Source organism: Amblyomma americanum, chromosome 6 (genome assembly GCF_052857255.1).
Source record: "Amblyomma americanum isolate KBUSLIRL-KWMA chromosome 6, ASM5285725v1, whole genome shotgun sequence".
NCBI lineage: Eukaryota > Metazoa > Arthropoda > Arachnida > Ixodida > Ixodidae > Amblyomma > Amblyomma americanum.
Genome location: NC_135502.1, coordinates 96,336,737 through 96,479,590, shown reverse-complemented (window position 1 = coordinate 96,479,590; position 142,854 = coordinate 96,336,737). Strand labels below are relative to the sequence as shown.

The following is a 142,854-nucleotide window of genomic DNA, read 5'->3' as shown; positions in this document are numbered from 1 at the left end:
TTTACATTGCAAGCTTCGAGAAGTGCTCGCGAGAGCTCAAGCTTCTATTATTTCGTGGGTCAAAATGAAACAAGCATCTGATGTTAATTTTAGCATCTTACGTGTATTGTGTTTTTGATTTTTCAGAATAAATATTGTACATGTAATGTATCTGAGATGCCTTGGCAATACGCGGAAATAATTGTTCACGAGTGGGGCTCAGGCACGAGCCCACACTTAGAAGCCGACCCCCGCTGCTGCGTCAGTCGCGTGGAGAGGAGGAAACCACCAGGTTTTCTGTAAATAGTTATGGTATAGCACGACCTCGAGGTGTCGCGAATGCCCCTCTGGACTGGTTTGCGACTGTTGGCCCTGTTATATGTGCCGCCGTTGACCAGAAAAAAAAAAAACCTCATTATTTGTGAAGTGCTTGGGCCGAACAATTCCATTTCCACACAGAATGCTCAATAGTGCCCTGAATTCTCTCGACACACACTATGCAAGCACCAGAACATTGTTTAGCATGGCCACATTCTTTATTCGTTTGGCATGCCGGAGGGCTCGCTCGAAGGAAGGTAATTTATCGTACTTTATTCGTTTTACTCTTTATTGCTGAATTTGAGTCTTCCAGAATTTTGCTTAGATTTGATTGCCTTCGCAATCTCTTCTTCTTTTGCATTCGCAGCGTCCCAGAAAATAGGTTTTTTTTTTTTCAGAGCATCCCGGTCGAAAAACACAACAGAAACTTTTCCGTCCTCGCAACAGGCTTTCTGTATTTTTTTGACAACGAACTTCGAGTTGCACGAGAAATATTTGCAGTAGCCACTGAATTTTGTGTACTTACTACAGAAAAGTACGACATAAATACAGACAATTCAGCGGTACTGCAGAAAAATATAACAAAAAAAATAGAAATTTCTGTAATTACCAGAAAACGCGCGTTTTGTCGTTACCGCAAACGACGAAACATTTTACACGAATCTGTCCTTTTCATTTTTTTTTACTGGAAGATTTAGCGCTCGTACTCGTACGTCTGTCGCGCGGCGTGTCTAGGGACAAAGAAGAGGAATCCTCCTCCTCGCGACGCGCACTCGTGAGCCGCGAGCCCGCGAGCCAGGAAGAAGACGGTCTCATCGGTCCTGCAGGCGCTCGCCCACCCAGCTCTCCGCCATGTAAGTCCCTCTGCCCCGGTCTTTCCCCTTCCCAAAGCAGAGCCAGCATCAACAGAAATGGGCAAGCGCGCGAGGAGACCGCATCGTGGCGAGCGCTAAGGTCGCCGTGAAGGGCAGGCATTTCCCGCGAAGTTGCTTTCCGCCTCCGCGCTTGCTTCCTCTCCCAACTACGGGCAACTTCTCTGCCCCTGGTGCCGTAAAGACTGGCGATCGCGCAAGCTCGAGGTTACTGCCACGCGTCTACGTTGTCGCGTTCCTCAGTTAAACATTTAGCGCCAGAGAAGCCCACGTAGGAGGCGCACAATCAAGGACGAAGGACGCAGACGTCCTTATTTGTGCGCGCTCGTACGTGGTCTATAGTGGGCAACACCAACTCGCCTTTCAGTCCGTGCTTATGTACCTCCACAGATTTAGGCTGGTGGTCTCCCCATTGTGCCCACTCAACGCTGAACCCGAGATGGTAGATTATCTCTGGTGGTGCCGCCACCGCTTCTCTTCTTTTGAGGAGGCGCCTGCTATAACACCCGCTGCGTCAGCTCGGTCTAAGTTTGTTTTCTGGGATTGTTCTGTCTCTTGGTGCTTCTGTAGAAGCTTCTGTAGAAGCACCAAGAGAGGGTACACCCTCGGGCGCAGCAACAGGAACGCCCTCTCCTCCATTCAGAGTTCCATTTTAAACTCGAAATGACTGCCATCCATAAATATCTGAATTTCATCTTTTGACTACTTATGTTCAAAATTATTCTGCAATGACAACACCGAATACAGTAAACGTATATCCCGGTTCCCATCTTCAGACACCATTCTCCCAGTTTCCGATTTCTTCTTAGTTTAAATCGCTGCAGCTGCTGTTTTTTTTTTTGTCTGAAAACGTTTTTAAGTATCTGTCAGTCGCCCCCCGTGTCTGGGCCAATTACCCACAGTGGGTATGCGCCATGAACTCCTTCAGGACAACAACGTCGACCAGGAACACGCTTTCCACTGCTTAACGCGTGTGGCTCTTGCCCTGCAGCTCTTCGCATTGAAATCTAGGACAAGCATGACAGAACAAGCAAATTGTACTTTTATGAAATGATTCATGGCCCGGAGCTGCTGCAGGTAAGCTGTTAAAGAAACTGGAGGGATGTGGTGCGGGAAAATTTCGGTCGCCTGCGTTCTTCGACTTGCACTGGCATCGCAGAACACGCGAACACGCGGGTTGGTTCATATTCCCTTAACGGAAATGCTGCCGACGCGGTGTTGACTCCATCCCAAAACCTCGGAATCAGAAGCAGCCAAGCGGCACAGTATTGACATTACGTCAAGACGCGTTCTACGGCGTGTCGATAGTGTGTACATTTGTTGGAGTCAAATAAGAAGGCCGACTAAACTTCGGCGTAGTGAAGAAGTTACTGACCCCGGTAGGCTTAGCGAGAGAGAGCAGCGGATTCGATATTCACCGCATGTGCCTTGTTAAAACTAGCGACTGTAGGCCTGCCAATTTCATTTCTACTAAGATATGATTTTCTTGGTCCACAGGGATGAACTTATGGATCAAGTATCGGAGCCGGTCATCATATACGACACTTTTGATCCTCAAGAAGAGTAAGTTTTTAAAGTTTTCTTTGTAAGGCTTCAGAATTTTGAAAGGGTGATGTATATTCTATATTCGGAGTTTGACGCACGCGTACTATACTCGGTAAACGAAGGTCGTGAAGCAGAGTCGGTTTATTATTCCGTATGCGAGATTTTTTTTTTTACTACGCCAACTGCGCGCAACGCTATCACGTTATCACGGGCCCGCCGCGTATGCCCACCATGCCCCCATGAAATGTGCTCCAGTGTATGGAGTCGTTATGCTCAGCCAACCTGAAGGCACTGGTGCCTTCATAGTGCTTCCCAACACTCGGTGCGTTCTAGAATAGCAGCTTTAATGCTTGGACTGTTCCGATAGGAACGGTTGTTATCTATGTCGCGAACGTGTCACCTTGTGGCCGCATCGCTGTCGGAAAATAAGCCCATGAATATTAGAACTTCAGAATTGATTGTTTCTTCCAAGCTCTAATTGTGTTTTAATGCAATAGCGTTAAGGGTTCTGTTCTGTGGAGAACCCGGTGTCGTAATTAGCGCTGGTCTATCGCGAAAATCCGGATTAGTCGAGCAAGTCGTGATGTCACGCGAGGAGCTGCGGCATTGGAAGTGAATAAAAAATCACATAAATTAATTATAAGGTCGCTACATTACTCCTATGTCGTAATTCATGTAAGAAAATAAAGCAGGTTAACTGAGCTGAAAAGATAATACGGGTATTTAGATAGGAAACGAACCTCTGACCTTTCGGTATCGAGTCAGACATGCTGTCGCTAGACTATCGAGGAAAGTTCGTTCGACTTGGTTAAAGGAAGGTCTTGTTTGTATGACCAACACTGTCTGTATCTGCGAAGTGATAAGCGAAGAGGATCGTGGGTGGCTGGAGAGACCGATTAACGTTATCGCGACATACCCTTAGGGCGGAGCCTAATTGTGCCCGATTCTTTTTTACCAAGCGATTGAACTGGACGACGATGCATGCATACAAAATGAGACTCAAGAAGAGGCTTTCCAGTATAGTCCAATCAAAATCAAGTACTTCTGCTCCCGTCCACGTCGCATCTAATAAAAAGGCTCCGCTTAATGCGAACTTTGCATAATTCGAGCATTTATCGGTCCATCCGTGTACGTATTAAGAGTCGGCTATACAAGTAGCTCCTACAATGAATGGGCGCATTCACTACATACATAAGAAGCCATTCTGTACTTACCTGTGCAGAAAGGTTTAAAATCTCTCGTGAACAGCATCAGATTAGAGCAGAACCATTTAGAACAAAGGAAAAACTGTTTCTCGCTCACACTTCGAGAGATCATTGGTTTAATGAGGATAACTTGGCCCATTTCATATTGGAGCTGCCCGCACATTCATCAGGTCCGATTCGGACCTGAGCACTGATTAAAGGTGGCATCAAACTTTTGGGGGGTTTTATTGAATTGTAGCGATCCGCTGCAAAGATTCATATTTTTACATAAACTATTCCTGCGTTGTGTATTCGCACTATTGGGTTACACACGAACATCCTTGTACGTTCTTCAAAAACAATATGCGAGAGTGTTTGCGCAAGAATGCGTCCTGATTATGCTTTCCCCGACTGCTTCCTAATTCTCACTGGATATCAACGTGCCTTGCGACCCTCATTTTCCTTACATCCTTCACCCTTCTCTTTCCAGTGAAGACTTGGACTACAGGGAGGACTATTTGAGGCTTATCGTCTTTCTTCTGATCGCATGTGAGTACGAAGGACGGCTTCGTAAAGCTGCCACCTTCACTTGGAGGTGCAATCCGTTACCCGGTGCCAAACTGGGTCGTGAATTGCGTCCGCTCGACACACACCGCTTCAAAGAGGAACACAGCAGCAAGATAATGACGCCCTTAATCAGGCACCGATTTAAAGAGCAACACCAACGCGAAGAGGGTTTTAAAAATTGTTAGTGTTGTGGAGTTCACTATCCGATTGCTCGGCATAGTAGGTAGTGGAAAACCTAAGCTGATGCTCTCGCTAGTGAGGAATTTCCAGCCTTATCAGCCCGATAGACAGCAAAGTTCCTAATCCCATGGAGAGATAAGGAAACAAACGATAAGTGGAAGTTCCCCAGCAACTACCCATTCCATGAACTTCCATGAACTTGGTTGTTTCGCTTTTATTTTTGTTGGGGGGGGGGGGGGGGGCATGATAACTACTGTATGCATCGCGATTGGTAGCCGTCATCCAATGTCCAAACTGGTAACGGATCATGGCACCTCATAACCAGGGACTTGACGGAAACGAGACAAAACGCTGGCGTCCATGACATACCCGCTTTAAGTCAATTACGAAGCAGCGACGGCTTTGCGTACTGCCTGTAAACAGCGTGTGTTGTGAGCGTAAACTCGGCCAACGCTTTAGCAGTACCGCGCGACCTTCGACCGGCGCACACGTCAGTGCTTAATCACGACGCCTAGCTGCAAGCCAGCGAGAGTAGGCGCGTGATCGTGAAGTTTCCCCCTGTTCGAATGTAGTGTGTATGGATCTTGCTACAAGTGCTACAGGGCCCTGACCACTGCCTTGCTCCTTCTTAACCGCCAGAATGACAGCTTTGTCATGGCGGAGAGAATGAGGAACTGCTCGATTTTGTTTAAGGCGTGTCACAAGCTTCTACTATGCTGAGAAATTGAATTGAATTTTTTTTCGGAGCATTTATACAAAACATATTTGAAACAACATCTGGATCCCTAGCTAAAAGCTAGTTGGGATCCGTGCAAATCATATCTAGTGAAACTAAGTGCAGGCATAAGAACTAACTATTTACATTACACCTGATGAAGACTATTGCATACAAATAGAATGTTGAAATCTACTTAACCAACAAAAGTACAAACTAAAGAGACGCGCCAGAGGCTCGAATATGACAACTCCCATGCTCTTGTGGATTGTGCGTGTGGCTTTAACTCCCCGAAGTGGTTCAAGCTTTGAGGGACACCTTAATGGAGGACTCCGGATTAACATAGGCCACCTGGGGTTTTTCAACGTGCCCTGACATCGCACAGTACAAGAGTGCTTTCGTATACCGCCCTCATCGAAATACGGCCTCTATGGACGGAATCGAATCCGCAACCTTGGAATCGGCAGCCGAACCTAAGCGGTCTGTTGCTGTTGTTTTGTACAGTCACTTGGCTACCACTTTATTAGCTGTCCAGCTGCCAGCAGGTTTCTTCTTTGCTTATCAGATAAAACGATACTCACGTTGTAGCGCTCTTGTTAAAGAGCAAATAGAAGGGAGAAATAGGTGGGCAAGTTTCACCAGCCGCACGATAATTGAGATTATCTTTTTCCATTTTTTTGTTCAAAACGGTTTTTAGCATGCACTAAAAGAAGACGATTACTGCGCATTAATAAAATAAAACAGGGTGATTTTTGAATCTTTACAGATTTTTAGAACTGTCAGGAATACTTTGGAGCGGTCTGTTGCGTTTGATTGTACATCAATGCGGACACAACGTACCTTTGGGGACGAATAATTTAACGAATATTAACTAAAATGATCTAATAAGCTTTTTCTACTTTTGATATCAGGGCAAAATTATGCTGCAAAATTCATTGGCCGTCAACGCAGAAGGAGAGGTGTGCTTTCAAATTTTCTCAATCGGCATTTAGTTTCGAAGTACCGAACGTCAAAAATGCCCATTCGAAAGCTCGTTGAGTTGGCTTTCCCGCATTGTTACTCATATATTGGCGTGTCTCGCACTTCTTATGCTTCGAATAGAGGCGCAGTTGGTGTATTTTATGATGTACAAGACGTTAACTGATAACTGATTTCGGCGACGATACCCCACTCAGCGACGTCATTTTATAATTTGGTGAGGTTAGAAAGCCAACTCAAAAACTTTTGAATGCGTATTTTGGACGTTACATATTTCGAACCACATTACTAGTCAGGAAATTATAAACAGGGCGCACCTTAAAAGGCAACGGCCATTAGTTTCGCAATATAACCATAGCCCCCCTAAAATAAAAAATAAGAAATTTTATTAGTTAATATAAATTAATAATCGCCGGCTGTTTGATCATTATAAGGGATATATTATCCACTTCGCTTTATCATCCACCTCAAACAACCGTACCGACGTAGCTCTCAGTTTTTAAAATAAAGATTAAAAAAATCACCCCCTATTAAATGACAACGAACGTTTATTTTTGATTACATCGGCTGTTTTTCTGCCCGTGAAATACCAAGGCGTTCACATTAAAAAAAAATCCTATTTTCACACGCCTTTGCTGTCTCAGTACGACCAGGAAGCTGGGCACACAGTCTACCGTAGTCGGGGGTTTTGTATTGCTCATATGAACAGTCTGAGTACCAATAGCACGCCTATATGGAAGCAAGAAGGGAGTAAGCACCCCACTAGCACGCTCCGTTATTATAAAACGGGAGTGCGCTACCGGAGCGTGACCGAGGCGCGGCATTGTGGTGGAGCATCCGCCTCGCATTCGGGAGGTGCTGGGTTTGATCCCCAGTGCCGCCGGGTACCCACCGGTTTTCTAATAAATACAAGGTTTCCCCCGGCTTGGTGCGCGGCTCATCTAGGGTGAGATGCTTGGTAAAAGGGTATTGGGCCAAACGGTTGCCTTGCCGTATTAGAGATAAGTTCCGTCGTCAAGCAACCCTGTAGCCGGTACAAGCCTATTTGTGACCTTTTATTTTCGATCTGCCTGTGAATGCTCGACGTTCCTTCCAAGACCACAGTGACCGAATTTGAAGGCACAGGCTCCTTCGCCAAGCCATGCAACCCTAGCAAGCCGAGCACTGTACCCCTTTTGAGGAAACCGGTGGGTAACCAGCCGGTAGCGGGAGTCGAACCCACTACATCCCGAAGCCGAGGCCGGGGCTCTACCACGAGGCCATGGAGCGCTTCAGACAATAGCCTACTCCCTTTATATTCACTTGTGTTTAGAGCTCAACGGACGCTATCACGGAGGGAAACATCCTGCGCACGCGTTTATCTTCGCTGACATGCCGATCTGTTGATGGTCGCTGGGTACTGCTAATTAACTGGCCAAGGGTGCAAGTTCACTCAAGAATTTATAGCTGTTTTATTTGGAGCTATTTTCAGGTTGCACGAACCCGTAACCAGAAACACCAACACTGGCTTAGTTGAGGGAAATAAGGTACACCCTCCAATTTTGTGAGCTTGCCACTGGTTTCAGCTCGTTTAAGACGTTTTTTTTTTTTGACAAGTGTCTCATCAATCAGTATGCGAAAGAGTCATCCACGGCTACGTATGCAAAAGCCACGGTCTCTTATGACGTGAGCAGAAAAAGCTTCTGACCGCAGTCCTCACGCGCGCTCACCTGCCCCGCCTCGGCTGGAGCAGCGAGGAGCTGTGGGCGCCGCAGCACAGGCGAGAGAAAAAAGGTCACGTGGCGTGTGAGCCATGGAGTGACGTCGTTTGATGGACGTCGCTAAGCGCGCACCACGGGCGCGCGGTTTTCGAATTCCGCCACAAATGACCAAAAATTATTTAATCCACAGCAGCGAGGGTAATGCGTTTTCGAAAATCTAAAACCCAATATCGCAATTACTAAAGGACAGCCATAAATCGCTAATTGGCAACAAGTGCATCTCTGTAACAGTTTAAAATCCTAATATTAGAATTTAATCGCTTGACTAGTTAGCATGCTTCGCCACTTTTTTTTGGTTTTCGCCATTCATGGTATTACTGTGCCGCAAGAAAACGCGCCTTTTTTAGTGGCGGGCTTCCCTGAAACACCTGGGATCAATCGGCATGCCCAGCCATATTCAAACAGGATGCAGGAAAAGCAATGTAGTGATACATTCTAGTTACCGCAGGTCACGTACAAGGGCCGACATGTGGCCGCACGAGAACCCTTTGGCCTACATGGACGCTTCTGAATTTACCTCTCAGTGAAAGTCGCTGCAAAGCTGTAGACATCGCTCGTCTACAGCCGCAGAGCGACGTGAGCGAGCAAATGCGCCACCTTCCGTTGGATAGACCCCAGACATTCGATATCGTGTAGACTGGGTTCGTTCCAAGTGGTCGGCTAAGACCAGTATGTGCGCTGTCAAGCCACCGATATCATGGAGTATCAACTTTTCGTTTACACTGCACTATACAAGGCGCGAAGTTTTAATTGTTTTCTATCCAGACCACTGAGGCCTCATTTCAAAGAAGGTAGGATAGAAAAATGACCCTCTTCCAACAGTTCGGGGCATGTTAATCGATCTCGTTGGGTGTAAATTAATCCGGGGTTCATAGCTACTGTCTAAACAAAAGGGTGTAAAAAAAGAGTAAAACCCTTTTACAGAAGGGTTTGTGCTAGAGGACAGATTACTCCCTGTTTGCTCTCATATAGGCGCATTCGTACTTCGAGCGTATGGCGTGACTGAAAGGCCGTAGTGAAGCTTTGCACGTACCAGCTGCAATGTTTGATAAAAAAAAGCCATAGATATTAGCTGTACTCCGTCTGATGACGTTGGACCGCTGCCATTATCCCCAATATTATTGTTAGAAAAAAAAGCATGCAACAACGATGAAAGGTTCACTGAGAGAGGTGCACTGGCACGCAGGCTTCTTCAAGGCGTTCCAGCGGCAGCTTCGCGTGCCGTACATGAGCTGGGTGCTGCTGCTCACCACGCTGCTGCTGTGCTTCATGTCGTCGAGCGGCACGCTCCGACGCAGCGGCGGCCTCATCGCCGTGGTGGGCGTGCAGGCCATCCGCGCCTTCGTGCCGGCCTTCGTGGTGCACACGACGCAGGGCATCAACAACTACATCTTCCGCCGTTGCCACGTCGAGATCATGGTCTTCTCCATCGGAACCTTCAGTACGCTTCGCGATAACGACCACGCGCCGCTAAGCCTGCTCGCTCAAGGCGTTTTCGATTGCCGGCGTAAAAAAAGTCTTAAAGTAGTACAGACACCTATTTTTGGTGGCATGTTTTCTCCTCTACACTGGCGCGGAAGACATTACTGCGTATGAATCACCGTGTGGTGTTCGCCTACGACCGCTAAATAATTTACGATTGAATTTTTCTGTCTTGCTGTTTCGGCTTCAGTTTCACAGCGGAACGATGGCTGTGACGTCAGAGTGTGGCTATATTTCACGTGAGGCATAGAAACACTGCTACATAATGCTGCTTCATCATTTTAATTCACTACAGTGGTAAAGCCAGATTTCCTCAAGAGGCGTAATGAGAGCGAATGTAGAAGCATCGATTATATTGCAGTTTTTTCATGCCTCACGTGACCTATAACCAAACTTTGACGTCAAAGTCATCGTTCAGCTGCTGAACCTAAACCGAAACAGCACGATAACGAAATTCGATTATAAATTATTTAGCGGTCGTAGGAGAATACAACGTGGTAATCTATGTATAATAAGACGTTACGCATCAATACAACGAAGAAAACATGCACCCAACCGTTTCGTGTCTACTCCTTTAAGGGGTGATCACGTGACATGACTCAAGTTTCAGCGTTAGGCGTTAAGGATGTTATGCTGCGTAAAGAAGACAAAATCATGTGTAATAATTCATGGTCATGCGTTACAGAGTCCTTTGATACAATAGCCCACATGATAATGCATCACATTTCCAACTAATTTCTTCGTCGCACATCGGCAAAGTGATTGATGAGAATTGGTCACATGTCCTTGCTATGAGATGACGTAACTATTTCGAAGATGACAGTGAAACCGAGGGATTAAGGAGAATGTGGAGCTGTAGTGTGGAGCGCTTGTAAGCTTCCCGAGCTTTATTGCCACAAGAAGCCACGTTCATAGTCATTGCAGTAAACCATCCTTCCTTGCCCTGATTGAGACCACTCACAGGCCAGAAGTGAATCGCGTGGCAACAAATGCTGCATTCTCATTGGCCAGCGGACGAACACCAGGAAGCTCTATCCTCATTGGTCAGAGAGTGATGACGTAAATGATAAGTGGCTATATGGCCGATTTCTGAGTTAACAGTAGGCATGATGTGGCTACTTTTACTACAATGACACCCTAAGCTTCGCAAAGCATGCTCCATTTATCTATCTAGAGTTCAATGTGAGCGATTATCCTTCCCCTGCGTCTGTTGAATGTACCATGACGCAAGAGGCACCCTTCTGCATGAATATGGCTCGGCCTCCTGCACAATGTTTCCGTCAAAGTCACTCCTGTGCTCGCAGGCCTCGCAGTGCTTTACCACCGTGGTTTGGTCCCTGTTTATTCTTCTCACATGAGCTTAGTGCTGCTTCATTCTTTCCGTGAATTTTTTTTTGTTTCACAATTGTACGGCGCCAAGCATTCCGAGCAGGCGATTTTGTATACCTCGCCGTTGGCTTTTAACGCGATAGCGTTAAGAACCCCATTCTGCAGAAATTCCGGCGTCGTCGGTGTCGTTGTCGGCGCCGTGAGCGATCAAACAGGTGACACACCTGCCACCTACCTAGGTCACGTGACCTTTTGACGTTATCACAACCTGCCCACCAGATTGTGAACTGCCCACCATGGCAGGTGCAGTTAAATTAATGATTGGTCGCGAGAGGTTTCTCGGCAAGAGGTTTCTCGTGACAAGCCGTACATGTACCTGTGCCACCAGCCCGAGCAGTGGCGCCCACTGCACCACTGCGCCAGGAATGGTATGAGCACTCCTCACAATCTATTAATGTAAAGTCGAGAATCACCATTTCCGCATATACCAGCATGTAGGCAGAACATAATCGAAGCGTAACGCAAAGAGGACCCCAGGCCGCTGAAAGAACCTATTAACACTAAGTGTGCCCTCTAGTTTGTTTTTAAAGCGAAAGCTTTACTGGCCATGAACTTGCGATTTCGCCGTGGCGGTGCTCCGACGAGGCACATGACGTCAACGCGCGCCTCGGCACGGATATTTTTCTCTCTCACTCGCTCCCTAGTCACTACTGCGCATGTGCCACCAGTAGCACCGAGCCACAGGTGCTCCGCCGCTGCGCAGCACCGCGCCTTTCTTCAAAATCATACTTTAAACTTTCAGCTTTCTTTCTTCTTTTCCTCCCTCCTTTATCCCTTCTTTTACGGCGCAGTTCGGGAATCCTCCGAGATATGTGAGACGGTTACTGTGCCATTTCCTTTCCTCATAAATCAAACAAAACAAGTGAGCCGACCGCGTTCATAGAGTTCATTGGCGTTGACAACTTTGCAAAGGCCGTTCATTCATTTTCACGAAAGGAAAGGCGCACAACCGGCTCTGTGGGTCAGTGGAGACCTCAATCTCGCTATCATGTACGTGGCGTTGGTGTCCAACTGCAAAAGCCTGCTTCGATTGCGTTCCGCACACTGGACAGGCAGCGCGCCCTCCCTGCCACCCTGGGCGCTGGCATGCAGTTAATGGTTGATCGCGAGAGATTGATCACAGAATGAACGCTGCGGCCTAGCTATTGCTGCACTGCCGCATGTCAGCCACAGTGCTGTCAACGCTAATGCATTCAGACCACATCTCTCTCGCCACAGCCACATGTATCAAAGCACGAATGAGGCGTCGGCATATCCAGGGAGCCGGTTATGCGCCCTTCCTCTGCTCAAAGCCATCGCCGTCTAGAACATTGTCAACGCCAACGCCAATGAACACAGTGAACGCCGACATCTTTCGCTTTGTATATACTGGATTAGCTGAGCTAATCCACATTATTTTTTTATCAACACTGTCACTGACTTCCTCAGGAATGTTAACTTTTCAGTGGCCTCCGTGTGTTCTAAGTGCACGGGGCGATGAGTGACTTGTAATTTACAGGCATGACCATCGTGATGGCGTCGGTGTACGCGCTTCGCAAGGTTTCCGATGGCACATGGAGCGTGAGAGAATGCGTCTTCTTCGGCCTCTTCATGTGCTCCGTCGAGCGGGTGCCACTCAGCGGCATCATCTTCGAAGAAGGTCAGTGACGACTAAGCGCGACCACTAAGCGGCCACAACTTGCTGGTGATTTACAGTCCAAAAAGTGCCACTTCAAAGAGCAGGACAATAATTCTCTGGGAGTTGATAGCAGTGTTTAGAGAGAAACGACGCTGTATCGTGTCGTAAAACACACGCGCTTGCTCGTCCTCACTTTCCCAAATTCTGGGTGAGTTATTCCCTGTTCGTATAGACTCAGCAAAGGTGGACGAGCTACCCTCATCAATCAGCCGAATATCAGCTGTACAGGACTGGTCCGCTGGATGGTACGACTGCTCCCTTGCTGCACACGCGTGCATCCGCTTCCAGACTGCGCCGTGATGCAATCTGCACACTACTGGCATGCCCTGTTTAACTTCTGGGGCACCTCTACATTCACTCCCCCCCGTGGTGGCTGAGTGGATTTGGCGCTCGGCTGCTAATCACAAGGTCGCCGGATCGAATCATCATTTCGATACGAGCGCAATGCAAAAACGCACGAGTGCTATGCGGTGTAGGTGGTGTAATTCTTAGTTTTCCACAACGGTAGTTCTCGAAGTATATTTCCCACTTCAGGTCGTTGCACACCACAGTTTATTTATACTAACTAATCTTTCTTTACCGCTTTTACTCTCTTAATACATTCTTTTTCTGTTGCTATGCTTTGCCTACTCATAACAACCTCCCCCCCCCCCCCAACCGCCCCCAAATATCTAGAGCTACGAAAGGTCCCCTTGTCGGAGTTTACTAGGAACAATGGACCCTATGGTGCTGTCCTCTCCGCCTCACTGTGTGATTTGCACTGGCTAATAATGTTATTCAGACGCAGTACTCCTCTCTTCCAGCTATCGAGCGCAGTATTGCAATTCGGGAGTGCATGCTTCGTTAATTATGTACTCACAGGTCGATTAGTCGACGTCCACATTATCGCCAGTTTGATGACTCGGCCACACGACGAAACTTTCAGAAACTTCCAGAGACTTCCTCGCCTCAGTTCTGCGCATCTCCATGAACCACACTTGTTTCCACTGGTCCCGCACAAAGACGGCCTGTTCAACACTCGGCACTTACGGACCTGAGGTCCATGGCGCGGGTGAAAAACTTTCCGGGGCCACACCAGCGCCCCCCGGACTGCATTCCAGCGTCGACTGAAGAGCCGTCACTGTGCTGTCGGAAATACGATTGGCGAGTCCATTATTAGCGTCCAGGGATGCTCGCCTGGCAGCGTCCAGACGGCGCCTGTTCGCTCTCAGACGTCGACGCGGGAAGCGAAGCTACGCTGACTGGCCGCAGCACGCTGCTGGCAAAGGCGGATGCAGTTCAACAGCATTCGTTGGCGAGCACCAAACGTTATCAGAACAGATCGAAACGTGACGAAGCAGCCGAACTTACTCATTGCCACGGATAGGCAAGAAGCTTGCGTGCTCGTCCACATTCTCCGCTTTTACGATTAGTCGCCTTTCGCGCTTCTGCATGCAGCTCAAACGGCGCTAGTGCAGTTAGCTGGGCAAGTTATAGTCAGTCAAGCGCACCATTTCTCCCTCCGCTGCCCCTACCCGTGTGAAGACTCCCACTCTTGGCTGTGGACGAGGGGCTCTGTCGGATGAAGGTATACAGCACAAGGTGTTTCGTCCTAAGCCATTAATTGTGGCTCTCTTGAACACCTGGAAGCCCTAAGCTTTGGACGGGAGAGGACGGGAGCTTGTCTGGCCTTCAACAGACTTGGAATGCTTGGGATCCGAAAGGGGTCACACTGTATGGCCCAGAGGCAAACTCCTTGGGCTGTGTATTTGTATATACGTTGTATCTGTAGATAGCTGCTTCAAGCACGCCACCGAGTGAATGAGGCTACCCGGTTAACATGGTGGTCTTCGCATGTGCCCTCAGCTGCTTTGTCAGCACCGGATATCGTAGCTGACTGCATCTTCAACACTGGTAAGGGCATCCTTCATAGGCCATTAACATACAGTCATTTTCTATCCCGAGATTGCCTCTACGGGCAACCAGCGCTGATATACGCTGCGTTAGCATACGGCAACGAACATGTGTGGCAAATAGGAGCTGCAAGAGATGCCCGTTTGGAACTAACTCCAGTTTTGGCCCCCGGAATTGTAACGCAAACATTTTTTCGGAGTCAGTTTGCTCTAAGTGTGTTACTGGAGAAGAAACAGCATCGCTCTATTGTCCTTGGGGGCCCTCTGAAGCACAGTGGCGAAGTATCGGCGCAGCTCATGGCAACTGCTTACTCCAAGTTACTTTCGTTGGCAGTACCCTCGTTTGGTGTGGACTGATGAGATCTTTAATATATGTCTATACCGCATTAATATATTTAAAGCCACCTCGGTGGCTCAGTGGTTACGGTGCTCGGCTGCTGACCCGAAAGACACGGGATCGATCCCGGCTGCAGCTGACGCATTTCAATGGAGGTGAAACGCTCAAGGCTCGTGTACTGTGCGATGCCTGTGCGTGTTAAAAAACCCCAGGTGGCCAAAATTATCCGGAGCCTTTCACTACGGCATCCTTATTAGCCGGAATTGCTTTGCGATGTTAAACCCCATTAACCATAAGCTCTAATATATTGACAAATAAATAAGTTCGTCCAAAAATAATTTGACTTATATTTGTTAATTATTGTTTCAGGTCGCTATCCTGTTCTTGCAACAATGATCCAGTCAGAGGCCCTATTTAGCACTGCCATGACGTGGTGTGTCTTTGGGTTCCTCAAAGGAAATACAAATCGTAAGTAAACAAGCGGAAGTAAATAAACCTCATTTCAAATCTACGAACTCCTTGCTAGCGCTCGACAAACACTTTCCATTGCGCTGATTTTCATTAGCAGCGTGTCCACGTATTATGAGTCAACTCGACACTTGCCGCGCTACCGTTCATTTATTCTGGAAGAGGTGGCCGAGCCTTAATTACGACAAACGAAAGATCGTTCTAGCTTGCCGACTAAGTGGCGCGTGCTTCAGTAACGAATGCAGCTTTTCACGACGAAGGAGTAAAAGAATTGCTTGCCTTTCCAGTAGTAGACTTTCACGTCTGTTTTAAACAGCAGCTTGGAAATGATGACTACGACCATTTCTACGCTGCACATTATACTACATTAGAATGCAGAAAAGCGGATTCGCTGCGTTTTTATGGAGGAAAAACGCTAAGGCGCCCGTGTGCTGTGCGATGTCAGTGCACGTTAAAGATCCCCAGGTGGTCGAAATTATTCCGGAGCCCTCCACTACGGCGCCTATTACTTCCTTTCTTCTTTCACTCCCTCCTTTATCCCTTTCCTTACGGCGCGGTTCAGGTGTCCAACGATATATGAGACAGATACTGCGCCATTTCCTTTCCCCCCCAAAAAAACATTTTTTTTATTATTATTATTAAGACCAACCCTGGCCCTTTGCTCCACCTTTATTTTTTGCTTCCATTATGGTTGTATTAGGAAATGTGAGACCAGGGCATATTACTGATTGTGCAAACACTGCCGAATAGTTAAGTAAGCAGGCGCAAATAGGCCAGTGTGCTATTATGTCCTGTAAGCTTGTGGAGCACCTGTTCCTTTGTCTGACTACAGGAAGTCAGTGTGCGTTTCAACCAGACACATGGAGTACAGAAGTGGCAAGAAGTGTCTTTTGCTGCTGCTATGAGCTGGCAGAGGCAAGAAGCGTCTGTTGTTGCTGCTATCAGCTGGCCGATGTGCTCGCGTATGCGCCTTAAGCAAGTCCTAAACAAGACATTTGGCGCTCCACGCACCCTTTTCCTATCCTGGGACGTTTAATACAATTTTTAAATGTAAGCGATTAATCGAAAATTTCGACTTAGTAATCGGATATTCTCTTGTTTTATTCGCTGAACGAATCCAATAGTCCAAATTGAAAATTATTCCAAGCGAATCGAATATCCTGTCAAGTATGCTTATCGATTTCGAACAATGGGCACAAGTTTTGACGAGGCGCGATGTAGTTTCCTCCGACGTTGGTTTAAGAAAGGGTTTCCACTCTGACGCCGTACAATAAGCTACCGCAATGGTTGTGCGCCGGATGGAAGGTCCTCCAGCTCCGTGGCGCGGTCCATTTACTTTGAGACATTCATGATGCTCATACATTGCCTCCAAAATTGGACGATGCTGCAGTGTTCAGTCAAGTTTTGCAAGCCGTTCCTTGATGCGCATTAAGCAGTGTTGATGATGCGCCTTCCCTCGCAGCTCTCGCTCCTTTCGTTTGCTGAGATGTGGCGCTAGTTTTTTCTTGCAATGAGTAGAAAGCGGTAATTTTTCTATACACATGACGTAAATGAAGTGACGTTGTGTTCAGTAACCCCCTGTTGAAATGTCAGTTCTGCGTCTTTGGAGAGCTACAGCCTGACTCCATAATTTTCAGCACTGTACGGCAGCGCTACCGCTGACGCTTCGCGGCTCAGCGCGATGGAGTACAAACTGCGCGAACAAGACCGGACGTAAGGCGCACAAAAATACAGACAAAGCGCAGATGAACCAATCAGCCCGCCGGAACGGCCTTCTTCAGCGCGATTATTCGTTGTACGAATAATTAATATTTGTGCGGATATTCGCATTCAATTCGCTTTACTATTCACACACCAACAAGTGTTTTCTTCCTGTCTCTGTCCTTCTGCCCGCAGAGTACCACGAAATGCTCGTGTTCCCGCTGCAGAACCAACTGGTGGCGGTGGCCGTAGGGTGCGCCCTAGGCGCCGCCACCATGACCGTGCTGAGAATGATCACCTTCGGCAGTGACGCCGTCATCGTGGTGGTCATGTGTGGCACCTACTTCACCTTCTTCATGCTCGAGTCGCTCAACAGTTCTGGGGTGACGGGCGTCATCGTGTACACCATGGTGGTCACCTCGCACAGGCTCATCTCGTGCACCGAGCTGGAGGGCTACCTCGAATCGTGAGCACTAATCACACACCCTATTCCACTAATCAGTAACTTTTCTATACAAGCTAGCGGTTGTTAGCTAACTCCCCTTATCACTGCCTCTTGTACACACTGCAGAGAACTCTTTGATCGGACCCATGAAAAGGTATTCTGGACAAGCGCATCTCTCAACGGGGAATAGTGTACGAACAAGATTTTTTCCATATATCGTAATATTTCACTATAAGAATCGATATGATCGCAGACCTTCCTTCAGAAGGCTTTCATTTTGTGCTATTATTGTTTTTGCTATCGTCAGAAACGTTCTCCACTCTTCTATGTCAGTCTTAGGTACTCGATGCGAGCTGTGGACTAACTTTGAAAGCAATGTTTTGCAAAGCATCGCAAGAATGGACTATTACCTTGAATATTTTCATAGCAGTATACTCACAATATTCCAGAGTTGCCGAACAATAAAAATTATATGTCCAAAAATCCTGCTCTCGATTTGTGAGACTTGTCCATATGGTCATCATAATAATATGCTGCTCCCCAATTGGTTCAGAGTTCGGAGGTCATCTGAGCGCCACGCCACTCAAAGCTATGAGGCTGTTCCATGCATGGCTAAGGCGGATAAAGACCTTAATATTAAGTGCTTGCGCAGCTGATAGGCGCTGTCAGCAATAACCAGTTTATGGAACATTCCAGCAGGTTACATCCCTGATTCTAACGCGCAGTTTTGAAGCGTGTTAGGATAAAGCCCTCGTGAGGGTGAGTTAGGGGGATTTTCAGGGCAACGAGACGATTCATAAATCAAAGGAAACAGTCATAGCAGGCACTGAACCTAAGAACAAACTTCGATAAGAATGTGAGCTATGCTACTATACGGCGTATAGCCTAGCCAGTACGATGCCTGTCTGCCGATCGCCGAAACGTGCTGGCTAGAATCCGCGATACGGGGTAGGCTTTCTGTACGCTGGTTAGTTAGGTAGCTTCAATTGCTCTTGTTTGTTTGTTTTCCTGCTTGCTTGCCTGCTTGCTTGCTCGCTCTTTGTTTGCTTTCGTGTTTGCTTGGTTGCTTCTTTTCTTTGTTTGTCTGTTTGTCTGTTTGTTTGCTTGCTTGCTTGATTGATTATTTATTTGTTTTTTTGTTTTTATATTTGTTTGTTTGTTGTTTGTTTGTTATTACTGCCAGCCCTATTGAAGGGCCATCAAAACGATGACCTTGTGATAGAGCAGCCGCCTCGCATTCGAGAGGCGCTGGATTCGATCCGAGAGCCGCCCGGTGCCAAACGGTTTTTATTCCTTGTGCTGCTCTAGCTTTTGGCCAACCTTAGCACCCCATTCGCACCCCCGTTCTCGACGGATAAACGATCCTTCATGCGTGAAAATCCGCCTTTTGTGGTAAAGCACATTGTGAACTTTTTTTTCCTCTTTGAGGAAGGCGGGGTTTTGGGAGAAACGGGCAATTCCGAGGTACTCTGGATGTTCTGGGTTAACAAATACATTTTTTCAGTGTGGTTCCTCTTTCTCAAACCACCGCTTCCTATAACAACATATAAAAACTTCTAAAGGCGTGATAAAGAGGATACCGAAAACACTGTCCCGCTGAAGGTGGGGCTTTGTGTGACGTAGAGATGACGGCACAGTTGTTTCAGACAACACTGTCGTGGCTCTGTATAGTGCAAACATAAGTCACTTTGATCGGTGACCGCACTAAAGAAATTGTAAAACTACCAAAAGGCTCTTCTCGTTCGGCATGCTTAGAACAAAATAAGAGAGGGCGGCTAACGTTTCCGGCATAGAAAACGCATAGTATATCTCTTTGATTTTGCTCCTACTGTTGTCACAAAACGGGCATTATTAAAACTAATCTGGGAAGAAATAAAGGGTCAATGGGCCGTTAAACAGGATGAAAGAAAATGCGCCGCAAAGTTCCTAATGACAACTGCAAGGTGAATAATTCCTTTATTGTATTTGTTTGCGTTATTGAACTTCATTGCTTTCATACTATCTACTACAGCTACTTCCAACTCAAAATTTTGGCCATGAAATTTGATATTAAATAGGGTCAAAGTTTTCCTCAGATACGTGGAACACCAAAAGCCGCAGCAGTTGCTGTTCAATGCTCGATAGCGCGTACATGACCCGTCTCGGTGTAAATCTACGCAGTTTCTGGTCGGTGCTCTTCGACTGGATGGGGACACTGACCACCTTCATCTGCGCCACGTTCACGGCCTACATGCTCATCAACTACTTCCGCAGCTACGAGTGGGAGGAGATAGTGCTCTGCTACGTCGCCAAGATGGCCATGCGGTTAGTACGCCGCCTGGTCCGTCCGTTCAGCGGAGAAACCGCCGTAGTTGGCGTCGGCGTTGGCGTGTCGAGAAAATGCGGGGTGGTTCAGCTGTCTGTGACGTCACAACCACATGACCTTGCGCGGGTAATTCAAACACCATACAGCTATCAAAGAGTACAACAGTGATGACGTCACTACACAGCTCCGCATTGATTTACAGAGTGGTGACGTTGAAGCACAGCCATTAAGTAGTGCACTTAATAGTGCCATTAAGTAGTGCCTTTGAAAAAAGGAAATCAATTGCGCTGAAAAGAAAAACGAGGTCCAGCCGGGACTCGAACCACTGCCCCTCTGGTCGTCAGCAGGACGCGTTCGACCGCTGAGAAACTTTTTTTAAAAACAAAACATGTTATCTACAATAGTTTCTATAGAAAATAGAAGGTAAAAGACAGGGAATACGATTTAAAATTAGAACATTCATATTTTGTGCATAGGCAGACAAGCGACCCAGATAGGAGGCAGTATACATGTAACTGTGATGAGGCGGAAATGCGAAGAAAAGTTGTGGACATAGGTCGAGTATTGGCAGTCTAGGCAGTTATGAGATAAACGATTAAGGCCAGGAAAAAAATCTTTCATCTCTGTTAAAGGGAGTCTTAGTGAGGTAAATATTAAAACAAAAATAAAACAACACTCTGCGTGCGTGAAGACCATGAATGCGAAGAGGATCCTAGGCCACTGAATAGACCCATTAACGTTATTGTTTCACACCTTTAAGGCGTAGCTTAGGTGCCTCTCGAATTTTTTTAACTCTTTCATTGGCTTGGGAATTCAACAAAACGGTGTAAAATAGGCCACAGGTCGTCAGACGGTTTAGCCAGTAGCTAGGGGCCAATTGCGCGCCTCTGCGCGCCAAATTCTTTCAAATATCGGAAGATTTGCTGTGTGGTAAGCCCATCACAAACCCTTACTTCCAATCAACAACATTCCTTCAAAACTGAACAAGTTATTCAGTAACTATCAAAATATAAATATTCAGCCCTATTGTATTCCCGGAGAGAGGGAATGTGAACAACATCAATAAGCACAATTAAACTAAGAATTACACCAAAAACGCGGCTATAATACAACTAAAATCTTCATTCACCAGGATAGCCATCCTAGATTTATAAAATGCCTGGACAGCTCGGTTCTAGCCCTTGCACTAAGTAAGCGTCACGTGACGAGAATGTCAATGCACTGAACCTTCCACGCCTTATTCACACGTCCCATGGTCTCAGCTGGGCAGCTGTGTCAAAAATCCTGACCTTAGGCCGGCCTTTGGCCTTCAACGCTGTTCTTTCGCCCAGCGTCAAAAGCGCTCTCACAATGATGTCATACGCTAGCTTAAGCAAGTCAACCATCCCCTCTAATTAGTGGGGTGGAAGCTCGGCCTCATCAAGTTGATATAGAAGAAGTTAGCGCAAAACTTAGACGAAGACAGAGAAAAACACACAAGACGACAGACGAGCGCTCGTCTGTCGTCTTGTGTGTTTTTCTCTGTCTTCGTCTAAGTTTTGCGCTAACTTCTTCTATATCATGCAAAGCCAACTTGCCCGAAAACACGCTCTTCTGAATCAAGTTGATTCACTTTGAGAGCCGATGATTTCCTGTACGACTTTTCTGTGGGTGCGTGCGACTGTTTTTTGGTTCGCAACATGCTATGAACGTGCATCTGGGTAGATTTGGCGTGCTCGGTGCTTGCGGCGGCGATCCTTTCATTCGATTGACGGGGTGTGTCGAAGGGCACATTGTTTCAGAGTACCCTTGTCAAGCGCGCAAGTTTAGTGCACTTACGGGGAGTGCGCTGCGCCACTTCGAGTGGCACTTTTGGCTGCACCGTGCTGAACAGAGAAAGCATAATGCACTCACTTTGAAAAGAACTGGCGACAGAAAACGAGCGGAATTTTGAAAAAGTGGGTGAAAAAGAAAACCTCCTTTATAATCGATCGATGCGGCAAAATAAACTTATACAAGTTAATTTGTTAGAACGTCAACCAAAAAAAATTGACAAATACGCGTTTCAGAACATACTAGGTTCCTTCATTAGGTGTTGGAGCGGGCGAGTTGCAGCTTAGCTTTCTAATCATTGTTTAGTCATTCGCCTGTTCACTGAACATATACCGTGGGTGTAAGAGGGGCAGTTCTTCCCTTCCGCCCTCTTACATCCATGGTGTATGTTCCGCGGTCCAGCGGATGTCGAAACGAGGACCTAAAAAGGCAAGCTGCAGCACGCACTCAAAGCTGAGTGCACTTTTCAGAGAGTAACTCTGCACTTGCAACGTCAGATTTGGCAAAGTGCGCTTGTAGCGAGAAACACTCTTCTTAAGTGCACTTGACTCACTCGCTTTGACAGGGGTACAGCTCTGTAATTGTCTTGGTCACCGGTGTGCAACGTTTCGCCATAAAATAACTACACGGCTTTTCGTCCTCTGCACTTTGGTGAAAGACTCGCCCGTCCAGATCTCGTCGGACTGCCTAGCAGGCTTCCAACTCGATCTAACTCAGTTCTTTGAATTTCGGCTCCACGAAAGCAAAGTTAATGAGCTCGCGGGCATCCGTTGACGGAAAGCAGATTTCAAACAAAGCAAAAAAAACGCCACTAACATCAGTGCAGAGCCACCTAAGCAAAATAGAACCGTTTTATTCTTGCTCCTTGCCGCTTAGGAGCCGTAAGTGGCCGTAGTCGTCGAGTTTCTATACTTACATAAGATGAAATGGTCGGAAGTCTTCGTGATCGATCTTAGCGGGAGGCTTGAGAGTCCAGTGTGGCCGAGCAGCTGACCCAAAGCTTTCCGTAATCCTAGTTACATAACATTCTGCTGCTACCATATTCTTACAGTCGATGCAAAAGTAACAAAGCCCTCCAAGAACGTGTCGCTCATGCTCTCCTGTCGCAGGTGCGTCGCGGTGCTGATGCTGTACCCGGTGATCGGCCACTTCGGCTACCGCATTTCGGCCAAGCAGGCCGTCGCACTCGCTGGCTTGGGCATGAAAGGCACCTACACGGTGTCGCTCGCCACTCTCTACCACATCATCTTCCAGGATGTGCACACCGAGAACTTGACCAAGGCAAGCTCGCATATCTCACAGCGGCGGCTGCATACACATCATCATATCGTCCCGAAAGCATCCGACGGTTCCGCCGCAGAGCTTTGCCTAGCACTTGAGCATGGTCAGCTCCGTCTTCTAGTTCGCGAGATGGTAGAGATAAGTTGTTCTCCTTGTACAAGAGCTTTGTCTCAAACTGGCCAAGCTTTCATCTAGGAAACGATAATTTGGAAAATGGCACTCCCAAAGCGTCGAATAGGCATTGCCGCTGGCTTAACTCTATTCCTCCTTCTGTTCCAGTCGTTCATGTACGTCACCTCGGACATGATACTCACGCAGTTCATAAATGGCACCATCGCTCCGTACCTCCTCAAGATGCTCGGTATGGGAACGTCCTGCACTTAGGCGTAGCCAACGCTGACGTAAGAGAACTCGGCGTCAGACGTCCCGTGGGCTCTTTCCCGCAGGCATCCTGGACGTGTCCGAGGTGGAGTGGCACACTATGAAGGACGCCGTGGCGTACTTGCAGGAGGCGGTGGACGTGGCGGCACATGTGAGCCGCAACAACCCGTACTTTCTGGTGGCCGACAAGGCCTGGGTTATGCGCAACACACGCATACGAAACCCGCTCGAGGCCATGCCCCGATTCAAGGCAAGCGCGCGTTTCCCTCCTTGGAATGCCAAGCGTGCAACGAGGCGCATGAAGCCGCCTCGAATTCACCTGTACACTGGTCAATTCGCTAGCATTCAAGCAAGACGTGTTAGGATCACCCAATCATTCGACACTGCGCGCGACAAGAACAGTTGGGAGTATAAACCGGCCAGCGCCTCAGGGATTTAGCTGTTTAACCAAGATGATTAGTTTTACTGCGAAAGCAGGCACCTCTGATAATGAAGTCAGTATGTGGAGAAAAGTTTCATAAAATCAGGCGATCTCGCTGCCGGGCTAGTTAGTATTGCATGTTGTGCAATACCAACACTATCGACCGCGGTAAATGTCTGTCTTCTCTGCCCTTTCGTTCTTCTTTTACTTTTCGCGCTGACTTCTTCACTTCATACAACCGTAGCATGTAGTTTCGAACTATGCCCAACAGATGGAAACATTTGTCTTTATTTTGGATAAAATATTTTCCTTAATACATAGTACACGGATTGAGTGCCTGTATCCTTGTCTGCATGTAACACAAAATCACTGAGAAATTTTGAAAACCGCTACTGGGGCTGATGGCAGAAAGTTATCTTCTGCGCATACTTTGTTCCCTGACGCGAACGTTTTGTTTGCGATGCTCAAAATTGAAACGCCTTGCGAGCTACATCGCAAATTGAATGTATTTTAAGCGTAAGGCGAACGCTTCTTTCTTTTTTTTTTGTTTAGAAGCAGGACAAACTCCACTGGCGCAGCGCTCGTAGGAGGCACCACGCCGAGGCGCTAGCGGTGGAGAACGTCCTACGCATCGAATCGGTAAGTTCGCTGACTGCCAGATAAGATAGGCCTAGCTACAATAGACGCCAGTCACTGCTGCTGAACAACTGTCTAGCCGTTATTCTGCTTCCTCCGCGTCTGTGACCAATTGCGAGGGGAAAACAGCGTAGTATAAAATATTCTTGGTATTTAACTTTTTTGTGCCTTTTCTCTTGTGGCGTCTATGTGGGAGCCCTACGCACCATAGCACAGTAATCTGCAAGCGCATTAGAATCAGTACTCTTCCACTTGGGCTGTAGTAATAGTACACAGTTATCCATGTAAGATACACCTTACCACCCAGCATTGTCATACCTTTTTTATTTCTTTGTTCATTCAGCTTTTTCTTGCCGTTCCGTTTCGTAGTAACATGAACCAGCTAGCCCAAATCGAAGCACTGTTGTGTTCGGGTTCCATCGTGCGAGATGACGATGTCAGCGTGCAGTCCGGGCGGCCTCCAGCCTGTACGCTACTTCAGTGCTTTGTACACCTGCTTCGTTGCATTTTTTGTCGCAGGTGAGCTACTCCCGGCAGTACAGGCAAGGAGTGGTCCAAAAGCAGACCATGCTGGCCCTGCTTGCTGCGCTGCAGTACCCGTACGACAAGAGAATGTGAGTTTAATGAAAGTTTCGTCATTCACTTTGAAACTATACCGGGAGGTTTGGACGAGCTCGAATGAACCAGAACCTATCGCAAAGAGAAGTGGTGTTTTAATGCTTCAGCTAAATGAACACCAAATAACGTTTTGACGTTGCTTATAGTAGATTAAGGGCAACAAAGAACAGTACACGCAAGAAGGAACGACGGGACATGCGCTGTCCCGTCGTTTCTTCCTTCCCCTGTCCCGTCGTTCCTGCATAGGGGATTGTGTCACGTAGGCAGTGTAACGACCAAGTCACGCAAGAACAGAATGAACCTTTGATAGCAGCTGCTCGGTTTTATAGGGCAGGTCGATGTGGGCACGTGTTCGCGTCAACGGCAGCGGTCGGTTCGGGATGGGCTGGCACGCACAGCGCATGCGTATCATGTACGATACATCTTCCTTTGATTATTGAATCTTGGGAATACGTCACGAATTCACTTGGTTAAAGTTGCGATCGTAGTAAAGCCTGTTTGGCGGCCTCCTGTTTCTGGTGAACCGCCTCACCGCTGGTGTAGTGTGTCCGTCCGTAGATGGCGCAGCAGCTACTCTTCTTGGACTGGGCCCCTGCTCGTCGACGAGCTCGCACTCACTCTCGGACTCGTCACTTCCGAGTGCGTTGCTCTCGAAGGGTTCCAACGTCGCACTTAGATGCTTGCGGTTGCGGCGAAGCAGCTTGTTATCTTCGGTAAGCACCTGGTATGACCGCGGCGCTACCGGTCCCAGTACTTGCGCTTTGCGAGTCCACTGTTTGTGACGGATCCTAACCACTTCTTTCCGGAGGGCCGGTAGGGATTTTGCGCCGGTGTCGAGCGGCTGGCGTTTGAAGACTTGTTTTTGGCTGTTGGCTGAAGTCGGGAAGTCGTGTACGCAGTCTTCTGCCTTGCAGGAGCTCACCCGGCGAACGACCATCCTCCAACGGAGTCGAGCGGTAGGAAAGCAGTCCAAGCCAGAAGTCTTCCCGTGTCTCTTGCGTTTTTTTCAGGATTTTCTTTACGATTTGAACACCCTTCTCGGCAAGTCCATTAGACTGTGGAAATGCAGGGCTCGACGTAATGTGCTTGAACTCGTACCTGGATGCAAAAACAGCAAATTCTTGAGAGGAGAACTGGGGACCGTTGTCGCTGCAAACTTCCACGGGGATCCCGTAACGGGCGAAGATCCCACTCAATTTGTCAATGACAGTGCGGGCTGTTGTGTCGCTGAGTCGTTCAACCTCTGGAAAGTTCGATAGGGCATCATACACGCACAAGTAGGAACTACCGCCGTGCTGGAAGATGTCGACGCCGACTCTGTACCCCGCGTAATGTGGTGTTGGGCGCATCAGAAATGGCTCGCGTTGAAGTTGGTACGCATATTTCCGGCAGACTGTGCAACCTTTTAACATCGTTTCGATATCGGAGTTGAGTTCGGGCCAGAACACTAGCTGTCGAGCTCTTGCTTTACACTTATTCAGGCCCAAATGTCCCTCATGTATTCGTTGAAGCATTTCCGCCCTCATGCTCTTTGGGATGACTACTTTAGTGCCTTTAAACACAATGCCTTCAATCAGGGACAATTCCGCCGCAAATGATTTCATGCTGCCACCCAGGTTACCGCCGGCTGTTACGTACCGTATAACCGACTGTAGATCCGGATCGTTTGCCGTGGCCTCCACAAGTCGATTAAGTGTTTTTCTGCTCACCATGTCCGTGACCACTCCAACCGCATGAACTTCTACTTCGTCTTCGGAGGCTGTGATGTCCAGTGGTTTCTTGGGTGACGCCCTTGACAGCATATCGGCCAGCAGCAGCTCTTTCCCTGGTACGAATTGAAGGGAATAATCGTACTTGCACAAGCGCAAGAAAAACCGCTGAAGCCGTGGTGGCATATCGCCGATTCCCTTCGACGCAATTGCTAGGAGGGGGCGGTGGTCCGTCTCGATAACAATTCTTCGGCCGTAAACGAAATAGTGAAATTTTTCACACCCAAAAGTTATTCCCATTGTTTCTTTCTCTATTTGTGAGTACCTTTGCTCAGGCTCACTCATGACGCGTGATGCGTAGGCGACAGGTCGCCAGCTATCTCCGTGTCGCTGCAACAGTGCGGCTCCTAGCCCATTTTTTGATGTATCAGAGCTAATTTTTGTCTCTCTTGCTGGATCAAAAATTGCCAGCACCGGTGCGCTGCTTAGAAGTGCGCAAATAGCTGCCCACTCAGCGGCATGCTTGTCTGTCCACTCGAAGACTGTTTCTTTTTTTATAATACCTCGTAACACCTTGGTCTTTTCAGCAAGATGCGGGATATACTTCCCAAAATAATTGGCCACGCCAAGCATTCGCTGAACCGCGGTCTTATCAGCCGGTTGCGGCATTTCAGCAATCGATGCACTGAATGAAAGATTCGGCTTTGTCCCGTCTTGGCTGATGAGGTCGCCCAAGAACTCAACCTCGGTGCACGCGAACTTGCATTTGGCTGGATTGAACGTCAAGCCTGCTTGCTTTGCTAGTTCCAGCGCTCTACGAAGGCGCTTGCCGTGTTCTTACCGGGTAGCACCCCATATCAGGACATCATCGACATACACGCGCACGCCTGGTGCTCGATCAAAAATTGAGCTCAACGTTGTTTGAAACACTTCAGGCGCTGACGCAATCCCAAACGGCAGTCTCAAAAAACGATAACGCCCAAAAGGTGTCGCGAACGTGCAAATGGTTGATGTGGCCTGATCCAATGGAATCTGATGAAACCCTGAGTTTGCATCTAGGCGCGAGAAGTATTTAGCGCCTGCCAGCTCTGCCTCAATATCGTCACGTTTAGGCATCTGATAGTGCTCCCGTTTCAGGCATTCGTTAATGTTTCTAGGATCCATGCAGACCCGAAGTTTGCCATCCTTTTTCCTGACAATGACCAGCGGACTCACCCATTCTGTTGGTTCATTGACCCTTTCAATGATATGGGCCTCTTCCATGCGCTGCAGCTCCTCTCGCAGTGGTTCTCGCAGTGCCAAGGGGACGCGTCGCGCCGGCTGTATCCTGGTATGGCGTCTTCGCGCAGGACCATCCGGTATGGGCGGGCTACACAGCCGGTACCTTGAAAAAGCGGCGAGAATTCTTGCAATATTTTCTCAGACTCTGCTGTATCCACTGCGTTGACTGAACGAACTACGAGTCCCAGCGCCTCCGTTGCATGTAGTCCAAGTATCGCCTGTTTGCTTTTCTTCACTATGAAGAAGGTGAAGGTGCCGGACTTGTCGTTAATGACCACTGGTAGGGTCGCCACGCCGAAGTGCTTAATTACGTCACCACTGTAAGACCGAAGAACGGAGCTGCTTGGAGTCAGGCATGGCGTAGCTTTGAACTTGCGAAAGACTGAATAAGGCAGCAAGTTTGCCTGGGACCCAGTGTCTACTTTAAAAACAACATTCTGGTTCGACACCTTGGCTTCAACTGTCCAGTCAGCGGTCCTATCGACTGTGCATACCCTTACATTGAGGATGTCGAAGTTGTCCTCGTCGTGAACGACTGCACTGACTGCAGGCTCTTTCTGGCAGCAGGCCGCGAAATGATTGGCCCCTTTGCACGCAAAACATGTCTTCCCGAACGCCGGACACTTGTTCCGCTCGTGCAAGCGGTTGCATCGGCTGCATCTGAACTGTTCACGCCCTTTTACCGACGCCACTTGCCTTTCCATTTGGCCCCAGGTCTCATTTTGGTGAGCTGACACTTCGGCAGCTTTGCAGCTCTGTTCTGCTTTAAGCAGCGTTAGGTTTTCAACTTTGAGCAGTTTCTCCCGTAGCTTCGGATTATTTGTGCCGAACACAATCTGGTCACGGATCATTCCGTCGCTCAATGTTGAGAAGTTGCAACTCTGGGCTAGCTTCCGCAGGTCGCGTAGAAATTGTTCAAAAGGTTCGCCTTCCGCTTGAATCCTTGAGCGAAACACGTACCTCTCGTAGACCTCATTCTGCTGCTCCTGACAGTACGCTTCAAACTTGCTCACAACCGTTGCATAGTCATTCTTGCTTTCTTCCGCCGAAAAAGTGAAGTTATTAAATACCTCAAGAGCGTCATCGCCGGCAACACTTAGCAGCAGCGCAGTCTTAGCAGCTTCCGTCCTTGGCTCCTTGGTCGATGCTGTTGCTTCCAAAAAGAGCTCGAACTTCTGTTTAAACAACGCCCACTTCTTCGCGATGTTCCCGGTCAGAAGTAGCTGGTCGGGCGGCTTGAGTAGCTCCATTTTTCCTGGCTTGTAGGCGACGCCTTCGCGTTTCTTGTTCAAGCCACTGCTTGAGAGGCAGACAGTGACCCCACTTCTGACACCATGTAACGACCAAGTCACGCAAGAACAGAATGAACCTTTATTGATAGCAGCTGCTCGGTTTTATAGGGCAGGTCGATGTAGGCACGTGTTCGCGTCAACGGCAGCGGTCGGTTCGGGATGGGCTGGCACGCACAGCGCATGCGTGTCATGTACGATACAGGCAGAACAGCCGAACAGACGACGCGGCAACTGGGAAGCGCTCTTTGCGCATGCGCGTGCCCTCGCCCGTTTCGCACACAGCAGTCCAGCATGGATCCCTGAACGATCGTCTAGTCGACGCAAAAAAATTTGATAGTTGCACACTACAGTGCGCTGTATAACGATGCTTCGACGGAGGCGCGAAGCTAGACGCCCGTGTACTATGCGATGTCAATGACCGTTAATCAGGCGGTCAAAATTATCCGGAGCCCTCATAATTCCTCATAGCTTGAGTCGCTTTGGGACGTTAAACCTCCGTAAACCAAACCGAACCAAATCAAACCGCTACAGCGCTCTGCTTTTAATCGACACTGAGGTGTTGAAAGAAAACAAAAAAGCCGTTATGTTCAACTCGTAAAAAAACGCAATCAAAAACGCTTCGTTATCATACAGCAGCATCAAAGTGATGCTCTACGTTTCTTTGCACTATAGCTAATATGTACAGCCTCAATAATTTCCGTGATAGTCCTTGCTGTGTCCATTCCTCAAGGTGACACGTGATCTGGAGCAGAGAAAAATCACAATAATGCAGGGAAGCCAAAAGTAACCGTCGAGATACGTGTTCAAATTTCAGTTGTGCATGAATATCCGAGACGCGACGGTCGCATTTTGATGGAGGTAAAGTACGTTGTAGCCCTCGGGTAGAATGCGATGTCAGTGAGAGTTTTCCGGGAACCTTAAGCGGCGCAAATTAATCCGAAAGCCTGCACTGCAGCCCCTCTGATAGGTTACGCACAAGCTGGGAATATTAAACTTCGCATACGATACCAATCAACTGCTACATAGTGGCTTTTCGTAAACAGAACGATGCGCTCAAATCAGGCATTTTTAATGTCATGAGCGTAAACTAATAACATCGGGTAAGTAGCACCGTTTTTAAAGGCTTTATGTCTACAGTCTCAAATCCGGCCTGGGAAAAAAAACAGGCAGAGGATGCCTTGTAATAGCCGTGCATATAGAAACTAATTGAATGTACCCTGTCGTCATCCTCTGTCTCATTTCCGTGGCAACCTTAATATAGGCGTTCCATTAGGCGTAGTATAGAGTAGTAACCCGGATCTAATCCTCAGACTACCATTTCGGCGCGAAAACCCCTTTTTTGATTCTTTCTTTCTTTGCTCTACACGCCGCGATTGAACGAAGGTGAGTCAGTCGTGAAGTTGACAGCTCTAGCTTCGACGAACGCAGCCGCCTCCAAGCCGTGAAAGGAATATACTCGCGACCAGTTCGGAGGAAATTTGAATATTGGAGCAAAGCATCTGCCAATTTCTCGTCATCCTATTCTGGGGATATAAATAATTTGTTCCTGGAACCCGCCTCTGGTGTCCGGGGTAATTTTGAAACGGCCGAACAACACTAACTCGTATTTATCATGTGTCTCAAACACTCTCACTGGCCTCGCACTTTTCTCATTCCGCAGGATATTCAGAACCGTAGAAGGTGACCTGCAGTATACTGCACGTAACGGAGGCATGTTCACACGCATACAGGGACAAAGTTTTGACAGGGTAGCGCTGAAAAGAAACGCTGGATGGCGCGAAACACGCAGTAGGGAATACATTAACGGCTCCGGTTCAAAGGCTTAATTATTCACTCGGATGCACGCTAGCGCTGCACACCGCAAGAGAGCCAACAGCGAATAAGTACCACACAACTGTTTTAACAGCTTTCAAAAGGTGCTTCCTGTCTTATGGAAGTACAAGGTTCTCAAAACTGAATTCCTAAACGTCGAAACTTCACAGTTAAGCCAATATGCCAATATTTCGTGAATGTGCGAGTATAAATAAATGCTCCCCTTTCGTCAGCCCCTATAAAGTTTGGTACCTCCTCTGAAAACCTTTCTGTTTTTATCTCTTCAGATAGGGACAGGAGCTCAGAGCCTTCCACTTGAGAAAAGGTACCTTTCTAACTTACTAATGCTGTGAAATCTGTCCTTGCAGATACCTGGATATCGACATCATCAACTCACTTGTCGATATTCCGCAATGGATTATTTGGGTGGTAAGTTTCCAGAAACTCGCCCCATAACCCTGTCGTTCTGCACGCGGCATTTAAAAAGCCTCCTACTCTACACAGTTTGTTTTGTCCAAATGAGTACACGCAAGCATTCTTCAACACATCTAAGTAGAACAGACCACCTTTCATTTTCGATCCTGCCGAACGAGAAGCACAAAGACCACTCTAGCCGTTTGTTCACGCTTCCCTCTGGCCAATATAAATTCGAGACTAGCAGGTTGCCAGCAAGTATGCACCATGTTTGTATCGTAGTAATAATTGATTTTTGTCTACCGCTCCATTTAACATCATACTTTACAGTTATAATACTGCGGCTTTGCGACGAGCACAACACCCACAATTTCTATTTTTAAGCTTTTCAGTTGCCTCATTACATAAAGCCTCTAAGTACACGCAGAACAAGACACAGACACAACCTCTCTCTTAATGCCAATATCTTCTAAAACAAAATCCCACATGAATAGTTTTTTTCGCGTACTATAAACGACTGGAATTCCATCCCTGTATATGTATTGCAATTATTGAACTTTGCAGAAGAGCTAGGTAAAATTATTTCTCCCAATAACCAGGTTAAACACAGGCAGTGTTTGCAACCAACCTTTTTGTATGTCTTCAAATTCCTTCATTTCGCGACGTTTTATTCAATTTTTTTTGTTTGGCACTGCAATTTTCTCGCATGTTTGTATTTTCATACGTGCGGCTCTTTTTTTTTAGTTTTGCGCTACTGCATGAAATTACTCATTTTGAGTAGCACTGCTACAACCGGCATCCTATTCTTGAGTTTTTATCGTTGTTCTGCATTGTCACGCATTGTACTTAATATTGCCCCTCCTGTTTGGGTCAGTTTTTTGCCTAAAGTATAAAAGAATAAATAAATAAATAAAATAATCCTGCTGGCAAGCAATGGGCGCCGTATTCAGCTCCTTGGAGGCTGACTGATCTTTCCACGGTGGCCTTACTATAAGAGTGGGCGAGCAAGTCTCAAGACTAGAGGCATTCCGCGCGGGAGTCACCGTTCTGTCCCGCGTTGTCCCCCGCAGAAGGACCGGCTGGGCGAGCCTCGGCACGAGGAAACCGAGCTGGACGACGAGTCGGCCTCGCTCTCCGAGAAGGTGGTGAAGCCGCTCAACGAGCGCCTCATGGACCTGTTCGAGCACGAGTGCTACGAGGTCATCATCACCAACACCACGCTGGCCTTCGTGCTGCTCCTGGTGGGGCTGCTGAGGGCGGCCGCCTACAGCAACGAGCGATACTTCACGGTCGTCATGCTCGTCGAGTTCGTCTACCAGGCGGTCTTCTTCGTCGAGGTCGCCACCATGGTCAGTCTGTTGCCACCACAGCCCAACATACGCGCCGACGCCGAGCCATGGCTTCGCATAAGAGTAGTCGGCGACGTTGTGTTACCACGATTCACTTCATACACTCAACATATTTTCGTCGAAACCCCCGAATGTCTCAAAACCTGTAAGCCCCGTAGCCTCTACCTGTTTCGGTTGAGTGATGCAGCTTTGGTGGCTTAAAGAACACTGGCAGAGACAGAGTGCGCTCACACCTTCTCTCCCAACAAGGGGGGAAAAGGAGGCTAAGTTCTGCTCGGTTTTTTGGAAAGAAATATTAGGAGAAGGGAACCGAATAAAAAACGGCTCAGGACGCGTATCACTGCCGTTGGCTACATTCCTTGTGCAGGCCTCTTTCTATCTTAAGGGAATCCTTAATGATCGCGCGTGTGCTTTTCCAAGCGGTATTCCTGCATGGAAGCATTTTTTGAAATAACAATTTTCAAAAGGTACTTATCAGGCGTCGCTTTTTAACGCGCAGTGCACTTGTGGACTGTTTAAGATACTTCTGCCGGTAGTATTTCGGCACTTAAGCAGTCTCATACCCATAAATTCTGAACAAGCGCATTTTTTCAACAGCAAGTTGTTTTTGAACACAATTTTTTTCTCATAGCATACAATTGATCCTTAACTATATATATATATATATATATATATATATATATATATATATATATATATATATATATATATATATATATATATATATATATATATATATATATATATATATATATATATATATATATATATATATATATATATATATATATATATATATATATATATATATGCATATCCCTTCACGAGACGCTTGTAGTTTCCCGTATTTTTTGTCAAAAACGCACCCCATTGGTTTTCTATAATTCTTAACTACCGTTCCCATCAATATGTCCATAGGTGTCTTACAATATTCCACAGTTGCCTCACAGTTTAAACAGATGTCCCAAAGAGCTGCACTTTGCTTCCCCGGAGCTGCTGCAGTTTCTAGAGAATTCGCAGAAGTCAAGACATGTTCCACGCTAACGTACATTCCTTCACTCGCTGGCGACCGCAGCTGTCAGCGTACGGCCAGAAGGTAGTGAACCTCGACAACTACAACAAGCTGGACCTGATCCTGCTGGCGTCCTGCACAGTGGTCTTCCTGGTCCACGTGCTGATGCGTGTGGTGAAGGCGGGCGCCGCCTACGAGCAGATGCTCAGCATCCTCTTCATCGTCGTCATCTCCGCCCGCTTCACGCACGCCATCAAATACGTCGAGGTGCGCAATGTCACCGCCAGGCGCGCTGTCAACAAGAACCTTCTGTAGAACATTCTGTAAATCTGTACAAACAATAGAACACCTCATTCTAAAATGTGATGGTATCCATCCCGATGTCGATGCAGGTATAGTCACTCTTCCTGAGGCCTTAGGGTTTAGAGATAACAATAGTCATGTAAATAAACCTGCGGTGGAAATTAGCAAAAAGCGATTGGAAGATTGGTAGCTCAAAAGCAGAGCGGTGGCATAAGTATTAAAGTGTAGAAAGACGTATTTTAAATAAAATGGCGAATTTTATTAACAACTTAAACCAGAGTTAAACAAAAATAAAGGAACAAAACTGAGTATGGTGGCGACTACCACTGCCCTGTTTCAAAGGGGACGCTCCTACCTTCCATCCATTCATCCTTACATCTGGGATGTGGATTCTGTGCCTCAATTATTGTATCATAATGTGACAGAAACCTCGCTACAATTCCAGTTCTGTCTTCACATCTCACGTGACGTTTATTGCTTTGTTATTTCTTGCACGATTTTTGGCAGTTTATGTAGGTGTTAAAAAGCTGGAGGCTAGCCTGCTCAGTGGCTATACAATAAATATAATTTAGCATCGTGGCACACTGCAAAACTTTCTCGCGCATAGCTACAACTGTGCATGGATGACTACAAACTTTAATTTCTTAAAGCTTCCCCGACGTTCCACATTGCCAGCTGAATTATTTCTTTAATATAGTGTTTCGTTGAACTCCACGATGCTGTGCACAGCGGGATTTAACTGTGGTAAACAAACGTACACAGTTACTGTTGGACCGCAGAATACATGAGAAGCTTGCGCGGGTGCTGGATAACTGCGTTGACGAAGAAATATAGATACTCTCAATCCTTGTTGTGTAGATGGCTTGGCATCTGTTTAAAATTAGAAATTTCGGCAAAAGTTTGGCTTTGGACCACAATACGTGATGTGGGTGCATAATAATATTAATTGGTTTCTGGGGAAAGGAAATGGCGCAGTATCTGTCCCGTGTATCGTTGGACACCTGAACCGCGCTGTAAGGGAAGGGATAAAGGAAGGAGTGAAAAATTAAAGGAAGAAAGAGGTGCCGTAGTGGAGGGCTCCGGAATAATTTCGACCACCTGGGGATCTTTAACGTGCACTGACATCGCACAGCACACGGACGCCTTGGCGTTTTTATGCGGGTGCATAAAAAAATATTTCTGAGCGCACAAGAAATGCAGCGCACTGAAATGACGGAAAGCCATCAGGGTATGTGCATGCTTCACCCGCTGGAGTTATCAGCTGAGTGAACTGAATAGCGAAAAAATTGAACAATAGCTCTTTCGCGGATACCACGAAATATTGTTCAGAACTGTGCAGCGATGCAGTCAGGCGCGTCATTTTGATTCGGTCGTCGGATGCTTTTGTATAGAGCGGATATGTGGCGCGCTGGTATTTGGACGACCAGTTCACGCGGGCTGCTGCGCCCATTCAACGCAGCTGCTCCTGGTCCAATGCGCGGATCTGATCCACCGGTACCTGGACGCCGTGATCTACTCGGCGTACGAAGCGGGTCACGCCATCGTCACCGGCGAAGAGGAGGTGCAGAGGAACGTGTGGAAGTTCGTGGACTCTGCCGACATCGCCATGGAGATCCGCGGCCGAGCCACGCTCAACCGCCTGCTCGTCCTCCAGAAGCTCGCCGAACTCCAGGTGAGGACACATAGATAGTCCTGTCGGAGCGCTCCGCATAAGCCCACATGCGGAATCGCTGCAATACGAAGTCTGTGTGACGTTGAAACTTTAAGCAAACCGATACGCTTCCTACGTGCTTTCTGTATGGCCTCCGCATGATGTTTCTTGCGTCATATGGAGTCCGTATCTAATCTTAGCTTTTGGTATGTGTTGAGCGCACAGCTTGTTTAAACTCCGTATATACTTCGTACTGCCTTATAAAAATTTCTTTAGATAGTCTATAGACTCTCCCTAGACTTGTGTCTATTATAAAGTCTATAGACTATATTGAAAAACTCTAGAGAGCAGTCTATATACAATACAAACCCTATAGACAGTCTATAGACAATCTGTAGATTTATGGCCATGCAGTTTTAGTAGACTTTTTCTATGCGCTCTCAATAGGCTATGAATAGACGAGAAAAAATATCTATAGGAATGCAACATGGCCTATAAGAAGTCTATAGACAGTCTATAGACCATTTTTGTAAGGGTGGTAACAAAAAGAACCTATACAAGCCGCACAGAAAGTATATAAAATTGAAGGGATTTTCATATTGATCGTCTCAATAGAGCACTGAGTCCAAGCAATTGGAGTCTTTCGAAATGTGATTCAGAGCGCGAAAGATTGCACTTGTATTTCGATCCATAACTACGCCTATCACATTGTTTAGAGCTACTTTGGTCTTGTTGTTGCATAGCACGGGTCGGCAGCTGGGATAGACGAGGCCAAAGATCACCATAAAATAACCAATTCATTTCATTTCATTTACTTCGGTCCATTTACGAGGAAATGGAAGAGGCCAAGCTGGTTGGCAGCTTGAGTGGTTCCTGGCCCCTTTACATATTGGCAGATGGGTGGCAAGAACACTTTTGCAAAAAAAAAACTGGTTACATGTATCGCGATGATTTAAATGATTGCTTTTAGAAGAGAGATGAGCTCCGATGGTGTTAAGGTTGAGATGTCAATTCCAGCTTCTAAATAATAATTTAGTAGTAGTGGCAGGGTGTTTGCTATGTTTTGATGGCGGTAATTTTTTTCCGGAGGCAGGAATGAATTATTTTTCAGCGCTGCGTGTGTCATACGTGGACATGTTCTTTTTTAGGCTAGCTATATTTGTTATCACATTGCTAGTATTTTTTAGGTGGAAGTAGTAGGTGCGTAACAGAGTTGGTATGTAGAGAAGATGGCTTTTTGATATGTTGTACTTGGTGAAAAGGTGTTCGGTGTATGAGGTATAGGGCATGTTTGCAATATCACGTATTATTTTCACAGAGAGGATGTTGATAAGTGCACCATTTTCTTCCACGCAGTCCCAGTTCCCGGGAATAATGGTTTCTTTCCGGAGTCGCCAGGCCAGCAGCACGATCCTGAACGACCTGTCCAAACAGATCACGGAGATGCAGCGCGACGGCGTCCTCGACTCTGAGGACTTCAAGAACCTGCGCCAGGTGAGGCGACCGACGTGGCTGCCTGCAACTTGAGCAAAGCTTACTGGCTTCGCAGTTGTTTAGCGACAAAACTTTCAGTCGTTCCAACTAGTGCATACATTTGATATGAGTACCCCCTATCCCAGGAAGCGAAACTGGAGCTTCTGTGGTTCTCATGTTAGAAAATCAGGCACCATATTCGTAGTAGGCGGGTCACGCTCCACGTGATAATTATGACCATATCGTCAGCACAAGGATATTTATATCTACTTACTTACAGACTAAGCATTTAATCAGCTTGAGTGACGCAGTCACATGGCGAACTAATTGCGATTATGGTTTAGTGTTCTGGCTCACCGCATCTGAGCACGGAGAGAGTGAATCAGCCCTGCCTGCGACGGCGACTGGGTCTCGTTGGAGCAGGAATGAAAAAAAAAGCGCTCGTTCGTTTAGAACTGTCCGCAATGCTGAGTGGTACACGCTAATATCCCCAATCGATCGAAATCATTGCTTAACTGTCCACTGATCGGCGGTGTGCTTGTTAGCTGCTGCCCGGGTTTCTGCCCATAAATATGACGTTGTTTTTTGCGTAGAGAACATCGAGATAGAGCCTTAAGCCTACCCGTCTAGCGAACACGCTGCTCACACGTGGCCAACGTGGCCCTCTTTGTTCCGCAGGCCATACGGAGTCGGCACATGAGCATTTTGGCCGCCGCGCGTAGCTTGCCAACCAGCTACAAACCGATCGCCATGCTCCGGGTCATCCCGTGGATCAACTCGGACAGCATTCGCCAGTTTTTAGCGGTAAATGAGCGGCGCGAGTCGAGCGTGCGTTACGAGCCCCCCGTTTCGTTTGCTATGTTGCCGCCAGTGCGGTGCTACAGTGCGAAGCTTTGCACGCTATCCTCTTTCAGATAAGAATCCGGCCGGTGTCCTTCGCTCCAACCGAAGTCATCGTGGAGCGCGAGGAAGAAAATCCCATCATACTGACGTATTCCGGCATATTAAAAGTACGTGGAAGATAACGCCGTCTTCATATTTATCGTGGAAACTGGGTGTCTCGTATAAGCCCCTCTTTCGATCCAGTCTAGACGAGGCGATGTTTTTCCTTTATAACAAAGCAAGCGTCATGCCAACATTGCTTCAAATATATGAAACCAGGCAAGAGAGATAGAACTTCAAAACATCACAAATACAAAGATGACAAGAAAAGCCCCTTGGCCCTGCGATTAGCACCTTTTCAGACTTTTAGCACTACCAGACGTTTATAACCCAGAATTGGGCAGCATGATAGCCTTAGCTGCCTAAGCGCGAAGAGACAAGCGAAGATTAGCGTAAGAGAAAGCAACAGTTCAGGTTCGTTCCTGGCAGCGAAAGCGTGTTTTTTCTGCTCACATATATACCAGCTCATTTTTCAGAGAAAATGAGCTGAAGTGCTTGTCGTACAGCAGTGCCCTAAATCAAGTTATTTTACATTGTGCCAGCATGTTGGAATGGACGCGTCGTGAATTGATGGAAACACTCAGAGTACTCCCAGGAGAAAGTGCTCGCAACACTGCAAAGAAAAAAATGGACTGTCAACGAACGTAAATCTCTGCTCGTGCTTCGCAGCGCAAACTCTATTCCTTTATTGTTTTGATTTGCATACTAAAGTAGGTAGTAAACAAACACTGCGTCGACAGGCAGATAGACATTCGAAACAGTTTGAAACATTGCGCCAAAATAACAGGTTAAATGTTTGACTAAAATTTAACTTCCTTAAGCGTTGATGTGCGTATGCAGTACATCCCAGGTCGGCCGATTTCTGACGAACTTAAACGATAATTAAGTTTTGAAATCTTACAATTATTAGAACTTTATAGAGTCTAAACTGGGTAAGCTGTTCGAGGAAGCCTTAACCACCTTCACTACAGCCGGTGCTTGTAAAATTAGTTGATTTGATAGCGCTGATCAGAAATGTGCAGAAACGGTGTACCGAAGTAATTCTCAGCAGATTACTCACCAGCACACACAGCGGAACTAAAAAGTCACGGACAGGCTGCGCCAAAGGTTCTGAAGGTTGTTTCCGATGTCTCTAATTTCGGTATGCCGAAGCCATTTTCGTTTTGCCAAAGCAAGGATGTTCAATGGGGCAAGCTATTTCCATCATTTCATCGTCTCTTTTCCTTTTGTAGTGTTCTGATTCCTGGTCCTATTCATCAGTCTCTTCACGGTCATTTCTTTAAGGGAGGACACTGGTCTTAAATCTATTTTCCTTATTTTTGGTCCAATCCTAATGAAACTGTATTAACTTGCTGAGTTTTTATACTGATTTCAAATATGAATTGCTTTCTATATTAATTTGTTAGTTCCTAAGATAATTTATTTTAGTTAGTCATATATTAGTATTTCAGTACAAAAAATAATGGCTGAATAAAAATAATTAACCCATGGCTACTTAGTATGGGGAGTGAAGAGTGCAATAATCAAAGCAGTTTTTTCATTTTACTCTCATTAGTAATTTTACAGCACTTAGAATAGCTGCATTCAAAGTGTGAATATCATGCATAGATAAACATTGCAAAATTATAAATTCTTGATGCATGATTGAACAATTGTGCTTATATTATTGCATACATTGTGCCTTCAGGTTCCCTTAGTAAACAATATGACATGTCTTTCTGTCCTAGATGCTGAGATATTGACATACTAAGACAGCCAGGTGTCCAAAATTTTCTTGGTGTTAATCGCCTCTCCTGTACAAATTGAGCCCACACAGTGATCTAAATTTAATATTATGGTCAAAATGCAAATTTCATGGAGGAGAAAACTGTTAGAGTTGAAGAAAAATAGCTATAGGCTCCGAAAATGTCATTACAAAATTGATTTCTGGGTCATTTTTTGGTCCCAAAAACCAGTGTCCCCCCTCAAGCATTGCATTCATATCATAACACTGTGTGGTCCAGTTACATTAGTCAGGTTGCCACTTCGACGCTGAAATCAATTGATCGTCACCATCATCGCCAAAGTCTCTTTTCCGAAGTTATCAGTCAATCCTATACTCACCTATAGCTTCTTGGCGCTCGCAGATTGAGGGAGAGTACGAGGAGCGTGAGGACGGCTCGCTGCCCAACTCGGCGTCGACGCTGTTCTTCTTCAACGAGGGCTACTTCGTCGACTACGTGCCTGCGCCCGCCTGCATCGGCGACCTCGGCCTCGTAACCGAGGAGCCCTCCATCACGCGCGTCATCGCCGAGACGCAGGTCAACGTGAGTACGGCCTCTGATCTGCCGATGCTCAAGCTGACCACGTTGTGCCTAAGACGTGGACGCGGCTGCTTAAACAAGTGATAGCCAAACTAAATTTTCTTCAGAGCGGCTGGTGAATTTTAACTCTGCAATGAAAGCTCAGTTGCCGCTCATCTGAAGGACCCGCCGCGGTGGCTCAGTGGTTAGGGCGCTCGACTACTGATCCGGAGTTCCCGGGTTCGAACCCGACTGCGGCGGCTGCGTTTCTATGGAGGAAAAACGCTAAAGGCGCCCGTGTGCTGTGCGATGTCAGTGCACGCTAAAAATCCCCAGGTGGTCGAAATTATTCCGGAGCCCTCCACTACGGCACCTCTTCTCCCTTTCTTCTTTCACTCCCTCCTTTATCCCTTCCCTTACGGCGTGGTTCAGGTGTCCAACGATATATGAGACAGATACTGCGCCATTTCCTTTCCCCAAAAACCAATTATTATTATCATCTGAAGGCGTTCACTGGCATCTGTCCACCTGTGAAAGTCTCTGTAGGCAACTTAGAAGTCTCCTGCGTTTTCATGCGTTAGCAACAGCTCAAGGAGACGTAGGTTTCAAAGTTGCATTGTTGTATATAAATTTGTTTTTGGGCTATGATCTAAGCTCGGACATTATGGAGTGGACTGGCTGCAGTTAACCAACAAAAAAAAATTGGCGGTGGTTTAACTCTGGTTAAACCTGTAGTGACGCGATAGCTACAGCTGGCCGAGTGGAGCCACGGCGCCGCGCCGCCGGCAGCTGCTCCGCACCACGTGACCAACCATGTGACAGCGTGGCGGCGCAGTTACAGGGTGGCAGCGCAGCCACAGGGTAACGGCGCCGCCACGCTGAAGGCTCGAAATGCTACCGTAATGTAACTACCGCTTCAAAAGTTCGACAGTTCAGACGGAAAGTTAAAGAACACTGCAAACAGGCAAGCTTACCCCTAAGTATACAATCCTGGCTAAATGTTTACGAAAGGACCAGTGGTTCATGATGTCTACTGTGCAAACAGAAAGGTTGACTTTCAGTTAAGGTGCTGCAAGTGAATGATGCGTAGCATGATCTATATTACGGATGCTGGCAGAAACCACTGCCGTCCAGTGTTGCGGTAGGATTTCCTATTGCCACTGGCCGCGATGACTGCCGCGGCCTTTTGAAGCAATGAAATTCTAGCAACGACACTAGTTTAGAATGGAAATGGTGAAAGATAGATATTGGTCGTTTACTTTACTACTCCGCTTCCTTGTTCACCAAAGGATTTTTTTTTTCGATGGCATCGCTCATAGCATGCCCCACAGTCTCTTACATGTTTTATAATAATAGCTAAAAAGCGTTCCGGAGCCCCTTTCACTAACAACAGGACTGAGCTAGTGAAGTCTGTCTCACAGTCTTACCCCGACGTAGCAACATTCCCGATCCTTCCTTCAACAAGACTTAGAGCTACTTACGAGAGTCCAGCTTTCAATCACTGCGTATCAAAGGAGTTAAGTGTTTTTTGTGTGTGTGAATGTATTCAAAGTAGGCCACTCTGTTGTCAATGAGACCACTGGTAGACGGGCTGACGTCGGTTTCAGGATTACTCATTCTTTTTTTATCCTTCATGAATTAATCATGGCGTGTGTCGACCATCTAAGACATAGAGCTCCTTGTCTTTATTATGGCTGTTGTTTTTTGCACACGAGCCCTGCACTTGCATCATTTTCTAATCATTTCTAAGTTATTTCATTTGAAATTTTCGTCATCTTTTTGAGGCGCTGGCACCACTTTTTAACCGTTCTTGCAGTCATATTCGTCAGTGTTTAAGTGTTTAAGAGGCATCGTTGACGAATCGTACACATTTTTTCCTTGCTCTTTACAAAAAAGAGGGGCTGTCGCCAGCCTAACCATACGGGCACTTTCTCTTCCTTAATTCTATATGTTATGATAAGTAATCATGTTTTCTTTTCTTGCTGTGCTTACGCCTGCGGGTATTAAAATAATTGGCACAGTGTTAAGTTCTACCAACTCCTGCACTCACTTAATTTTTCGACGCTCTTTCAGGCCTATATGATCCCAAGAGAACGAGTGATTGAAGCTATAGGAATCTTCACGAACACACCGAGTTTTCTATACGACATATGGGCGTACATAGCGAAGAACATCGGTCTCTTGGTGCTTCAAACTCATCCCAAGTACCAGGCAAGTATTCCTTCAAGAAATCACGGAATATTCGCTCTTCAAACTTGTCAGGTCGAAAGTACATCTCACGGCTCATGTGCAAATCCTGTTGTAGCCGTTGGTTAGCACAAGCTTTCAGAAAATTCAAGGTAGTAGCAACCCTTACAAGCAATCTGGAGAATGCTGAACATTGGGCGAGTTTCATTTTTTTTCGAGCGCTATTTTCTTTTGAGCCCCGTCTTCCTCTCTAACTGTATCCTTAGGCTGTCCAGAACGCAGTAGCGAAGAAATCAAACTTTTCAGTTTTATCGCGTCACACCTGCCAACGCGAACACACAGAGGATCTTGCAATATGATCATCATGGTTAGCATTGCAGTGATATTCCACATGTCACTAACTATCCTTACATAGGCAGCAGGGTTGGTTGCCACATTGCAGCCACGTTAAGGCATAGACGCTACAGGTTCACCTTCAGTGGAGTCGCCACGGATCAGTGCGGCCTTAAGATTTATCTTGCGATGTTGCGACAAATTTGACCCTGTTGCATCGAGTCAGTTTAATAATTCTTTGTGGAGTCACAGGGGAGACGTTAGTTTCTGAGATGCTGAGCTGAAAGGCGTCTAAGCGCATACATTTCCGACTTGGCCAGACGTGGCCGCTGGAGAAGATCCAGCGTCGCTTGGACTCATTCCTGATGCCCAACCTGGAGATCGCGACCAAGTTCATACTGACTTCGGACATCCACGACGCCATCCTGATCCAGGGCGTCGCCATCGACAGCGAGACGCAGGAGAGCCTCATCGGCCCGCGCTACGTGCCACGCTCCACCCGCAGGCTCAGCTTCCCGGTGAGCCACCCGCGCTGTACAGACATCAAAACTTTCTTGTTTTTTCAGGGCATCGATGCGCGCGGCATCTGCCTGGTCATGCTTCACAAGAAATGGTTTATATTTGAGCCGTAAGGCTTGCGAATTCCCCTGAAGTTTAACATGGCCTATTCCACGTTGGTGCACGTCGCGTTACTTGCTTTAACGAATCGCTAGTAAGCTAAACTTGCGTGGTGAAGCACGGCAGGCCTTTATAGAAATGCAATGACGGCGGCGACCCAAGCGTTGGCTTTTATTTCCGTTGCCTTTAAGTCGAGAGCAGCTGACTGCAATCCAGATTCAGGGTCCACCGAATGCCGCTGTGCTCGACGGAGACTGGCGATACAATTTGAATGGTTCAGCTGACAAGATGGTGGCCAACGGTTTCATTGGGCCGGTAGCGCTAGTCGCATTGCTTTCCACCATTCTACCTCTCGTAGCCCGAAATATTTCTATCCAGACTGAAATTGACACAGTTCCACAACATGCACTGAATAAGAACGTAGAAACATGCGAGCGTGCAATGCGACATCGGTGAGCTCAAATCGAGCGCTAGGCCAAAAACGCCTTCATTGAATTGCCTTGGCTCTGCACGTGACTGTGAAATGGGCAAAAAGGATGCGTCGAAATTAAAATCCTGCGAAATATAACGTGACGACGCCATGTGTGAAGAGAGCTTATTTACTATTGTGGGAGCAGTTTAAACTGTGAATGCGGTGAGAGTAGTAATGGGTCATTAGAAGTTTTCAGTGCAAAAATAGCATTTCCAGATTTACGACAGAGGTATACTCACTATACTTGGTATACATGCGAAGCAAATAGGCAAATCGTGGAAATTTTAACGCTCTCTCGTAACGATTCAGTAGTGAATTGAAGGTTGTCTTCTCTCTTTCACAAGGTGACATAAGGCGGAAATTAATTTGAGCCTGTCTTTAACCCGCCGCAATCCGTCTTGAATACAGCGTGTACTAGTCTTGTCTGGCTGCAGTCTGTACCGAACGTTGTCGTCCATTGAATGTGGGGTTCTACTGCTGAGAATAAATTCGCGGCTTCAGTTCCCAGTCACGGCAGCCACATTTTCATGGCAACAAAGCGCAAAACAAAATTTGATAACGTGCTTATTGGCACGGCAATGACACGACAATGACATGGCAACAGCACTCGGCACAGCAATGGAAGCTGGGAATGGCACTTTTTTCCACTGTTGGTTCTTCACGAACACTGTTTTTATTGCGCCTATGAGACACGGGGCACACCTCTTACAAAAGGAAAATTGATGCAGCATCGAACCGAGATGCGAAATACTGCTGTGATTAAACAGTGCCCGGTCTTTCTTTACGCGTCAGCACACCAGAGATATCGGATCTCAACGGATGTGCGCAGTCCTTTCATTCGTGCTCTTTTATTCTATGCGGGCGCACTGAAGTGCAAGTGTATGTATAGCCGTCGGCAAAAATCGGCAATCCAAGGTGTTTCCTTCCAAGCCGTGTATTTGGGCTCTTATTGCACCCATGAAAGTCCTAAACCACGGAAGTTCTCGCACTTTCGAGAGGTTTTGAACGCTAGTGATTCACAGCGAACCATATAGCACGGCCTACAATCAAATGTTTTGGTCTTTTTACTCTTGACATAACGTGCACCTAAGTTCCGTCATCCGATATGGGCCATCTTTTTGCAAGCACCTTAACGCAGTGTACACTGAACCTTATCATTACGAGTTTTTCTCTTTTGGCCAGATGTGTACCCCGTGTGTCACAGGCGCAATAAGAACAGTGTCCGTTCCACACTTTTTATTTATTAAGGCGAAAGATTTTTATGGCTAATGAGTGGTGTGGACAGGACGTCTCAAGCTTTCACCCATCCATAGCCACTCCACAATGGAATCCATAGCCACCCAACAAGCCAATGTATAATCCAAAAAGCATGAACTGTAAATGAAGTGAGATAAGAAAAGAAAATTTGGGTCTAGGCAGGAATCGAACCCGGCCGGTGGCGAACGAGAAGGCCGTCCCTACTGAAAAATGTATATAGGTTTGAATGGGTCAGCAAATATGATTATGGCACGTTTTGTTTGGCTTTATAGGATGGACGTCCCAAAGCGGCTCAGTCTATGAGGAACGCTGTAGTGGAGGGCTCCGGATAATTTCGACTACCTGGGGTTCTTAACGAGCACTAACAATGCACAGTACACGGACATTTCACATTTTTCCTCCATCGAAGTGCTACCGTAGCGGACGGGTTCGAACCCATGACTTGCATGCACTGTGTGATGTAAGTGCACGGTAATTAAGCACGGGTAATCGAAGTTATACGGAGCCCTCCCCTAAGGAGTCACTCGAATCGCTTTAGAAGCTTCATCCTGTAATGTTAAACGAAATGTGCCATAATCCTATTTGTCGACCTGTTCAAACCTGTACACATTTTTTAATAGGGGGCGGGGGGGGGGGATGACTCCACTGCGACACGAAGCTGTGATATTCGCAGTTGAATAAAGGCGTGTCTAGTGAATGCAGAGTTGTCTAAGAAGCGTATATGAGCAATTATGAGTATATAAGTTACAGATGACGCAATTAGCCGAGTACAAAAGTCTGTTTTCGGTAATTTTACTTCTTCCTTGGCGTGTCGTAGCGCCATCATGCGGCACTCACTGAAACCTCCTCGCAATGTAAGACGCTGGCCCAGCAGATGGTGCCATAATGCAAGCACAAATGCTTTCGCATTGCTGCACTAGCTTGTCTTAAGCGCCTCCTTGAATTTTTCTTCATTCCTTGCGCGCTGTTCACCAAACTACTGACTTCACTTCGCAGGGCATTTTCCACCACCGCGTCCGACCGGTGCTGATCGTGATGGCGGACAAGCGATACCGCCTGCCCCCTGAGATCGACTGGCTCCAGCGCACCGAAGCAGCCGAGAACAACTACGACGAGTACCTGAAGCAAGAGTTCGGCCAGGACCAGATGTACATTCAGGAAGACATCTCGACCGAATCCGTCCGCCGTACCCACTAATAGGTGGCCATGGCAGCTCGCCTCCTATGCGTCGCGAACAAGTTCCGAGTCGCAAAAGGTGCAGATATGCAGGGAACGGGAGTTATTTTAATGAAGGGGCATCACTTGCGTTCATAACAGAACGTGGCATTTCAACACCCCTTGTTTCTGCTGTTGTTTTGATTCTAATTAGATTTTGATATTCGGGTTTTATTCGCGTTAATTTAGTTGGCGTTACTAGCGTTTACATAGCCAGCAGACACAAATAGTCGCATCTGAGAACTTTCTTCACTATTTTCAAAAAGTTTCATTCTTGGTGTTATCGTTTAAAATAAATGTGGTTCTTGTTGAAAACATTGTTCTCTCTTTCCTGTAGTTATTTCAAAAATTGTTTCCAAGGGTGGGGCATATGAAATGCCCTATTCTTCCGAAATAAATGGCAACCAGTCAATAAAAAATAAGTGAGACATTAAAAATGCTGGTGGCGAAATCTGTATCTGAGCGTAGTTTGTCTTGATCTATAGCACATTTCTTGTTTTAATGACTGATTTGCCTGTTGTTTTTTTAGCATTTATGATCTTTGACTTTTTCCTCGATACGGCTAGCTTCATTTCGGGACTAAACTCGTAGTGACACAGATAGGTTGACTCACGTTCAGTGTTCACCATTCCTTGCAAATAAAGCTAACAATGGAAGGGTAGATACTTGGGCCTGTTGGTTCATTTCAAGGGTAGAATTCATAGCGCAAGAAAACAAGGACACAGAAAAACGACACCACAATGGAGTCAGCACAAGAGAGCAATACGAAAAGGACTTAATCACAAGCGCTCTATCTCTCCAGTTCCAATATTTTATGTAATCAAACAACCAGCCCAACTTGACTTTGTGTTAAAGCGAACAAGTCGACTTACCAGAGGCCAACATATTGTCCAGTCAGTAGAACATAATGTATGCGTCGATCGGAGACCGAGCTTCGTGTCTTAGACTTCGGAATCTCTCCAGTTTCGGCTGATACATAGACTCGCCAGAATTAAATAAAAAACTTAGTTCATGCATAATTTCTTAACAGCATATAATAAGAAAGGATGGAAAGAAAATCGGTACATTACTGACAAAAATAAATCTTTCTTCTCTGGCCGTGCAGGCGCGAAGGCTTGCAGCCATTTATAAAGCTGAAAATGTTCAGTCACTGGCTGCGATACTCAATGAACTCAATAAAGGTAAGCTTCTTGCTGTGCCGATATTCCAGCACCATCCGCCCGTTGTCTTTCATGAGGAGATTTGACTGTCTTAGGAACTCCTCTCTCATTAAGCCTGTCCTCTTGCTCTATCGCTGCATGGCACCATCATCATCAGCCTTATTGTGTTTGCTGCAAGAGAATGGCCTCACCCGCATCCCTCCAGTTAACTCAGCCGTGCACCAGCTCTTCGGATCTGCTCTGCTCCCCTTTAAAGCCATCCCTTATCTTGCCTTCACGTTAAATCTCCTGTCCATGCCGATTTCGTCTTCTTTATTTGGACTATAGGATACTATCAATTGAAATCACAAGCTGCAGGCAATTATCGAAGTACAGTGCATTCGTTTGAGAGTTCACGTTAAGCGATCGTCGTACCGCACTTCCAAGTAAATGTGAACAGCATCCGGCCCATTTACAGATGACTCCCTTAGATTTTTGCTGAGCGAGAAATCATCCCGTCTCCATCAGATTCCAAACGATTTCACTGTATTAATCCCCGTATTTTGTAAACGCCATTCATCACGGCGAAAAGCAAAAGTGTAAAAACACATTACGTGCAAGATGCTCAAGTTTTAATACCGTTAGCGCATCACCACATGAACTTGTTTATTTGCCGGAACGCCGTGGACAACTCCATGAGTTGGGCGAATGGTTAGAGCTATCACTACCAATTTGCCTACAAAATTTCTGCCCTCGTTCTTATTGCTTTACACGTAACAGCATATTTCGTCAGAAGCAATATCAATCAAATGATTCTTGCATTTGTTTGTGAAAGGGGTGCAAAAAATTTGCCATGCAGTAGGCAACACTTTCATTAATGCCCCATATTTATGCCAGAATGTGTCCTAAAATGCGACTACTCTTCCGGCTTGCCAAGGAAAATAACGGAATGTTCTGCAAGATATTTTAATGCATTTGACAATAGCTTAAAAACATTTTGTACTTCTGAGAATTTTCAAGTCAAAATATTTTACCCTATTTTAAATAATTAGCAGCACCCATTGTCACTGAACGGCTCAAGCTACCTCGGTGGCGCCACAGATGCAATGGCAGGCACCTTTATTGGGGCATTGGCAATACATTCTTTTCGTTGTTACCATCTGGTCACTCCGGCCCTTGGCGCTGAGGCCGGGAACGGACATTAGTGGCTAGCAATGACCACAGCATCCCAAATGGAAGCTACAATGTTTGAGGGACAAGGGAGTAAACTGGAAAAATGACCATCAAAACATCCAATAACAACACCCACCAAAACACTTGTTGAAACCAGCATGATACAATGCCACATTTTATTGCGTTGACACACATCAGTAAGCATATTTGCTCTCTCATAAGGCTGACGATGAAGAACATGTTACACACATCGTGATAACCATGCACACTCTCGATAATATCAGAGCACTTCACTGTCTACCAGATGTCTTCATGAGGCAACACATACACACGTACCGGGCAGTGCGCTAACAGGGATCTTTCCTCGCATAAAAATCCCACGCGGGAGAGTTGGCATTCCTCTCAAAAACACTCCCGAACACTTTTCCCTCGGTGTCCTCATCCTTAAAGAACGCGTTCGACTTCGAGTTTTGCGTTGTCCAGTCAGTGTCGCCCTTTTCTAGGCTCTCATCAGCGCGCACAACGTCCACATTAAAAGCCGCCGGCTTTTCGTCAACTGCCGCCGAGTCGCCAAAGGAGCGGTCGGCCGTTTGGCGATTGGAACAGTCGGACGACTCGCCTTCCGAGAATGAGTCGAGCAAGCCCCGATGCATCTCGCCCAGCGATTCGGACGATGCCCGATCGCTGGAGCAGACGTCGTTCCACGAAGACTGCACCGATGTCCTCTGCTCGGGCACCGAGAGGTCCTGGAAGGCTTCACGACTCACCTCCGGCAGCGGCTGAATGTGAACCTCCCGGGCGGTCGCCACTCGCGAAACGGCCCGCGTAGGCGTGTCGCCTTTCTTGCTGCGCGTCTTGTGACCCTGCGGAGACATGCACTCAGTGATCTCCTTGTTAATGGCACTGAAAGTCCGCGTGCAGGCACGCCGCAAGTTGCTGATGACAGGACCCAGAGAGAACTTGTGCCTCTCAGAGCAACGAGCCTGCCCAGAGGATGCCTTGTTGATGGGAAAGCAGCTCTGGGCGTCGCTCGACTTGCCGCCTGCCCTCTGGAAGGCGGACTTCAGTTTCCAGGATCCCGTACAAGAAACATTGGCGGACTTCGGGCGCTCCTCCTCGTTAGACTTGGCGCGTTCGTCGAATCCGGTGACACCGTCCTCATCGCTCGAATCGTCGAGTTCTTCAATGGACTCGGTCGACGAAGAGGTCGACCTGTCTGCTTTGCAGGCGTACTTATCCAAAACGACGGCGCTGATGCTGCAAGCCGCACGCTTGCCTGCTTGCTTGTTCTCAGGCTGGTTGTGAAGGGACACCGAGGAGCTTTCGGACTCAGTGACGTCCTCGACGTGCGATTCTCGTGGCGAGCTGCTGCCGCAGCCTCCCGACGTGCTCACGCTCACTGTTGGGGCGGTCGAGTCTTTATCTTCGCCGTTACTTTGAGTTGTTTCGGGGACGTCGCTCTCCGCTTCGCTTGACGGTTCCTCTTCTTCGCGAGAGCTTTCTGATTCGTGTGGTTCCGACGCTGCCTTGGGTACCATCGGCACGTGAAGTGCCCCGAGAAAGTGCGGCAACGCGATGGGTCTCTTCTCCTTGAAGTCGCAGTACCAACACTTCCATTTCACGGAGAAGCGCCTGGAAACTTCTTTGACGACCATCCACAACGCGACGACCATGAGAAATACACACTGGCACAGCACACAATAAATCTGCACGATGCTGCTGACGACATGGATCCACGAAATGCGGTACTGGCGCTGCGTGCTCTTGGCGGGAGGCCATGTCTCCCCGGCGTCGAGCGAAACGTCGCTGCTCATGGTCAGTTAGCCTACAGTAGGTGTGCAAATCAGAAACGAAATATTAGACTTCAATCATTTGCTGTGAGCAATAGGCGGTTAAGCTGAACTTGAAGCACTCCGGCGACCGCCACGTATTCATCACAAAGGTTCTAAGCGTCGCATCTGCCTGTATCAACAGAGTACCCAATTAGGATGATACAAATGTTAATTACACGAAAAAACGGAGCTTTTATAAGCCATTTACGGCAATAAAAGAAATAGAAGTGCCACCGCCATCGACCGTTTTTGCTAGCAAACTGCGGTGTCGTCAATAGATACATTTAGCATAGAGCGTGCCACGACAGCTACCGTTTACCGCCTACCACACACCGCCACGGCGCAAGCACAACGCCCCGAGGGCGCCAGATGGCGCCCCGTTCCCGTCAAAAGCGCGCCCCTTGCCCTTTTAAATCCAATTTTGTCGGAAATAAATACATATATTGCTGCCGAACAAATTCCATTGAATAGAATAAACTTTTCTCAAACAAAAATTACGCGAGGTTGTCCTCAGTGTCTTGAAGTTTATCGGGCGCTTATGGGTGGCAGTAGGTCGCTATCGGCTAAAACGCATATTATTATAATTGTCATGCCTATGAATAATTATCAAAATTATCATTACCTATTATTAATTTATCATGCCCCAGTCCAATCACACATTGACTGCTGCTACGTACTTTGGGCCACCACATATAAAACGAAACCAGAAAATTGTATCTCTTCATCAGAAAGTTATCAGGCTTATCGCAGGTGCTAGCTTTACTGGAAATACGGCTGATTTGGTTACCAAAGATGAAGTAATCTGCGCAAGTTTTTCTTGACTATTATCTACTAGACTACCTAGAATTTTCTTTGCCATTCGTTTGTAATTTTTTGCTTAATGTTGCAATGTTAAAGCCGAAGTAACTGTGTGTCCAAATCATATCCACTCAGAAGTGGGCACTCTAACGCACCAGAACAAGTTCCGGTAAACAAACACTTAGTATCTGATATTATCCGATATCTCTGATAGTTTCTGATATTATATCTGATTTTCTCAACTGATACGCACCTAGCCAGCTTATCGTTTGTAACCTCCCGAGACGTGATTTCGAACTGTACATCGTAAACAAATTTTTATAACCTCTAGCTATTGCAGTATGAACGCGCATTCTCCTGCTGTTTCCGCTATCATCGCCCCACCAGTGTGCCACACTTAAAATGTATTTTGTTCGACTCTGATGTGTTTTCTAAGTACTTTGTTCATAATTTCGGACGTTTGCTGTGCTCTGTACGAGAACCTTTTCTGCTTTTCTTTGCTCGTAATTGGTCGCCGGTCTGCTCGTGTGCGACCTGCCTCCGCGTTGTTTTGTCTTCTTTCTTTCACGTGGTTTTGATAAATGCCACAGGTATTTTCAAGCTTATTTTTTAGCTTTTGGCCGAATCTGAACATGTGCACACACATGGAAATGAAGTGGTCTGGTCGTCTTCTTCTAATTACTGGCTCTAGCCGCCGCGGGGCCTGAGTGGTTATGGCGCTCAGCTGCTGGCCCGAAAAACGCAGGTTCGATCCCAACCGTGGCGGTCGAATTTCGATGGAGGCGAAATTCTAGAGGCCCGTGTACTGTGCGATGGCAGTGCACGTTAAAGAACACCGGGTGGTCAAAATTATCCGGAGCCCTTCACTACGGCGTCCCTCTTAGCCTGAGTCATTTTGGAACGTTAAACCCCCATAAGCCATACACCAAACCATTACTGGCTCTAAACAACGACCGCGTGACTCAAAAGTAGTAGTCATAAATTATTTCACAGCAATGTTGTACACGGTTTTGACGTTTCTAAACAAACATGGGGGCTAATGATGGGACCACCTCCAAAGCGCTTCTCGAATCAATGGAAAAGCTTTTGAAAAGACGCACCGGTGTAAAGGTCGCGTGTAATCATACAGTGATTGAAAAAGCAGTGGCACAGAGGACGCGTGCGCCCTGCTTTTGTTAAAGCGGCAGATTTCATAAGAAGCCTTCCGCCCAGTGTTTGATAAGGCGCCGGTGAGTGTGACATGCCAGTGTTCGATGTTTTTCTCTTTCCCTGGGGTTAGTGCTTGCTCTATAAACACCCCCGTCGAAATTCTTCAAACATGAAGTGTTTCCAGAACAAAAAACGTAGCACAATATCATGTAACATAATAGCTAAGAGATTGGGAAATGGTTCAAATGGTGGAAAGAAGCTGGAGATGTAAGAAAGGTTAAAATTTAGAAAAAGGAGTTTACGATGCTTTATTTTTACTTTTGCATATTTTAGTCCTTTTCTCAAAAATGGCCCGAAACACACCGCTGAATTTAACAGTGTGAAAAGCAACTTATATGGTCGATGGGGTTTAACGTCCTGAAGCGACTGAGTGGTGGCCGCTCTGTAACAAATATGTGCTTTCTCGCACTGCTAATTTCAGGGGTGTGTTACAAGCCATTTCAGAGAAAAGGTTTAGGTTTATGGTGGTTTAACATCCCAAAGTGATAGAGGATATGAGGGACGCCGCCGCATTGGAGGGCTCCAGAAATTTAAACCACGTGGTGTTCTTTAACGTGCGCTGACATCGTACAGTACACGTGCCTCTAGAATTTCGCCACCATCGAAATTTGACCGCCGCGGCCGGGATCGAACCCGCGTCTTTCGGGTCAGCAGCACAGCGCCATAACCACTGAGCCACCGCGGCGGGTATTAGGGTACGAATATGCAAAATGAAAAGTAAAAGTCTAAAAATTGAAAGAAAACCACTTTTTGTCAAATTCCAACCTGTGCTTCAGCTGAAGCTTCTGCGCGTCATATCTGTCAAGTTTCATTAAAATATCTTGATTATACAATTGCTAAGAAATATTTTCTGAATACTACTTCTACAGCCACACCCCAGCTAAGCACATATTTAGAGAGAGCCTATTTAGAACATTTTTATTCCAGTAGCTACCTTTTTCCAGAACCTTTGTTTTTTTAGCTGATACATATTTGTGCTCAACAGCATACATCTTGCGGCGCTATGAGTGGCAGAGAATTTCGTTTTTAACTTTACGTGCTAGTAGATAGCAGAAAAAAAACAAATCTCTTCAAGAATTGCGGCTTTAGCCTAAGGGCTCCAGCTAAAGGCCATGGGATTTTGCGTGAATGGTGCGCGTACCCGAAAGCTTGCTAGCGCAGGACGGTACTCAGTCTACACAAGGCCGGTGAAGGAGTCTCGAAGAATAAAAAATCTACCCGGGGCACTTAGGTCTGCTGAGGTGCTATTAATGTAAAAGCATTAAGCTCTACGGCTGTTGCTGTTGGTGCGTTTGTGGTTTATGAGTTCATGTAACTTAGTTCGCGTTGCTCACCAACCCGCACGCCATTCGCAGCGCCACGGGTCAATGTCCATATATGAAGTATTGGTTATTCTCTACTTAACATCCATAGATGGCGGCGAGTGCTCGTACCACTAGCAGCGCAGTGGCGCAGCGGTCAAGCGATGTGCCACTGCGCTGGAAAGTGGCTGTCTCTGTCACAGCCACCCGTAGGGATTGTGCGAACCATGCTGCTCTTGCCGAGCAACTTCTCGCGCAGCTGGCACGACGCTCCTCCGAACTTAACCGAGCTTACCCGAGTTACTGCCGACTAACCGAGTAACTCGAGTAAGCTCGGGTAAATGTCCATACACTTCCTGTTAAAACTTTCTGTTAATGCCACGCAAGGGCAAAGTAATGCTAAAGCATTAAAAAAAACGGTGCATGATGACGTTTCCACGATTAATTCACAGGTGTACACTTCCTGCAGGCCTATGAACTTGTAGCCACTGTGTCTAATGCGTTGAACACACCACTCTAGCTATGTGACGCATTTTACTTCCTCCACCTAACCGCTGGTTTTCCAATTACGCGAGCGTTTTGTTGAGTCGACAGCGTTTATGACGTTAGGTTTACCAACTATAAAGCACAAAAAAGCCAGCATTTGTTTTTCACTTGTAACAAATCTCTGAAGCTATTATTGTTCCACGCAGACACTCCTATCGCTTGTGTGTCGCTTCTATCAGAACCTGGAATGCAACGGCGCGTGAAAGGGCCTGCTTTCAAATTTCCCGCGTGACGTAGGGCGGCGAACACTGCGACCAGCGTAGCGCAGCGATGGGCGTACGGTACTCACTGGCAACCTCTGGCTCATGACGAGATCGCGGCACCGCACTGCGCTCACATCGGGCGCCGTGGTATCCGCTGGAGATGCCTCGCCAGGGCATAGCAGGGCATAGCAGGCCTGGCGGTCCGGCTCCGTTCGAAGGCGGCGCGGACAGCTAGCCTCAGCCTTGATGACCTGCGCCCCGACCAGGCGGCCAAGAAAACCGTGGCTGCTGCCCACAGATTGCAGCGCGCGGTCGCAGGGCACCGTATCGTTGTCCTCTTTCACTACAGCCGCCCTTCTATCGCCGTAGTGTTGTTGTTGATATTGTTAGCCTCTCAAAAGATGGCACATACCCACACTGGGGGATCGGCCAAGAATCGGGTGGCTATTCACCTGAACGCAGTTAATAAAAAGGAAAAGCACGTGGGAGCGCAACACCGGTGGATTCTTCCTTATGAACAGAAAAGGGATGAGAGTTTTGATTTCAAAATTATAAGAATAATAATAAAGAGAGGGATTAAATAATAATGAATAAATCAAAATGTAATAATTGATAGAAAAGAAAATTTTGGAACACTTAGCAAGGCAGTCGGTGAGATTCTATCAGGAAATTTAGAACAGCGGTACAAACAGATCTGTGGCTGAACCCAAATGTGGTGGCGCCAAATGATAGCAAGAGCGGGCTGCTCAAACTAAGGCCGAAATGCTGCAAGGGCTCCTCCAGCAACCTTTTTCTCAGAGAGTTGAATCGGCGACAATACAGCAAAAATGTTCTATAGATTAAGGTTCACGGCAAAATGCACAAAGGGGAGAGAGCGCCAAACCCGACTTGTGTACATAGAAATTTAGAGGGGGGGGGGGGGGGGGGGGTGCGGCAGCGCAGCGTCGTCAGTGATGCTTCAAGCTGCCGAGAGCAACAAATTTTCTTGTTGCAGTAATATTTAAGGTGCCCATAATCCGCCGATGTTAAAAGTGTTGTGTCTTGCGTACTTAAAAACGCACGTCGCCGAAATCTAGATGCTGTAATATAGGCTGTAGCCGGGATGATTGGCAACACGGCGTTCGGTTCCTTGATTTTTAGCAACGAAAAAAAGGGCCTTGACATATAATTAATTTATTCACTAAAACCAAAGCTCGGCCTTGATGAACGACGTAGTGAAGGCCCACAAATTAGTGCCGGTTGGGATCGCTGCAGGTGGTGACTTAGGTGCAATGACCCAAGCTGCTACGCCGTTTTTAGAAGGCTAAGATGAGAGTGAGTTGGTATGCATTGGCTTGTTCTTTTGCCTTCTCTGTCATTGTTCTTTAGCGCTGTTGTTCTCCAGCAGCGCTATAGTGTCCTGCCGATAAGTGCGGAAACAGTCTGCCCAGTTTAGTAGGCACCGGCAGAAGCGCCACAGGTTCGACCTAAAAAAATGAGATCGATATAGAGTTTAAAGTGTAATCAAAGAGCTCAACCTTAGCGTTGCCGTTTTCAAACATTCTACGCGAAGCTCCAGCTGTCACTTCAAATCTTGAAGGTGGCATGATAATGAGGATTTACGCTTTCTGTAGTGAGAGAGAGAGAGAGAGAGAAAACCTTTAATGAAAAAGCAGAGAATTTACCCGACATTTAAAAATCGTTGGCATGCTACTCTACGTGAGGAAAAGAACTTGGGAGATAAAGACGGAAGGAGAGTGGTGCGGGAAAGGTTTAGTTAAGGAAATAAAAAAGGGGGGAGAACATAAAATCCGGTCATTAAATGCCTACTAAGGTGCATCGGCGAGAAATGATGTAACATATAACATATTCCCCTCTGTAATGCCTCTGACCCTCACGGTAAACGAAATAAATATATAAATATGAAAATATGAATTGCATAGCCTGATAAATAGGCTAACAAACTTCACTGCGACACGAATACATGAGGGAAACATGCTAGATGAAATCAGAACTTGTCGAGATGTTCAATTTACTTAAAATACGCAAACAAAAACTTCATTGCATGTCTCTGTTGCCCAGGGCAGGCTAAGGGACATAAAACACTGTCCAGTGTTAGAAGCGCTCGGGAGAGCTCTTCCATCCACTGGTCACAGTACGCACGCTCGTCAGCGTATGCAAGGCACTCAGGCCGGATATGTTTCATAGATTCGATCGAGCCGCAGTAGTCACAAAGCGGACTGCTCATTTGACTGAAACGGTATCGCAAGCCGTTGGTAAACGCAGCATTCGGGCGAAGTCGGTGATAAAGTGTTTCCAGGCGGTGAGGAATTCTGGGTGGGAGTCTTCATCTGAGATGTGGGTCGACTGAGATGTGGGTCGAATGTATCTCTGATGTTGGTGGCCTTTACGGACCTCTTGATCTGCTTTTTCATTGGCCAAAATGCCATAGTGTGCTGGTACCCACTGAAATGCTATGCAGTGGCCTGCGGCAATAGCCAAATGATGTAGATAACCGATGTCAGAGGAAACGAGCTGGTGGTTGCTTTCCTTCAACAGGTTGGACAGGATATGCAGAGATGCTTTGGAGTCGCTGATGATAACCCATCGGTCGGGGTTTGACGCAGCGTATACTAAACAGCTTCTTTAATGCCGCGAACCTCCGCTGTCGTAGAGGATGTCTTCCGTTGCAGCCGGTAAGAAAGAATATGGCTTGTTGAGGGCACATAAATGGCGCAGGAAGGAATTTTTTGAGTAGTTGAACCGTCGGCGAAGATGTGTGTATGCTGCGTATATTACTCGGTTAAGAAGGCGAGAGTAGCTTGTAAAAGCGCTGCCTGTGGCATGCGGCTCTTTGCATGCACACTTGGAAGAAACTTCTTCACCTTTAGAGGGAGGCGAGAGTGTTTGGGGGAAAGCTAAGAGGTAGTAGCTTCTGTGGCGGATTAATCGTAGGAAGGGGCAAGAACTGCACAGCTTGGCCAAAGCCAGAGTTACAGTGAGTTTGGGGAACACGGTGTACGAAGTGCTTCTTCCCTTAGAGAACATGGCAGAGATGGGTACGCATAGTTTTCTGGGAGGCAGTCGCATATACCGGGAGACAGCCTGCTACCGCTACTGTTCTTGATGCAGAGGAACCCTTTGGAAGGTCAAGGCATATCCGCAGGCAGTTGTTACGCGCAGCCTCGGGGATATTCTTGCTTGTTGGAGATAATCTGTGAAGCAATGGTAGACAGTAGCGCAAGGTTCCTCCAATGTAGGCTTTTTCCAGCAGAACCAATGACCGGTAGTTGCTGCCCCACCGTGTTCCCGCAATGAGTCTGAAAACTTGCAATGCTGCATTGATCCTCTCGCATAGTTTTTTTATCTGAGGTGACCACCAGATGTTACTGTCTATGACAACACCAAGCAATCGCTGAGATCGTACATAAGGTGGCGACCGTCCACCTAGGAGGAGTGGATATAAAGCCATCGTATTTCTGGTAAAAGCCATGGCAACATTCTTTTCTGGCTAGAGACGAAGACCTCGGGGAGAGCCGCGTACATCGAGATATGCCGTAACACTCTCTGTAGACGTTGGTGTGTAACGTAGCGCGAACGTGACGCGCTCCAGATGCAGATATCATCTGCATAGACCGTAATGTATACTCCTCGCGGAAGGTTTCTTGTTAGGTGTATAAGGGCAATATTGAACAGGAGAGGGCTGAGCACCGCTTCTTGCGGTAGGCCCCTCTCCACTGCGTGAAAGAGTTTTGGACCGCTTGGAGTGCTCATAAAAATTTTCCATTCTTTCAAATAGTGTCCAATTCATTCGTACAGCTTTCCTCCGAGGCCAATACTGGCCAAGGCAGCCATAGTTGCATGGTGAAAAACAGAGTCAAAAGCGGCCTTGATGTCAAGGAAAACGGCTGTAGGTATGCACCCAGCATGAAGGTACTCTTCAAGTGATGAGGCGAAGGCAATAACGTTATCAGTCGCAGACCTACTTTGGCGGAACATTTCTTGGGGCACTCGTTGCGCCTTTCGAGGAACCAAGCGATGCGTTTGCAGATCATACGCTCCATACGCTTACCTACGCAGCTCAGTAGGACGATGGGCCGGAAGGATGCGTAGCTTGTTGGCTGCTTACAAAGTTTCAAAACAGGCACAATTTTCGCCAGCTTCCATTCCGTGGGGACCTCCCCAGTCATCCAGGAAAAACGGTAATATTCTAGGAGTCGAAGACGAGAGTTGTGGGGTAGCTTTGCGATGGAGTCATGGATCATTTCATCATGACCCGGAGGGGTGCGTCTGTTTGACTGTTTGACTCCGTAATAGCTCTGCATAGCTCTTGAATTGTTAAAGGAAGGACCAACAATATCACCAGCTCCTCTTGGATGCCTGACTGACCATCTGCGGAGAGTGTCGCAGACCCTGATCCGCTGACAGTAGTCTGTAGTACTGTTCTGAGACTTAATTCTTTTAGGTATTTACGTTCATACAAAGAGAGGGCAGCGAAGGGGTGAAGCTGTTGGAATGTAGTGCGCATACCTCTAACGATCCGCCAAATTTTCTTTACTGGTTGGAGTGCATCGAGCGTAGAACAAACGTGACGCCATCTTTGCCGACTGAGTTTATCCAGGTAGCAACGAATGCGGCGTTGTGCTCGTCGACAGGCACGAAGGTCTTCAAGGTTTTTTGTGCGCAAAGCTTTCCTTTCAGCTCGCCTATACAAATAGCGCACAGCCTTTGAAATGCCTCATTATGTGTCGGATGCCTATCATTTTAGCTGTAATGCGAGTACTTTCTCTCAGGTAATGCGCTATTGTCGATACTAATTGCTTATTCCTGGTCGCGGCAGTAAATTCTCTGCTTGGAGCGTCTTTTAAGGCATCCCAGTCGGTAGACTTTATAAGGAATTTCTTTGGCGCCGTCTCGCGCGGACAACTTACATGAGGACTGGGTAATGGTCACTTCCACTTGTTTCCAAATCGGTGCACCAGCCAAAGTTGTGAGTAACGGAACTTGCGACAAAGGTTACGTCCATGCTGCTGGCAATCGCCCGAACTCGGAGGTAGGTTACGCTGTCATCCTTTAGCAGCTGAATTTAATATGTTGAGAAAAGTTCTGCAAGTTTCGCACCTCGGGCACATCTATGTGAGCTGTCCCAAATTTCGTTATGAGCATTGAAGTCTCCGCAAATATTATGCGTTGAGGGTGTCCTTGCTATCAATTTTCAAGCCTAGAAGCGTCGAATGGCCTGCCTCAATCAAGGTACACTCCAATGCGAGTGTAATCTCGTCTGCCAATTACTGTTACGGTACACACGTGTTCGCTGTCACTGTGAGGCGGGACATTAACCATGGAGGCTGGTGTATCCTCACGAAAGCCTATTAGCCATCTTCTGACGTTATCGGGTCGTTTTAAATAGTGGAAATAGTATCCGTGAAGTTTAAAATTTTCCTCGAGGCGTGACTCAGAGATGACTATGGAAGGGAAGTGGTACGCTTGCACGAGCTGTCGGAAATCGGAAAGTTTCGAGCTCAAACCACGAGCGTTCCACTGGAAAATGGTGCATGGGCTAAAAATGTTGTGTATGGTCAGCTGCGGTGAAGCTCTCGCTGCGGAAGCCGTGGTTATTTCTGTCTGGTATTTATTACGCAACTGCGGAGCGTAGGAAGCCTACACGAACGGCTCCACTGCAAGTACAGCTTCTACTTCTTGGAGACCTCATGACGAGAGGCTGGTGTGGGCAAGAGCTTTTATGGCTGCAAACAGCATCGGATTCCGTAGGCATGTGGTGTATTGTTCAGTGGTTCCGTTTTGCTGCCTTTCGGTGACCGCCCTGTCGGATTGCTGTGCCTTGGACTCAGAGAGGTTGTTTGATGGAGAACCAACGGACTTCCCACGCTTCTTTTTGAGCGCAGCTGCGTATGTGTTGTCAGCTGTTTTGTTTTTTTTTTTCCCGTTGGGATGACTGGTTTTGGGAGAGATCTGACGCGAAAACCACGTCAGGGTTAGGTGCTGGATCGTGACGCTTGGGTGGTTTTCCTTGTGCTTGCTCCACCGTGCGAGCAAGTGTAGCTGCTTTCTTTTTAAAACACCCTCCGTACGAAGTAGGGTGTGGGCCAGCGCAGTTTGCACATTTAGTTTGCACTCTCGAGGCACATTCTTTGTGCGAATGGGGGCCAGCACACACTTTGCAGCTCACGGGGCCGGTACAATGTCTCGATATGTGGCCAAGCCTTGGCATTTGTAACATTGTGCTGCTGCGACGTATTAGTGACAGGGTAACTACAGAACCCAAGCGTAACTCGTTTGGACAGTGGGGCATCTTTAGCGAATTCCAGAATTACAGAGCGACGACCTAGGATAACTAACCCTGAATAGCTCCATCCACAAGATTTGAAGATACGACTGGCTTCCACGCCTTGAAACCACCACGACGACGTCTGTCTCGAAGATCTAGACAAGCGCATTGTACATCTGTGAATTACTCGATAAATATGCGTGGAATGGCCACGCTTGTACATTCGCAACATCATGATTGAAGGGGTCATGACACTCCATTTTAACGCGATAGCGTAAAGGCCCCTGTTGTGCAGGAAATGCCGCTTCGTCGGCTTCGTGAGCGAAAAATGTCGGCAGAGACACTTGAGACTGCTTACGTGTGGAAAGGAGCAAGCCTCCCCACGCACTTTGTAAACACAGTCGCCGCGTGGCGCTATGCAACTCCATGCCACGCAGCTGGCCATTCTAACTCTGCATGGCTCGACGTATCCGCCGTCGTGACGCCTCTGCATCTCTTGTGATCTGCGCGCTAACTTAGTGAATACATTCACCGCCGTAGTATGGTCTGCGCTCCGTCATAAGAGTATAACGTGATAGACATCAGATTAATGCCCACAAATAAAAAATTTGCTTTTTTTCCACTCAACATTCATAGATTCTTCGGAGTCCTGATACCACTCCTGACGCAGTCGTGGAACCTTTAGGCGGTGCTCCACTGCCCTGGAGTGACAGGTGCTGCCCCCGGTAGAATTTGTGCGATCCAGATTGCTCTTCCCGAGCGACCTCGCGCGGCCAATCATTAAGTTAACAGCCACCTGCCAGGTTGCGTGAGGACGCCATCTTCAATGGGTGCCATCGAGTGCCACCCCCCCCCCCCCACACACACACACACAAACGGGTTTTCGCTCAATGGGGCAATTAAGAGTTCTGTGGGCCAGCGTGAACTTTTGGACGCAGCGACGTAGAGAGACCCAAAGAAACACAAAACATAGCGCTAACTAACAACTTTTAAAGAAAAAAAAGGGCGAAACGGGCGGAAATATATGGGATGGGTGGAGGCGGAGAGAAGGATGAAGAGAGGGCAAAGCGCATGGCAAATTAGGCTGCAACTGAGCAAAATCAAAAACAAAACCTTGGAAAAGTTGACGGAAGATGACGCTTTGCACTGCCTCCATCCTTCTCTCCGCTTCTACCCACTGCAGAAATTTCCGCCCGTTTCGCCCTTTTTTCTTTAAAAGTTGTTAGCCAGCGCTTTATGTCGTGCCTCAATGTGTCTCTCTGCGTCCCTTCGTCCTAAAGTTCACGCTGGCTCACAGATGGCCAAGGTAGGGTGGCCCAGGTTGCTTCCCTATCCAACCTATGGCCAACCTAGTGTGCAAGATTCTGCTCCACCTCGCGCAACCCGTCAAGGTAAAAAATTGGGCCGGTCATGTGTCTTTATCAAGTCAGTTATTTCCGTGAGCACGTGATCTTATATATGCCGCAGCGGTGGCTCAGTGGCTATGGAACTCAGCTGCTGACCCGAAAGACGCGGGTTCGATCCCGGCCGCGGCGGTCGAATTTCGATGGAGGCAAAATTCTAGAGACCCGCGTACTGTGCGATTTCAGTGCGCGTTAAAGAACCACAGGTGGTCGAAATTTCCGGAGCCCTTCACTACGGCGTCCCTCATAGCCTGAGTCGCTTTGGGACGCTAAACACCCATAAACCAAATGTGAACTTATTGCGTCATGATTTATTTCTTCAGCCATCCACCATCTGCAATTAAACCTGTTAGTACTTTCTGCAGTGGACCGGACATCGGTCATAGAAGCTACCGGTCTAAGTCGTGTTCTGCATATTTCTTGTTTTATCACATTAAAGTTTTCCTTTAAAAAAAACAAAGAAAACCCACTGTCGTTGCGGCCTCCCGGGGGGGGGGGGGGGGGGGATCAAGAAAGAAGCAATTTATATTTCGCTCTGCCTCTCTGGTAGCCGTGCTCAGCAAGCCACTATACAGCAGGCAGCACCGTACTAGCCACGTTCGTACGTCCAGCATTATGACCGATTCATCGCCCCTGTCATTCAACAAATTGACGTCTTTCCCCTCATCTGCAGCACTTACTCGTCCAAAGGATAGGTGCCTAGTAGCTACGTGGGAGTACGTATTGTTGCCCTTATCACCGCTAGCCCACTTATCGAACTCTAGTGAACGCGCGCTCATTGCCTCCCGTATCAGTTCGCCCATTGTTCTTAGTTTATCGACACGGTTCGGCGTTATTCCGTTCCTTGGGGGCGCGACAAGCAGTACTGACGGCTGCTGTGCGATCGGACTGCTTGAACGCTGCGGGAAACCAGCAGCCCCTACGTGAAACTTCACCCGTGTTTTTCAGGACCCGCTTTTTTTTTCACTGCTCGACCATGAAGTCTATATTTATTGTAATCCCGCTGTGCTTCACAGGTAAGCACCACCATTTACTTTTGCATATTTAGTACTTCATGAAAAGACATTTTACTGTCCCGCACACTGGAGATCAGTGTGTTCTGATCGAGATCGATACCGTCGTCGTCAAGTGTGGCGGGAACGAAATCGATCGACATTGACCGTTTAGCTGACAGAGTATGTAACTGTTTGCGGTCGAAATGCCACAACTGTTCAAGGTTTATGGAGTTGCGCCAAAATTAATGTGCTACTTTTACCCTAAGTTCAGTTCTCAAGCTTTAAAACAACAGTTTTTAGATCGCCGGCGTAAATACCTGCCGCAGTGACCCAGCGCGGCTACGACGGTCGGCTGCCGAGCTGACCAGTTCCAGGGTCCTATGCCGGCCACGGTGACCGCATTTTGATCGAAATGCAATGTAAAAGCGTCGTATACGTCGATTTTGAAGAAATTTAAACGTGTTTCTCGCAATCACACCTTTTGCGCCGTTGCAGCAAAAATTTCCTCAGCGCTTAGGGGCGTCACACTTGGCTACTATTGCGCGACGTCTGCCGTTTATTTCGCAAGGCCAGTGAAACTGGCTATTCGTGCGCGACAGGTAAAGTGCGAAAGAAGTGTAGCGAGTCTTTTCCGCTTCTGCCGTCAGACCTCGTTAGGTATCAATCCAGAGAAGAATGAAATCAACAAAATGAAACATGACGATACTGCGATCTGCCTTTCATTCTGTTGTTTCCTTTGAAGGGAACGGCCGTGTAAGAGCAGTTTTCCAGGCCCTGCTTTGACACTCAGCGAAGTTATTTAGCAAGCTTTTTTGGACTTATCACCTATCTGGACATCGACCAGCTTGCCTACACATTCAGCAGAAAGACAGCTGAAACAACTTTTGAATCGGACAATAAAATGTTTTGCCCGATAGATTTTGCTTCATAACTTTAAAAAACTGTTGGTTACGTGGTAGTTAACAATGCATTTAAAAACCGTGATACATTTAATCTAGAATGCGAGAAAGTTAAAGCCCTTGGTACCGAATGATCTCGCAAATTGTTCAAGACGTATGAAGGGATGCTTATTGTAGGCTAGACAAGGTACTGTAATTGAGAGCGACAGGAGACAGGAAAGGTGACTTCACAGTGTCATTCATTGCAGTGAATCGTAAATTACAAGCTGTGGAGTTTAAGTTGTCAAGCAACACAAGAGCTATGAGGGGCGGCTTAGTGGAGGGATCCAGATTAATTAGGCCACCTGGTGTTCTTTAACTCGTGCTGACATCGCACAGCACACTGCAGCTTCTTGAGTTGCGCCTGCATCAAAACACACCAACCACGGCCGACAAGTCGGGTATTGAGGCTCAATAGCCGAGCGTTCTAACCACTAGGCAACCGCGGCAGATTTTTGCGGGGAAAATGTCACAATTACATTATAAAAATACTTTGAAAAGGCAAAATTTTGTTTATTATATATATTTTTATGTGTCGATGAACGACGTCCTTCTACAGAAAAAAAAGAGCACCACCAGAATGTCATGCTTTCCCCAAACCATCTTCCGCGCAAATGTCTTTTCCGAGCCTCTTATCGTTGGCGCTTATCTTGTCGTGCTTGCGTCTTTATTTCTAATCAAGAATAGCAGACGGAAGAAACTAGATTGGGCCAAAACGCCCATGAACGCGTTTCAGCCAGAAATACAGCGCAAGAAAGAATTCTTCCCTGATTTTCTGCTGGGATTGGTTTCATGCGCGCACATGTGTTTTCCTGAAGCCGTGTTTGCGTCACCCATCATTTACTCCAGGCTACTTAGAGGATGAGGAGGCTGTTAGCAACAGGCAGCGTTATCCTTGAAAAATAATGGCTGCAGCTGTTGCAGCCGAGTGCCTTCGACTCGTAGGTATCTATTTACAGCAGTCAATTATTTATCAGTTTAAAGTTCCAATATCCTTGAATGTCATTTCATGTATTGTTCAGACATTTTTGCGCTGATGCTTTCCGGATTGTGCTCTCAGAGTAAGCACGCAGAGTGTTTACCGTACATGTGCACAGGTCAAACTCGCAGAGACGCAAGCATCTACGGTGTATATCACGAGGGTTCCAAAGTGAGCTCTAAGTGGAGCTCGTCTTCACAAAATTTGTCGATGTCAGCCAAAAAAAGAAAAGGTATGAAGCGAAGTGATTGACCTGAGCAGTTTATTTAGTTCAAAGTACCCGCCGTTTATTCACCAGCTATTGTTGATTAGCACACCTTCGCAATGATAGCTTTTCGAAACTATGAAAGCACTTCTGTAACAAGCGTGATCGCCACATGACCCTTCTATTCGAAAGGCTTTAAAGCTAATGCAATGATATAAGTTAGTATTTCAAGCTGCTGTATACCATGGTTCTCCCTGCAGTGGCATACAACAGTTGGCATTCAGATGGTTTCTTGGCAATCACAAAGTGAACAAGGGAGGGGAAAGACTCAGGGTGCTTGCCAACGTTTCGACAAGACGAGTTCTCTTCGGCTGGGCAACGCGTTCATCATAGGTGGGGTTTGAACAGAGCTTAAACTTCGAGGGGGAATGCCTGGTGAAGGGGGGGGGGGGGGGTGGGGGGGGGTTAACGAGCCTTCACATCGAGGAGGACTGTCCGGAGTTAAGGCAAGAGAAAAATTAAGACGACAGTTTCAGGTACGATATTAAGTGCCGTTTAGACTGACAGTGCACCAATCGTCTATCTAGCTTTCTTTGCTATATCTACAATGAGGCTCTGAAACAAATGTCGAATTTTCAACATGAATTTGGTTAACTCCTAAAACGCAGTTCTGCCGTTATCTTTACCGAGAGAATATCTCGCAGGGACAACAAGTGAATCATGGTCATCTCTAACGCCTACTGTAAGCTGGCATCATGCATTTTCCCCTCGCCACCGAACAGCCTTGGTAGAGGAAGTGCAGTTGGTGTAATGGCGGGTTATCGGCCTCTTATCACACAACAGACGTGGGCCTCGGATTCCTGGGATGCTCGCCCTTGTCTCGTGCCTTATCACTGACTGTGATCCGCCGTGCTGATGCAAGTTGCTGCAGTCAAAGCTCAGCAGGCAACTTGCGGAGGTTGCTTGCAGTGCTCGCTTGGACTCGTGACTCGTTCCTGGATGCTGCAAGAAAACAATAGATTTGGCATATCAATATTATCTGCCGTCACGCGTAGTACTTGTGTGCAGTAAATTGAATTCACATGTCGCACTGTGTGTGAACTGACTATTCCTGCTTCCTGATCTAAAAGCTAAGGCTGCACTGCGTTCAGAAAATTACGGTTCTGACGGTGAAAGATATGTTGATCATAATTATTTTCTCGAGAGCAGCGTAAGAGTCACTTTGGTTGCTACAGAACGGCCATTGAATTGCAACGTTTTGGACACCTTTCGCGGTGCGTCAGTGCAAAAACTATAGCCCTCTCCAAGCAGAGTGTCTTAGACGAACGCAACATTTAAAACCAAATACCGATAGCCTCTCATTGCAGCATCTCTGCGTGTCCCTTAATTTGCGTGTGCAGTACTACCCTAGTACATTGTTTTTACGCAATGTAGCCAGTATGATAGCGCGCGTGATAATCATATGATCTCTTATGAGCGTTGTCCTTCTTAATACCAATCACATCGCAATTCATTTAAGATGACGTTTTTTAGGACAAACTACCTAATATAATGAGATGCAACTCCACGGGAAACTGTGCACAGAGCATATTCGCTAGTTGATGAAAATAATAGACGTTTTTAGCGTGCCGGTGACTTATCAGCATGGGCGTATGCAGGTTCATCGGACGCCGGCTGGGCACGCGCAGTGGCCTCTTGCGTGTGCAGGCAGCGTCCGGTAAATCGGTATTCGTCTACGCCAATACTTCTCCGGTATGCTAAAAGTGTCTAATGTTAGAAGCCAGTCTGCCGTATAGCTGCGCGTCATGGCAATAAAGCACTCGGGACACAGACACGTTCCCGCGCACCAACGTCGCATTTAGTTCAACGAAGTTAATCGGGTGGTAATTAATGTTTTCTTAGCCACCGCGGCGGCTCAGTGGTTATGGCTCTCGGCTGCTGACCCGAAAGACGCGGGTTCGATCCCGGCCGCGGCGGTCGAATTTCGATGGAGGCGAAATTCTAGAGGCCCGTGTGCAGTGCAATGTCAGTGCACGTTAAAGAACCCCAGGTGGTCGAACTTTCCGAAGCCCTTAATTACGGCGTCTCTAATAGCCTGAGTTGTTCTGGGACGCTAAACCCTCACAAATCAAATCAAAATTAATGTTTTCTCTGAAGATGGAATGCATTACACTCATGTGCACGTGAAGTGCTTCTTGTCCCACGTAAACACAACGCTTTAAGTAGATAGGTCGATGTTCGCGAACTCGTACAGATAGCAGCAAAGGTTAACAGAAGGAAACATTTAGGGGCCCTCCTATCTCTGCCTAATGCTGTATTTTGCACAGTTTCAAAATTTTGTTTAGGGCCGCATTTTCAGATCGTAATTACTTCGGCAAGAAAGGTGCCTTAACGCTCAAATGACCTTTTCTTCTGTCTTTTTCTTATTCGGTTCTATGCTGTAACTCCAAGCTACATACTCAACTACTGACGAACAAGATACCAACTTCACACACGGGCTTTCGCCGCACACTCATCGTCAAAAATTTGTTCGGCGCTGCCAGTCTGGCCAGATAATAGGAGGGTTTTCAGCACTGCGGAGGGGTACTAGCACCGACTATACTGGACCAAGAAAGGCTTACGGCCAATATGCAAATTAGCGCGTGCAATTGTCTTGACCTGGCCGCTTCTCATGGGCAGACGGCACCCGGTTATTCGGTATACTCCATAGACTCCCGGCCTCCGACGTACCTAGAAGCCGCCAATGGGCGCAGTGATTCTTGCACCGGCCGCCTACATGTACTACGCTAAAACTGTCTACTGAAGTCTCCAGTGCGCTAAAACTCTCTCATATTCACATCAATGCTGCTTCATTAAGAAATATAACTTAGGGGTGAGCAAACAGCACTTTTTTGAGACCGGATTGAATACGGATAGTCTTGCTTCGGTACCGAAGATATGTGTTACGAATTGTTCAGCTATAGAAAACGAATCGAATAATTATAGTACCGAATATTCGCTACTTGAGCGAATATTTGCACAGATCGAATATTAATTCGAAATGCCAAGACTGTATGGCAGCATTGTAACTCATGGAGTTAAAGCTGTAGCTGTCGAAAGACGCAACAGTGATCTCCACTATGAGGCACGCAGCACGAATTCAGTATACTAACTCTGTGACCGTAATTTCATGCCGCTCGGAAAATTCCCTTTTCCTGCTGACGGTGACAACGAACAGACAGACTAGCGCCACATCACTGTTGATGAGAGGGGCGAAAGTTATGAGCCATGGCCTTCAATATCAGGAATAAAGGCAGTATTTACTGTACCTCACTGAACCCTACCGCGTCGCCCGGCATTGAAGGCCTAACGCTTGAGCATCAAAAACACCGGTGGGCCAATTGACATCTTCGCTGTGCTGAATGCACCGACCAATCTCCGCGTCCCGGCCGCGATGGTCGAATTTCGATGGAAGCGAAATGCTAGCCAGAGGCCCGTGTACTGCGCGATGTCAGTGCACGTTAAAGAACTCCAGGTAGTCGAGATTTCGGGAGCCCTTCAATACGGCGTCCTTCATAGCCTGTGTCGCTTTCGGACGTTAAACCCTGTAAAACCAAACCAATCGCCACCGCATGCTGTATGACGTCGCAATTGGCCGTTATAAAAACAGCCGTCGAAGCCAACTACGGCGCGCCCGATTCGAACTTTGTGTCTGCTGTTGTAAACTAGGAAGCGCAAAATACCGGACGTCGGACAGAGTAAGGGACACAAAAAACAGGTTCACGAGCGCTATTCGAACGCTAGTCCATCACTTTGTATGCGCAATATTTGATTCGGATAGCGAATCGATACGAGGATATTCGATTCGATATTTCAAAAGTTGGACTATGATTACACGCATAGAAATGCTGGAGCAGCCTATATTTATTGCAACAAAAAAAATACAGGTGCAGTTTCTGTGTTTTAAGACGTATTATGCAGATGTTTATGTGGTTCCCGTGATTAGAACACGCGTTACTCATTTTATTTTCATCTATGACTGCCTTTGTTTTGATCGTTGTACAACGAGGAAAAGCCAACTTGAAGAAAGTGTCAATTGTCGATTGGGATCTGATAAGTCCTGAAGGGTACAGCGAGCGAAACGTCATGCGGATGTTGCACTGCTTGCTCCGATGCAAGCGGCCATCGCCACTGCCGACATTGCACGCTACGAGCCAAGCGCAAAATCCTGAGTAATGCGCAAGTACGCGTTTCATTAGTCACAAAATTTCGTGTTTCCCAGCAAACTACCTGATCTAGGTCATAAACGGCCTTGTTTGCTACGTCCTGCAAAATATTGTGGAACAAAACACGCCGCTGAGAACTGGGACCGAAGGGACGTGCCAGTGCTTGTCAATTCCGGCTTTCAAACGCACAAACCGCTATAAACACCTACTCCACACGAGGCAGGCACTGGTCGTCGGATGTAATCTCCTTGTCATTGCTCGGCTTCGGCTGTCCTAAAAACTATGCCTTCGTGCCCGCCCCATTTTAACAAAGATTGTCCACTTACTCATTCATTCACGTGCGCTACAGTCACATTAACGGCGTCGAAATGAAGGCTTCCACACGTTTAATGGGAGACTGAGAACAGCAGTACAGGATTGCAAATTACAATGGAGGCTAGCTTGGAAAGTGAACGTTTCATGAAATTCTCATCAGAATTTGGTGAGAGTACCGAAGTTTTTTCTCTCTAGAGCAGGGTTCAAACCGGTTTCTTCTCGCTATTAACTCCCTTGCCTTTCCTTCCCTTCTCCTCCTGAGGAACACTTCATACAGTGTTTTGTTATTAGTAAAGATAGATTGTGCGGCCCTTTCGGCTTTTAAATCTTTGTCCGAGAGAAGAAGACGCATTATTGCAGAGAAATTTGCATTCAAAATTTTCCTCACACTTGATTCAAGCTCGTGACACTTATGTCCAGCTTTCCTAGGATATGTTAGATAAATGAATGTCAATAACTTCCCCTTTGAAACGGGATAGTGGATGGTGCCAGCACGCTCGGTATTGAGCCACTAGAGCCATCTGTTGGCCGACAGTAGCGAACACCGCGTGACTCAGTGTGGATATTTGGCGAAACTATAGAGTTTCAAGAGCTTCTGCGCCAGCATGGCGATTATCAAAAACGACTTTCTTCCTCCCATAAAAAAAAATTGACCCCGTAGAATGCTTCCTGCCCTCGCGCCAACTGTTTCTGACACACGTAAAAATCACTGAGATGCGCCGAAAATTCAAAAACGCCACGCGACACGAAGTGGAAGCCGTGCAAACTAGAGTTTTTCCAGATTTTCTGGTCTTAACATCGACAAGTACTTCGTGACCGTCGTTCGCAGTGAATGACGGTCTAGTGTAATCTCTGGATCCGTGCCCAACCATCTCCCTCGACGCACCGTAGTCTACTTGAGAAATTGGGCGCTGATGCATCACCTGAGGTTATTTGGCGCCTTATTGTAGCATACAAAAAACAGCTCCGTTCTCACTTGAACAAGATCGCGGCGCATAAAGAACTAAACAGCGCATGTGGAAGTTTGGTTCAGTTGCGTATGATTACAGTGGCGCTTTGGCCCTAAGCCTACGAACGCGACTTTTATCTAACGTTGCTTCCCCGCATTTGACGGCTTAGCGTTCTTCTGATGTTCCATGCATCTCGAATGCAGGGGATAGCACCTGCACCACGACGATAATTTGCCCGAAAATAGAGGCAAAACAGTGTTTTTCTTCGAAAAATATTCGCCTTCTATATATAACAACAAATAATGTACTTGCGCATAGAACACAGGACACAACAAAGTAACACATACGACAAGAACAGAGCGCAACTTCCAACTAGTTTATTAAGAGCAGGCCACTTGAATATATACCAGTGTTGGCCAACAGAAAGATTACAAAACCAAAAGAAAGATAAGCCACGTGCGCAGTTCATACCAGCATGCCACCGCCAAGGGTGCAACCAGATATCATTCTGTCCAACTGATATGATACTCCAAACATAACAAGCAAAACATAAAATCAAAAAAAAGAAACTGAAGATTCATGAGGTGAACAATGAACGCGGGGAATATGACATATCTTAGCAAAGCAGTGTGAAAAATGCTATAACAAAAGCAGTCAAACATGAAAGTGATACCTGTCAACGGGTAAACTATCCTCGTTGCAAAAGCAGTGTCAATAAAGCGAGTGTGTAACGCTAAAAACATTAAGCCACAGAGATAACAGCACCGAGTTTCACCGACGTAAAGCAACCTAGAGGACATCGAATTTACACATGTCCATCTAAGAATGTCATCTCTTTGTCGAGCAGAACAACTGAAGCAGTACTAACGCATTCGTCACCGGTGTTAGCAATATGAAAAGCCTCAATTATTTCTCTCAGAAGTTTAGTCTTAGCATGGGCCAGAATCGTGTTATTGGTAAAGATGGGCTTGCATTCATGATCCACTGTATGCTCTGGTAGGCGGCGTATTTCATTGTTTTTTATTGTCCTCTCGTGCTCCCGCAGTCTTTCGTTGACGCACTTTCGCGTTTATCCGATATATACTCAACCACAGGTTAACGGAATTCGATACACGACGTTGGTGGCGCATTGGACGTAATGATAATCGTGCTTCTTTTCACATGACTCTCGCTTCTTATACAGGACAGTACAAATACTAGAAAGCTTACTGGGGGCGGAAAAAGAACCTTTACGTCATATCTATGGCCTATCTTTTTCAAGTTGTGGGAAATTCTAATGATATATGGTATGACCTTCATGCTCTGTCTAGGGATTGGGGTGCTCGAAGTCTTCTTGTTGCCTTCTTTTACCTTCTGTAGAAGACTGACTGTGACACTGCTGATGACGTCAGTGGTGTACCCTGCTTTCTCGAGACGGGCAATTTGGTTTCCAAAACTGTCTTCCATAAAGTGCGGGCAGCTTTTGTTGAGCGCTGCTTGAAGAAGTCTTCCTACAATCCCACGTTTTATCAATTTAGAATGGGCGCTTTCATAAGGAAGCAATATCGTAAAACGTTGCAATTTCATTCTCAGCAACTCTCGCCAGAATGCGATCAACCTCTAATTAGCTCCCTGTGCACACATTCAAAATCAAGATTTCAGAAATTATTTGGCATTTTCTTTTATTAAGTGCAAAATTATGGCGCTTGCATACCCTAACACACAAGATTATCGATGATCTGTTCCCTTGGCTTTATTTTTTAGGATTTCCGGACAAATAATTGAAAGCTCTTCAAGAACATTTAGTAATTGAACGTACCAATTCCGGGACTTCATCACGCAGACACATTCACGCCTTATGGCATGAACTCAAGAAAGGAAAAAAAAAATAATTGCAAACACATTTGTCAGTTACCGACGCTCCGCAATTATAATTTTTTTTAAATTTCGATTTATTTCCACCTGTCGTCCTTGATGAGATGGGAGAAAAAGGTTTTTTTAAGCAGCTTGACCAGATCCCATCCCCTTACATGGGTATCGCGTCGGTACATATTTTATACAGAAAAGCAGTAAGCACCTCTGCCACTCTATTTGAAGAGAAACCAAATTTCACAATCGTTCAGACGCGCATTCGGTGTTACATACATCCGTACATTATCAACAGAGCGCGAACAAATGAATCATGGGCACAGTCTCCATTAGGTATGTGAGTATTTCTAAATGACGGAAAAAAAAACTTTATTAAAACAACTGCTCCAGTTTACCTATTGACAAATTTTTGACGTCATTTCCACCTTCCCTGAAAAAAAATTCAGCGTCGGAGAATACAAACCCTATAATGCTGAAACATATGCTTGCAACGGAACTGCTTGTAACTCAGCCCTAGCGCATACAGCACTGACGTACAGCACTTCCACCCAGGAACTTTTTTTAAAGCACACTGCTTCTTAGTTTTCGGCACGTGCAAATATTTTAAATTTTTGCGTCAAGTGGCTGTCCCCGATCACTCTTGGCTGAAAACTTTATTATACTCCGGCTGTTGCGAATTCCCTTGAAAAGAACGAATACTAACAACAGAAAAATAACTCAAAGAATCCAATTCTTTATTTCTTTGCATGTGCGTGTGTGTGTGTGAAGCCTGTTCCCCTCATTGCTACGGCAGTAACTCCGCTTTAAAAGGTCAATGGCGGAGCTACCGCCGTCACCGTCGAGCTATTTTCTCCTGCTTTACCAGAGTCCTTCTTAAAGCCTTAAAGACACTCGCTTCACTCAGTGGTTGCAGTCGTGGTTTCAACCAGCATCAAAGGAACCCAGATGAACTAAATGTGGCTCAGAGACCCCACGAAAAGCAGTTTTTCTTTTCTTTCTCCCTTTCTCCCGCCTGTTAAGCCACTAGCTCCCTCAAGTACATCTCTCTCGGGTAAGGACAAAGCTAAGCCAGAAGTCGACCTCATCCGGTTTGTCTGTGCCCCGCCAGGCGTGCGCCCTCGCCTCTCTCATGGACACGTGAGGCTGCTAGAGTGGATCGGGCACCCCACTATGCTGAAACAAGAGTAGCAAAACAGCCGAGAGCTACAGAGCGCAGAAAACCCGACAGCGCATTTGCGATCCTGCCTGGCTTGCACTTTCTGCTAAGACGTTGCGCTAGCACGCTTTAAATCTCGAACACCGAATTTATTGAACTAACGAACCTGAAAAAAAGAAATGTCGAAATGCACGTCTCGCAAAAGTTCACAATGACGGAACATCTGCGTAGGCGCAGCACGCAGGTAACCTGACTCATGAGGAAGGACGCCGCATTTCATTTCCTCAAAACCCCTCTGTAAGGAGGATAAACCAATGAAATTATTGGGCGCCTGTCAAGTGCATGCGTAGTGGTTGCGCCTCTTCCGTCACCGGAAAGAAACAACGAAGAGAAGATTAGCAATGATGAAAGAACATTTTGCAACAGGTTATGGTGCCATTTATCGCCATTTATCTGCCATTTAGCTTCATTTATTCTACCTGCAAAGAGGATCACAAACAGATGTTACACGCACTGTGCAAGCTATGAATAATACGATTAGCCTATTTAGCGCCCTTTCAAGTGCGGCTATCAGGTGATTTCATCCCCTCCTCTTAACCCTCATCAATAGTACACCCGGTCATAAAAGCTCAGTTATTGCTATACAGTCTCGAAAACAAGCCTGATTTTCCTCGCGGCTACGAGAAGCCCAAAACTAAACTGTATGATCTCCAGTTGGACGTCCCGGCACCACAGCGCGCTTTTCGTTTTTAGTGTGCACCGATATGCTGCAAAAACATTTGTATTTTTCTTTGCTTCGATCTATAAACGTAGAACCCCGAGTGTACAGCCCACTAAATACTGGTTGTGCCGACCCCTGTTCAGAGGATCAGTATATAAATGACGGCATCCTGGTAGTTTAACGTTTTCTGTCTCGTATGCCGTTTCTTGTTACTTCCTGGTAGCTCCGATAGGACCTTCCGGCTTCATTGCGCCGGACAAGCTTATTGAACTTACGCGAGCCTGTTTTGTTCGGAATAAACAAGAAGAGAGCACCCACTGGCATGAGATTAGAGCATCTTCCTGCTTGTTTATTTACGTTGTGTTTCGTAGAATGTTTTGTGTACACTTGTACTGCATTGCTCTTAAGTAATAATGGTGTGTTAATGCAGCTTTCTCTACCCTGGCTTCACTTACTACAGGAGCCCGTTCCTGGGATCTTCCAGCGGATTGGTTCCAAGGTCGCTATACACAGTCAAATTCAGTGGCGAGGGTTGACTACTCAAACGGTGGTAACTGCCCCGAGGACTGGATTCCATTCGGTGAGGAATTGTGAACCTGCTTAGAAAACATGCACAAAAAGCAGTCGAGACAACGTTGCCTAGACTGTTTTTTTAGTCGTCGCCCTCTCATCAATGCAATGTAAAAGTTCTGTGCGCTTTTTTTCTCACAGGTGAAAACTGCTACTGGTTTGCCAGCAACGAAAGCCGACTCATGTACTTCCAAGCTCTCAAGCACTGCAAGTCGCAGAACGCAAGACTAGTGACAGTGCCCACGGAAAAAGAACAAAGTAACATCACTTTCAGTAACGGCGTCAACAGCCTATAATGCTACAGCAATGCGAACACATAAGGCAATTAGTTGTCCCCGTGAATTTTTTTTTTACATTCCAAAGTACGTCAAACATCTGTTAGGCTCAGCTGCTTCGCTATCGTTTTCTGGGGCAGGAAGACAAAGGGTATGTGAGGGCAAACAAAAGGATTGAAAAATAACATGACCGTGCCTGGACAGGAAGAGAATACGAGAGCTAATCAGAATGCTAACCGGCGTTCGCTTCAATCAAACGGCCTGGCATACCTACTCCTCTACCGCGATTTCCAATCGCTGTCTGCCCGAGCGGTTTTGATAACAAGAAAAGCATTCGCTGATGACGCGGAGCAGCGGCAGCAGTGGCAATGACACGACGGCTTGTCAGTGTTTCGTTATAGTAAAGGGACAATGAGGACGATTCCATTGAAATATAGTTCTCAGAAAGAGTTGATACCCCGGTTCATTCTGGCTACGTTGACGTTTGCCCGGCAGCGAAGGACGCATTTTTATGGCCGAGGAAATTGGATTTTAAAACATTCCCGCCAGTCGAGTGAAGCTTGTGTCGTACTTAACAAAAAGGGGAGGTTGCCACCATTTTGAGGTAGACGGTGATGTAGTGTAGCCACTAGGGTCAGCGTCAAGAACGTGTGTGGACACACTCATTGTCCCTGCGAATTAGGCCGGTGTTGCCGACAGCTGTATCTCGTTTGTGGTCACTTCTAGCCTATAAAAGCTCTGTTTTCTATTAAAGTGGTCTATTTGTGATTAGAATATTGTACTCACCAATGCGTGCCAACTTCTATATCTCCCCATTGTTCTTCTAAGCTTGGCGGAGGTCGAGACCGGCACACCGTGACTAGGCTGAACGAGAGTCTCTTGATAGTCTTTGATGAAGCTCTGATGAAACTTGGCGACCGCTCTTACGCGAAAGCGCTGAAGCAGTTTCATCGGAGCGATAGAGGCCAGCTTTTCGGGTTGAGTGTTGGTGCAATCCCACATGTCGCAAAGCTAAAATGGTGTCTGTCGCAATTTTCCGTAATAATAAAACTTAAAAGGAACACTTAAGCTCCGCCTCGAGGGCATGGCGCGATAGCGATAATAGATGCTTTTAAGCATAGCGTTTACCGCCACCGCTACCACTTAAAGCGTACCGCGAGGTGCCACTGCGCATGCGCAGATCGCTCTAGTGGCCCCAAATGGCGCCAGGTTGCCGTCAACATGCTGCAAGCCTTCCGCGTCGGGACCAATCAGCGGGTGCGCAGTGGTGGGGCGCGGTACACAGTAAACGATAGCGGCAGCCATACGCGCCACGCTAAAACGGTCTACTGAGTCCAATCAGCGGCCTGGTGTCTTCTTTGTGTATCACTTGGCAGGTTTTGGATACTGTCTTTTATTTCACTCTGACGTAACGCTTAACCTATCCTTAAGAGTACAATGCGATACAATTAGATATCCCTCCCACGGAAGTACTCCTTAAAAATTAACAGCCCGCTCTGTCCCACTCTCATTAAAGAGGTGATAATATATAACTTCTTGACAACTTGCCCCAGACTTCGGGCAGCACGAAAGCTACACCTCAACCGCCAGGATTACCATCCAGCCGACCACCAGACAAAAAAGTCTGGGCACGTGGGCCCCAACACCGGGCATTGTTGGCATTTATAGCCAGCGCAGGTCTACATATGTACATCTCACTTATGCCGAAAGGCATGTTTGCGCAATAAGAAAAAGTACTCGTTTTGTGCAGCCTAGGTTCCGCCTACATGTCAGTATATGCGGAATCGGTCAATCTCTAATGTACAGTGGTAGATCACTGGCAGTCGTCATGCCACTCCCGGCGCAGCGGTGCAGCGATTCAGCGACGCGCCAGAGACCCAAGTTGCTCTTCCCGAGCAGCCTCTCGCAGCCAATCATTAATTTAACTGCTAACTACCACGATTGGCACGTTGTGGTGGTGTCAGAAGGTCACGTGACCTCGGTGGTGAAGTGGCTCACCTGCTTCTCTTGACGCCGCGGACTGCAGGTTTTCCGCTGAATGAAACCCTTAACGCTATCCCGCTAGAACTGGCTGGCGTATAGGGAATGCACTCCAATTATTTTTGTACAGCAGCGCGTTTTATGTGTTTGGTAATGAGAGAATGAAAAAGATATTTTCAGCGTGAGTGAGCGAAAGAATGAAGCATGCACAGGTTCCAGGCCTTCCTGTGAATGCCAGTAAAACTCTCCTTCCCCCCCCCCCCCCCCCCCCCTTCCCCCGCCATGAGCAGAGTTCCTGATGAGCCGTCTTTACGATGCAACAACAAATTTGTGGATCGGACTGGAACGACTACCAAATAATACCTGGACTTGGATTGACGGAAGCTCCGTGGAGTACACAAATTGGATCATCGGTCAGCCCCGTGAAACTGGAGTAAGGAATAAGTGCATTTACTTCTTTAGTGCTCAAGTATGAAAGGAAGTAAGGTACACACCGCTGTCAAAAGTTTATGGAAAACAACTTTGCCTAAAGAATTGAATGGTTTTCATCCAGTGCGCTTTTTTTTTAGACTAAATCGCGCAATTTGCCGTTAACATGCGCATAATATAGAGTTGAACTTCGTTTTAATGACCTCGATTGGGCCCCGCGATTTCTTTGTTATAGACATTAGTTCGCTATAACGGTGCGCGACCTTGGTTGAAACTGTGGTATTTCAGCGGGCTTCCCTGCCAATATGTGTGCCTACGACAGCATGGCTAGTGTTTAGTATGCCGCCAGGACGCGTTGCTGAAGAGTTCACCAACCAAATGTGCCAGCTTTTTCAGCGCGCACCTATTTCTTTCGCTGCCCGCATAGGCTTCAGAGCTAGAGAACGGGTCTTGGATGGGCAGTGTAATAGAGGAGAGAAAAATATTAAATCAGAAACTTTACCCCAATTTAGCATGTACTGAAGCTTATACGGGCCGCTGTAAAGGAAGGCGCGCGCGGCAATTTCTTCTCCAGTGCCCATATCGATTAGCTTCGCCGCGCAGCTCACGTGCACGTGCGCCAAAACACTTCGCCGCATGACAGGAGTGTCTCGTAAAAAATGCCTATGCGGGCCCGAAGGCTTTGATCGTGGCCGCCTTTCGGGTTACGGAAAATTGTTTTGCGCTTCCGTTAACCGCCGCTTGACCCTGTAAAACTAGCGATACGCCGATGCCGTCAAGCACAATAACCGCACTGCGAAACGGTTTCAGCCGTGCGACCATGCTGCGAAAACGGAGGCTAAATTTTGCACATGGTACCAGAGAAGCAGAGTGCGCTCAGAGTGTGCAGAGAGGAGACTGGAGAACGAGAAAATTCCAGTGCCCTTGGCAACTCTGTCAATGCGCAACATGGTCCAGCGGGCTATGGGCACCACGCAGCGTGACATCATTCAGTGGGAAACGTGCCCCATTTCAGGTGAAGGGAGCGCCAGCGTCAAACAGCGCGCCGAAGTTTACAAGCTGTCCAGAGAAATGCTCCAAGCAGGCCTCGCTTGTGGCAGGGAAATTCTTTTGTGCATATTCTATGCGATGTCCAACAGGGCTGGTTATGCGTGGTCATTTCAGTTTGCCGCGTCGAACTGGTTCAGATGTGTTAGCACCATTACAAATAAGCATGCTTGGAGCGAATAGGCCAGTGGAATTCACTGATGGTTCATTTCATCCCGTTGTAGAAAAAACGAGGTATCAGATACATATTCTTTATGGGAGTTTTCAAGGGGAATTTGTTTTCCTTCGTTATATCCATTATTTCATTATAGACCGTTTTGCTATAGCGAGATTTTACTGTGTATGTATCAAAGGGTGCGCGCAAAGGCGGTGATTGGATTATTTTTCCCGCTAATATAGCCTTCCATAAACGTTTAACTGTGGATGTCTACAATTACTCAGAAGATATGTGCTGACTAAAACAAGATGCTTTGTTGCGAGGCATTTACGTGAGTGGTCACTGAAGGGCTTCGATAACTGCTCAGTGAAATTCGGAGCACACTCCCTGGAGCGAAAAACAGCATAAGAGGGCGAGCCTAAGTGTCACACGGAATTAAGAACGCACGGTTTCAAATTATTCCCGAGTATGACTAGTCACGTGTCAGATGCCAGTGTAGATCTCGTTATTAGCGTGCGAATAATGCTTAGCCTACCGGTTCCTGTTTTCATCGAAGTATATCAATGTGAAAATGGCTTCATGTGAATAGCAGTACCCATTACCCATTAGTAAAGAATACCTGTATGAGAAAGTGAAGCCGGAGTAATGGAATGAGTGAGTGAGCATTTGAACGTTGATATGTTGATTTCGCGTATTAGTGGAGCGAAATGAGAGAATTTGCGCATGGCTGTGATATTAGCGCCAGTGTAGCATTAACACAAAAACACAAGAAACAGAAAATAGTATGGCGATCGTACGCTGCGCTTTGGCATATGCTTGATTACCTGCACATGAACGTTTTCAACCTTTGTTTATATATGCCTTAATATAATTTTTGTTGCTTGTTGAAAAAGAATTGTCATATGTAGACATTGAAATATCTTTAGAACGCGAGCTCCGTAGGAGCGTTGGTTGCAGGAAAGTGCATTTTAATTTCCGTTATTGCAGGAAAGTGTATTTTCATCCCCGTTATTTAGGTCGTCTCTGTTTTGGGCATTTCTGCTGTTTTTTACCAGGATTTTAAAAAAATCTTTTATTGGCAGCCACTTGTGTCTACAACGTAAAGACGAGTGCAGCTTTCTTGGACACCATAACTTTTAATTCTGAGGCATCTGTTGAATATTGTAAGATACTGTTGCGAACATATTGATGGGAAGGGTCTAACCTTCTGATGCGCAGCAAAAGATTGGTCTTCATATTTATCCTGCGCTTGCAGAAATTAGTGAAGACTCCGATATAAAACCAATAAGGTGCGATTTTTAAAATAAAAAGCTGAAAACTACAAAAGTCCAAAGAGGGATATGCAGATATATTCATTGCTGTGATGCAATCTTACGATATGCAAAAAAAAGTTGTTCCTAAACAACTTCTCGTTGAAAAAATTCGTTTGTCCTTATTTTCTGCGTACTATAATTATTTGCAGTTATGTTTACTTCACAAAAAATTTCTGCACGTTCAACCTTCGGGTAACGAGAAGCGGCACGAAATATTGGTGGCACTCAGAGTAGGAGCTTAGGGTGTGAGCAGGAGTGTTCGATGACTGTTAGGTTCTTCCAGCTAAACTCACACTAGCATCACCGGTGAACTGTATGAACGCATCTTGGTATGTGTTTCGCAGTAGCCGGCAGTAGTATAATAAGACATGGGATGCGTTGGGGTAGGATTGTAGGAGCGACAAAGGTGTGTTGTGTAAGGGCATGAAGGTTGGTAACGCGCGATAAGCGCGTGAGTCGGGTTCCTGTCATAGCGAGAGACAGAAAGTAAAAAGAGGGCAGGACGGTGAGCAGCGACTATGCCTACGGCAACAACGACGACGCCATGATTTCGCCCAGCGTGCCCGATACAGCTGTCGCTGCAAAACGGGTCTTGTGCGCCGCTAAGACAAAATGACAGGAGGATGAGAGGAAAGAGCCTCTGTAGTGGGATCCAACATCTCTAGTCCAGCACGTCCAGCCATATAAGCCTATGTCCAAAGCATTGGTTTGGTGATTGCAACATTCCTACCTATTCGACCATGCCTACTGATAGCATTTACGTAGTCGACAAACTCCAAAGTAGAACTTGTAGTAATCCTTGACAATATTAAGGAACGTATACAGAGGAATTAAAGGTTGGAGGCCGTAACAGGAATTATCGACAAGATGTACAAAGTTTGATGGGAAATTATCTATGGAACAATACTCCAGACGTCGCCAAAATGCAACGTCAGCCCGTGTTACTCGACAGCTGTGCCGTACCCACGTTGTCATCCTTCCTTATCCATACAGTGACTAGTAAATAAGCAGCTGCCCTTCTGTTCTTTCGCAGGGAGATTGCAACGAAATACTGACGGGAACTCTTCACCCCGGCCGCTGGAACCAAGTCCGCTGCAATGTTAAAAGGATGCACGTCTGCCAGAAGAAACGAGGTGCGGGATTTTCGTTGGCGTCTTGGCGATCGTTGCGAAAATTACAGTTGCTCTGGCGAAGCATACGACGTCGATGAATGTAATCGAGCGCAGTGATAAAGCGGTCAGTCCTTGCAGTTGTAGCACATGCAAAGTTTTCTAGGACGGCTGAAGAGAAAGTTTACGCATGTTGTTTAGTTGTATGGCTACTGGCTTTACGGGCTTTAGTGTAAGAAAGCGACTCTGGCCACGTTGTGAACTGCTGCATCAACTAGGGGATGATACTTCCGAACTTTCGTTCTCAACACTGCGGTGGAGAAGAAAATTATCTTTTTTCTTACCTGTGTGCACATTTTATAAATGCAATAGTTGTTTACTGATACTATGATAGTACTCTTGTCTCGCTAAAAACATTTATAACAAGTATCTTGCCGTTTGAATCGATAGCTCTTGTTATTACGATTTTCATTTTATAACATATTGTAAGCCACTTGCACAATGTTAGAAACAAGAGCACGGTGCAGGGCTATGTATGAACAGGAGGTAGGCGAGCTGGGTGTTCAAGGCATGGCGTGTCTTCATCCGAGTGTTGGTTCAGGTACGGCTTTTCTCAAAATTATACAGCCCACCGGATTATTTTCTGGGCCACAAAGCCTGGCTTGAGTCGCATCGCCAACATTTTAAAAAAGTGTGGTTCGTCAGTGAGACGAACTCTTTTCCTCACCCCTCCAAATTTAACATTTTCAGGGGCACTATAGACAAACCCGCTGCAAGATCAAAAGCGAACCCCATGAACTGTGTACTTTCGGCAAAGGCAGGTCGTTTCTTACCCTGTAACAATACACAGGGCTATGCGAATTCCGCCGAAACCAAGCCGGGACGGTTTTCGGGGACACTTTGCATTTTTTTCCTCTCGGTCGCAATTTCGACAGTCAGCCTCATCAACAGTTTTAAATAACTGAACTCAATGGTTCTCTTTTGTATAAAGCACTATGTGCGTGTTTGACCCGCAACCGTCACTGCATCACAATCTCCCACGTTTTGTAAAAGTGGCCGGTTGGTCCATTTCCTTCAACTACTATCCGCAAGACCCTATCGGTGCTGTGGTCTGATGTTGTTTACAGAGTCAGAGAGAGCGACTGCAGGTGACACATTTCTTTACCAGGATCAGCAAACCATCTTTAACTATGTAAGTGGTACATGACAGAGGCCAGCAGTCACCGAATCCAAGGAGCATAGGAGATTTTTTTTTTATTTGTGGTGTTGATTACTTGGAAATTAAGTGTTATTATTTCATGGCACAAAGAAAATTAACAAGAAAGCTAGAGAAAAACAACCACATGCTGCCGGTGGGATCCGAACCCAGGACCTTCGAATTTCGCGTCCGGAGTTCTACCAAGCGTATCTGGTGGTGGCGATGGAGGGGGGGGGGGGGTGATAAACACTTTATTCAATAGCGAGCTTTGCGGGCCCCAAACTGAGAGGAACCCTTTGTCCATGGCTCCTACGGCCTTAGAATTTTCCTGTGCCAGCTCAACCAGCCCTTCTTCGGTTCTCCAGGCGTGAGCTGAGCAGCATGACCTCAACTTTTCTGGAATTTTCGCGGTGGCCTGCGTTCTTTCCCAAGCCCATATAGTGTGGTACAGTTTGGAGTTTTGCCCGCATAGGGAGTATTGTTTACGTACTATGTATGTGTAATTCATTACAGGGATGTTTTCTCCACGCACCCTATTTATGCGTTTTCTCAATGCGTTTCGCAGATAAGTCGCTGCCTCCGCAACCGGTCACGCCTAGCGAGTCGCGGTGCGACCTGGCGTACCCCGGTTCCTTTGGCTACCGGTCGTCCTGCTACCGCATGGGGGACTACCAGGACTGGAAGACCGCCGTTGAGCGTTGCCAGGGACTGGGAGGCCATTTGGCCCACGTGCGAGATATCTTCGAGGACGCCTTCCTGTCCGTTAAGTTCAACTTCCGCGGCGGACTCTACTGGATCGGTCTTCAAGACGCAAAGGTGCGCAGCATCATTGCGCGCTTAAGTGCAGGAGCACATGCGTGTTCCGCGAAGGGCGATGCATTTCACCCGAATGAACTCGTTTAATCATTTAAGCCATTCTTCCGCTACCTGCTTGTCTTAATGAAGCTAGTTGCTGCAGTGAGGACTGCCCCGGCAGACCATTCTCATAACCGCAAATTACGTTTTCCTCACATATTAAGGTAATAAAGGGAGCCAGTTCTGCTTTGCGTATGTTAGTCTGCATTTCAGATGTATTAGAGGGGACCAGTTCAGCTTGACTATTGCTAGTATACAGTGTCAACTGGGTTGCGAGTGGTCGTGGTGTTATTTTATCAGTTATCGTCTCCTCTTATGGTTTAAGCGTACTTATACGGAAGTAATGCTCACGCAAATCCGTGAGAAAGTTCAAGAGTTCTTGCCCTGCACATAACGTGGAGAGTTGTCTGTCATATGAGTCCCTGTCCGTCTTGCGCCACAGGGGACGGGCCTGTTCTCCTGGACGAGCGGCTGGCCCGTACACTACACGAGCTGGGCGCCGCTGCAGCCACCCGCATCCACCGGGGAGCTTCGCTGCGTCGCCGCGGACCTCGCCACTGGACTCTGGAGCGTCCAGCCCTGCCACACGGCACTGCCTTACCTCTGCCAATTCGAGAGCGGTAAGTAGGCGCTTCCGCTGCTGCTCTGTGCTCGCTTGACACACCTCAGCAATGCACTACGCGTCATAAAAAAAAAATCACCGTCTTCAAAGCATTTGCAGTGGCGGTTTCTGAGAGAGTGATAAAACTATGCACTCTAAAATTAACGCTGATGTCCATTTTCTTTTTGACATTTTTTTGTCTGGAAGTTTGTAGCGTGCTTAGATAAATTCCCGTTTTACGAATTCGTCATCCTGTACCCGTTGTTAGTAGCACCGAGCCTTCAAGGGGCATTCAACGAGCCAGAAAAGTTGCTTTCCTTAGTTGTACAAGAATGTTTTTTGAGTGTTTGCCTTCCAAGCGCTTTTTGTATGGACACGATTGAAGAAAAATAAGCCAAATCTTCGAGTTTCTAATCGCCCCAACTGTCACAGACATGTATAGGAGAAGACAAGAACAAAGGAGTCAAGTCTAAAAAGCAAAGCGTAAATGATGCAGCCATGTCCAGTGTCCTGTGTATATGACCCCACTTTTTTGCGCAGTAAATGTAAACATTTATTTTATGAAAGCTTTCACGCAATAGCTCAGGTTCAAGGCGTGCTAAATTTTTCTTGTGCAAACGTTTCGCTGTGTGCTTTAGATTTTGTGCGTTCTGTGCATTCTGAAAAAGCCACCAGGCTCCTCTAGAAGCAATGAGGAAATCCTACCGCATCGACTACATTGGAATGCCGCAAGAAAAGCAAAAAAGATATGCGTGTTGTTATTAGAAAACCACCGCCGAGATGAGAAATGTGACATCAGAGTCGATGTCAAATGTTTCACGCCTTACCTCAAGCAATACGTAAAGCATTTGCCCGTAGACATATATTGGATGGCTTTAAAGTCGGTGTTGAGAAAAATATTTTCACAAATAGAAGTATGATTACGAGTTATGAAATGAAAAAAAAAATTAAACAAAAATGTTTAATGTTTATTTTTCTGAAATTCCGGGGTATATGGGTTAAAGTTGATTAAAAATAGAACAAAATCGCTCTCTATCTCTCACACACAAACTCTTTTACAGAGGAACCGCCCAAGGTTGAGCATCACGACAGACCATGCCCGGAGCACGCCAGGAACTGGATCGACGTGGGAAATCCGCAATGCTATTCATTGGAAACAGAGCGCATCGTTTCATTCAACGAATCCATAACTATCTGCAATGGCAAAAGTAAGGGCGGAAAACAGCATTTAGAAATCTGTAGTGTAGTCCCGGTGTTTCTTTCAGTAAACGCAGCACAATTTTCTCTCTTTCAGACTCGACGCTAGCCAGCTTTCACTCCAAGGACCAAATCGACAGGTTACGCCCGTACCTCAGCAAGTCGCAACACCCCGTCTGGATCGGCCTCGCCAGTGCTTACAATGGTAGGTCTCCTGAGCTGCACAAATTTTCAAGTGAAGAGATTATGCGTTTTGATTTTAAATTCATGCATAAATGCCTGCTAGACATTATTAACGGAGAACATCATTTGCAATCATCGTAAATTTAAATTAAATATTGTCGGCAATATGAACCCCCTCGTATATTGTCCTGCGATACGGACGTCTTCACAACGTATTGTATGTCTGCGTTTGCCAGCGTGCGTACCGTTCACCGCAGGGTGCTGACTTCAGAGTTTCGCGTTGTCTTCGCCAGTCGTCCGAAGGACTGGCGCGCAAGTACAGCGTGAACGCTGCGTCTGGAGTATGAGCCCAAACGAACGCCATTTCTGTGTTTGTCGGGATCCTTGTGACGTCAGAGCGTATACTGTGTGTTCTTAGCTAACAAGTGAGCCAGTAAAAAATGGCGACAGTCAATTCCCGTACTTTGATGAAGTTGAAATTGTTGTAATAATAGCGCTTGGTCATAATTACTGCAATAAAGCCACAGTGTAATTTCATATTTATTACAAAATTTTCAAAGCGCCCTTCCAGAGGCCCATTTGCTCACGTGGTTCATGACCGTCTGGAGAGCAGCCTCATATGTTAACACGTGAACGCTCAAGTTATCGACTGTTATGCATACGACGCCGACGTCTTATAAACCGTACATAGTCCTTTATCCAGCTATCTCCGGAAAATTATACATTTCCCTGATGGCTACTTTGAACTTACACTCGCAGGTTCATTCAATATATATCTCAAGCTCGAATATAACTTTGAAGTTACATGACAGGTTGAGCTGAAGGACGTGCATTGAAATGACATTTGAATACAACATGCCCGGCTATCATGATCAGTAATTAATTCAGCGTCCCTTCGTCTTTCGATTTCCAGACAGTTTCCAGTGGCTGGACGGTTCTCCGCTAGATTACGAACACTGGAAGCAAGGGGAGCCGAGCCACGCAGACGAGAACTGCGTCGAGATGCGCCAGTTCGACGGCCTCTGGAATGACGCCTACTGTCACGCCAAAAACGGCTTCCTATGCGCCGTGGAGAAAGGTGACAACAGCACCGCCTCTGTGGCTATCTGCATGTCAGACATACGTTTCTTTCTTTTTTTAGAGCCCTCTGTAGCTGTTTCGGGTTCAATAGTCAGATGCAAGGCTCGTTTTGAGTATACGAGGTACCACCTTTGAAGGAAGCCCCAAACAATGTCTAAAATGACACTGAGGGTGAATAAAAGTTGGCCTGTGTCGATTTGGTACAACCACCTAATCACAAACGGAGCCTTTTAAGCTTGAAAAGACAAAAATAACTCACAGGATGATTGCGACTCTGTAAAGCGATGATCAGCGAGAGCTGTTTAGGCGTTTAGTTTTGCGGATATATTCCTGGCACACTGGCGTAGTAGTCACATGATGCACCCCTGCACTGGCAGGTGGCTGTTCCGAACAGAGCCACCCGTAGGCTTATGCGACCCTGGTTGACCGTGACATAAGGTCACGTGACGTTAACGAGCCCACCGGCTACGCCGACGGCGACGGGAAAGCCAGGGACGGGCGCCTAACAGCTATCGTTGTAAAAATGCTGAATACAGGCGTCGTCCCCACCGGCTGGTTTCGCAGTTAAAATGCGTGCATCGATGCTGTGCTGTTTTTGCGCGTGGATCCCGCAGAATACGCTACGCAGCCATTCACTTCGAAACAGTGGCAACCCTTCGCTTTCGCTAAGAAGGTCACTAGTTTGAATCGACTGGCGGGAATAATTTTAATTCTAGTTCTTTCGGAAATCCGCATGCGTGTGTGAAGACTAGGGAACAATTGCATCACGGTGCTACAACCGAGGTGGCTCTGTTGCTATGCCGTTCGGCAGCTGAGTTCAGGTTCGCTGGTTTGGGCCCGGCCACGACGTCTGCGTTTGAATACGTGCCAAAACGCCTTGCTACTTTACCACGTCAGTGCGCGTTAACGGAAACTAACGAAGGCCTGGTGGTCGAAATCAATCAGGAACCCTCCGCTACGATGTACTACTTCAGAGCTAACAGCGTCGATTTTCCCCGTAGAAATTTAATCAATCAATAAAATCAAAGTCAGCATGATGCTGAACGTGGCGGCGTCCCCGAGCGTCCAAACACGACTGAAGCTGACACCCAGTATTTCCAAACAAAGCAGGTAGAATCTGAAAAAAAAACATCATACGAATCTCGCATTAGGTTATCTACCCCGAATCCACCCCAGTGCATATTTCTTAAGGCACAATTAGGGCTGAATTGAGTTGAAACACTTGCAGCGCAAAAACGAACAAAGAGAGTAGTACTTGCGCCAACATGTGCTCCTGTGACTGGTGTTGCTCAACGATTCCGTTCATTTTCATGGGCAAGTGTGATTAATGAATAAACTTTCTCTCTATGGGTCAAATATTTCGTTAACGAGCACTGTATTGCACTGCATTGTGGTTTCCTTAGCAACTCGCCCAACGTCCGGCGAAAGTTCCGGTTTACTCAGCTGCACACCTCATACTGTATCAAAATTTGGTGGTGTGGCAAGGAGTTTCCTGAGAGAAAATGGAGAAAAATGGCATTTAGGACAAGAGCCTTCGTGGACATGTAAAAGCCGCGGAAAACCTTCAATGCAATCACACAGCAAAGCCCAACGTTTAACGTTGTCATTCGTGATTGTTCATTTATCGCAAAAAGAAATTTGCACTATCTAACCTACATCGCTGAACTCAGGGGTTGATTTTGCGAGAATAATCCGGAATCAGTGTTACTGGAAGTCGCTTTATGCTCCCGTACCCGTTTTTAATTTGCAGTTCCCTACGTCTTAATCATAATTAGCATATTAACTCCTCCTAACCAGCCCAGCTGTAGAGTTTTTATTTGAAACTTGTCGAAATTTTGTAATGAAATATGTATATGAAAAGTGCATAGGCAGACTCCCAACGTAATGGTGCACATGATGAGGGGAGTCACTGAAGCATGTAGCGCATTTACGAATGTGACATGTGTTTGTAATATTGCTTTTTTTGCATGTTCCAGACCCTCAACGCGACGAAACCGAAGGTAAGAAAGACCATCGCCTCTCATAACTTGAGGCATCATCCGGTAGTTACCGCACATCCACACGTTCGTTTGCCGCCCTTTTTACTTATTTATTCGGAATGCGATATGGATGACTACTCCGTCTGGAATGACTGCGAGTTCTTTTTCCAAGAAACGACTATAAAAAATTATCTTATTTCCTTTAACTTCATTTGTTGCACATCTAATATTAACAAAATGTTCAGTTGAGAGACACGCTGACGTACAGGTTTAGCTTTATTGGGACTACACTCCCTTTCTTCATAAAAAGGTTATTTAAAGAGTGGTTTTGAAATAAACTTAAGAGAAGTAAAAACACCTAGTGGCCTCAAAGATAATTGCAGCGTATGCTTGAGCGCACAAATCGAGGAAGTGCAACGGTAAGCTTAGGAATACTCACGAAAAAACTTATTAAGTGAATTGTGAAAGCACCCACTGTTTAATATATGTAGCGTTGGGCTAGAAGAAGCACTGGAACAAATCTTATCTAGGCTAAATCGGGACTTAAAATCCAAAACGCAAAAAAAGTCACCAGGACAAGAAGAATGGGATGGATTTCGATGCACAGGCACTCTCAAGTTATGAACAGCACATTACACAAATAATTTTAGGAAAAAATATATGACTGCCATATCCTACAAGTGCTCACACACGGGGCCGACATTGGAGGCTAAGGAAAAAGCTTGAAAATTATTTCACCACAACACTGCGAGCTATAGAAAACATTTTGAGCATTAAGTTTGAGTGATGCTACGTGCTTTGTGTTATGTGCTATGTGGATTAGAGAATGAAGTCGAGAACGAAGCTCTTTGTACAGAGTTCTGTATACATCCCTCCGTAACGAAAAGGGAACAACCAGGTTGCACAAAAGTATTTTTTTTTATTTCTGTACTAAAATTCAAAATGTTTTTTGGATGTTATACGCCAAGAGAGAAACTAGTTAGAAAACAGGAAAAAGTCTGCTTGTCACACATTATTATGGGGAAATCATGAACTGAATGCTCATTTTTCCCTTTTATAATGAAGGGATCTGTGCATTGCAATGTCGCAGTTTTCTGTGAGAGTCGCATACGAATCTAGAAGCATTCACATTCTACCTGCGTTTTATTTTATGCTATCTAGCCAGCTGAGAAAATATTATTTCACAGAAATGTTGACTTAGCCGCAAGTGCTTAAACTTTGCCATGCATTAGCTATGAAGGCTTATTTTTGCTATTATCTTTTAAAGTTATCTCATTAAGTGCAGCGTGAGAAGATAATTTCAACTTCATTGCAAAATCCTCACATAGCATATTTCACAAACGATAGCGATTAAAAGCGAACGGTAATTTTTCAACACCACAGTTTGTGCGTGTCGAGAAATGTGTACCAAGTGCCTTTGTGGAAGTATACGTAAACTTCCCTCCACTGGGCACACAGCTCCGCTTACCAATGCATACACATGTATGTACTTGACAGACAGGTGCATAATTTGGCTACAATATTTCCTTCCTTGTTTTTCAATCCACAAAAAAGTGCACGGTGCGTCATAAAAGTATGCCCAAATGCAAATTTATACCAAATTGGAAACCATCCCGCAAGCTCACTGTGGAGAAAAAGATAACAAATTAACGGAACGTGACTGTTACGCTTCGGCCATCTTTTGTCGCGTGAGTGAAGAAGCGAAGGAAGGGATGTCTTCAGGAAATGATTTTCCACGGAAACATCAAGGGATATTTCCCATGGAGAATGCTATCACTAACTATTCGCGGCCTGACACCGCCTTCAAATAAGGCCCAGGTGCAAGGCCAAGGTGCCTGGCAGCACACTTCGTCACTTTGCGTTTAACGTACTTGACTTCCTGCGTTAGCTCCGAAGCCCGGATATCGGAATCCGCGGAACCTCATAGGAAGGAGCGCCCGGAGCATGTGTTGACTTCTGACAGTGGGCGTACTGACAGAGAGTCACGCATTACCTGCAGGCTCTGTCTTTCTTTCCTGTGTGGCAGCAGTATCATTTTGGGACAATGCTGCCACGCCAGAAAGTAATGAATGGAAACCACCATCGACAAGGAAACCACGCGTGCCGCAGCCTGGAGCTAATACATTTACAAAGCGTAGGCTACTTGCCGTAGGCATTAAGTCTTCCAGAGGCCATTCGATCGTTTTCGGAGGAAGGAACTAGTCCTGTGTGATCAAAGAAGGAATTATTTCTGGGCCCTTTCCTCGTCGAAAGCATGGCCACAATAATGAGCGATTTTCTTCTTATCAGTAAATCAGTATTTATTCTACCGGGAACAAAGGCAGAGGACTCCAAAATAAAAATCTCGGATGGCTTTACTAGGTTACGGACTGTATGTTCTTGTGGCTTCTGGGCCCTGTGGTAGTGATTCCGTACCCGGTTAGTAATTGCCATAGTGCCCGCCATGCTCTAATTATAATCCGGGATAGTCGGTTGCCGCAGAGGGTGACCAGAATAAAATTAAATCGAATAAATAGGGCTGTTGTATTATACTAGCCCCGGTGACAAATCTTCAACCACCAGGGCGCTTTGTACGCAACTGATACATACCAGTAGAATAAATAGTGGAGGTTTCTCATTCAAAACAAGTTGAATAGCTTTCTTTGCGACCACCAGAGAGTATTTGTACTTTTAAAAAACTTCGACGGAAGTGGCGAACGACTTACGAAAGATAATAGTGAGGCAATCACAAGGGAAAAATTGGAGTGGCCACTTAAAGTTCGACTTAAGGGAATGACGCGACAGCGGTAATGGGTTAATGTCCATATATGCGGAGTTGTTCATTACCGACTTTAAATTCATACATCCCTGGGATTACTCATACCACTCCTGGAGCAGTGGCGCAGCGGTTAAGCGCTGCGCCACTGCCCTGCGATTGCAGGTGCTGCCACAGGTGGGGCTTTGGCGACCCAGGTTGCTCTTCCCGAGCGACCTCTCGCGACCAGTTGTTGATTTAACTGTCACCCGCCACGGTGGCGAGAGCCTTTAAGCTATATCGAGATAAATGTGGACCAAGTCGGGACATGCGGTGAGGTCAACAGATCTCCGGCGATCGATTAGGTTGAACACAGGGGGCCTCAAAGGAAGTGAAGCGTAGCCGGGGGTAAACTACAGTCAGTTCTAAAGATAAGAATACGCAGTTTGCTGGCATATAATGATCGCGGCCGGCGCGTGAGAAGTATAATGGAAGACAATTAGGAGGAACTTCGTTCTACCTTTAAGAAGAGTTTTAATGCCTGTTTTAGAAACACTGGTGAATTTGGCGTTAGTCTCATTTGCCCTCATAATAACTTTTGAACACTTTTTCTTCCTGATGCATTCCTAATGGCTTTGTAAAATGAATTGGCCCCGTGGTAATAGTGTGTTCCTAATAAATGCTTTTCTGATGACAGGTTTCTGACTCTCTGAAGTCTTACCGGCCGTTGCAAAACCCTACGTAAATAATCAGTTGAGTACTGCAAAAAGAGACACTACTTTAAAAAATAAAAACCGAAAAAAGGTGTAAGGGGAGAAAAAATTCCAACTGCTCATCTTCACTCTAAAAGCTCATCGCTCTGAACACTATATCATGACGGCAGATATATACATGTTCAATTATGTAGCGTGATATGTGGGGCTGCAGTTGACACCTGTCCTTTCCATTTGGTGTGCAGACGGCGGCACCAGCTATATGCTCGCAGGGAAAAATAAAGTCGTTCAGAAGGTCCGTTCAGGCTTGCTAGACGCGCCACATATTCCGAGTCTTGACATGCTGCGCGATGGCCGCATCAGATCTCTTCGAAAAATTCAAGTAGCAGCACGCCGGCTGTCCGGTTAACTCTCTAGACGTTCCTAAATCTTGGTACACACTGCGCTCCGAGGCAAAAACTATGGAATAATGGACAAGGTAGCTTCACAACCTACCAGCAAGGCAGCGATACACATATTTCATATCCAGCTAAATATTTAGAAATGTAAACGCGCTTGATTAATTACGATCAAAAGCTCGGCGAGTACTGTGAAAAGGGATTAAAACAGAATAAATATTAAAAAACATGTGCTGTTTAATTTTTATTTTATTTTTCACGCATTTCACCACTCTTTCGTTAGGTTTTTTTTGTGTGTTGGGCTCTTTTTTACTCTGATATTCGGAGTTACAGACAGTGCGAGAAAATAGCGCGCTTACGCTCGCTGTTTGAAGCAGTATATACGGAGCCTGCAATTGAGCTAGCCTTTCATATTTAGTTGTTCACCGCTGCATCTCAGCGTCTTCGCAATCCTATATTTTTCACTTTGCCGACAAAAACCTTAGTCCTTACCTTCACTCTTGCTGGTAACACGTTGACTGGTCACGCATATGAACTCCATGCACCACGCGCCATACGTTCCCCACGCCGGATAAAGATCAGAGGTAGCGACAACTCATCTGGAAACTAAAAAAAAGTCGAATTTGTGTGAAAGATATCAAAAGAAGTCTACAAACATATAATGATTTGTTTTGTTTTTTGGAAAGCCTTCACTGGCCGATGCCCTGCTTCTCTCTTTCCAAATTGCCAGCAGTGTCCCAGAAGCATACTGCCCCCCCCCCCCTCAACGCCTGCCGCGCTTGCTCAAGCTCTTTGATGCATTCCTTTGCGTGTACAAATAAAGAATCCATGAAAAGAACGCAGGAGTTGTTAACGTGTTATGGCATGACATGTGATGTCACACCTAAATCTGTTGTGGTATACTTCGTTATTTTGGATATCGGTGATTAAAGTCAAGTGGCTAATCGATAATGGCTTAAGGAAACCTTGTGTTTCAATGAAAAAGAGTCCGTGCTGAGTTTTTATTGTTTAGATATGAATACCAGACGTCGTGGGACTCTAATGTGCCACAAGGAATGCATGAACATTACCCTAGAAATTACAAAGCTCATATTTGTAAGGATTCAGAAAACGTGGACAGGAAGCTGCTTACAATGATGACACATATCAATGTTTCTGCGATAAATCTAATCAACTAGAGCGAGTAATCCCTGGCGCAAAGTTGCTGAGGCCCCAAGATTAAGAATAAAACAAAAATGTCGTTTTCTGCGTTTATTTTTGTCGACTGAAAGTGCTTGTTCTGTCGTAAGCAGGAGTGCAAATTGTAAGTTCTAAAAACCTACTCGTAGGTGCTCTGAACTAGCGTTCCTTCAAAAATGCTTCGTATTTATTTCATTAATGATTCATTTGCATTTCTTTCTCCCCAGGTGCTGCACCAAACAGTGCAGGTAAGGGATCCCATCGTTCGATTGTCAATACCAATTATGAGCATTGCCAGTACCACCCACCCCTGTGGTTCAGCAATTGCTTAGTGCGATTTCACAAATGCGACCTCCAACGCGGTGGCAGAATTTTTCATGATGGCGAAATATAGGAAGTCCTGTCGCAATAATATTTCCGCGCATAGCAAAGGAACACTCAGGACAAATTAAATTTTGATTCTATAGATAGATGACCAAATTCTGACAATTACGCTGCTTTAAATGAGAATCCAGCTTATACAAGATATACAAGGTATACAAAGGCATCGCCATCACCGGCTTGTCTGTCAAGTAAACTATGTACATCGACAAAGATCCTAGCGCGGATCACTCAGGTTAGGCTACACTGTCAATGACTTCGAAACGGTGATCACGGAGTCATTTGAATCGTGCGGAGAGAAAAATTTTAAATGCCATTTTTTGATAAATCACTACCTTCTTTCTTGCCTGGAAAACAGCAGAATGCCAATGCCCAGAAAGAGTCATTAAATCGATTTTTATTACCAGCGAAAATTAGATGTAGTTTTCCTCAATGCCCCTTTAAAGAAACGCAGGTTATTCATAGAACTTCGTGCCTGAGAGCCCACAGTGTTGCTTTATTATTGTTATTACTTTTACACTACTACCACTGTTAACAAGGACAGCAAATTTATTTTCAACACTGCCAGATCGTAGCGAGCGCAATAACGTGATTCATGTTCCGTGCGAAATGTACGCCTAATGTGTGGTAAGCAACTAGTTAAATCACTGATATCATTTTACGAGCACATACAGTCTTTGTCTTCATTTTTTAGGCCGCAGCAACCGCTACTGCTCCGCCGCACCGCTGTTATGCCGAGCTTGCGCTTGGTAAGAGGGCATGCCCCTTTCCGTACTGCGCTCTTGATGATAGTCGGGCCGCACAAGAGCTGGAGAAAGAGGCCTACTCGTTCGACGCAACGTCGATAGCGGGGAGTACCTTGGCGAGCGCTGCAGGCAGCAACGCCGCCGCTGCGGTCTGGGTTGCGGTCGCTTACAAACTTTTGAAGAGGACTGTAAAGCCGCCCAAAGAATGAAACACGACATTCTATTGTTTGACACTGCGCACATGCCTGTGGCGAGGGTTTCCACTAAGAAAGGTGGAGCTTCTAGAGCGCCTGCGCTACTCTCTTGTTTTCTAACGCCTCCTGAAGCATATGCGATTCCTCCACTGCACGCAGTTCACCGATGACCAAGCACAAACGCAGTCTCACTTTCTTTCCGTTGGAGGCTGCACAGACAATCAGTATAAGGGTGACCCTTTTTAGGCTTGACCTAGTCGGATAAATTCCTCAACCGCCGGTCGTGTTTACAGTATGACCAAACAATGTAGTTAGCGTAGAAAGGGCCCTTGGCCGCTCTCTCAAGCGCAGGCACTTTTATTGCAAAGCGATAAGTGGTCGCTGCACCAAGAAAAACTTGTTTGGCATGTTCGGAAGACGCGCCAACGATCGTCTTTATTTCGGTTTCGACTGTATACTGCCGTCGTGAGCAGAAAAGCCTCGCCTCACGCGTCGAGCCAGATTTGCACCTATAATGGACAAACCTGTTTCTCTGTCTGAGAAACAGCTTAACTGCTTGAGGTGAAATTTGAGAACTTTGAGAAGAAAAACACCAAGAGCTTTGTTAAATGAGCCGTTATTGTAGGTAGAAACTAAATGTGTACGGGTCCCTTCCTTTGTCTCACGAGTGCATGCAGTTTCATCTCCTCGCGCTTTACTACACGCGGATCCTACGGTATGTGTAACTAAGGTCGAAACTTCAACTGTAGCAGCCTTCCTCTCCTCGCCTTTCCTTTCCTGTCAAATGCTACGTTTTTCGTTGAGAATAATGTCTGACCAACTGGCCCCTCAGTTTAGTCAGTTAAATGGTTCATACTTCCAACCTATAGGGCATCAGAACACAAGGAACAGCGAACGGTGTGTTTGTCTTTGTCGTTCACTGTAACTAATCTTTTAATGCGCTACAGCCTGGAGAGATAGTATGGACTTGCATGCGTCTCTCTCCCACAGCCGTAGTCGTAACTGCCCTGCTGTAAGAGTGACGCCGTCACGTTTAAAGTGCCCGGTCGCGCTGCTGTAAAAGTGACGCCGTCACGTTCAAAGTGCCCGGTCGCCTTAAGCAAAACAGCGCAAAATGGCTGTACACATCACTTCCTCATATACCGTATTTTCTCTTTTTTTTGTCTTGTGCCAAGGCAAGCCCAGCGCAGGCGTCTACGTGGCCGTCGCCCTCGGAGCACTGCTCGTACTCGTGGCGACCGCGTTCGCCATCCAGCAGGTGGTCCGCTACGTGCGCCTGAGGCGCCAGGCCAGGCCGTTCTCCTTCGAGAACAACGTGTACATTGACCCGCCCGTCTACGACACGCGCGAAGGCAGCATGGATCTCAGATGATGGCGCATCTTTGCACCACCCTCCTAGAAAGAACACGCTTCGCGACGCCGCGCCCTCAATGCCCAGCCGAAGATGGGGGACGGTTCCTTTCAATCTCGACTATCGGCCTCCAATGGAACGGCCCAGCTGTTCAGCTCGAAGACGGCTTACGCGGAACGAAAAAAAAACATTATAATCATAATTTACAACGAGACAGTGTCTAATTCCCAGTGCGGATGGAAGCGATAAACGACTGCAAATTATTTATAGGCACTTCTATTGCTTTATCATTGGCATTAAACTATGCAATAAAACCAGGCCAATTTGCCATGTTCGAAGTCGCAGCGCAGAAACCAGGAAACGGAACTGAGCTGCGAAAGTGTGAACCGCGGAACAAAATAAATCACAAAAATTAACCCGAAAAATACTACATTGGCTTGTTCATTAATAGAACCATCAATAGCAGGGAAACGTTTATTGCGGAAGCAAGAGACGTTAGAGCTTAACTTAAACATCCTTACGCTTCGAATAAAACTATAAAAAAAGTTGTTTGTTTTTTTTTTGTTTCCTCGCCTTTAATTAATACCTAAGTAATGAAACGGCAAAAATGAAGGGAGGGCGCTCTCGAATGTTTGCTTTGGAAGGGCGGGGTCTCTTAAACACGACAATCTGGTGTTGCTGCAGTGGTTATTAAACATCGTTGCCTGTCGCAGAGCATTTATAAAAAAAAACTTTTCGAAGAATAAACGACCAGGAAGACACACGCCCGTCCAGAATGGTCGCACCAAAGCTAGTTTTTAATCTGTGCAACAATTCCACTTAATTCGTTGTCTAAAGAGTGTCCACGTCACGCTGGACTTTCGGATATTCTAGGAATTCGAATATGACAACGTACTACCTCGATGGAAAGAAACGCGAACAACCCGGCGACAACACGCCCCGCTGTTGGAGTTTATTTTCATCCCGCTTTTGCATGGGTCATACGAAAAAGACGTCAGAGTCGTCCCAGAATGTATCATGGACGAGTCTAGGGTCTTTTTGTATCACCGAAGCAAAAGCGCGGTGAAAAGAAATTGAAACAGCGGAGCGTGTTGGTGCCGGGTTGTTCGCGTTTCTTTCCATCGAAGTAGTACCAGTGCACTATTTATCAGTGCAAGTAGCTGCGTATCTAGTTTTATTTGAGAAAAAAAATTAACTATTTAGGCAAACTGTACATGAAGGTCAGTATAAGTTTTTCTGTCTGCTGCTAGATGGCAAAGCAAAAACTCAGAAAAACTCTCTCCTTGAGTTTCTGTCCAGAGTGACAAAAGAGAGACGATATCAATGCGAATTTTTATTCTTGTCACAGGAAGAATGGACTTTTATCGCAGACATCGCGAGTCATAAACACTCTCGAGCGATTACCCCTCGCCATGCGGCTTTCCGTACGGCTTCCTGTTTGAGACAATACCCATAGGTGACCCATCCCTTGGAATTCTCTCTTCGCTGGCAACTGCAGAGGCTGTTCGGTGACCCCAGCATAGGACGGAAGATAATGGGAACAATATGGAACTGACCGCCTCAAGAAAACTCTAGGTATTTCCCTGCTATGTACCGCGAAAGTATAGCAGTGTTGTAGAACTTGCCACCGACGTCAGCAAATCTTGCGCCGAATTTCCCAAACTTGTGGCACATTAGAAAGAGGGGTGTATCGTTTCTCCGATTGCGTTACGCCCCTTTTTATGCAAACATCGCTCTTCCGCCGACCGATAAGATTATTGCACAGTGCGTTGCTCCGCGGTAGGCGGATATGCTTTGCACAGAACGGAATGGCTTCCTGGGTTTGCGAGCGAAAATATCAGAAGTGTGTCGATGGTGCGGTCAAGCGGATCAAAGCAGCTGCCCCGAATCTCACCGACGGCCAAAAATTTGGCTATTACACCCACTTTTACGGCAGCCAGAGACACGTATTTCTGTGTGCTTTTAGGGTTGGTCGGAAGCACAGGCGGCGTTAACGTTGTTCGTGCGAAGGCCTCAACGTTCCTATAGCAAGGTTTGTCCTCTTTTATTTTATTTTTTTGCAAGGACACAGGTAGTTTTTTGTTTATTTCCTTACGATTGCGCTTCCGACTGCCACGAAAAGTGCAACAAGATAAGCACGTTCACCGGACGTTCAGACACCGATCTATGGGACCAACGTCACAGTTAATGAATGAATGAATGAATGAATGAATGAATGAATGAATGAATGAATGAATGAATGAATGAATGAATGAATGAATGAATGAATGAATGAATTCTTAATTTCAAAAGAGGGATGTAACTCTGCCATTGTTTGGGAATTAGGAGGAGGGACAGGGAGTTAAGAATAAAGGTGCTCGTTTGCAGCGCTATAGGTGAAGCTTGCCCGGAAACAGTAGTCAAGAAGTTTACGGACGTCACCATTCCAGCGAACTGTTACCGAGACAAAACTTTATGCACCAGGCACGCCTCTCTCGGTGTTTGAATGCTGTGTATTCTTAGTTTAATTGCGATAAAACTGAAGAACGAACCGGCAAATGCCCATAAAAGGAAGCCCTCCAGCTACTGGAGTGCACCGATTCTCAAGGCATTATGGTCCTGCTAGCATGACACCGGAGGGGGCGGCAGATTAAAAGTGATTAACCGCGGCTTAATAGTATTAACCATGACGTCAATAAACTTGGTCGACGCCATTACCTGTAGGTCCTCTTTGAGGTGCATATACTGCTTCGTTCTACAAGGGGAAGAGCCATTAGATTTTAATTGTATATTCTTGCTTTCAAATGGTGCATAAGACATTAGCAGATATGAATCACCACTTGAAATTCGCCTACACTCAGTACCTAACTAATAAATGAAAGTATCCTTTTAATCCAGTTTCGATTTTGGTTTGAGCAGTCGAAAAATGGTTGCCACGTCACAAGTGACCGCAAGATCACATGGCGCATGCAAAACCTACAATATGATTGTTCTTCGTTCACATACTAGCATTCCTGCTTCTGAAGCAGTTTAGAGTAAGATTAGGAATGAATTAAAGCGACAAAGCAACGGGTGTATTGCAGTTTCTGTATGTCTCGCGTCATCCTATATTCTCTTGTGATGTCGCAGACATCGGTTGGCAAATTAAACAGAAACTTAGACTACGGAGGAAAAATGTTCTATTTCAAAGCAATTGTTGAGCGCCGGCGAATTTCGCATCGTTATCCGCGTTCACTGATGTACGCATCACTCCACAGCAAAAGCACACTCCGAAAATTTTGGCATCCGCACTCATTCCAGTTGTATCCGATTGATAGAAGGCAACACGAGGCAGAAACGATCTCTTTGCCCATCCCTTCCCCTCACCTCCCTACCCCTTGATACCAAGCGGCGTGAGGCTGCACTGCAGACGGCCAGACGGCATGCGCAAAGATAGGCCGGCCGCTGACTCACAATAGGCCTCTCTGGCGGTTTCTTCGGCCGCCGTTCAAAGACCTCCAGGGGTTCGGAAAGAGGGGCGTATTGGCTTCCTCCCGTACACCGATAAGCGAATTATTGGAAATGGTTTTGCGGTTGGACGCCGTAATCCCTCCCGTGCGACGTATGGGCCAGACACCTGTTCAAGCTGCTCTCACGTGTACAGCTCCTCAGCTTCCCGCCGTTATACGGACGCAATTCATCCCCTGTTCGTACTGTCCCGCTCACGTCGTCGATGTCCAAAGTGCGTGCCGTATTAATGGTTACTAGCCCGATGTGAAAAGCACGGATCACAAACGACGAGGAGAATGAAGTGAAATCTGCCAAGACTGCCATGGACGATAACCACCCGTTCGGTGCGTACGGGCTTTTCTCTCATTTATTGTTCTCACTCTCTCTCTCTTTCTTCTCACTCTTTCTCTGCAGCGATTTAAGACGCGGCTAACTAGTAACACTGACGTGGTCAAAGGTGCTGCCTTCCTTTGTAGGTTACTAGTTTGATTTTGATAGCATTGGCGTGGGCGGTTGCTGGACGTGAATCGACAAGCTTTATTCCGTGATCGTGGGCTTCATGTGGTATTATACGGACTTCAAGTTATTAATGCAAATAAGCAGTTACGTTACTTGCGAAGGACAAGCGGGATCGCGGGAACATTGTTGCGCAGCTTGACAGCAGTTAAATTTGCATCCGTTATTGCCGCTAGTACAATTTTTCTGCCTGACCGAAAAGGATTACCGGATTATTGCACTTAGCTGTGATTAAAACTCTAATCTCTTAAAGTTTTCCCTACCTACGATGCGAATCTGTGCCAGCATACTACCACGCAGAATCATGACTGGTGGCACAAATATAACGCGCTATCTGTTCGCGGCAACGCTTTTTGGGCCACCATTGATGAAAGCATAAAGGTGCCACGAAATGAATTACAAATGAACGAATGCCTTGAGGTTCAGGGCCCTTAGTTTTCGGGTTAAGCTTTTTCAGAATCAGGGAGGTAGAAATGTGGTACCACTTCTTGAGGCTTCAATCGGTTACAGATTGACTTTTTGTTAAATTTTTAGAAAGTAATTTTCTAATTAGGAATTATCTCGTTGTTGTTGTCAGTGACAATCGCCGGTAGCTCTTGTTCTGCTGTGGTGCAGGACGTAAGATTGTTCATTAGTGCGTGTTATTTCTATAAACGGCTTCCTTCACCAGGCAAGTATTTTTTATAAAAGGAGTTCTTTTTCTACTTCACTGCAGTTATTCCTTCTGTGAATTTTATCGCTAGATGTTGGCGCTACACTCGTCTGCTTCTGGGTGTGCACTGTGAAAACATTTTTTTAACATCACAACAGGTATTTGAAATGCTTGAAAGTTTGAAACTTTTGCAGCAGGGCGTCCCTAAAATTGTCAGCGCTTAGAGCAATGATGCCCCTATGATGTCAGGTCAGTTCCTGTCTGCTGTCCGTCACTTCAACAAGTATATTTTGATATAGGTGACTAGGTGAAGCCACGCTGCAGTTAACAAGCGTTAAAAATTGCCAAGAACCATGTCATATGTGAGTGCGATAGTACTTTTTAAAAAACGAATCAAATACGAATCGAATAGCGGCAGAACCGAATCGAATACGTTAGAATATTTGCACGAATATTTGCTGTTAGTACGAATATTTGTACTCAACGAATAATCGTGCGAAAAAGATAAGTGCTAGCGCCGGCGGCACGGGGGCACTGCGCACTGCATTTGGTCTTATATAAATACAGTTTTCGAGAGATGCGACACCAATTTTCACTAGGTGCTGAGGCAGGCACGGCGAAGTCGGTACATTGTTACAGTGAGCAGTCGCAAGGCGATGAGAACGCTGTTCTGTCTCGGTGCTCGCAACGCGACGTTGGGGCAAGTGCTGGTGTGATCTGCTTTTCGCGTCCCCAGCTGCAGGCTGTCAAACCTCCCGCTAAAGCTTCTCATAATATGCCTGCAGAGCCATACGTATAAGAATATTACATTTTGCTGATTACTGGGAATGAACTAAAGCCACGTCTTAGTAGATGAGTGTCACGAGATACAGGAATGAGTCACGGCCTCTGAAATTTGGCACCAAAGCAGGGTTTTCTAAACCCGCCTGAGCCCTGCCGCGTCACCCGATCTGGAGGCCACGTTTGAGCATTATGAACGCTGACTCACGAATGGACCGCGTCGCGCCACTGAACGCTCCATCCCGCGCAGATATATCTTGGCTGCATGTTCTTCGGCGTCGGAGTGGGACCCATTTTTTAAACAGTCCTCCAAGAAAACTGCAGCCTGACTTATTCGAACTTGGTGCCAGTTATTTTAAAGGTACTCGGAAAATTAAGAACATGTTAGATTCGTTTCGATTCCTTTTAAACGTACTCTAAATGATTGGCTCAGTGAATCGAATAGGAGAGCATTCAATAAGCTATTCAATATATTTAATATTCGCATACCCTTTACCATCTGTAATTTAACACAGAGCCTCTCTCTGAAATAAGTTTTCGGTATCCAACAGTTTCCGTACTCTCGACGGAGTGTTTAGCGCTGGCAAAATGTCTTTTCTCTCAAGAGCTTTTTCGGTTGCTTAACCCGATCTTTGCGAAATCTTGTCGGGATGTCAGAATATGGTAAAATCGTGTTCTACCCAAAAATGCAGTGCTGCAGGTATAATTATTAAATTAATATCCAAAAATTTACGCTCAAGATAGGCGACGTGGTTCTACGTTCCAAAACAGCTCAAGGTGCACTATGGAGCTACACTCTCAGTGCAAATCAAAATATATGACACTGTTAGCATGCCGCTTCCTAATATGGCGGAAGCTTCACTCACTTGTAGCACAAGCCGCCGCAGTGTCTCAGTGCTTGTGGTGCTCGGCTGCTGTCTCGAAAGGCGCGGGTTCGATCCTTGCTGCGGCAGTCTCATTTAGATGGAGACGATATGATAGAGGCCCGTCTACTGTGCGATGTCAGTACACGTTAAAGAACAGGAGGTGGTCGAAGTTATCCGGAGCCCTCCACTACGGCACCCCTCATAGCCTGAGTCGCCTTGGGCCGTTAAACCCCATCAACCTAAACCTAATCTTGTAACACAGGTTATTCCTTAGTGTAGTTCCTTAGTCCTTCCTCTCTTTCCACTCTCAAATCGTGAGAGTGAATGGGAGGTTATGAAGAGAAATAATTATCAACAAAGTGAGGATCATAGTCTACCTCCAGTCTTGGTGAAGAGTGAGAGTATTCCAATCTATTCGAGCGCGAATTCTGCTGAGAGACGGCTGCATTATTGACAACCATCGTACAAATAAACTTTGGACGAGCACTGATCCTTACTACCTACGCACCTCAATGTAATCTGCTGAGAAACAACCACCGTTAGCCCTATTTTTGCATACACGTTTTGGAACTAAGCGTCTCGGTGACAAGGGATTGGCTTGAAGGTCGGACGAAAATTTTCAGGTATACAACATTGTACGTGAACTTGTTTTCCTGCCCACATCCCTTTTACATCCTTCATCTTCTGTCCCTGCTGTAACATCAGTACTTATTCTTAATCTTACCGCCTTCGGTACCCGGTGCCACATCTAAACGTCTCTCTCTTTTCTCTTGCAGCCATTCTCACAGGAAACGGAACGCGCAATATCTCCAGGCTGCCTACGTATGACAGCCCCTTCATATTGCAAAGTAAGTTCTCGTCCTTATAAAAGTTTTTTCGTGGCGAAATTATACTTTCAGAACATATGTGGCACCCTTCTTAAAATTTGTTTCTTTGTCTTCGTATTCGGTAATTTTTTTTTTTAATGGAATTAACAGTTCTCAAATGAATCATCGATATTTGTCCACTTACAAGGCTTTGATCTCACGCAGATAATGCAGTTTTCGCGGCTGTTCCTCGAAGAAGTTAAAGACGATTTGGCGTGTCAACGTCCTTAATCAGCCTTGCTATCCTTAATTATTGTTTGTTTATTTGCGAAAACTGCAGGCCACTGTTTGGCCCAAGAAGGCCAAGCAGTACCCTGCAGCAGCACACAAGCCTCCTTGTGTGGTCCCACAGCTTTATCACTATTACCTTTCTCTATATGCCCAAAACTTCAAGACTTCACAATTTCTATATTCTTTTTTTAGAGGCCTATTTCTATTTGATGACCTCGAGACGATCTGTGCCCCAAAAAGTTGGAAGTCGTAAGATGTCTGACCAGTTAAATTTTCAGGTAGCTTGATTACTCCACCATGCCCTTTTAATCTGGCTTTGCTTTTATACATGTCATGTGCAAATTGGTGATTAATATGCAGTGAAGGATTAGGCAATGTTGCGCTTTCTTTGCGCATGTGCTCATTAAACGAGTGGCTAAGTATTTAAATGAAGATTTAAATCTTGGGCTCATGGCGTCCAGTGATACTTTTAAATCGACTCATTTTTGTAACTCATGGGGCTTTTTTCCTCAAGTTGTTCGAGACTGCCATTCAGTAGTCCAAAGTAGTGACACTCTTTCGTATCTTTGCAGACAATTCACTCCAGAATGTCGTCACGGAGGCCCAACAGCTCATCAAAGGTGATAATCTTTGTGCCGATAGTCTCTTATTTTTCTCGCTTTTGTAGGCCTTCTAAATGCCCTTAACTCTGAGAGAGAACAGGACGTTATAAAAGCTTACGGCCGCCAGCTGCTAATGTTCTTGCTTTCGCTTTATGTCTTTCTCTCTTTTTCTCTCACCCTCCCTTTCTGTCTATTGTACTGCAACCGCAGCCTTTCCGGACGAGTACGGGGGACATCATCCAAATAACATTGCTGGTGAGCAAATGAATCCTGCGTTTAAAGAGCGCTCCGATGTCTGCTGCCGTTCACAAGTTATGGCATCTATTTACTCAACACATACACCACAGCAAACCGCAGCTTTAGTTGTATGGATTACGCCGCTGATCAAAAAACTCAAACGCCAAGAGACGTTGGTTGTCCGATTGGTATGGCTTCTGTCAGTCCATTCGACACTGCAAGCCACTGGAGAAGTTGGGAAGGTAAAATTTCCTTACTTTTCAGGGTTTCCGAGCGCCTTTTATATGGTTCGTTATGATATGTCATTAGTCTTTCTGGGGCCGCCTCGGTGGCTCAGTGGTTATGGCGCTCGTCTGCTCACCCAAACAAAGGACGCGGGTGCGATCCCGGCCGCGGCGGTTGAATTTCAATGGAGGCGAAATTCTAGATGCCCGTGTACTGTTCGATGTCAGCGCACGATAGAACCCCAGGTGGTAGAAATTTCCGGAGCCCTTCACTACGGCGTCCCCATAGCCTGAGTCGCTTTGGGACGTTAAACCCCCATGAACAAACAAAACATTTCCCTTCCTTGCTCCCAAGCAGAGTTCACTGACGCACGCACGCGCACCTACGAATAGAAGGCAAGGATTGCGCCAACCCGTCTTTTTGGCAGTGTTTTTGTTTTCGAAGGCACGACATAGTGCCCGCCTCGTTTTGACAATGGCCCATCTAATGTGGCAGCGGTTTACTTTGCGGGAAACAACACACACTAGCGTGCAGCTCCGTGAACGCAGTGACTACAGATAGCGCCATGCTTGTCCAGGGAGCTTGTGCGGCGCGCAGCGAAGCGGGGGAGGTGATAACTTACCACGCCGTAGCTGCTTTGTTTCAGAGAGAATGCTCGCGGTGCAACTGAAGCAGCGTGTACAGGCACCCGCCATGGGAACCCGAGCGCAGTGTAGCTTGAGGCGTCGCTTTGTTTGGATGACTTGTTTGCTCGTTTCGTCGTTTACTCTCAGCTTCCCAGTTTGTTTGTTTCTTAGTTTGTGCATTTGCTTGTTACTTTCTATTGGTTTGATTGTTTCCGTGCTTCTTGCGCACTTGCTTGTTTTCTTGATTGTATGAATGTTTATTTTGTATATTTCGTTGCAAGTTTGTTTGTTTTAATTATGTTCCTTCGTTGTGCCAAATCATGTGCCAAAGTGGCTTCTTGTGACGATCGTGCGCAGCAAACTGCGCGGAACGAACCGTGCAAAGCGAACAGCCAGCGGCAGCACAATTTTGTAACCTCCTCCGCGTGTCTACGATCCTCCGTGTCCGGGGAAGATGCATGCTGACAGCGTTGAGATGGCGTAAGGGTTAAACTATTCGCAACGACTGCTCACGCACGCACGCACGCACGCACGCACGCACGCACGCACGCGCGCGCACACACACACACACACACACCTGTCAGGGCACGCGCCGAGCTCAGCAGTTCACTCGGAATCACGCTCGACTGGCGCATGCGGCGCACGCGGCTGCGACACGCCGGGGCCGCAGCTAATTGCGGTCGCGACGACCGCGAAGACGGACCACTAAAGTGTCCGGCCTTTTGTTGCGCTCGCTTTTCAGCGCACGCAGATTTCTTTGCCGGCTCTTCGGTGACCCTTTCGCTGCCGGTCATTGCGGCAACTCGCCTAATTAGAAAGCCGGAGAGGTGGAAGCGTGGGCGGACGCATCGGCTGAATGCACGGAAGCACCAGCGCGGACTTTGAAGCAGTTGGTGAAGCAGTATATTTTGGGATCGAATTGAAAAGTTGGCGTGCCGAAATGAATGGGGAAAGCTCTCAGAGGAGTCAGTATTCCAGTTCCTGGCGCGCCGTCGATAAGCGAGAGAAGCAGTCCAAAGGCAGTGTTTGGGCTCAGAAAACCGTCCGAAGTTTGAAAATTCTAAGTTTGTTTTTTTCTTACAGCTTCAGACACGGATAACAAGTATGGCACCAGTCGATATATCCCTACCGGCCTGTACCTTTACCGGCGATGCCCACATGCTCTGTTGGGGAGGGGGGGCTCATGTTCATGACGTCGAGGCTTGAATGCAAAAAACAAAGCTTTTGGGTTATTGCAGTGAGAGAAAATGTTGTGAACAAAAGAACGAGCCAGTTCATTTGTTGTACCCACCAAAGTTTCTACAACGATGACTAGCAGTCCGTCATGCAGTTTGCTCTTGAACTCCCACCATGCTGTTCCATGTCTTCTGCTGAATATCCTTGACCTACACCGAGATCGTCCTGAGAAGGCTGCTCAGTCAGTCCATGCCAGTCCATGCTAGATGTTGTAGATCTGCTCTGCAATGCTCTTGCCAGTGGGTGCATCTGTTGTGCACAGTTGCTTCGCGTCTGGCAAGAAGCCACTTGTGAAGTATGTGCGGGGTGTACGCTGCGTTTGCAATAACTTTAAGAGGAACTCTTGTGACCGAGTGAGTTATCCCCTTAGTGTCAAGCACCGGCGCTGATGTTCCTCGCCATAACTGACTCCTGCTGCATGCTTTTACTTTGGTGCGACTGTAGTGCATGAGTGCTCTGCAAGGAAGCCTTCATTGAACAGTTTTCGGTAGGAATTTTGATCTACTGCATTCGGCAGGAAGTTGAGGTGTGGGGCATTTTTAACTTAGATCAAGCCCACCCGCTTGCGCGGCTGCGTTTCTCCCCAGTCCGTGCCAGTGTAACAAGGTGTCCGTATAATTTGGACGCAGGTATTTTTTTCTTCTTAAATACATTACCATTACCACCCCAAGCCTCAGGGACGGATTTATGGGGAGAGGAGAACGGGCAGTTTCCCTCACTCCCCCCACCCTCCAAGCAAAAAACTTTCTTTGGGAAAACCATGCTCAACCCCATTTTTCGGCGAAAAAAGTTAAAAAATACATTGGTCAACCAGGATCGGTGCCACCATCTGGGTCACACCTCGGTTTGATTAAAGTTTTCATTCATGGTGAAGCGCCAACCGACCTAGACTTACGCGGCTGTGCAGTTCGCAGAGGCTGTTTATGCTTCTCCCTTATAAACACCAAGGCAAGCAAAAATTTGGGAGGTACTTAAGCTCCGCCTTTAAGGATATGACGTCATAACGTTAATGGCACCCTTCAGCACTTTCTCTTCACTACTAGTTATTGTTATTTTTTTCACATTCACACATTTTTCACAATTATCACAACGCATTTTCCACATTCTTGTCTTCGAACTCTTGCACACTGCAGCATACGCACATAATCTAACTCTGAACACAACCTGACTAATTATCACGCCAGTAGTTCACTCTACTAACTATAACATTACTAAGCTTCCATTTAAGCTCACACCACCCTCACATCACCCCATCCTCTTTTACCTCATTCAAGTCAACGTGCTTATGTGGCTAGTCGGTAGCGAACCTGGCACACACCCCGGGGGTCGCAGGCTCGAATGCCAGCCCAGCTTTCCGTGGATTTTTTTCTTTACGTAAGGCAAATAGTTCATAAAGTCAAGGCGTCTGAAACATGCGCCGGCGTACGATTCACATTACTTGTCCTCTTTTCAATTATTTTCATTCGAGACGCCCACACCTGACGTCACGCGTGACGTGGTTCCTAGAGACAATAGCGATGCCGCGTTTTCGGCTGAAAGGGGAGTTATGCTTGCCCCTGGTCATATCATGCGTTTTAACGCTAAAGCTTTAAAACAGCCTTACACCGCATGTTTCATCTAACTTAAAGCACGGAGCTCTGCAGGAAGATGTGATTACTGCAGGGTTACAGGCAGTCGACTTGACTAAAGTCTATTTAAATGCAGCTTATTATCTAATTAACACATAAATTAGCCAACCTTTTTTTTTCAACTAACCACAATATTTTACTTAAAATCTGAAGCATATTGAGAAATGCGCATTTCTGTTGTATTTTTCAATGTAACTTTAGTGTGGTATATTTTGTGAGCTAATGCAAAACACACGTGATTTAAAAACTGAAAATGAATGTGTGCCACATGCATATCTGCTCCCGCGTCTTGATGTTAGCGTCCTCGAGCTCTTCCCGATCGGAATAACTTGGTTGCACAAAACCACAAAGAATAAACTGCGGAGGGCACTTAAGACATCCTTAAGTGCTTTGAACGCGAAAGCATTGTCTCATTGCGAGCTCAATTTCAGGGTTCATTAAATATTCCTTCATTTCTAATCACACTCCTACTCATTGGCCTACGCTAGGTTCACATTTATTCGCCCAGAAATAACGCTGTTTAGTCGCCTATGGGTTCGGTGCTCGCCTCGCAATATGAAGGTCTTTGGTTTAATTCACCGCACCTAGGGAAGAAATTTTATTTCTTTTTCTTCGCTGCAGACATCACTGTCTTATTCGTGCCGTGGACGGCGACGGACGCTGTCTTTTGTGCTATTGGGACATATAATGCTTTCGCATTAAAACGGGTTGGCGGTCAAAGCCTTAGGTTAGGCGGCGAGTTTTTGAACGCTTCGACAAGAGAATTTGTCTCAGGCAAAGAAAAGTCCTCGCGTAAAAACGTTGGCTAAGCCCTCTGGGGCTCCTCCCTACCTTGTTCCCTTTGTGTTTCTTCATTTTCTTATCTTTTATATGTTTTGCCTGTCTTCGGTGGTTCTTTACCATAAATTATGCGTCAGCTAGTTCCTCGGATATCTTCTTATGAAGGCTCTGTCGTGGCCCCGTCGCAGGTCGACACCACGAGGACTTTGGCGCCGCGGGCCCCGTGGTGGTCATGCTGGGTTGCCTCTTCCTCATGTTCTTCGCGGTGGGCATCCCCACTTTCATCCAGAAGAAGCGTCGGGAGGCCCGGGAGCGGAGGGAGGCCATCCGCAGGCTGGCGGCCGCCGAGCGTCAGGAAGCCGCGGCGGGTCTGGCCTTCCAGGTGCCCGCCATGGACAGCTGAACAGCCTCCGCTTCGTGAATCTCTCGGCAACGCGTGAACAGAGAATAAACACATCCTTGAAGAAAAGCTTCCTCCTATTGCTTTTTACATGACATCGGTGGAGTCCCTGCCACTCCCCATTAGCAGGAATTCGGGACAGCCACTTCTAGTTCCCATGGCAGCTACCAGGTGGCACACGCTGTAATATTCCAAAATAGCGCGCCGACATCAAGCTAAAAAAAAAAAAGGCTGCCGGCAACAATCGAGACTCTGTCAGATGCCTTTGCGTCTCGGAAGTAGCATCTTTAGTCCACTAGGCCACAAAGAACGAATGCGCAGTAGCGGATAGGTTAGCTTAGCGGTATTAGAGGACTGTGTTCTAAAAATGTCAGTTTTGGACACTTCGTTGCAGTGACAAACAAAAGCTCGAAGAGTACAAAGCTGAGTCCCTCCTCTGTTCCCTCTTGCGAAAAACGAATGGAGCAGTAGATTCTAGAGAAATGAAGTTTTCGCCTCCCAAAGCACCTTCAAATTTATGTCGTTTGCGTAGACTCCCATTGTATATGATTGTCTATTGTCTAGGACATATGGGTTAAACTTTGAAGCGAGCGGGAATGAAATCCCCGATCGGACACCGGGACGTCGCTGCCTTCAGGTGCTCTGGAACGCCTACAAAAAACATAAATCATCGAGGAAAATCTAGACCGATGTCTCCGTGATTAGTTACAGCAGAATATCTGTCGCCTTCCATTGAAGCGTTATAGACCGCTAGGCTTAGCGGCACTTAGCGGTAATGTCGAAGTTTGAAAGCGCTTTTGTAGTTACGGCAACAAAAGGCTGGTGCCGCTCGTTGATTCTCAAGAAAACAAATGTCTTGAAAGCCAAGCTAAGTTGATATGCAAACTGCATACACTGGGACAGCCACCTGACAGCCTGAGTTGCGTGCAAGCTGCATGTGTGAGGCGCCCATTCGTATTACATTATTCCTCTTCCACCTTATACTAAATCTCACCGCGATGGGTTTTAAAAGGCAGAATTTGCTGTCTTACAACAGAATGCCGCTTTAAGCAGCGACGATTACCTCTTCACTTTGAAAGAAAACAATGGAACATTTCATCCCTCTGAATACCACGACGTAGTACCATTACACCATGTCAGAGAATCTATTGAAAGTTTGGCCCTCCAATCGTTCCATACTCATCCGAAGCTCTTCTTGCGTTATGTGGACGATTGTTTCTCTGTGATTCATCGCAGGGACGCCAAACCATTTATGGACCATTTAAATTCTTTTCAACCTACAGATCAATTCACAATGGAAGAAGATGTCTCCGGAAGGATTGCTTTCCTTGATGTCCTTGTTCTCCGCACTCCCGATGGTCTACCCACTACCGTTTTCCGCAAACCCACACACACTGGGAAGTACTTGGATTTTCAATCTGCCCACCCCATTGGTCACAAACGTTCCGTCGCGTCTGCTATATATAAACTTGCAGCTCGTCTTTGCTCCAGTCCCGGTCTGCGCTATTCGGAGCAGAAAAAAGTCCGCATCGACCTCGAGAAAAATGGTTATCCCCGACAACTGCTGCAAAACGAACAACGCCGCTCTCTGCAACCTGCCGAGCCCCGACTCATCGGACAACAGAAGCGCGCGAGCATACCTTACGCCCGGGGAACAAGTGAGGCTCTGGCACGGATATTTGGAAAATACGATGTGCGCATTGAGCACGTGCCATCCAGCAAGCTGAAACAACAGGAACAGCGCCCACGTTACCCCGGAGTTGTGTACAAAATCCGCTGCAAAAACTGCAATGCATCATACATTGGCGAGTCAGGCGATTTTAAGGGAAGATTAAGAGACCCCAAGAACGACGTCAGCAAATGTCGCACGTCATCGAACGCACTAGCAGAGCATGTTCAAGAAATGAAACACACCATTGACTGGGAAAACACCACAATCTTGGACACAATGAAACAATTATCATCCCGACTGCTTTTAGAATCATTTTATATTCGGACTACAGATAACGTTATTTACAGGACGAAGGGTAATCTCCCGGATAACTACGCCCATTCACTGCGCTGTCAAGTGCGCTTATAAAGAAGCGGCCCATTTCGTCCATCTTCATTGTGAACAAGGGACCCGTAGTGGTCCCGAAACGTCATATTTTAAAACCCGTTTTTGGCGAATGTGCGTTTTATTCATCCACCATGTCAGAGACAATGCGAGACGATACCATGGTGTAACGAGAGACAAAAACGGTGGTAATAACTCAGCCGTCTATTAGTACCGGGCGGACACAGGGCAAGCAGATGCTTCGAAGCATTAGCGCTGCGCTCCTTCCTTGGGTTTTCTTTCCTGCGCAGCGTCCCCCACAGTTGTGGGTGAACCGCGACCATCCATTACTGATGCAGCGCCAGCGCCCACATGAGCGCAGAGTCGCATAAAGCGCCTCCGTTGGCGCGAAACGAAGTGAGCGAAGTTAGGAGACTGCCGCGCCGCGCCGCAATCGCCGAGCCGCGGCAGTATCGTAGCGCCGTCTGTCGATTGAAGAAAGAGGCTCCCGCAACGTACCATTGCCTCCGAGATTTAGCGCGCTATCTCAGGGGACACATTTTTTTGCCTTCTGGAAGGATTGTATTATCGAACGAGTCTGCGCATCTGTTCACAAGGTGGCGTCTGCATGCGGAACTCAATACGGCGCCTGGGAACTGATGCAGACAGCCAGCGGTGCGTGCACAGCACATGTCTGAGTAAAAGCGTCCGTACATTCGGCGTGCGTCGTTGTTTTAACTTTTCCAAGCGCTGTGCCGTAACGTCGCCGTGTGTCTCTGCATTTTCATGGTTTTCGCACTGAACAGAAGTGGGGTTCGACCCGTCAGCTGGATTTTTTTCCATTGAAGAATCAGACTTATCCGCTTTTTGTCTGCGAATGAAGTTCAACAAATACAAGGCGCATTCGGAAACCACACCCCCAACCCTTGACCACTGTCTCCGAGACCAGCCCATAAATGCGGGCCTGGAAGTGTATAGCGCTCTCGGTGGCTGCGTCTTCGTTATGGGTCTGAAAACCGCCAACCACGTGTTCTCCTCGTTCTTCTCGAAAGGCGTACGCACGAACCTTCGGTTAGCACTTTCACAGGCTTAGATACGGTAAAAGGGGCTCTCGGGGAAAATTTTTTTCAGGACTCACGGGCATCTAACTACGATCTTCGGTTTACCACCTCACGGTAAATCGATCACTAAAGCCAAACACGAGTAAAAGCAGAGAGGCGTGCGACTACTTTATAGAAGGTATGGTCCAACGATGTGATGTCTTCCTACTCAAAATCCCACTTAAGACGGCCTCGGTGGTCGAATTTCGATGAAGGCGAAATTCTAGAGGCCCGTGTACTGTGCGGTGCCAGTGCACGTTAAAGAACCCCAGGTGGTCGAAATTTCCCAAAACCTTCACTACGGCGTCTCTCATAGCCTGAGCCGCTTTGGGACGTTAAACCCCCATAAACCATAAGCCATAAACCACTTAAGACGCAGCACCACTGTACGTTTTACACTGCACTAAACAACACTACATTACATTACACTAAACATTGCACTGCGCTGCACTGCACCACACCACGTTACAAATCAGAAGACACTGTAAACGAGATGCCGTTGCTGGAAGACACCGCTCTGTACTACCCGCGTAAAGTTATTGCGAAGTGCAGCATTCCCTTCTTCGCCCGCCAAGACGAAAGAATTTCTTGTTGACAATTTCTTGTCGCATGTAGAAATTGAGAATTTTTGCACACTGCCAGCCCATGTGATGAAGCTGCGTGAACAAAAATGGCGGCTTCATCACCAAGAACGAAGGCACTGTCATCGACGTGTTGGTGCGTGATAGTGAAAGTAAAAAAGAAACGACTGGAGGACACGAGGCAAAAAGTTAAGGAAAAGGCTCAGTGAAGGGAAGTAACACTTATTTTACTATCATATTTAGGAAAATTACTCTGATGTGCAGCACTTAGCCACCCAGAATCAGCGATTCTCAAATAAGCAGGTTCGACAAAACATGTACAACCTTCTTGGATTAAAATTTTCAATACTGGAATGTTGTAAGGTACTGTAATGGGAATATTGAAGGTAGTGGCGAATTCTTCCTATGCGTAGCGAACTCTTCCTTTTAAAGTTTTTTTTTTTCATTGCTCGCATCGAGTAGTTAATGCTGCCACAGAAAACCAATCTGGAACGCTTTTGACGATAACAGAAAACGTTAATAGCAATACAATACAAGCTTGACGAAGGGAGATCTGCGGATATATTTATTGTTGCAACGAATTCTTAGAATATAGGAACAAACCGCGTTCGCTGAAGAATGCCTTTATCCAGAATTGTTGGGTATAAAGCACTTTTGTGCTTTATACCCAACAATTCTGGATAAAGGCATTCTTCAAATGGCTCGAATGTGGATAGGTGCAACTTCTTGCCTTTGAATATCAGGCCATACGCCCCTTTTAGAGCCACAATGAAGATAACTGCAAGCTAGAGTTTCCGAAAGATAAACTCCGTGGTCGTTGTAAAAACACACGTGTACAATAATGTAGAAACGATAGCTGGGTTTGCCCAGCTATAGGGCATCAGAAAACAATGGACGGAGAACGACGTGGACACACAGCGCACGCATGGACACATAGGACATTCGTTCACCAGCTGCTTAAAGATAGTACTATCTAAGCGCACTCGGGAGCGGGTGCTCTCGAACATGTGCCCTTTGCGGTCATGTGGACTAAATGGGTACGACCGATGTGGATTACACCTGGCTTTTACGTGGATGTGATTTCCCAAACGTCTCACAGTCCCATGCGGGACTTCATGAGTGGCGATACCGTGCGGGTTCCCATGTGTGACCAGGTTACTATGAATACACCGCAGGCTCAGACTTTACACTGTCTGGACGAGGTTATGCATGTACTCGATTGAAGGCGCCCTAAGACGACAACACATGAATGACGACACTCCGGCGCCTGTGCATTGTGCACTCTCAACACTAATACGCCTATATATGGGAGTAATATGTGAGTAAGCTGTCCTCTAGCAATCTAATTTTTACAGAAGGGAGTGCGCTAGAGGGCAGCTTACTCCCCTCTTTACTCCTTTCTGTTTAAAATGTCGTCTTGGCGCTCTTTCAAGCGAGAACACAGAAGTGGCCTGGAACGAGAGTTTCCATGATAAACTACTTCTCTCTCCTGCAGAGGGAATTACTCTTGTGCACACGGACAGGTCCTCTCAGATCATGAACGGCAGTTTACCAATATCCCTCAGGAGAAAAGTACACAACAGCTGTATCTTAACAGTACTCACCTACGGCACAGAAATGTGGAGGCTAACGAAAAGGGCTCACCTTAAGTTAAGGGCAACGTAGCCAGCTGTGGAAAGAAAAACGACAGGTGGAAGATCAAGAGACCAGAGGCGTGCAGAGTGGGTGAGGGAACAAAGGCGGGTTAATGACATCCAAGTCAAAATCTAGTCGAAAAAATGGGCTTGGGCAGGGCATGTACTGCGAAGGCAAGATAACCGCTGGACCTTAAGGGTAACGGAGTGGATTCCAAGATAAGGTAAGCGCAGCAGGGGGTGGCAGAAGGATAGGTGGGCGGATGAGATTAGGAAGTCTGCAGGCATACGGTGGGCGCAGCTGGCAAAGGACCTGGTTAATTGGAGAGACATGGGAGAGGCATTTGCCCTGAAGTGGGCGTAGTCGGGTTTATAATGATGGTGGTGGTGGTGGTGGTGGTGGTGGTGGTGGTGATGATGATGATGATGATGATGATGATGATGATGATGATGATGATGATGATGATGATGATGATGAGGAGGAGGAGGAGGAGGAGGAGGAGGAGGAGGAGGAGGAGGAGGAGGAGGAGGAGGAGGAGGAGGAGGAGGAGGAGGAGGAGAGCAATAAAGCTCTATCACAAACGACAGCGATGGCCATTTGCTGCCCCTGCACGCAACAGTAGTCACTTCGACACACGGAAAGGCGACGAATCGGGGAAATCAATTCGTCTTTGCTGAACTGTTTTCATAGAGCACCGCGAGCAGTAACTCTAACTCACGATTTTCGGCTGCTGGTCGAGTTGCGCAACGAAAAATTAGAAACTTCAAAAAAGGCAAATAAGTCGTGTGAAGAAGAGAATGCTGCTGGAGGTTATCTCATCCCGATCACTCATTGTTTTGTTTTCCTCGCTACGCAACAAGTTCTTAAAGCTGTGTAAAAAAAAAATCTTGTTAAGAAGTTTTTTCGGCGTCTTCTAGTGAAATCCCAAAGAAGATCTTCGAAGGTATCCCTCCATTTTCTCGTCATCTTCGAATATGGAGGTTGGTGGCAACCTCGAGTGCTGTGTCTGATTAAGGCTGAGCAAACTTTTCTATTAAAGGACCAAACAGATCCGTATGCCGCGTATTGTGCAATTTTTTTATTACATGTTTTCAGTTAACTTCCTCATCAGCCTAACTACCTCTACTGCAAAACAAATGCCTATCACATATTCTTCTAAATAAGTATTTCTTGTGCCAGCTGCGGCTGCCTTATCCCCACTTACTTCCTTACCTCGTCCGCCCACCTAACTTCCTGCCGCCCCCTGCTACGCTTTCCTTCTCTTGGAATATGTTGTGTTACCGTAACAGACCATCGGTTATTTTGCCATGGTATTACATGCCCTACCGCCCGTTCATTCCTGATTTAAACTAGGATATCATTAACTGGCGTTTGTTCCCTGACCCATTCTGCTCTTTTTCTGCCTCTTAACGCTAGCATGTCCAACTTTGTGGGACAAAATTTTTGAAAATTGAAAAACTGTAACGCAATGTTATGGAAATATTGAAGGTAATGGCCCATCTTTCTAATATATAGCAAAATCTTTCGTTTTAAATGTTTCCATCGATCGCATTGGACAGTTAACACTGCCATAGAAAACCACTGGGGACGCCTTTGGCGATAGCAAAAACGTAAATAGAAAAAAATGCAAGATTACAGGCGGGTGATCTGCGGATATATTGATTGTTATAGTGAAATCTTACATTAACTGAAAAAATTGCTTTCATAAATGGTTTCCCGCTCGAAAATGCCTTTATGCAGAATTGCTGGGTATAACCTATTGTATTTTGCATAGCTTCCTCCATTGTCCTCCACTTAATTTAAAGCATTTATTCAGCCTCCTAGTTTCCGCCCCACACATGGGTAGTGGCAAATACAAATGTATACTTTCTGCTTAAGGGACATCGGCAAGCTGATCCTTATGACCTAAGTGCCTGCCAAGTGAACCCTACTCCATTTTTATTATCTTAGTTATTCACTCCCGTGGTCCGAGTCAGCGGTTACTGCCTGTCCTGAGTACACGTATTCCGAAATAACTTCCAATACTTCGCTGATTATCGCAAATGTGTTTATTATTTCTCCAAAAATATGTGCGAAACAAAGTTCGTTTCAAGCGCTCTAAAGTATTTTGTCTAACTCGAGTGCAACAATGCAATCAAACTCCGCGTACTTTTTCTGGAAAGCCTATTGTTTTTTAATGAACATTTGGTCGCATTTAACGGTCATAAAATGCAAATGTGTACAATATTTCGTGATACTACACCACTAGTCTCATCGTGGAAGGATTTCTACTTGATTTTTTTTTCTCTTAGTTTCAACAACTTGCACACTCTGGCTTGTTCAGTCTTTTTTGTGCGCGCACTCACGTATAACATAGAAAGCGGAGCTTGTGATGCTGCATTCCTCATGCTCTTAAAGAACAGAGTCAACACTGCTACAGGGCAAACAAATCTTTATCTAAATCTTTGTGCAAACTCCTCAAATTGATGGCAAGGTATATTTCTTATTATTTCTTTATACTCCGCGTAAATATTTATGCGGACAGATTCTCTTCATTTTTTGAGGTACCTCGAGCGCATAGATAAGTTGCGCGTATGCATATGTGTGCCATCGAAGAAATATCTCCAAATAAATCACACCTTAGAATTCCAGGACAAAATCTTTGTTATATTTTGTCGAAATGATGCGAGACCACGCGGAGACATTGGAACATGTTTTCAAAACTCATGTTTCAACACTCAGATATTTGAACTGAAGTTTCAGCCTGGAATCAAAGTTTAGCAACTACTCTTGAAGCAAGCTCAACTAAAAAACAGCCTGTAATATTCAAGCTTATGACACTTGTTGCACTGTTCGAGTGGTTGTCTCCGGCGGGAGCTATCGAAAGGAAACACAAAAATAATTAAATAGCGCTGAACAATAATCGCACGAAACCGTTCTAGTCCCTGTAGAATCAGGGTGCAGGCTAGACCCATGATATTCTAGAAGCTCAAGCCATGGCCAGCTCGTCAGCGGAGGGCACCCCGCATAGCTCTATCATTGTGATGTGTCACACTTTTTGTTTCAATACTGGAGGTTACGGCCCTTACGTCATCTAATCAAGGAGGTCAATATTGGTACTATGGCCCAAAAAAGACTCCGGCACATCAGCCACTTACACTTAGCCCTCATCTTCATTTAAATTTGCCCCGAAAATTTTACTTCACCCCGATATCTTCAAAGGTGAAATGTATCCCAAGGAAACTCTTAAACAGACCACTAGTGTCGAGAGTTGTTGCACGTGCCTGCAGGGACGAAGCGTGGTGCACACTAGCGACCTCTCCAACAACATGCCGCAAGCTGACTACACCGGTGCGCATGCGCGAGTCCTCTTCCTCACGAGCCGTGGTGCGTGGCATGCTCGAGGTTGCGCACACATTTGCAGGCGCGCACCACAGGCACCCGGTAGCTCTGGCGCTCCCCGTTGGGGCAGAGAAGGTGAACGCGCCTGAGACGCACGGCGCCCGGCTCGCAGCTCCAGCCGGCCGACAGCGCGGCGGGCGAGCCGTCCGAGTACCAGGGCAGCTGGTCCAGGGGGAGGCAGGCGCCGGCGCACACCACCTCGACCAGGGGCCGCGCCGACGTGCACTGGCCGTCCGAGATGTAGCGCTTGGAACGGAGCTCCTTGCAACCCAGCATCGGGGCACCTGCGCTTACCACACCCCGCAGAGCCCCGGCATTCAGTCTTGCGGAGCTGCGCCTCTACTCAAAGTAAAGCGGCTATATCACAACGCACATCAGTAAGCGTTTTCTGCAAAATGCACAGGTCGCAGTCTAGATCACCATTAAAGGCTGCAGTCGCAAGCACACGGGCCAAAGTAAAGTTACAGTATTTATAAAAAGCAAAGAGCCCTTTAGCTTTCTTTCTAAGCCGTGTAGTGGAGCTCTTTTGACATGTGTGGAAGTCCTAATTTTCGGTGTGCTGAGTACGAGGGTTCCTATCGCTTCCATGAGGTTTGGGACGTTGGCGATGCGAGCGAGCTACACCGCATGTCCCAGAAGCGAATATCTTGGACTGTAAACTTCAGACAAAGGCTGCTTACAAATGAAAGTGCATCACTCAAGAAGCTCACTCGTCGAAAATATTTCCGCCTAATTGCTTAGCAAGATATGCAAAGCAGCAGTACTTGCAAAGTCTAGTGATAGTGATGTCTGGGGTTGTAGTATGTAGCGCTGCTTTTCCAGATTCGATGTTCTTTTTCTTGCTTGCTCTTGATAGCTACTCCAGGGACGTAAGAGACAATACCATTGGCCAACTCCTGTTTCAAAGGCGAGGATGAGCCCAAGAGGATAAATGAATGGATTAAGTAAAAAACTGCACTAGCTACGACCCGGAAGTGAAAAAGCAGCCTAGGAGGTAACGATAAACGCAAAGGAACGGCAGAAACGCACAATTTGGTCGCCCAAACTACATGTTTCTTTCAGTCTTGCTCTTACCATGGAGGTAAGAACGCCAGCTCACCCAAAAGGCTGAAGCTTTTCACACAAATTTTGGTACCTGTTAAAGGAGGTATAACGTAGCGCACTTTACTGATTTTCTTACATGAATTTAGAATACTTTGTCCCTTAAACTGGAATATCTCTCGCACGACTGCCCACTTTGTTTCAAACGCATGTTTTTTAACCGTTCTTTTTCCCTATGCCTCCAGAACATGACCTTCATCTTTCAGTGCTAATCATACAACCTTTCTACAGCTTCCAAGATTCAACTCGTCACGTTAAAATGATAGCTAAAACAAAGTACCTAACATTCTGACAAAATGCAACTATTTGCTGCTATGGATTTTAATTACTTGAGCACCCTCTCTAGCTTGGTTTTCCGCTCTTGGCTTTCATTGCTCTGCACACGTTTCAAAGAATAAGCTGAAAAGCCGCGTATCTATGCATCCTCCTACTTCTATAGTTATAACGATTCACGAATAGTAGGGAATTCTGGAAATCACTAAGCGAGCGGTGTTTCCTCAACCTCCACTTCACTTTATGCCTTTTGCAGCCTTCATGCAGAAGCGTTGTGACTTGCAGTGGTTCGCCTTTTTGCCATTTAAAGTGGATGAAACCCAGTACGCTTTCTTTTCTTCGTTTTATTTCTGGTAGGTGTTGGGGTACATGAATTTCTCCTGTTGTTATTCATTCGCATATCCCGCTAATCACACATGCACAGAAGTAATCCTTTCTAACGATGCATTCGGCCTGTATGCACTTCATGCCTCAGGGAAGAGGAACCTATTCAAGGTTACAGGAAAACAACTTGACACGACGCTGACTGACAGTTTTAAAAAGTTGTCACGGCATCGCGAGTATAAACCAATTCAGTGCAATGTTTTACGCCGTGATGGAAACAAACTAGTTTCCCCCGATCCATCTGACAATCTTTAGTGTCGCAAACAACTGCGCAAAATGGCTGCTGAAAGCGTACCTCGCCTGTTATCCTGTTCTCTTGTAGCTTGGTCACTGTGGTAGCTGACTGCACCGAAAGCACTAGGCGCCAGCAGGAGCACAAAGAAGGCTATCTTGGCCCACAACATCATTGCGACTTCTTCCCTTCCGGTCGATTTCTTCAGTTCCACATTCGCAGCAGTACTTCTCAGAGCCGTCACATCTTGCCGCGGCTTGTTCTTGGATCAGCGCGAAGCGTGCAGTCGTCTGCGCAATACTCGGTCACACGGCAGCAGCGACGTGCACGCCCGATGCTCGAGGTCAAAGATTAGCTGCGTCGAAAAACTTTCTGCGGCGGCCCCGGCGTCTGGGCACGATCCCTCCCTCCTCACTCCCCGCTTTCGCCCATCCGGCCTGGCTCCTTGGAAGTTCTAATTGCCGCCTCATGAACGGGCCTTGCCGTATCAACCGCCGCCGCTGCCGTGACGCATCCCTCCCCATGCAGACTGCAGCACTTCCGACATGTGCGCTTGCTTGTTTCGCCTTGGAGTTATGACGGGCGTCAGGTTTCGCCTGAGGTCCCGCCATCTGCACGAGCTTGCCAAAACTAAACAGCTATCAGCACAAAGTGAAGAAGGGACAGCAGGAAAAATAGAAGAGATGAGCAAGGCACGGGAGCCGCCTAAGCAGGCCAAGCCGACCGACGAGACACTAGCTCCACCTATACCCGCTGTCTCGAAGTTGAGATGTTATTGTTATTCTAGCCATAACCAAGAGTAAACAGGCAGCGTACCGACAGACCTCAGGAACGCGGCAGTCTTAATGGATGTTTACCATAGGCGCCATCTTCCGGGGCTGTGTTTCTATCTGCGTAAGCAGATCGTTTATATAAGAGGACGACGTTCGCTTGCCCGATGTGGCATGCAGGAGTGCTTATAGCTCAGCCGTGGTTGCATTTTACTACTGCCTGACTCTGCTTATTTTACATGCGAAGAACTGCGGCAGAGTGCCGGCCGTTGGCATTTCGATCACGTGTAAACAATTATGCTGTATCCAGTGGTTCCCTCTCATCAGCCTCCTTTCCAATAACTCATGCAGTTGGTCCTTGGTGTGACATATTACTTTTGCGGCTGTTAAACTTAGGACGGAGTAAACAATAAAACTAAAAGGCAAATACCAAATTTTTATGCTGCCTGCAAATACCATGATGCGCCTTTGTTAGAAAATAACCAGTGACTGTGCTAATATCTTAGAGGAGGTTGTTCGTCGACGCGCGACTGTTGCACACTGCACAAACCGCGGCCTAGAAACATACACAATACATCATAAAAACACTAGCGCCTTTCCTTCCCCAAGCTGGAAAACTAAAGCCCGTCAGGGAAGGTTCTAGAAGAAACTCTTAGAAATGTTCCTTATTCCTGTCATGAAAATGATGCGTAGCCGGTACGTCGGCTGATGGCCATATACACTACACAGGCCTTCATGATTGTGTGGAGCGTTTCTGTGCCACAAATGAATTATTTCTTCGTTTTGCATGCCGTCCAATACACTGAGATAAACTATCCACGTTATAGGACTGTCTACACAGCAGAACACTAGCATTGTCTTTGTCCGGTAGATAACCAATAATCGTTACGTACTAACGACAGTTCACATACACTCCGCCCATCAATTCCTGATCGTCGTGAAGCAAGCATGAATGCGCAGAGATTTCGATGCGCAGCTGGCGAAGAGGTCTGAAGCATCGTTCTACATCTCTCTCATCCCCCATCAGTCCCACATCTCCCTCTCGACTGCAGCGTCCGTTCAGAAAACTAGCACAGACACCGAGCTTTAGCAACCGCTACCAGTCTTCGGAAAGGCCGATTTGCCTGCAGAAGTCTACCTACGCGTCTCGAGAGCGTTTAACATGTGCACAACCAGGTATGACAGCTCCAAAAACGGGCACCTGCTCATACGGTGCCATTTCCTTCCTAAGGAACAAGGTGACCGTTCATGCTCGCAAAAGTAGAAGCGGCGACATGCACGTCACTAACCAACCACACACTTGAGGGTAGGAAGAGAGAGCCTTGGCCTTGCGGTGGTCTCGTCTTCTGTCAAGTTCTGTCAAGTTCACGTAAACCTATTTATCCAAGGTCTAGCCAGAGTTTTTTGTTCAATCAGTGACGCAAAAATTTGAGCCGTAAGAACGTACATTGATATACGTTCTCGAATGATATGATTAGCAGCCATTGATCCTCATCAACAACGCCATCAGCTTAATCCAGCCCAGTGCACATGCATCTTCCACTCTTTCCCAGCATGTTGCCTAAGCACGCCACTGTATGTGACTTTCCGCCGCTCTCGATTACATTTTACTTCCTTGCTGCACGTTCGGTCACTCACAAATTATTAGAGGGCCGATTTTACTTTTTAATTATGCGCTTTGTACGTGCGCATTTAATTACTCCCAATTATAGCTAGAGTTCCACAACTTCAATTATCTAATGTGTGCTGCTTATTTTCATTCGCTTAAAGTTACATCGCAACGGTGATCTAGTGGTTTGACCACCCGCCTGGCATCTGCGGGGTTCGATCCCCAGTGCGGTACCCACCGGCGGTGCAATCGGTACAAGCTGGCCTGGCGTTCGGCTTATTTAGGGTGAAATGCTTGGGAAATAAGTTTTTGACCCCAACTTGCGAAGAATAAAAATACCTAGTGCCATGACACTTTTTGTCCTCGGATGCCCTTGCCCCATAGAAAAACGCAATCATCACAGTCTCCGCTTAAAGTTGCACCCATGACTTTTTTCCTTTTCCCTCCTTGCTCGTTCGGTTGTTCTTACTCTCGTGTCAACATTCCTCTTGTTTTAATATCGGTCTCCAAGATCTCGCGATCGTCCGCCGAAAAATCCCTTCATCACAAATTAGTCTCGTCACCTACCGTCATCGATAAGACGACTCGTTGGTAGAATGATCCGTACGGTCGGTTCCCCGGTGTTGTTTTTTTAGCGCTGGCTGCTCATCCGCCCCAATATAACGCAGTGAATAACAAGCGCAGGCAGGAAGTGAATAACAATGTAAAGGTCATTCTCCCTGTCCACCGACTCCTTTATTGGCATTTTCTCACTCGCGTCTTGTTGACGTCAAGGATCGTTGACCATCAACACCCGTTCACTTTTCATGAAAACAGGGATATCTTGATTGTACCAAAAAAAAATGAAATCAACGCCTGTGTTTTGGCTCTGCCAATGAGATCGGCGTTTGTTGAAAAGCTAGGATTTAGAACAACACAGCGTGTTTTAAGTTTAGAGGCGCACTAAAGAGGATTGTGAGCTCCTCGTCTTTTTACTGCGGGAACTGGATCTGCACCTTCCGAGCATTTTTAGAAACTTCGAATTATAGTCCTGTGCGGCCGATTTCCCTCATTTAAATCGGATTAAACGTCCCGGCTCCCGCCTCTTTTTGAACTGAATGCTGAAGGTTAGAGTCAACCAACGCGTGGAGTGCCTTTCAGCCTGTCCCGTGGCGGCTTTGCCCTCGCTTTTATTTTGTTTTTTTAGTTTTCTGTGAGTAAATAGTTTAAGTCGCAGACAACATAGCCGCAAGTTAGGCCCACGGAAATAAAAATACGCGTGGACTCTTTTACTTACGTATCACTCCGCCCATGGCAGAGCGGCAAGCCACCAAGGGACTGGTTGAAAGGCGCTGCACGCGTTGGTTGACTCCTCCTACCTTCAGCGCTGAGTAAAAAAAAAAAGGCGGGAGCCGGGACGTTTAATACGATTTAACTTATGGATATCGGCCGCACAGGACAATATTTCGAAGTTTATAAGAATGCTCGGAACGTGTAAATCGAGTTCCCAATGTAAAAAAACGAGTTCGGATTCCTCTTTAGTGCATCTTTAATGGACCCTGACGACAGCTCAATCCAATTATTCTTCTCAGTAAAAATTGAATCTCTGCCTCTCCCAGGCTATGCTGACGTCTGTCCGGTAGCAAAAGACGCAAACGTAGCCAAGAAAATTGGACTGAAAGCTTCTCCCGCCGGTCGATTCAAACTCGTGACGTACTTACCGAAAAAGACTATTTGCCACTGTTCCGAAGTGAATGGCGTTGTAGCGTAGCCTCCAGGATACCCATTCAAAAATCGGCGTCGACAAATACGCACTTTACTGGCAAAATCAGCCGGTGGTGGCGGCACTTGTATTTCGTTTTTATTTGGTCTTTTACAGCTTATGAAGGCTCCCGTTTTTGGTGAGAGTGGTCTGAATGATCAGAACGCGGTGTCCTATTGACGCAGGTCAGCATCTTCTTTCCTCAGTGTCTCTGTAAGGCTTACAGGGGCAGTGCAAGCCGGCTGCTTCACGTAAATGGGCTGATCCTCAAGCCACTCAAAGAAGCAACCATAGTTTTTTCGAGGTATAACTACGAGAGCCAGCGTCACTGATATTCAAGTGAAGACAATTTGTTAACCATTATGACCAATTTCGCTCGCTGATTACAACCATACGTGTTCAGTATCAAACGGAGGGGCCGTTTATCTCATTCGAATTCTCTCTGGAATGAAAATAATATGGCAATGCTATTGTAGCTATCCTGCGGTACCAGTCTCGGTGAATGCAGCCTCCAAACTAAAAAACCACCATTCACCAGTCGCCACCCTTATCGCACTCCCGCCCACCTTTACCCTCCTGGAGCGCCACCTATCCCAACCTACCTACCTACTTCCATTCTCCATTCTCCACAGGGCCTCCACTCACTAGACCACACGCAGCAGCGGAACAAAAAAAATCGACGGCTAAATCGAATTGAAACAGGCAGTGGGAAAGGCAGCTGCCCCCAAAACTCACCACCCCACCAAACCTTTCGTACTAGGGCGCTGCCCGCTCACTCACTGCCACCCTCGATTCACCTGCCCACCACATCTCCGCTCTTACTCACCCTCCATAAAATATTGACCCGTATGTGGAGCCTCGGCTTAGAGTAAGATCATTCTTTAGAGTGAAAGCATCAAACTAATTATTGACAGTAAATCCAACTGCTATCGCAGCTTTCCCGCATCAGGTATCACGATCGTCCTGTCAACTTGGTTTTAATACGTCAGCATTAGAGGCACCATTTCGAATAATGTTCCCTCCGGCGATGTTCTCTGAAGCCTCCACCTACCACCAGCCACATTTGGCAAGTTCCAGTTTGGAGAGAGAGACAATCCTTCTTCATTTTCAGAGCAGGGCCAATCTTCAAGCCTCGCCACTTTCAGAAGAGATGAGGGCAGACGAAAAATGGAAGGGAGAAGAAAAAGAGAAGGTGGTAGGCGACGGGAGGCGGGTGTAAAAGTGGAGAGAAGAGATCCTCCTTTCCTTTATCAGCGGATATGAGGGAGAGGGGAGTAGGAGATGGAAACAGAGGGAGGTGGAGACGACGGTTGGCGGGTGGAGAAGACCGTTCATAAATGTGTCCGTCTCAGTCCTTCTGCACACAAAGAGAACAGATTAACAAATATTAGAGAACACGACGAGAATATGCCTAATTTTTACGTTTTTCTGCCATATCAAGCGCACTGGTCGCCTATATTTTTTATGTCTGCAATGTGTCGTCTGGATATGCCCAGCAGCTGCCGAATTCATGAGGTCTAGACGTAGGGGATATGATTTGATGCTATATAAACCATTGTCACCATCATTCACGTGATGCCCAGTGCAGGGCTAAGGCCTTTTCTATTCCTCCCAGATTAGCCCTGCTTAATCCAGTCGCAAGCTCTGAGCTGAGCTCTGAGTTGATTTCCTAATACCCCTTTCCAACCTCACTTTTCTGCCGCCCTTGAGTCGTTTCAAGAATAGCAAAATCACTATAATCGGGAGCTTGAAAGACAGAACTCAAATAATAATTCCCAAGCCATGCGTGGGACATGGAGATGCATTACCGCTCCCTTGATGATGTGGACACCAGCAGAAGTTGATTTTGTAAACAGGCAGAGCAGTACGAGAGAGATGTGTCGGGTCCATGAATCGGTTTTGTACTTGTTGCCGTTATTTCAGCCCTATTAGTGTATTTTTTTTATAAATTCTTATAAAAAGGAAACCATACTACTAATAAAACAATCAAATCCGCGCAAAACGTTACCTTTTTCGTCTCTGTTTCGTCCCCCTGTCCGCCTTCGTGTACAAAAACAGCGCAGAGCATACTTTCATGATCTTCAACCAACTAACCACCTTTTTAGCTTCGCCAATCACTCTTAAATGCATCAAGAAAGCCGACGCTGGGAGAGCAATAAAAATCAACGATATTGACAGGAACTACGCTTCTGGTTGTATTTTTGCCGGCAGCAGCACGAGTAAGCAACATAGCATGAACATTGTCAAAAAAGTTTGTATGCAAAATTTAACAAAAAACAATGAACCAATTTATTCATAACGAGGACGCAGACAAGTATGGCAGCGTAGCTCTGTTTCAACTGTGCGATATTAAATGTAGCGCTTGAAAATTGCAGACGTAAATGTATACAGATGCATCGCACAACTGCATCATACATCTAGCAGTAACGTAGCATAAAACTGCATACAAGAGGGAAAGAAACATCGATGAGCACTGGAAGAGATTACTGTAGCGCATGAGTGAAAGCATACATCAACCAGTGCAGTTTCCAAGAACGAGAGCTTAGAGTATAGCGTGGATATCTCTTGCTCGTAACACTGATCACTGCTGCTTCAATCTTTATTGTACATAGGTGGATATGCTAAACAGGATCGTCCAATCAGGAGTGCAGCGAAATTGTCTTGCGTTTTTGTTTTGCGTTGATTCTGGCTATTTGGTTCAGAAGTATTCTGTGTAGATTTCTTTGATGTACGAAAGAAGCAATCTTATCTTTTTGCGTGAATTTCTTATTCTATCCGAAATATAAAAGAAGTTATTGCGCTTCCCGATAAGATACTTTTACATCCCGGATTTGATAGCGTAGAGCCGCGTATCACTCGTAAATCACCTATCTGACGTTAGTGCTCTCCAGAACGACCTCCTTAATGTACAAGGTTAGTGTGATACCTGGATTATGAAATTAAACGGCAACGAAACATCTTTGCTCTCTTTACACCGCCGTCGTAAGTATCAAGCTCCCGCTTTTCGCCTTTACAACTGCCCTCTAAACGTAACCGACATAATTAAGTACCTAGACATTAACTTTTCCCGACACCTATCTTGGTGAAATCATATTAATCAAATTGCGAACTCTGCTGACCGCACACTTTGGTACCTACGCCGTAACCTTGCCTTAACGCCCCCTAGTGTAAAACTTATCGTCTGTGTCGCACTTGTCAGACCCAAACTAGAGTATGCTCATTCTATATTCGATCCTCATCAAGCTAGCCTAAAGAATTTGCTAGAATGTGTTCAGAATCGTGCGGGTAGATTCATACTTTCAAATTACTCTTATCACGCTAGCTTTACCGAATTAAAGTCCCAACTTGATCCCCACCCCTTCTTCCCGCCGTAAACTTGCACGCATTTGCCTATATCACAAATTTTTTCATACCTTCATTCCGGATAAAATGCTCATCCGTCCAGAACATCGTTCATCCCGCCACAGCCATCAAAAAGCCGCTTATCACGAGCGCACCCATGCTACAACAATCCAGAAATCATTTTTCCTACCAACAGCACAGGACTGGAACGACCTTCCCGCACACATCGCCATCGAAGATTTCCTGTAAACTCACCTGTACCCTTATTGCCATACTCCCATGCCCCGTAATGGGGCCTTTGAGGAATAAATAAATTAATAAATAAATTTATGCTGATCTCTTACACTCACGGCTACAATGTATAAGCAATATATGAGAGCTCGGAACGAAATTATACTGCCTTTGACACGAACATTCGATGTAACCACGCATACTCTGTGATTAGTGTCCACATACGCTGCACTTAATAGCTGCGCGGCGAATCTTGACAGCCTAAGTGGCTGCCACTGCCACGGATGTAATACGTGTAGGGCGTGAATCATGCTACCATCCAACCTACGCTTGCCCGCAAAGCAGAATGCTTATGCGAACATATGTAGCACTGATCATGATTGCACATATGAACATGTGTCGATTGATACGTAATGCGCTCTTTATTTTATTGTTGTATTCACTCACTTATTAATTATGTATGTATTCGTTCACGCCCAACGTCATGTTTTGTATTGCGGGTGTTAGCGGGAGGGGCAGACGGGCACGGCACGAGCAAAGCGATTATGAAGTTCTTGAAAAAAAAATTTAAAGTAAGCAGTCGTTGGAAGCTTAACGTCACGGACTTGTACTGTGGCTTTCAAAGACGCTGCGTTGGAGGACAGGAATTAATTTGGGCCGGCAAAGCTCCCTGAGTGTTTACTGATATTGGGCGCATTAGCATTTCGCCTCCATTGAAATGCACCACCGCAGCCATGATTCGATCCAGCGACCTTGCGGTCAACACCAGAATGCCTTAGCCACTGAGCCACCTCGACAAGTAGAAAGGAAATGTAAGGGCCCTCAGAGGCATACAAGACTCCGAAATAAACAGGCTGCAATAAACAAGCACAATTAAAAAAAATCATATATTTCAGAGATGCTTGCCTTCAGGGCGCGACAAGTGAACAGCACTCGCTGGTTTTCGAAGTGATTAACATAATGATGGCGCAACACATGACTGCCACTGAGCTGCCATTCATCCAACGCAAGTAGCACTAGTAGCGTATGAATGATTGGGTGGATTCGTGGCTGAGGGAAAGTGCACTCTGCATCAAGGTAAAGGCTAGACTTTCGCTTCGATTTCAGTTGCCCGAGTTAGAGTGGACGCATGTCCCCGAGTCGGCAGCTGTCCAATATTTTTGTTCTGTCTACCTACGTTCCTGCATCCGTACACTGGGGAAATGGGCCATGTGGACATGACGACATCTATATGACAACAGGGAATTGCTCTAATACAGCTAAAACTATTAAAAAATAAGAAGCAAGCAACTGAAAGCGATACACTGGTCTCCGACCATCACGCCTTGTATGCAGTGTTTGTAGTAGGGAATGGCAAACTGCTATGTTCACAGGCGTTAGAGGTGAATTAAACAAGGCTTTCAGACGGCTCCTTACACAGATATAGAATTCAGATGACAGTGTTCTGAGAGAACCGAATTTAGCCTAGCATAAAACACTTATATTTTCTCCGGACAATTTCATATACCAAGACAGCAGCTTAAGCATGTTCGTTATTCATTTGTAATGGAACACCGCAGAACGACGGGACAAGAACAGGAGACAGGCGCTGTATAGAACTAGGAGCTGTCTCCTGTCCTGCCCGGTGGTTCTGCGCTGTTCCATTACAAATATACCAAGAGTCACACACAACCGGTCATGCATTGATTTTACAAAGAACTTTACAAGTTACCTTTCTTCCCTTTCAGCATCTCAGCTGACATCTTCACTGCTTCGCGGCCCGCGTCCTTTCTGACGCCAGGATTGATTTCTGTCACGTTCAACAACAAAAGGGGTTTTTTCTTTCGTTTTTTTTAGCACGCAAAAAAAAAAATGCCCGAACGGAAGCGAGCCTTGGCCACGTTCCACGAGCCCGGCATAAAGATTTATCCGCGTGGCGCGAATCCCACGATGCACACACGAAGCCGCAGACATCGCCGGAGGGTTTTTCTTTCTATTACGCGTCGTAACAGCCAAGAGGCAAAGGTATACGAGTAGGGGTCAAGGAGGCCAGCACGGATGAGAAGTTGCCGCAAGGTCTCCGCTGGCACAGGTGCGTTGCGGCCTTTAGCCGGATTGCGGCATACTCGTTTTTACGCTGTCTTGCACGGGGCGAGAGCACCGTCTGCCACGGTGGTGTCACCCACAATCGCGCACGAAGAGTGTTTTTTCCCCTGCCACCGGAGCTGCCGAGTGCCACGCCGCGTATACGGTCCCACACCTACACTCCCGGAGTGCGCCACCAGATCGTTCCGTCAGGCAGTGACTCAGCGAGTGAGTATACATTTGCACACGCTTCACGAGCTAAGTGGGGTGTAGCTGTATACCTTAGACGCAGCACTTGCGCGTGGTGATACTATTTTGGTTTAAGTGTCCAGGACGGCCAGTGGTAAGCACAACCGCCTACTAACGAGTTGGCCACGGCGTGAGACGCAGCTGGTAGCTTCGAGAAGTTAGCTCCGCATCCTAGAAACTGCTGGTGACGCTAGCACCGGCATAGCCTTCTGACGTGTTGTGCTGACTGCGGCTAAAAGCTCAAAAACACATTGAAAGCTTTCCATCCCAGTCCTAGCGCACAATCGTTATGTATAAACCGCTGATTAATCCCCTCACCATAGCATCAGAGGTAGCTGGAGGTTTTGAGACGTCGTCATCCTTCATTTTTGTACAAGTCCAGGATTCATGGATATCAATTTAACTGTATTTTATATCTCTACTTTTTTTGTCTTGGCCAGAATCAGAACTCTGTGATCAGCATCAGCATCATGAGGAAACTGTGGAATACTGTAAGGTACTGTACGGAAATGTTGAAACTAATGGTCCGTTCTTCCAAAGCTAAGCAAAATCTTTCTTTTAATGTTTGAGCATCGCTCTCATCGAGTAGTTAAGGCTGCCACAGAAAGCCAATGGGGAACATGTTTGATGATAGCAAAAACGTTAACAGCAAAAAAAAATGTGCACGCCTGCCAAGGAGAGATCTGTGGATATATTGATTGTTATACTAGAATCTTAAAATATATGTAAAAATTGCGTTGATAAAGAACTCTCGCTTGAAAAGTGCGCTTGCCCACAATTTCTGGGTACGAATTAATAAAGATTTTTTTAGTGGCCATTGCCACTTCAGCTAGGATGTTGATAGACAGTGTTCAGCCTCCTCTGAGAGAAAATATTTGTTTCCAGCGCAATTTTGTGTCATTTTTTTTCATGAGTCTGTAGCAAACAGTAATATAATACTCACCTTGGCGAGCTAGTCATAACTATAATGAGACAACTGAGTAAGAACCTCGGGTGCTCTACACCTTCTTTAAGAGTCAGACCTTCTGAATATATACCTACAAAGCGCGACACAACTGTTATAACCAGTGTAGATGGCATGAAACACTGAAAACACGGTATGGTATGGTATCCTATATGCATGGTACATCAAGTTTAACGTCCCAAAGAGACTCGGGCTATGAGGGATGCCGTAGCGAAGGGCTCTGGATTAATCTCGACCGCAAAGGGTTCCTTAGCCTGTACTGGCATCACACAATGCACGGGCGCCTTGCTTTTCGCCTTCATAGAAACGCTGCTGCCGCGCCAGGATCAAATCAGCGTTGTCGAGCTCAGCAGTCAAGCACCCTAACCACTGAGCCATCGCGGTCGGGTGTGTGATCAAAGAATGAGATATTACACACCAGGAGTTTTATGTTACCGCGCACTTTGATGCTTGACGTATATTACCCGCTCATCGCGTACGCCCGGACTGACAGTTACGGCATGTCCTGCGTGATGTCTTTACCACGAGAAAGGCATTTCAGCAACGTCTTACTTTCTATGAAGCCCTAGCATATAGCAGTGAATAATACTCAGCTTTCTCTCTCCTGCTTTTTATGTACTAGAACACACGTAAAGCGAAAAAAAAAAAGGAGGGGGGGGGGGGGGGGGGCGAACGACAGTGAAAGTGTATAGTAAAGTTAAATCTTCGAGGTACTTGAAAAGCCGGTGTTAAATTGTTGCGCATGCATGCGTCAAATGCTTGTCAGCTTGAATTACCGACGCTCGCTCAGTGTTGTTTCTCTTTATTGCTTTTGTTTATGTTGTTGTAAGTTTCCTTACTGGCCGAGAAAAGAGGGTGTAGGATGGAGGGGGGAAAGTTGCACTTCCTTGCTGCATCAACTGTGCGTTATGTGGACGAAGGAGAAGTCGTACGTACTAGGCAGCCAGCGGCTAGGAACATTTGAAGTAAGGTTAGCGCTGATTCGTCTCCATCGTCAAAAACCATGAATTAAGCAATCTCCTTCTGTAGTGGTGTAGTATTACCAGCCGCTATTAGGCGCTTAATCATTTCATTTCTGTAACGTTTCCGGTTGGCTCAATATTGAGCCCACCCCAAAGTTCCGTCAGTAAAGGAAAAGAAATGCCAAACATGTGCATGATGTCGCTGCAGAATCACTGGCAAATCTACAGTTGAATTCATGGCTCGCTTACTGGCGCAGTAGAGAGCATAGAGCAGTGTGCTAGTGTGTATAAACGTCGACATGTACTATACTCGCACACCTGTTATGTTCGTGGGACTGTCGTGATACAACAGAGTTTTAGAACAGGGCACCCAAAACTTAGCTAACCTTAATTAGTGCGGCATACGACTGGCTTGCAGGCTCCACTCGCGAGAGCTTTAGTATAGCGGACAGGCCGCATCTAGATTGCGCGAAAACACTAAGTTGTAAGCCTCGCAAATATCATTTCTTTTACACATTTATTTATGTCATAAATAAGTACACGCCCACACACGGTACTAAATAACGAAAACAATTACGATGGGAATTTATAAATTATAAGCTATTTTATAGGCTAGCACCATCGACCTATATGAACATCCTGCGCTCTCGACATTGTATTTCCATGGAACCAAACACCACCTACTCGCCAACTTTAGCAGCTGTCCAAATCTAGAATCAGTATTAAAGCCAGGGGCGTTTTATCGGTTGGAATTTTGCGGCGCGGGCCTCTTGAGGCAAACTAAAAGTTTCATGCGCCATTCATAACCCGTGAACGCAAGACAAAGTGAAACGACAACGACGAATTGGTGGTGAAACGGGCGGCCCCCGCTAACCCGAAGAACCAAGTGGCGTGGGCGTTCTGTGCATGCACGCCCCGCTATTTTCCTATCCCCAAAGCGATAGGGTCTCCATATTCTAAAACTCTCCAGTAACTCAGATCGAAGTTCCATCTCATTTACGAGAACAATGAGATACAGGCAAGCGCACTCAAGTGTCACGTGACAGTGACAGCGACTGAAAAACAAGAACCGAAATCCGCTGAATTTCCCACAGCCCACAAAGGCGAACAATTGTAGCGATCGATACTCTGGTGATTTTTATCTGCAACTCCCAACCTCTCGAAGCTGTGCTGTGCTTTTTTTCTTCTTTGAGCTTAGATAAATAAGAGGGAGAAGCAAAGGCAGCTTTCATTGCACGAATTGCTTTCCGACCGTCCCAGCGATCAGCAAGCAAAAAGATATCGCAAGTCCCTAAGCGCTGCATCGTTCTTGAGAATACACTGCAGCCATCCGCACAAACACTTAATCACGCTATCTGCCAACAAGCCGCCCAGCTTCTAAGTACGAACATCGAGTTCCTGGAAAACACAAAAGAGATATTTCGCTACTGTCTCGCGCTGCATATTTTTTATCAATTCTACATTCTTCTAGAGGCGCAATATATACAGAAAGCCCTAATCACACTATCTGTAAACAAGTCGCCCAACATCCAAAGCACTGAATATCGGAGTTTCTGGAGCGCTAAAATATCAGCTCTATTGATTGGCAATCGTGGTTCCACATGTATCACCTGTAATTAAATATCTAACGAATGGGCGTACACACCTGTATATGTGTCGCCCTAAACTGTCACCTTTGTTCTAGCAGGGCTTACAACAGTATTTTTGCTCTTGTATTACCCTTAATGTAAACTGAAAAACACACAAATTTGTCATGTTTGCTCTTGCTTTATCCACCTCTGAAATTAGATAAACAAATAGGCGAAAGGGACGGCTATTTGTGGTACAAATTTCTAATTATCATTTTCTCAGCACAGGTATAAGGGTTAACAGCGCCGGGATAGCTACACACAAACTATCTCCAGCAGAAATCGCCAGCTGTCGTGCACTCACAAATGACACGGGAGCTTTTACAGATTGGATGAGTTCGCAGGCTTCTTGTGTGACTCCCCCAGTCCGTGCAGTTATGTGATATAGTACATAACAATTTTTATAAGAGTTACCGATTTGGTCAATCACTTTCCACTGTCCAATTTACTCAGCAAGCGGCAGGAAATTAAGAACGGTCGGGCTAAGCACACAAAATGTAGCTATTCCTTTGCGAGATATGTGCGTACAAGCGTAATTGCACCCGTTGGCAGAGACACAACACCCAGGTAATTCTTTATGTTTATTAAAATAGCAATGACTATGATACATAACGGTAACAACGGCGGTCGAATATTCTCAGCAACTGTCATAGATAGAGCGGGGTTGAAAGCCATAAAGTCAGAGATCATGATTCTGATTTTCTTTAAATTTTTTCTGCTGGGAACACACCGGGCATGTTCATCTTCCCGCTACGCTAAGAGCCACTCGGGAAGGCTAATGTAAGCACCCCCTGACATATTAACGCGACTGTGTTAAAGGCCCATTATACAGGGAAGATGATGATCATGATGAACTAGTTCTTGATAAAGCAATAAAAACACACGCCCACAGCACTATGTTCACCACAGTTGGAGTGGGGCGTCCAGCTGTTAATCGTCCAAGGTAGCAGACGCGGAGCGTTCGGTCACTGAGCGTAACTATACCTCGCGGAGAACAGGCGGGACGTCAAGTCAGTCTGTTCGAGGAATTAACAGAGGCAATCCGGCGTTGGCGTTGTCGACGTTGTGACCGAAAATCACGAGCATGACTCCGGCAGGTGGTGCTCCGACAGCAACCTAGGAGGCAGGTGGGCCGCCTATAGGTCACCTGACCTTGCGCCGTCATGACAACCTGCCCACCGGATTGTGAGCAAACTGCCCACCGTGGTAGGTGCCAGGTAATGATTGGTTCCTCGGGAAGAGCAGCCTGGGCCGCACAAGGCCCACCGCAGGAGGCAGCTGCCATTGCAGGGCAGTGAAGCATCGCTTAACTACTGCACCACTGCGTCAGGAGGGCTATGAGGACTCCCAGGGATCTATGAATGTGAAGTAGCAAATGACCGTCTTGTGGTGTCGATGGAATCACATCAAAATTCCTTCAGAACACTACTGAATACTGCTCTATTTTATTAAGCTTTATTTTTACCAAATCACTTACCGAGAGCTGTCTACCCAAAGACTGGAAAACAGGGAAAGTTGTTCCTACATACAAATCTGGCCATTCACACAAACCGTCTAACTATCGCCCCATTTCCTTGACATCAATACCCTGCAAAGTACTTGAGCACATAATTTTCACCAACCTCGTCAACTTTCTCGAATCAAACCAGTTTTTTCATCCTTCCCAGCATGGATTCCGCAAATTATACTCATGCGAAACACAGTTACTTATGTTCACCAATGATCTACATTCATTTTTAGACTCGGGGTTCATTACTGATTGTGCGTTTCTAGATTTTTCGAAGGCCTTTGATAAGATTAACCATCAACTTCTTATACTAAAACTCAGTCGCCTTAACATCGATCCTGTAGTACTTAACTGGATAATCGCATTTCTTTCAAACCGCACCCAGTATGTCACAGCTAACGAGACTGACTCCCTTGAGGTACCCGTCCAATCAGGAGTGCCTCAGGGATCTGTCTTGGCTCCATTGCTTTTTCTTATTTATATTAATGACTTACCCAAGTGTGTTTCTAGCTCTATTTGTCTTTTCGCTGATGACTGTGTAATTTACCGTAAAATAGCTAATGCTTCCGATGTGACTTTACTCCAGACTGACTTAAATAATATCGCTTCTTGGTGCTCCATTTGGCAGATGAAACTGAATGCTACAAAATGCAAAACAATGCGAATTTCCCGCAGTCAATCATCCTGTCCAAGCTATTGTATTAATGATACTCCACTCGACTCCGTTTCAACTTATAAGTACCTTGGAGTACACATTGCGAATAACCTTTCCTGGAAGTTTCATATTAACTACGTAACAGCCAAAGCCAATCGCATGGTTGGGGTATTTGAAACGTAACTTTTCACTAGCGCCGTCTCCACTTAAAAAACAGCTATATACTACCTATGTACGACATAATCTCGGGTACGCTTCATCCATATGGGACCCTGGCCATGTATCACTGAATAACACCTTGGAGAGCGTACAAAATCGCTCTGCTCGTTTTATTCTCAATAATTACCACCGCACAGCAAGCGTCACTAACATGAAACTAAGTCTAAATTTGCCCCCTCTCACTGTCCGTCGTAACATTGCTCGTATTTGCCTCTTCCATAAAATTTATCATCATAACCATCAACTCAGGACGCGCCTTATCACAGATGCTGCTCATGTTTCTGCCCGTGTAGATCACTGCTACAAAGTCGCCATACCTCGCCACAACACCACGACATATGCACAGTCATTTCTACCAAAAACATCCCGTGACTGGAACCAACTACCTGCTGACCTGGTCGCTATCACTGACAACCACCGATTTCGTACTTGCCTTACTAACATATTTTGAAGCCCTTTTTTATTTTCTTTTTAAAACTTGCACTGGCGCTTATCATGTTCTGTATGACTGTTCCTTCATTTTTTATTTATTTTTTTATGTTGATACTGTACTCTGCTGCATTCTGTTCAACCAAACTATTGCGCATTTGTAACCTGCCCGTGTGCTTTGAATACCTGCCGTTTTTGTTCTTTTTTCGTCGTTGTTGTTGTTGCCTTATTTTTTTTTCTCTGTTCCCTTTTATTAACCAAATTGCATAGTGTTCCTTGTATTTCTGCCCCTCCCCTCTACAATGCTTCTGTAAGCCCTGAGGGTAAAATAAATAAATAAATAAATAGATGGGAATTAATCAATTGTGCTATCACGACATACCCTTGAGGGGGAGGTTACGTGTACCCTTCAACTTTTCACCACTCGTATAGTATAATCGTCCACACACGTCTCTAGAGTTCTCGAACGGCGCGCTCTGTGTTGCATTTATAACAATTGCCGCTGACTGGCGGGCCCGAAAGCAGCTTTTAAAGACATGATGAATTAAACGCGATCCATGTGAGCGTACACGTACCATATCGACAGGTTTCGTGCCCTAGGTCACTGATAAATCCCACAAGTGTACTCCGATGGACCATCCGAGCGCTCTAGACAGGCGTGTGAACATGTAGCCATGTACATTTACTACATGTACAGGATACGGACATGGACATGGACATGAATATGGGCAGGTACATGCAGGCTAAGCAACATGCAATCACTCTTGGAATTTTCACTTGCTAAGCTGGTGCCAGGGACTTTTGGTAGCCTTTTGAGTTAAGTGTGGAAACTACTTTTTTTTTGGGGTCTGCCTTTTCTACCTTCGAAAGTTCCACTGCACTTTAGGCGAAATGACAGCCTCGAGCGTGCTAAACAAGTTCCGCATCATTTCGCCCCGCAGTTTCACTGGCCTCGGCAAAACAGCCATCGCATTTGTTTGTCCCTCTTTGTTCAGTGAACAACCTTTCAAAACGTGGCTGTCCTGCCGACTTCATCACTACCAGCCACGAAGGCTGAAAAGGAAAGGAATGCAGCCAACATTTGTCAGACAGTCAACACCTGTCAGTTTGAGAAGCACATGTTTCTTCGTTTTTATGTTGACACTTCACACGTGCCTTGGAAAGTACGAGTCGGACAACCGCGTCGAAATTTTCTGCCGCTTACGTGTCCGGAAACGCAGTCTCACCCCTTTCGCTTTATGGCCTTACTGGAAACCTTGCACGTCACTGAGCACGTTTCGAAAACAGACAGAGAACACAGCGTAGCACAAGGGCCGCTAACGTATGTACGTTGTTTGTTTGGCGCTGTTGAGCTTGTCGCATGCAAAAAAGACCGAACAAACGTGCCTTCCTGTTCTATGAAGATATACCGGCGTTAAATGAAAAGGAAGAGTGGAAATGAAGGGAAACAACACATGCATTTTCTTAAAATAGTCCTTCTCCCAGTTTGAACATGACTGTTGTAAATAAAGCTCAGAAACTGCCAAGACAAATCAACTCTGAGCTCCACTTAAATGAGTGGAGACACTAAATTTTGTGTGTTCTGTCTTTGGAATGATGGCCGAGCATTAGAAAACATAGAGATCCGCATGGATTGCGACAACAAGAAGTAAATAATTATCGAAATTTTTTTCACAAGATGTTTACGTTTAGTTCTCGACAGCCGTTTGACGGTTGTGACGTAACGCACTGTTTGAGATCACGTGAGTCATGCAATAGCTGCAAAATTTTACATATCTAGAAATTCTCGACAAGTGCATTTAAAAAAATATATTTATGAACGCAGTTCTCTTTTTTTTTCCATTTGCAAAAATTCCACTTTAGCAATAAATATATCCGCAGATCTCTCCTCGGCAGGCTTGCATTGTTGGATATTACCGTTTCAGCTATCGCGAAAAACTTTCTCCACTCTTCTACGGCAGTCTCCACTAGTCGATGTGAGGGATGGAAAAACATTAAAAGAAATATTTTGCTGCGCATCGGAAAAATCGACAATTGCCTTCAGTATTTCCAAAACAGTGTCTTACAATATTCTACAGTTGCCTCACAATTAAAATATATGTCCGAGAATCCTGGACTCAAATTCACAGGAACACTAACGCAAGCCTGACCAAGAGCTAGGATGACAAAAACCCATAAATAATGATCATATCGAAGTTATTGCATGATTCACGTGGCCTAAAATGGTCACACCATCACAACCATCATCCAGCCGTTGAAAACAAAACGCCACGTGAAAAAAAAAATTGTATTATAAATTATTCATCTGGGGTAGGTCAGTTCCGCGTCGTGACTCATGTACACTATTGTCTTGAGCACTATTCCTATGGAAAAAACATGCATCCAAAAACTGCTTTCTCTATTATTTTAACGGGGCCGTAATTCGTCTTGAAAAGGCGGAATATATAGAGATGTTGGGGCTCGGTAGCCTCTATAAAAAAGATGGCACAGAAACCTAAGTTGGCAATTTAAGATTTCAAGAACGTTTTACTGTTCCCCACACCTCACGTACTGCCTGACTTTTGAGGCTCTTGATGAAAGCCAATAAATAAAAATAAACAAAATGTGACTAGAGCATGAAAACAAGAATGTGAATAATAAATATTTTTTATTGTGAATTACAAACCGTTAGAGAAAACAGAGTTTACTGACGATATTGTACCCGTAAAACAGTGACACTTTTTCGTTTACTGACATAACCGTGCAACAACAGCAGCTGTGCTTGACTATATTCATAGAATGATTCAGCGCACACAGCGACATCATAAATATTGATAACGTACTGTTAATAGCAATATAAAGCTACATTCGTTACAACGCCGAGACTGGATACACGCGCTGAAGATTACGCATCAATTATTTGTCCCTAACAAGTTTCCTGTGCGATTGTCTACAATGTTAGCTCGGTCCTCCGCCTGTGCTCTTCTTGTGTTGCTTTCTAGCAACGAACTCACAGCTGCCTTTACCAGAAATAGTTAAGAAGGACAAAACTAACAACAAATAATTTAGAAGCTATTGATTAACAGACAGGGAGGACAAGCAAGCCAAACTTGCCAGCACATCAAACGGCATTTACATGCACGAAACCTTGTCTCCGCACGTTCCTTTGCCTTCCTATTATAGCCGCTCGCAAAAACCTTAAGCCTTCTAAGTAGCGACGAATCGCCAGTAAGAAAAAAAAGAGTAAGAAAAAGCTGCGGCATTAAAGACATCACGCTCTCAAGTGCCACAGCCTTGCCCTTTCAATACGTGCTTTTTTTTCCTCAGAAATGAAAAAGAAATATCATAAAAATGAGCAGCGGGTAACACAGGAAAATACAGGTGTCATCAGTTGTTCGCCCCAGACTTAAGAAACATTTTCGAAGGCTGGGATTATTGCTCAATTGCAATTCGCCTTTCTTTACACTATCCTTATGGTGCAGCTTGAAGAACAGCGAAGAGTCGGCTTGTGAAGAGAAGTCAACAGATTCGCGTACTAACAGAACGATTGTTTCAAAACCTGGTTTAGCATCATTTTCAATAAAATATTACTGCATCCAATGCCTTTCCTGGGCCAATGCTAGACTACCTCGGTATATGTATCATTAATATACTGAATAACAGAATCCTGCTAATCCAGTTCCTTCAGATATTACAACCCGGCAGCGTGGTTTAACACGGTGGCACGAACAAGGCCGACCATTCTTTATTACTCTGTTGTCAAGTAGAATCATTTTCTTGTTTTGCTTTGTGCGTGCTCTGCGCAGCTAAATATAGTGAATAGCGGTAAGAGTGCGGCAGCAAATGGCGCCGAATTGTATACCTCGCGCGCGTGTGTGTGTGTGTGTGTGTGTGTGTGTGTGTGTGTGTGTGTGTGTGTGTGTGTGTGTGTGTGTGTGTGTGTGTGTGTGTGTGTGTGTGTGTGTGTGTGTGTGTGTGTGTGTGTGTGTGTGTGTGTGTGTGTGTGTGTGTGTGTGTGTGTGTGTGTGTGTGTGTGCGTGTGTGTGTGCGTGTGTGTGTGCGTGTGTGTGTGCGTGTGTGTGTGTGTGTGTGTGTGTGTGTGTGTGTGTGTGTGTGTGTGTGTGTGTGTGTGTGTGTGTGTGTGTGTGTGTGTGTGTGTGTGTGTGTGTGTGTGTGTGTGTGTGTGTGTGTGTGCGTGAGTGCGTGTGCGCGCGCGCGCGCGCGTGTGTGTGTGTGTGTGTGTGTGTGTGTGTGTGTGTGTGTGTGTGTGTGTGTGTGTGTGTGTGTGTGTGTGTGTGTGTGTGTGTGTGTGTGTGTGTGTGTGTGTGTGTGTTAGCTGCCAGGCTGCAATAAAACCGAGCACGTGTTGTTTGTCATTCTTCAGAAAGCAGCTCGGACATCGATATGCGGGCTGTTGAGGAATATACGCTTCGCAGAAATCTCAATGGGTGAATGTGGCAGGCCACGGCCGCGGTGGATTCCAATCTTTTGAGAAAGTCTGCTCGTATACGCACGTATGTACCGCATGCAATTACCCAACATTATTTTCTAACTTTCAAGGCCAGCGAAGCCGAGTTGCTTCTCCGACTGTTTTTTTCATGCTTCTTTTCTCGAAAGAAAAAATAGAAGGCAAGCAAGAAAAAAAGCCTCATAGCAAATATCGGTCGTGTGTAGTGAAAAAAAAAAAGAAGACGGACGTGTGCGTCCCTGCTCGGATAGCCGCGCCGCATACAAACGACAAGAAAGCGCCTCGGATGGCATCTGAATGCACAAGAACGAGCGACCAAAGAGCGAGCGTGCTCGGCCACCGCCGAGACCAACACCGCCACTCGCGTGCGGTCCACTTTTAATTGACCATTCCCAGCGAGCGTTCTTGCTTTCCGCGGGCGCGGCAAGCGCTCTCCGGCTGAGCAAGTATCCTGTTTCACCGGCGTGTCTCTTTTGTGGACGGCGACCTAGAAACAGCCGGCATTCCCGCCACCAGCAGAGAGAACGAAAAAAAGAAGAAAAAAGAAAGGCAGACAAGAAAGAATCGGGGCCGCCCGATACATCAGAGCAGCGCCGCCAGAGTTGCCTGTGCAAACACGCGCCCAGTGGCGGACTACACAACATGCGCAAATGCGGCACTTTCGCGCACGTTCGGATTCGCTGAAGTTTGCCCCTTCGCCGGACTCTCCGAAGGCACGTGAGTGTTGCGGTAGAGCTCTTTTCTGTTATCGGACGTTTCTCCTGGCAGAGATAGCGAGTGCAGATACTACTTTTCTCCTCGGACAACTGAACGCTCTATGTAAACGAACGAGGCCATTGATCGCAGCGAAAACTTCGACCTGCATTGCCGCACGCTGTGAAAATCGCGTCGGAAAGCGAGAGTCTGAAAGAGGCGATGCATTCTGGGAATTTGTTGCGCAAGTTTCCTTCGACCGAATTCATTCCAAGCGGGTAATGGGTAAGGGACAAATTATCACAACCTGTAATGTCCCTGGCTCTTGGAGGTTGGGGTCCGGGAATGGAAGGAATAGTAAGAAGGCGCCCCGAACTCCAGAGGCCGACGGGGGATTGCAAGGAAGAAGGCTCCAGTGCAGCTAGTCACTTTATACGCAACAATTCTAGACAAAAAGACTTTGGAAGGGGAAACCATTTATGAGCGCAACTTTTACATGTATCGCAAGATTTCACTATAACAATCAATATACTCGCTGATCTCCCGTCGGCAGCCTTGCATTTATTTGCTGTTCGCGTTCTTGCTATGGTCAAAAGCGTTTTCTATGGGAGCCTTGAATGTTCGATACGAGCGATAGAAAAACTTCAGAAAAAAAAAAGTTTTTGCTACACATCAGAAGAATGGACCATTATACCGGTATCCAATTTCCAATTACTTTTTCCCAATTTTCAAAATTTTTATCCGAGAATGTTGGACATGTTGTACGCATAGCAGCCCCGGGTACAAGACATAGTATTGCGGAATGGTTATTTCCCAATGCTCCAACTCAAATAAACCACGCGCCGCTCAAAGCTGCGTCAACGAACTATATGTAACGGGCGCGCCATAAAAAGCAATTACCCCGCCTCCTTCGAGAAAATGCCGCTTTATTCTAATGGGCTATAATGATAGTCAGTGTTGCCAACGGCAGCAGCAGCGTAGCTGACAACGCTTGCAATCTTAGCAGCTAGGTTGCCCGTGTCCTCCCTCTAATGGAAACTCGCAGACGTGAAGTAACATTTCTATAGTTTAGCACAATTCCCCAAGCAGCTTTTCTTACTGATAGAAGAG

The 142,854-nt window shown here is 46.3% G+C and overlaps 6 protein-coding genes and 2 long non-coding RNA genes across 10 annotated transcripts; 5 read left to right on the top strand and 3 right to left on the bottom strand.

Moving 5' to 3' along the window:
• The first annotated feature begins 1,086 nt into the window (after window positions 1-1,086).
• On the top strand, window positions 1,087-4,448 carry LOC144094876 (uncharacterized). Its single transcript, XR_013306609.1, has 3 exons — window positions 1,087-1,151; window positions 2,667-2,732; window positions 4,389-4,448. It is a non-coding gene; the product is annotated as an uncharacterized LOC144094876 (long non-coding RNA).
• A 4,799-nt stretch (window positions 4,449-9,247) lies between these two features.
• Window positions 9,248-33,002, top strand: LOC144095396 (uncharacterized). The gene is made up of 12 exons (XM_077629150.1): window positions 9,248-9,539; window positions 12,468-12,608; window positions 17,241-17,511; window positions 19,651-19,794; window positions 22,717-22,888; window positions 23,168-23,249; window positions 23,335-23,519; window positions 24,243-24,329; window positions 24,846-24,940; window positions 27,811-28,011; window positions 31,407-31,467; window positions 32,523-33,002. Exons 1-12 carry the CDS (start codon window positions 9,248-9,250, stop codon window positions 33,000-33,002), a joined length of 2,211 nt encoding a protein of 736 aa, XP_077485276.1.
• An 829-nt stretch (window positions 33,003-33,831) lies between these two features.
• LOC144095395 (sperm-specific sodium:proton exchanger-like) lies at window positions 33,832-46,757 on the top strand. Its single transcript, XM_077629149.1, has 9 exons — window positions 33,832-34,080; window positions 35,576-35,788; window positions 37,124-37,261; window positions 37,919-38,044; window positions 38,155-38,250; window positions 40,309-40,488; window positions 42,538-42,675; window positions 43,305-43,502; window positions 46,328-46,757. Exons 1-9 carry the CDS (start codon window positions 33,832-33,834, stop codon window positions 46,526-46,528), a joined length of 1,539 nt encoding a protein of 512 aa, XP_077485275.1. The 3' UTR covers window positions 46,529-46,757.
• Window positions 46,758-49,020: 2,263 nt separating this feature from the next.
• LOC144094858 (uncharacterized) lies at window positions 49,021-55,091 on the bottom strand. Its single transcript, XM_077628738.1, has 2 exons — window positions 54,834-55,091; window positions 49,021-50,683 (listed from the first exon to the last, which is right to left on the bottom strand). Exon 2 carries the CDS (start codon window positions 50,670-50,672, stop codon window positions 49,206-49,208), a length of 1,467 nt encoding a protein of 488 aa, XP_077484864.1. The 5' UTR covers window positions 50,673-50,683; window positions 54,834-55,091; the 3' UTR covers window positions 49,021-49,205.
• An 8,187-nt stretch (window positions 55,092-63,278) lies between these two features.
• Window positions 63,279-96,892, top strand: LOC144093891 (macrophage mannose receptor 1-like). 2 transcript variants are annotated; one of them, XM_077627638.1, is made up of 13 exons: window positions 63,279-63,434; window positions 75,191-75,310; window positions 75,442-75,558; window positions 77,846-77,988; window positions 81,535-81,634; window positions 83,374-83,624; window positions 84,106-84,283; window positions 85,326-85,472; window positions 85,559-85,666; window positions 86,558-86,722; window positions 88,701-88,724; window positions 93,955-93,975; window positions 96,224-96,891. In XM_077627638.1, the coding sequence occupies exons 1-13, from the start codon at window positions 63,395-63,397 to the stop codon at window positions 96,418-96,420; spliced, it is 1,611 nt and encodes a 536-aa protein (XP_077483764.1). In that variant the 5' UTR covers window positions 63,279-63,394; the 3' UTR covers window positions 96,421-96,891. The 2 variants fall into 2 exon arrangements, with proteins under 2 accessions (XP_077483764.1, XP_077483763.1); XM_077627637.1 differs by having other exon boundaries at window positions 63,280-63,434; window positions 75,161-75,310; window positions 96,224-96,892.
• On the bottom strand, window positions 66,000-109,351 carry LOC144093893 (uncharacterized). Of its 2 annotated transcripts, XR_013306344.1 has the most exons (4): window positions 109,233-109,325; window positions 106,760-106,953; window positions 93,041-93,147; window positions 66,000-66,537 (listed from the first exon to the last, which is right to left on the bottom strand). It is a non-coding gene; the product is annotated as an uncharacterized LOC144093893 (long non-coding RNA). The 2 variants fall into 2 exon arrangements; XR_013306345.1 differs by lacking the exon at window positions 106,760-106,953 and having other exon boundaries at window positions 109,233-109,351.
• On the top strand, window positions 99,822-109,597 carry LOC144093892 (uncharacterized). The gene is made up of 4 exons (XM_077627639.1): window positions 99,822-100,211; window positions 103,458-103,529; window positions 104,351-104,398; window positions 109,301-109,597. The coding sequence occupies exons 1-4, from the start codon at window positions 100,190-100,192 to the stop codon at window positions 109,513-109,515; spliced, it is 357 nt and encodes a 118-aa protein (XP_077483765.1). The 5' UTR covers window positions 99,822-100,189; the 3' UTR covers window positions 109,516-109,597.
• A 7,299-nt stretch (window positions 109,598-116,896) lies between these two features.
• Window positions 116,897-120,694, bottom strand: LOC144093888 (sclerostin domain-containing protein 1-like). The gene is made up of 2 exons (XM_077627636.1): window positions 120,298-120,694; window positions 116,897-118,528 (listed from the first exon to the last, which is right to left on the bottom strand). Exons 1-2 carry the CDS (start codon window positions 120,407-120,409, stop codon window positions 118,218-118,220), a joined length of 423 nt encoding a protein of 140 aa, XP_077483762.1. The 5' UTR covers window positions 120,410-120,694; the 3' UTR covers window positions 116,897-118,217.
• Window positions 120,695-142,854: the final 22,160 nt, after the last annotated feature.

Excerpts from the sequence above, each read along its gene's own strand:
- LOC144095396 (XM_077629150.1), top strand. The coding sequence starts at position 9,248 with ATGAAAGGTTCACTGAGAGAGGTGCACTGGCACGCAGGCTTCTTCAAG. Across the intron at positions 23,520-24,242 it reads AGGCCATGCCCCGATTCAAG|AAGCAGGACAAACTCCACTG; the intron begins GCAAGCGCGCGT and ends TTTTTTGTTTAG. Across the intron at positions 28,012-31,406 it reads TCTTCGCGCAGGACCATCCG|ATACCTGGATATCGACATCA; the intron begins GTATGGGCGGGC and ends CTGTCCTTGCAG.
- LOC144095395 (XM_077629149.1), top strand. The coding sequence starts at position 33,832 with ATGTTCCACGCTAACGTACATTCCTTCACTCGCTGGCGACCGCAGCTG. Across the intron at positions 38,251-40,308 it reads CGTATTCCGGCATATTAAAA|ATTGAGGGAGAGTACGAGGA; the intron begins GTACGTGGAAGA and ends TGGCGCTCGCAG. Across the intron at positions 42,676-43,304 it reads AAACTCATCCCAAGTACCAG|ACGTGGCCGCTGGAGAAGAT; the intron begins GCAAGTATTCCT and ends CGACTTGGCCAG.
- LOC144094858 (XM_077628738.1), bottom strand. The coding sequence starts at position 50,672 with ATGAGCAGCGACGTTTCGCTCGACGCCGGGGAGACATGGCCTCCCGCC.
- LOC144093891 (XM_077627637.1), top strand. The coding sequence starts at position 63,395 with ATGAAGTCTATATTTATTGTAATCCCGCTGTGCTTCACAG. Across the intron at positions 81,635-83,373 it reads CGTCTGCCAGAAGAAACGAG|ATAAGTCGCTGCCTCCGCAA; the intron begins GTGCGGGATTTT and ends TGCGTTTCGCAG. Across the intron at positions 93,976-96,223 it reads TGCTGCACCAAACAGTGCAG|GCAAGCCCAGCGCAGGCGTC; the intron begins GTAAGGGATCCC and ends TCTTGTGCCAAG.
- LOC144093892 (XM_077627639.1), top strand. The coding sequence starts at position 100,190 with ATGGACGATAACCACCCGTTCG. Across the intron at positions 100,212-103,457 it reads GGACGATAACCACCCGTTCG|CCATTCTCACAGGAAACGGA; the intron begins GTGCGTACGGGC and ends TTTCTCTTGCAG. Across the intron at positions 104,399-109,300 it reads GGCCCAACAGCTCATCAAAG|GTCGACACCACGAGGACTTT; the intron begins GTGATAATCTTT and ends GCCCCGTCGCAG.
- LOC144093888 (XM_077627636.1), bottom strand. The coding sequence starts at position 120,409 with ATGATGTTGTGGGCCAAGATAGCCTTCTTTGTGCTCCTGCTGGCGCCT. Across the intron at positions 118,529-120,297 it reads AGAACAGGATAACAGGCGAG|GTGCCCCGATGCTGGGTTGC; the intron begins GTACGCTTTCAG and ends TGGTAAGCGCAG.